This window comes from Cololabis saira, chromosome 9 (assembly GCF_033807715.1).
Source record: "Cololabis saira isolate AMF1-May2022 chromosome 9, fColSai1.1, whole genome shotgun sequence".
NCBI classification, from domain to species: domain Eukaryota; kingdom Metazoa; phylum Chordata; class Actinopteri; order Beloniformes; family Belonidae; genus Cololabis; species Cololabis saira.
In genome coordinates, this window is record NC_084595.1 from 23,999,442 (window position 1) to 24,143,620 (window position 144,179).

The 144,179-nt window shown below is 39.9% G+C and overlaps 4 protein-coding genes across 6 annotated transcripts; 2 read left to right on the top strand and 2 right to left on the bottom strand.

The window, feature by feature from the left end:
* Positions 1 to 1,351: 1,351 nt before the first annotated feature.
* Positions 1,352 to 42,625, top strand: adgra2 (adhesion G protein-coupled receptor A2). 2 transcript variants are annotated; one of them, XM_061728879.1, is made up of 19 exons: positions 1,352 to 2,359; positions 22,081 to 22,152; positions 32,323 to 32,394; positions 34,119 to 34,190; positions 34,277 to 34,348; positions 34,525 to 34,688; positions 34,983 to 35,196; positions 36,072 to 36,236; positions 36,323 to 36,521; positions 36,620 to 36,769; positions 36,885 to 37,046; positions 37,226 to 37,411; positions 38,372 to 38,561; positions 38,797 to 39,008; positions 39,115 to 39,242; positions 39,326 to 39,449; positions 39,535 to 39,683; positions 40,354 to 40,443; positions 40,593 to 42,625. In XM_061728879.1, the coding sequence occupies exons 1-19, from the start codon at positions 2,058 to 2,060 to the stop codon at positions 42,010 to 42,012; spliced, it is 4,143 nt and encodes a 1,380-aa protein (XP_061584863.1). In that variant the 5' UTR covers positions 1,352 to 2,057; the 3' UTR covers positions 42,013 to 42,625. The 2 variants fall into 2 exon arrangements, with proteins under 2 accessions (XP_061584863.1, XP_061584864.1); XM_061728880.1 differs by having other exon boundaries at positions 38,800 to 39,008.
* A 1,382-nt stretch (positions 42,626 to 44,007) lies between these two features.
* rab11fip1a (RAB11 family interacting protein 1 (class I) a) lies at positions 44,008 to 60,230 on the top strand. 2 transcript variants are annotated; one of them, XM_061728881.1, is made up of 6 exons: positions 44,008 to 44,625; positions 51,107 to 51,543; positions 51,668 to 52,586; positions 55,499 to 57,214; positions 58,088 to 58,193; positions 58,741 to 60,230. In XM_061728881.1, exons 1-6 carry the CDS (start codon positions 44,276 to 44,278, stop codon positions 58,942 to 58,944), a joined length of 3,732 nt encoding a protein of 1,243 aa, XP_061584865.1. In that variant the 5' UTR covers positions 44,008 to 44,275; the 3' UTR covers positions 58,945 to 60,230. The 2 variants fall into 2 exon arrangements, with proteins under 2 accessions (XP_061584865.1, XP_061584866.1); XM_061728882.1 differs by lacking the exon at positions 55,499 to 57,214 and having other exon boundaries at positions 58,741 to 60,226.
* Positions 60,231 to 63,042: 2,812 nt separating this feature from the next.
* prlhr2a (prolactin releasing hormone receptor 2a) lies at positions 63,043 to 66,979 on the bottom strand. The gene is made up of 2 exons (XM_061729935.1): positions 66,519 to 66,979; positions 63,043 to 63,679 (listed from the first exon to the last, which is right to left on the bottom strand). Exons 1-2 carry the CDS (start codon positions 66,977 to 66,979, stop codon positions 63,043 to 63,045), a joined length of 1,098 nt encoding a protein of 365 aa, XP_061585919.1.
* Positions 66,980 to 86,769: 19,790 nt separating this feature from the next.
* adrb3a (adrenoceptor beta 3a) lies at positions 86,770 to 96,401 on the bottom strand. The gene is made up of 2 exons (XM_061728884.1): positions 94,598 to 96,401; positions 86,770 to 88,704 (listed from the first exon to the last, which is right to left on the bottom strand). The coding sequence occupies exons 1-2, from the start codon at positions 95,869 to 95,871 to the stop codon at positions 88,677 to 88,679; spliced, it is 1,302 nt and encodes a 433-aa protein (XP_061584868.1). The 5' UTR covers positions 95,872 to 96,401; the 3' UTR covers positions 86,770 to 88,676.
* Positions 96,402 to 144,179: the final 47,778 nt, after the last annotated feature.

The window sequence follows — 144,179 nt, forward strand, 5'->3', positions numbered from 1 at the left end:
TTTTTGAAAACACTGGCGTATATGCTTGTTATTACACTTTGTATCTGTTAGTTCTATTCCACCTAACATTAATGCATGTAGCGCTTTCATAAAATGACTATTTGGTTTTTCACAAGTTGAATTAAATCTTTCGAAATAGCACGGGTTACACATTCTTTAAAGGGAACAGGGAAACTATGTACGGACATAAAGTGTTCATAAGATAGTATATTGCCAGATTTATCAAAGAGTTGGAGAATATGGTTAATGTTCTTTTCAAACCATTTATGTAGAAACAAGGATTTGTTTCTAATAAGCAGTACTCGAGTTGAGGGGGGATGAGGGGGGATGGCATCCCCCCTGAAATAAAAACGGTCCAAATCATCCCCCCTGAAATAAAAACGGTCCAAATCATCCCCCCTGTAAAACTGCCATCCCCCCTTTCCATCCCTTATGTCATTTCATCAATGAATGGGGTATTACTGCTGTTTCAACATTTAGAGTCATCACCAGAAGAATAACAACAGAAAAATAACTTATTTGACAATTTTCACCTGTTTCAAGTAAATTTGCACTTGAAATAAGTAGAACAATCTGCCAGTGGGACAAGATTTATCTTCTCATTACAAGCAAAAACATCTTGTTCCACTGGCAGATTTTTCTACTTATTTCAAGTGAAAATCTACTTGAAACAGGTGAAATTTTTGTTTTTTCCAGTGATGAGTCTTGTTTTAAGTGTAATGAGATTTTTTTTTTACTAAAATGAGACATTTTAACTAGAAATAAGACAAATATTCTTGTTAAGATTTTGAGTTTTTGCAGTGATCCATTTTACTTATCCTGTGAAGGACAGAATCATATTGATAAGTTCAGAAAACAGTTTTTTATTTTTGTGTTTTGATGTATTTGATGTAAGCCCAGTGGATATTTAAAGCTTCCAGAAGGCTGCATTTAACAGCTGCTATGTAATTCTTTTCTGTCATTGTTTTGGTCAGTGCTATTATTTGTAATATATTATATTATTTGTAATCAGCACAAATTATCTGTCCCCATATGATAAAATCCACCATCCCCCCTGATTTTTTTTTTACAACTCAAGTACTGCTAATAAGGACATTGCTGTTATTCCAGAGAAGATCTTTGTGGGGTGAGAAATTGTGGAAAAAAGACAACTTCCAAGCTAGAAGGGCTTGCCGATGTAATTTTGAAAGTTTGATTGGTAATCTGCTGGGTAAGAAGTCACAGTCGAGGAAGTGACTCCAGGTGGGTTTGGCCGCTGGATGACGTGTGAACTGTCTGCGCTAGGACCCCGGGGAGCGGAGCGCAGACGGAATGGGCGCACTTGGGCTCGTAACGGAGTAAGTTTGAGTGTGACAGAAGCAAGCTGGCAAAACCGCTTGATCTGGGGAATTACTGTACACGAGAACCGAGGAAGACCAGGGCACTTCTTGAACGAACTTACATTTTGTTTTTCCCCTTCTCCCTGTTTAAATTAAATTTAAACAGTGCGGGGGAATGCGAAGACCTCCGTGATCGGAAAAGAAAAAAAAGGAAAAAGAAAAACTTTTAAGGGGAACTTTTAAGAGCCTCGGCAAAAACGAGAAACTTTATACAATATGCTTTGGTCTTTATTTATTCTTATAAATAAGCTCGCGCCTCTGACTGTGACTATGACTGCTCAGTCGTGAAGCTCTGGTTAGGGTTTTGGGGGGCGAGATAACGGCGACCTGGACACTCCCAAAAGAAACCTAAAAGAAATGCAAATCCTATCAGGTAATTAATACAAACTAACAGTTTTAAAGATACGCACCGTAGCTGTGATGAACCACTGGATGGGCACGCATCCGTTGGATCCAGCTATTAACATTTTGGACAGAGGAGAGTTGTGCGCCCGGGCTGCCATGACATAACGGGACACTTGGAAAATCAGCGGTGCTGAATATTTCTGGATTTGCGTTCATTGGTTGAGCGCGGGATCTTCAACTCTAACCAAATCACCCAAAGGGCTTGAGAGCTAATTTAGTTTCTTTTTTTTGTGCTCCTTACTCCCTCCGAGAGTTTGATGGTGGAGATATGGGATGACTGGAGGCGGGGGTGCAGCTGAGCTGAGATCCAGGCCAGGGACAATGTTTGCGCCCGGCGTTGGCATCCTTGTGCTGTCGGGGCGTCTGGTACTGATGCTGCTGCTGCTGTCCTCCTCGGACCCGAGGCTGTGCCAGGCTTGCTCCGGGCTGCTCGCCTCCACCAGCGGCTGCAGCTGCACGGACGAGCGCACCAAAGCGCACAGCGTCCAGGCCGTGGGGAGAAGGGTCAGCTGCAGCAAAGAGGAGCTGCTGGAACTGCCGGATGCCAGCTTGCTCCCCAACAGAACCATCACTCTGTGAGTTGGAACTCCTTCTTTCACTTCTTTTTATGATGACACTTTTTATTGATTTTCCATCACTTGATCAAGCACTTCACATGTCCATAATATGACCGTTTACAGCAATACAAAACCAAGCTGTGAACACAACGAGAAAAGAAAAGACAAAGAAACCAAAGAAAACAGAAAACCAACAGAAAACTTAAGAGAACACGCACATTCCTCCTGACACCATATGCAACACTGCATTACAACATTGCACTCCACATTAATCTACTGTGCATTATATGATAATAGAATAGAATAGAATAGAAAGCCTTTATTATCATTATACTTCTACAATGAAATTAGGCAGCAGCTCCGTCAAAGTGCAAAACAAATGCAAACTGTAAAAACAAAAATGAACAAAAAAGGTAAACATAAATATATATATATATATATATATATATATATATATATATATATATATATATATATATATATATACACTATAAGAAAAGAGTGAATGGGAGAATAAAAATGTACATGAATGGGTGGAAGAATATTGCACTGAAAGGATGGAAGAGTATTGCACATAGATAGGTCAGGAATATTGGGACATTATGGACAGGAAATAGAAATATTGCACAGTGTGAGGTAGCTTATGAGTTCAGAAAGTTACATATACATCAGGGATATGACACACAGATTTCAATTATCATGGCTAACCTCTCCCATCATCATTTCCAGATAGGGGTCCCAGACTTTTCTGAACACACTTAGACTGTTGTTAACTCTGAATAAGCTGCTCAAATGAAGCTATTTTAGCCAATTCATCTCTCCATTCCTTAAAACTCACCTTCTCTCTCGACTTCCAATGCCTAAGTACTATCCTGCTTCCTTTTAGAAGGGCTAGTTTCACCCAAGAACACTGATGTGCAGACAAGTTAGCTTCTGTTGGTATGATGCCTAATATACATAGTGCTGGATCCTCCTGAGTTCTGTTCCCAATATATTGTTAATACACCTGACAACCGCTGACCAAATATCCTGTACCATTTCACATTCATACAACATCTGGATCAATGTACCCATCCCTTTGTCACACCTCCAACACTTTAGTCCCAGCCTCGACATCTTTGCTGGTGTCCAGTAATTATTATTTATTATTCTGAAAGTAATTAGGCGTGTTTGCATGTCCTGGGCTGTGGAATACCATGATTGTATTGTCTTCCTCCAGCTTTCCCCTTGAATAGTTTTTCCCAAGTCAGTTTGACACCCACATAGTTTGGTAGTTGATATTCTCTAAACTTATTATAAAACCTGGATGTCCCTCCTTTAAGCTTCCAGCTCGATCGCCACAACTCCTGAATATCAGTGACAGGGGCAACATGTTTCTTCCTCCTTCTTTCACTTCTAAACCATTGCAATATTATTCATTTTACTAATAAAGTCCTCCAATTTGTCTTCAGTCCTGTCATACCATCATTTAGGACATTTTGGAGCTAAATGTGTCAACCCATCAACATGTTTAATAATTAACAATTCAAATCCTGAAAGTTTTGTTTTCCAGCCAGACCCACATTAACCATGACCTCACTTTTTCAGTTTTGAATAAACTGAGGACCCGCAGCAGCACTGTGGCTTGTTTAGGTTTTAAGTTTACATCTTGATCTACTCTAACTCTGCAGCTGAGGGCTGAATATTGCTTCTCTGCAAGGTATTAAGAAACTTGGTGATCATCATCAGGACCTGCCTCCTTGTCACAACTCTGTCACTTTAAATTTGACTCAGCCAGGCGCTCTGTGTTCAATTCATTCTCCCTCCTTCCACCTCCAGCCTGCACAGATGGTCTGCAGGACTTGGCCTTAAAAAACTCGTATCAACAGAAAGATATTTTATGTCAGACTTTTTGGATTTCGTTTGCTCGCTCTCACTTTAAATAGGGCAAGATATTGTTTCCCTATCTCCTTTCTGGATAGGAGAAAGTAAACACACTGGAAAGCAGGATAGTTTAGTTTTCGATTTTTGATTATGATCCATGTGTTTATGATGTCCACAATTTAAAAGGCCTCATCATATGCCAAAACACACTATCCTTCTTGATGGATTGCTGAGCTATTATCGACACATTTCTTTTGGGAGGTGTATCGTTTCGTTGCAATGCAGCACTTTCTTCAAAGCTGCTTAGAGTTTCTTAAGATGCTAGCTCATTCCAGCAGTGCTGTTTCTGTACTCTGACAGAGAGGGAGAAATTTGAGCCCCACATGTGTACAGTGGAAAAAAAAAATCATGTTCAAGTGCTCCGCTGCAACAAACATTTGAACTAAAGTAAGGGGATTTATACCCCAGGAGTCCTGAAGCCCGCCAGCAGTCCATTTATAAGGCCTTGTGTTTCTTGCTTAATAAAGGCAGGGTAAACATCTGGGGAACACATTGCTGAAAACTAGGGGAAAATATGGCTTGGGTGGCAGTGGTTGAGGTGATTGAAGATAATCTCCTGTTCCCACACCTACTAATTTTGGTTGAGTTGTTTTTGTGCAGATGTTTGCGTTTTGTGAAATGTTTATGAGGCACAAACAATTCCACTCGCCATTTTGGTTACCTTCCCTGAGAGCTCTGGTGTCTGGAAGGCCTGTTTTCCTGATGATTCGGTGAGTTCTTCATGTGCCTGTTCCCAGTGTTGCTCATGACATTAGCTCCAGATGTGGAATGTGGGAAGTTGTGTTGATATTTGTATTATTCCTGACATTCCACTGCCTGTTCGGAGACTGCAGACTGTATCCCAGGTGCAGCAGGGGAGCTTTCTCCGTGCCCAGGCCGAGAAGCCAGCCCCACAGCCCTCTCTCCTGGGGCAGCATGGAGGAATGCTCCCCTCCATGCTGAGCAGGCAAAGGCTGGAGGATACCAGACCCAGGGCTTCCGGGGCGGCTGTTACGTGTAATGCAGAACAGCTGGACCCTGTGAACATTCCAGCTGAGGCCTTTTGGCCTCATGGGAAATCCCAACGGGGATTTATTTATTAAAACTATTAGTTGACTGTTTGTTGTTCCTGCCAGCCATCAAGGAGGGAACAGTTGCTTCAATATTATCACCTCGTCGTTTAGATTATCAAAGCCTGACCTGTACTCTGATAAGTTTGCTGTGCCAATTTATAGGGTATCATTTCTAATCTACTGAACCATAATTCTATTCTCAACATTCCTCCATAAACTTAAATTGTCTGCCCCATTTTCCACCTCTTTTTCTTTATCTCCAGCTCCCCATTCGCTCCCCTTTCCCACCCCCACTATCATGAGTTCATCCACATGCAGTAACTCTCAACCTAAATATTTAGTCGTCCTGGTAGGAAACTGCCATGTCCAAACTCCTTCCAGATGTGAGCCTGCGCAGGCTTATGCTTAGGGCCTAATTATGCACGGCTGCAAAGGAGCTGGATCAATGGGTCGGGAAGAGGAGCGGAAGGGTAGCGAAAGGAAAGTAGATAGTGGTGCGAGAAGGAGAAGAAATGTTTTTCGGGGCGAAAGTGGGAATGAATGATGGAGGTTGATAAGAGGCCGAAAAGAAGAGGGAAAGTTCAACATGAGGGGCAGAAGAAGTGGGAAGAGGGACCCGAGAGGGGAACAAAGAAGGAGATTGGAGGAGAGAGGGGAGAAACTTGGCAGGCGGTTCAGAGGGATGTGCCCCTGGAGACCGAAACCTCCCCAGCCCCTGACTAACAGATCTTCAACACTGGGGTGAGAGGGAGGAGGAGGAGGAGGCGGAGGAGGAGGAGGAGGAGGAGGAGGCGGCAGAGCTCTTCCGCATAAAAGTATAACTTAACTGCAGAACTGGCGCTCCATGTCTCTATTAGTGCTAGTCTTTAAAACTTTTCGAAGCTTTGCAAATTTGTTTGTTTGGAAAAAGGAAAAAAAAAAATCGGAGTGGTAATGAATACATATCTTTCACATTCAAGCTATTGCCCGGACAACATGGAGAAGTGGCTCGTCTGCCAATGCTGAAGGGTACAGCTGTATCTGTTTAATGCTTTAATGGATAACAGACAAATGAAGAGAATGTACAGTGGCAGTTTATGTGTGAATGTGCTCGTGCTTCATAGCTTGTGGTTTTTACCAAAGTCAAAACCATACTCCTCCTTCAGCATAGTGTGCTGTCATCATTGTGAGTGACTGATGGCTTTGACTCGGTGGGTGCCAGCTGTAATGAGTGGGCACACATGCTCAGGTTGGGGCGGCAGCATGTCCTGTGTTGGCCTGATGCCCTCTCATTCAAGACAGCTGCAGCTGATCCTTGAATGAGTGTCAGTGTTGCTGGATGCTACTCCAGCAACAGCTTGAGATAAAAATATTTCAGCAGGGCAACAATGCCTCTATCAGGAAGGATAATATAACGCAAAGTTCAAATTTAGAGACGCTGATGAAGTTGTTCTTCAGCAATGGGATTGTTTGCTCGGTATAAGGCTCAGGGCTATACAACCCCATTTATATCCATACGTGTGCCACTATTTATTCATTTATTTCTATACCCGCTTTGTAGCTAATATAGAATTGTGGAGTGGGACTCTTTCCTTTCCCAGCTGTCATTGGGTGGGAGGAAGGCCACCAGTCCATAACAGGGCCAAACGGAGACAGAATGAGACAACAGGCATAACACTTCTACGGCCAATTTAAACTCACCATTCGGCCTCACATGCATGTTTTGGACTGTGGGAGGAAGCCAAGATTCTCGTAGAACACCCACTCACGCACAATGAGAACATGCAACTACACACAGAAAGGGCCCAGCGGGTATTTAAAATGAGAACCTTCTGGTTTTGAGGTGACAATGAGAACCACCAGATCACCGGCTGGAAGACAGCCTATCAAGGTGATTCATGTCATTCAGGAGTAGCGATTATTTATTTATTTATTTTGTGTGCGTGTGTGTGTGTGTTTTAGTTTGGACTTTGTTGTTTGCAGCTCTGCAGACATTATGCATGCACCAAAGGCCCAAATAACAGTGAGGAAATTAGAAAAACCCCAAGGAGCTTAATATGTCCTTTTTTAAATGCCTCATGAGCTGCAAAGTATCAATATATGAAGGTCTGTTAAAAGCTACTAAACTATTAGGCTTAGATTATAAGTCACACAAACAAACTCCCACTTTAATAGTTTTTATGGCAGAACACTATAAATGCAGTTTGTTAGCAGAGGAAACTGGACTAGAAAGAAAACTTCAAGAAATGAAGAAGTATTGAATACAGCTGCTGAAGAAAAAACTCAATCATGTGTAAAATCATGAGCCTGGATAACAACCATAATATAGAAATTGTTTTAATTATCAATTTTATTTTATTTTTTTTTCAAAATTTGATTAATTAAAGATAAGTGGGACAAAGATTCACTTCAATGAAATACTGCATTAGATGCAGATCATTAGTAGTGTTATTCATATGGTTGTTGTTAGTTTATTACTTTTTACTGAGTAATTCATGTGATCCACTGAGTCTAACTCCAATGGACCTGTCAGCTACTGCTGCCTCTGATGGCTAATGCCACAAACTTTATATACTTTATACTCATTTGTGAGGTTTAGACACACAATATCATGTTACATGACATGTTCATTTTTAAAATGTACACATACATAGTTACACATTTTTCAACGATGTTGGACTAGGCATTTAGTGTATACAGGTTTGTACTAAACATATCAGATGAAAGTACAATCTACATTTCAGTCTAGTCACAGTTTTTCTTATCTTTGGACTGGTTGGACAACCTGGTCTCCTCAATGAAATGCTAACTTTATTATTTAATTCATGCACACCGCTGATATGCATTATCTCAATGTTTGTGAACTGAGAGAGCCAGGCCTCCCCAACTATGTTTACAGAAAAACTTTCTGTAATTTACTCTGTAATTTACTCTGGCAACTCAGTTATGCTGCAATAAACTTACACCAGCATGTGCGATAGACCGAGTTGATGGTGTAGATTCTCGTTCATCCAGGTCATGGTGATCCTAAATAGCTTGAAACGAGGCGAATGGACTGTTTTTTGATTAGGTTTCAGCTCTCATCCAGAAGGTGTGTTTTGAGGTGACAAACGTCTAAAACTGAATGATGAGGGTGAAAGGTGAACAGTCTCAAGAACCATGTGAAAGAAGTCCAGTTACCTTCTATTCAGGGTTTTAAGGATTACATTACACCGCCGTTCAACCCATCTGCCACTTTAAAGCAGCTTCCAAGGAAAAGGACAGCCTTGTGTATATGCCTAATCCCACATTTTTTCCCCCAAATGCTCTTTTGACTCCATTGACCATCATTTGGTCTGTTACTGTATATATTTTTGCATCTGATGGGCTTTCTGAAGTTGTGTCCTTTCAAAACCCACTCACCTCAACATTATTATCGCTCAGCTGAAGTATGATTCTGTGGGTCTTTAATTACAATTTCATCTCCTGAGTCACTCCATCACTGTGTTGCTTGTGGCCCACTTGTATTTGCATGCTAAAGGAACAGCAGATGTGTTGGTGGTTTATGTTGGGTCTTAGAGTTGGTACGTACTGAGTCAGAAGGACGTCGACAAAAGGTCCCAAACTATCATCTTATCAGGAAAGAGAATTCCAACATCAGGCAGCATGGTGGACTCCAGGCATTCCTGCAGCGATAGAGTTTATTTATGTGTGAAAAGGTGTTGAGAGAAGGGGGAGCTGACTCTCCTCTGCACATGTTAGGTGGGGCACTGGTCAGCTATAAATCAAAAAAGCAAACAAAAGCCTGACACTGGATACGTGAAGATTAAGACTCCAGCTGCAGCACCTGCCAGTGCCTCAGGAGCCCTGGGTTTTATTGTGCCCTTGCAGGTCATGGTTGCAGGACCATAGTGGGACAACTGCACATGCCTACAGCACTGCACTCCAGCATCCTGTCGCTTTGGATCATACATGCATATTTCCCTTATCACCTTGTTGTGTTTGTTGATTAAAAGGCTACAATATTTTAAATCTTGGCAAAAACAGTGATGTGTTTTCATTGCAATGTCATACCCCCAAGTGGCTTTTTGTTATTTTAGTTTTTCCTTTCTCGCCGCTCTCTTCTTATCTTACTCCAAAAATGCCTGACATTGGTTTTTCTTTGCCAGCGCTAACTTCCCTCTCCCTCTGTCTGACCACGGCGGCCCCCTAAGTTCCTGTTCTGGGTCGACAACACATGGATGCAGATGGAGATAATGGGTGTCTATAGTGGGAATGCCTGTGGCCTGTGTGTGTGTGTGTGTGTGTGTGTGTGTGTGTGTGTGTGTGTGTGTGTGTGTGTGTGTGTGTGTGTGTGTGTGTGTGTGTGTGTGTGTGTGTGTGTGTGTGTGTGTGTGGGTGGATTGGTGTGTGGGTGGATTTGTGTGCATTTGATATGCTTATTCTTGAGAGTTAGTCCTCAGCAATAGTAGATTCATTGGATTTCAAGAGCTCACAAATAGATCTTAAGTAAAACAGATTTTCTCTAAGCATTCATTGACATTAAGCTATTCTGTATCTATTATACATCTATCCTTATAATTAGTAAAACCAATCTTAGGTATGGGTAAAGCTGCATCAAATCCCTGAAGAAACTGCAGACTGATAGCTTTTAAAATAATTTGTAACCAATGAGAGATTCAAATTACCTTTGTTAAAATAGCATTTATATCTATCACACTTAATATTCACCTTTTCTTTTATACGTCTTTTTTAAAACTGGGTTTTGCAGTCATATATTAAGATACTTACCTTGTTGCATGATCAAAGAACCATTTTGAAATGACTACATTTAATCCAGCATTGCCAGCTATTGCAATAGGAAGTAGCTAAAAGCTGCTATGTGTGGCTCAAAAGAGTTAAAAAATACTGTTAGGCTTTCTTTTTATTTGGACATGTTAATAAAGGAGACAATTTCGTTTACGCTTACAGGTTTCGACTGTCTGCTTCAGTCTTCTTCAGAAGCGTCATCTGACAGCTGTCACGTGCCGTCAGATGTTTATCAGATGTTTTTTCCTTCTGAGTCAATAATCGCTTTTATTAATGTGTCCGATGAAGAGAAAAGATAGAGCAGTAATTGTGACAAGAGGACACCATGAAGGGATGCACCTCTGTATCATTAATCTGCCATATTTTAGCCCACAGGTTAGCTTCAGATAGTCAGACACAGAAAAACAGTGTCCGACTATCTATTAACTCTCACCAAAGCGTTTAACAAAAAGTGTGAAAATCTATTTTCTTCCACGAAAACTTTCAGTGGTTTTCTGTACCCTTTTCTTCAGTTTAAAAAAATACATCTACCTTTCTGATATAGCTTGATATGACAGCAACAATGCTAGCTTCTTGTAATCTTGTGAAATATATTCTTTAGTGATCTCATCACTCTCAACAGAAACAGGCCACCTAGGAGGGAACTTGTTTTACTGTTACCCTGTTGGTGACCTGTGTTATTACCAAAAATTGTATAACAATCTGTGACATCGCCAATAGATTTTCTAAAGTGTGGTTTAGAAGCCTCTTTTTCTTCATATTGCATGTTGCAAACTGATGGAACAAACAGGTCTCGGAACATGTCCACCTTATCAGAGGTGGAAAAAGTACAAAAATATTGTACTTAAGTAAAAGTACAAATTTTCTGCTTGAAAATTACTTAAATAAAAGTAAAAAGTACCCATTAAGAACATTACTTAAGTAAAAGTATAAAGGTACCTCAAATTAAATATAATAAAGTACCAAAAGTACATGGTGTAAAATGTACTTAAGTACAAAAGTAAAAAGTACAAAGTACAAAGTACAAAATTCAAAGTACAAAATTATTTTCTGCTGCTGTACCCCATTGCGCTGACAGGTACACCCTCAGCCTGTAGTATGCAGTGACAAAATTAAGCAACCCCAGCTGAAGGAGGATGAAGGAGACTCTTGAACTGATTGAACTTTTAAATGCCAAAACCACCTTAGAAGGGGTGGAATGAAAGAATCTGCCCATGGACACGCGTCGGCTGCCGCTCAAGGCTGATTTATGGTTCTGCGTTACACCAACGCAGAGCCTACGGCGTAGGGTACGCGGCGACAGGCACCGTACAGAGCGCTTCGCCGCGTAGCCTACGCCGGCTCTGCGTCGATTTAACGCGGAACCATAATTCAGGCTTCAGTCCTCATCGGACCTCGACGCAACGGCGGTTTCACCGGCCTTCCGGCCCGCCTCTGCGGCGCAACTCCCCCGGGAGATGCGTCTCCTTCTCAGTATGGAGGCCGCCTCAGGTGTCTTGTCACGGAGCCGCCGCCGGGCAATCACGGGCAATTCACGTGCCCCACTTCCTTCCCGTCCGCCTTATGGTTCCGCGTTAAATCGACGCACACCTACGAAAAATGAAAGTATCAATAAAAGTACAAATTCTCAAAAATCTTACTTAAGTACAATAACGAAGTACTTGTACTTCGTTACTTTACACCACTGCACCTTATGTCAATCACAGTTAGTCAGTTAAGTTTTGCAGTGATGTTAATTATTATTACATGACATTCATTCTTATCAAATCTGTCCTAACATCATAATTTTAAGTGCTAATACCAAAACGACATCTAAAACGAGCGCTGTCAGAGCTGGAACAGGGACTGACTGAGCTCTGCAGGGATCTTCCAGGCCACTGCATAGTCACAGCAGTAATTTACAGCAACTCAATTTGAAAACCAGTTTTGTATAAGATATAGAATGTAAAAGAAAAAGAGAAAGGTCCTTGTGGTGGTAGCCTATAGAGGTTTTTCAACTAAGGAAATAGCCAGACAACCATGCTGAGTATGCTACTCCAAAGAACCACAAGATTTTAAACCCTGATAATGTAAATCCTTTATCTGTAATCATGAGATGGTTTTACAAACTCAGTCAAAGCAATGCAGAAAATTGAGCAATAAAACAAGTGTTTACTGAAATCTGATGCACTAAAACACTGTTGAAAATGCGATGTGAATATGTCTCCCTTCTATATACAGTCAAGCCATTCACTGGAAAGCATATTGGTCTGCCATGTTTTTGTAATAAATGACTCATAGTTCTTTAATAAATTGTGGTAAACTGTGGTGTTGAAGCTAACCAAAGTGCAATGAATAGTCAAGGAGCAATAACTGAATGTAATTATAACAAGATAAAGCAAACGCTGACCAAAAATATAGCTTTCTTACAGATGCTCATAAAGAAAATGGACAATATTTGGAAAGATTTTTACTTTTTTTTTTCTGTTTAAAAAAAAAAAGCTCTTCTTGATTTCCCTTCTGTCTTCGTTCATGAGCAGAAAACAGAGGCTGGTTTATGGGACAAAACAAAGGGACAATGTTAGTCGGGCATACAGCGCATTCCTCTCACTGTCTCAAACATCTAAATTCACTAAATTGCCTCATTAAAATTGTAAAAACACTTTAGACAGTAATTAAACTGACCATTGTGTTCCTGCTCTGCAGCCATAAACTATCCCGTTTGCCCTGTTTTCCCGAGCTGAGTCTTTGACTCCAAAAACTGAAATAATTTATGGATGGATTACAGTAAGACAGCTATATTTCTTAGTTGTTCCCTGGTTGTTCATATCTGTACCATCTTGTTTATGTTTTTTTTAAGGTCACTGGTTATTCAGAAATGCTAAATTACAGTATGTATGGAAATATTATTTGGTCAACAGTTAATGTTTGTAAAACTTGATGAGCTCATGACTATGCATTACGCCAAGTGGGGTGTGTGTATGTATGTGTGTTAGTCTGTTAGCTAGTGCACACATGTGGGAAGGGCGTGCATGGCCGCAGCTCTCAAAATAGTCTTCAGTCCTCCCCTCTCTAATTAGAGACATTTCAAAAACCCAGATTTTAATTTTAGAGTAGTAGCTTTTGGACCACTTATGTGCACAGGCATATACACATAGATTTAAACATGCACACTTTCCATATAAATAAATCTGATAGGTCACACACTTATGCATCGAAATCTACACACACGCACACACACACACTGAGGCGCACACACACACACCCACAAACCACAAAGCCTAACTCCCTGGCTCAGCCTGCTAACCCAAGCACAATGCAGCGCACTCTATAATAAGTGGTTGCACATATCAGATGCAGAAGCACACTCCCCGTTCTGAGCCTCAAGGCCCAGAGCTATCATAGTAAAACCAACAAATGCAGGATTCTCTAAATACTCTAAATCATCATACTCAAACGCTTGTCACAAATGCATATTCCAAGAAAGGGCTCCATTCTTTCACTCCCTTTGATGACTGAATTAATCAATCCGGGTTACTAAAATGATTTCATAAAAAATATTTTGCATGCAATTACACGGATGCTCCTTTCAATGACAGGCAGTAAATGGGGCTTGTAGTTTGGCTGCGTTCCCTGCTGGCTGCTACAAGCCCTCTGGTGGGTCAAGCACAATGGGCATATTCACATTTTGACATGCATTTGAGACTAAAGTGCCTGTTGTGCTCAAGGGCATTTAGTCCGTTTTACTCAGTGCCTAGACTCTCCAAGGGCAGGCTCTACGTGCAAGGAGCTCCTGGAACTACTTGCTTAGGTGGTTCTCAGTCTTTTCCCAACTAAAGGGTTAAACTACTTGGATGGACCCATGCACTGAATAGACAACGCTGTGTGCAGGCTTCTTTTAAAGTCCTTATTGTAACAAAGATAACACAACCACCATCCAGTACGAGAGATTTTCCCTGCTCATGCTGTCTTTGATCCCTCCTGCATCCACCGTCCTCTTCTCCTCTCTGCAGAAGAGTCTATTAGCAAGACGTAGACTGAGACTTGTGACGGACTGGTGCAGGTTTTTGAAGCATGGTGCAAACAGCAACGGCCTTTTATCATGGGCGTGTGAATGATCCCATTTAACATTGTTGAGCTGAGTATTTTACATTGCAATAAAACCATCATAATAATAAGAATTGTTCAAAAGTAGGTTGATGTCATGCTCATCCAGAACAGTGGCAAATCCATGACATTCCCCGCAAACACAATCAAACCATCTACATTATATTATACTGGGGTTGGTTAACACACTCTGGCCAACATGAAATCTTTACAGTTTTATTTTTATATTTTTCCACAGCCTGTATACACACATTTCCTGAAATGTCAATTTACTTTCCCAAGACTACGAACACGCAAAAGCCACATTAAGTTGAGCCAAACCTCAGACATCAGAGACAAAATTTTATTCAAGACATGTTATCTTCCTTCTGCATGAAACTACAGATTGCTTATTTCCTTTAAATGACATGTAGAAACTGCCAGGAACATTAAAAAATAAAAATAGAAACAGTGTAGTAAAAATAATTATTATAATAAATCTGAACACAGACTGTTTCAGACCAAGATCCAATATTGACAAAACTAAACAAATTTAAGACCACTGTTTAACATGAATTTTATAATGTGGTTGGTGTCGAAATTGCAAAGATCTGACATACCGTTGTCAACAACATGGGACTTAAACAGGACGAAAACAATAAACAACTCTGTGCAAAGGTCTTAGGCACCTCATTCATATTGTTTAAAAAAAGTTGAAATAACCAAGAATTCTTTCATTTTTCAGCCTCTTTATAAGTGATACATTTAAATTTATCAAACAAATGCATCCAAGAGTGACAAGATATAATACATTTGATACTGTATGTATTCTGAAAGTGCTCGCCAGCTCGGGGCCACAGGAATTATTCTTTTCACTTTAACATTATGTGTGTTGGTTTACAGAACGAGAGACTACTTTCAAAGTACAAGTACTCCTGTCACAACAACTATTTATTCATTTAAAAATACGTTGTCCAGTTGCAAAATTAACAATATTGTTTTTAGAGAGCATTTTATGGCACTGATATAATGATAATATAGCAACTTGAAGTGTTTTCTTCCCCTTGAAGTGAGTCACCAAAGTGGATACTTGTGTTCCACGTATTGGTTTTACAATGGATGCCTTTCCTGACACGACCATCACCATTTATCCAGGCTTTGGCTCGGCACTATGAGCGGCTGGGACAATGACTCTGTTACACTGGGGTCCAGTGTCCTATCCAGGGACATTTTGGGACATGACAGAGATGGAATTGATCCAGCAACCTTTTGGTCACCCTTGATATCATAACATATCCCAAAAATATAATAAAAAGTGAAACTTTTAATTTTCAAGATTATATCGAATATCAATCAATCCAAGAAAAACAACAGTTAAAATGGACCCTCATGGTCTGGTTACACACATGCTCTTATGGTGAATGTTTCATTTGCATACGTGGGTTTTTACAATCTTAATTGTCATCAAACACCTTTGAAGTGTGATTTTGTTCTTCCTTGAACATTTTCCTCCAAACTGTGGCAGAAATCAAACATCTGTTCTTCTCTTCATTGAGTTCACAGTCACTGTTGCTGTGTGTGTGCAGAGGACTCACCTGCACCCCAGCTGTGAAGTCCTGACGCAATAACGTAGGCAGTTAAACAGGAAATTGCAACAAAATGAACAGAAAATGGTGTACCTCGTTTGTTTCATTGTGCTGTGTATGAATAAACAGGTAAGTAAGAATAACTGTAAAAATTTAACATAAATTGACGGATAAAGAGGTGGATTTGCTAGTGTACATATGAATCCTAAATGTGATTATCCTGACAGGCAGGGCTGAAGGACATATCAGAGAAGGAGAAGAACATAATAAAACAGCCAATGGCTGAGCTTCACTATCAGCTCCATAAAAACATCTGTTCCAGTCTCTCTGAGTGATGTTTGTGAAGTGATTGTGTTCTGTTTTGTCAGTTGCTCAAATGGAAAACAAAAGTTCGAAAATGCAGTTAAAATGCGTGGTTTAGAAGGCTCTCACTTGTAAGACACTAATAAAAGTGTTCACACAATGCTGTGCTCTTAGTGTAGTAATGGGTGATCAAATCGCTTTCAACAGAGTTCAAATCCCTCAAGGCTAAGTACTTACTCATTTTTTATTTGCATGAAGAAAAATATGGCAGTGACAATGGCCAGCACGCGCATTATCAAATCAGCATGCTAATTAAACTTGACGTAATTGAGTAATGCCTCTCCTCTTTAAAAGTCACACTCATTATCTGGCTACCGTTGGTCCTACGCTTGGGTTTTTATCACGTTACCAGTCTCTTTCAAGGGTTCTTGTGTTTAGCTTTGCGTGTGGTCCGTGATTATGAGAGGCCAGTCCGAAGTTTAACGATGTTTACACAGCTACCCATTGGGTTGTTTTTACCTTTTATCACCTTGTGAACCTGTGCTCCTCTTTAGCACGTCAGTGCTTGGGTGGGCATCTAATGAACGCCCAGGTCAAGCCACAGGTGATGCTTCACGGGTGTAGTTTTAAAAATGAATGAAAACACAAGACTGAATAATATTAGATAAGGACAGTTGGCAGCTTCGTCTGCAGATGGATCTTTATTAAATATAAATCATCCCTAAAGACCATTTCTCTGTTTGTGGTTTGCTGCAGAGACTCGAAGCCGCACAGAACTCACTGTCTGAGCTCAGCTAAATATTTAGAGCCCACTAGGGGCCCATTGAAATCAGTGCTTTTTACTCAAGTGCATCTCATTCATATCCCAGACAAAACGCCAAACCAGGCCGAAGCATTTCCTGTATATGCTTCCAGTTAATAAAAAAAAAAAAAAAATCTCAACTTTTAAGCGTGTCTGGCAGGGAGGCAGGATGAAGAGTGAAAGCATATTAACACCAAACCCTCAATGGCAAGGACCAGCAAACAGGACATCCTGTTGTGTTCAGGTTTGCATCATTCTCGCTGCCGTCAGGACAGGAAAAAGAAGGATGTGTTTTTTTTTTTCTCTCTCTGTTTATTGCACTGTTTTGTTCCTCACTGAGGTGACAGCAGTTCCAAACCAGAAACAGCTGTTGGAACAGTCTGATAGACAATTTTCATGAAAATCACACTCAGGTGTGCTCATACGCTTCCACCCACAGGCCTGCTGCCTGTGTCACAGCGGAGAATGCCTTCAGTTCAAATTCAAAAGGAAGAGAGGAAATAAATAAACTTTTTGTCACGCTACTGTGTGGCCCTCAAAAGCTCTGTGGGTTTAGGAAACAAACTGAGCAAAGTGACAAAGTGAGTGGCATGGTGTGGGGAGGAGCTGCTGCGGTTCACTAGACAAGACTCTTGGAATCGTTTTTTTCCCTCCTCTTCATACACTCAATCTTGAAGCAAGGCAACCCTGGGCGTGCAATGAACTGCAGTTTGACATATTTGTACGTTTCATTTGCTATAAAACTGATCCTGAAGTAAAGTAGACTTATTGGTTGGCTTATTGGCTTTTTGGGGAGGAGCTGTCATCAGTTTCTAAATACTCATTAATCCCCATATGTTTCCTATCAAATACACAAGATTCAAAATTTGACAACAATCCTGTGAAATGTCACAGGATTTCTTTTTCTTTAAAAACTTCTGTGAAACTTTAACACAATTGATTCAAAGTAACCTAGTTCTAGGACGCATTAAAAATACTCATAGAGTCACACTTCTTCTGAGCTACAGTATTCTGAGACATATGTTGACTTGGGATAGATGTTCAAACCAAAAATAACTGCAGCCTCCTGGACGTACAGGGTCTGGGTAGAAAATCTTTCCATTAGGCATATTTTGCTGTCGCTTAAGGTTTACAAATGTAGTAAAAGCCAGAGATAGTTCACAAAAATCGAAAGATTCATCCCCAAAATTAACTAGAGTGATTTCACTTCTGATTAGAAGGTCACAACAAAAAATCAAATTTTAAACTGTTTTCAACATCATTTTATTGTGTTTTTACGATAGATTGATTGAACAGTACATCTTTAACAGAGAATAAATCATTTTTTTCCTAACATAGGAATAAAATACAGTTCTAAAAGAAAATAAAAAGGAAATCCAGCACACTTAATATTTGATTGTCCTTTACAAATAGCACCTTAAACAGAACCTTTTGGATGGCAACAACACCTGCTGGCAGAAGTCCTGTTGGGTATTTGAGCACCATTCTTGGAAGAAACTGTTCAAGGTCATACATACATCGACACTTTTAGAAGACCTTTCATAATGTTTCGGCACTTGGGAACATGGTCCATGTTCCACCCCTACAGTTGATAGTCTGAGGTTCTGTTGAATTCTGGTCATGCCCACATTCTTCATTCTACTATCTTTGGGAAAACAACCAGCTACAACGTTCTTGACCTAGCTACCATTTCCCACTTCAGGGAAAAGCAAATACAAGTGCTTTCTCATCACATCTTGAGAGATGACACGTCAACGACAGCAATGTTGGCAGCATGATTCTACCACCACCATGCTTCGCAGTGATGTAGTGTTCTTGGGCTTGAATGCCTTACCCGTACTCTCCCAAACATACCTCTGATCATTGACTCAACTCATCTCATGTCTCTTACTTTCTTTATCTATATCAGGGGTTTTCAATTCCGGTCCTCAGGCCCCCCTGTCCTGCATGTTTGAGATGCTACCCTCCTTTCAGCACACCGTGATACAATGAGCTGTATCATCAACAGAGATGTACAGACCTTGATGAAAAGCTAAGAAGGACCATTAATAAGAATCAGGTGTGTTGATGCAAGGCCACATCTAAAACATGCAGGGCAGTGAGGCGAGAGGACCAGAATTGAAAACCCCTGATCTATATGACTAGTTACAAACTTGACTTGATCTTGGCAGTCTCTCAATCCGTAGCCATGCAAATCACACTCAGTTATGGACAATGATGCCGGAGTTCCTGCAGGTTCTTATCTGTGGCAGCTTTGATCACTCATTGCGAATTCCTCGCCATCACAACCAACCGGAAGGCATTCTGCTCAGAGATCCTGGGCTTTTCTACCGTGTTGTGTTCTGGTCATCTCAGTTGGCGCTTTTTCAACAATCTCCTCTACGCTGGCACACAGAGCAGAACAGCTGCTGTGTATTTAGAAGTTCAGTTACATTTTGGATTTTGATTTCGATTTGATCACGTATTTATTGTACTATGTGCAATAAGACCAATATTACTGTTAAATTCCCATATTTATGATTTCTCACTCACTCTGTTTGACCTCTGTACACCATGAGAAGACTGCAGAGGGGTAGCTGGTGTCTGTGCTTCTGCTCGACCAGTCTCTCTTGCTTTTTGATCTTGTAAATATAAATGAATTACATAAAATGGCTGAACTAGGTCCTGGAGCCTGACATGTGCATGTTCCTTTTTTTTTTCGTGATTAGATGGATTCAATTAGTGCGTGCGATTTCTTAGAGGCCTTTGTGATCTGAGAGGGTTAAGCAAATGAGAAATGGTAACTGCAGCCCTAAGATGTTATCTTCAGTCTGGACTGAATTAGTACAGTGTGCTGTCGTGCCATGTACCATACATCTGATAGCTTTTGAAAGCAGATTTAGTCGGCCTGCCATCTGATTTGTCACAGAAACAAATATCTCATGTATTTCATGTTAAGCCTCAACAGCAATATCATACTGAGCAGACATTAGTCCCTCTAATACTGTAAACCTCCATGACTGAGCACCTAATCATATTCTTTGAATGTAAATCTCTTTCAACCTTTGTGTCCTGTGGTGATGAAGAGATGCACTCTCATGTGCCCCAGCTGTCACCTGCCCCTGAACACTGCTCCGTTTGTCTGATGGCTGTCCAGGAAGTGCTCTCTCCACAACCCCTGACCTCTGAAAACCGGTTTCTGAATAAACAGCTAATTGGCTGGGTTTCCTGTTTAGCCTGATGGGAACGTTGACTATTTCTGTCTGTTTACAGAGTTCTGCCTGTCTCTCTTTCTCAGAGTTGTACTCCCTGTATTGTTTATGAAAGAACAATGTGCTTCACTGAAATTTTGCTCCAAACATCAGGCATTAGGGACTATGCGGTAGTGTCCAAGCTCTGCAGCTCTCCTGCGTTCCTGGAAATCTGCGCCTTTTGTTGTCTGGGAAGAATTCAGTTAGCTCATTTTGTGGTTCTTGGTTTATTTGTGCACATAAGATTCCAAGTCTTGGTATACAGTTAAGCAACATAATTGAAATACTGTGTGCTGGAGTGTCTTACCTTTAGAATTATTGGGATGAATTGGCACAAAGACACATACTGCAAACAAGCATGCACATCTGTGCATGTTTGTAGAGGGAATATTTACAGTTATGTCATGAAAGGCAACATTTTTTCCTCATAGACATGCACACGGATGGGCATTCAAGCACACCCAAAGCTAACATGTGTATGATCTACTGACTAATCGTTTTTTTATTGTTTTTTTTTTTTCATGACAAGCTTAGTCAAAAAGGAACTATCTGTATCTAAACTGTCTGTGTTGAATTAAATGGCTTGTATCTTAGCCAGATGTGACTTTCTCCTCTCTCTCTCGATCTGTATTAAATTATTCAGGCGGTTCCGGATCTTCTGTAGCTTTCATCTCGGGCCTGCATTCATTTATAAAAGCGATTATGTGCCCAAAGTCGAGTCAGAGACCTTAAGGCCCAGGAGTCACGGGTTCATAGTCAGGGTATTGCACAAGAGGTACCGCTCTCATTTAAATGTGGCCTCTGAAATCTCTGGAGCAAATATAATTTATTTTAACAGCTCAGTGTTGATTTGTGAACATGACATGTTTTCATTGTTAATATAAAGCTTTGATTTGGATCGTTGTCGGCGTCTGAGTCCTCAACTTAAATGGGAAGTATTGTACATTTTGAAATATCTTTGAATGAATTAGACTTTCACAGCTCAATTCCAAGTAAGTGCACTTTTGGCTTTAAATGCATTAAAGAAGAAAAAAAAGGAGACCAGGTTTCATTATAACAATCATTATCAGTGAAGCACTTCCATCCTCCTGATTGCAGCCCAGTTTAAAAACATATTTCTCTGGTTTCTAATTTTGGTAAATAATTGTAGCGTAACAAGAAATTGACCGAGGTGTCCAGGAAGACTGGGTTCAGAGTAGGATTTCCTTTCCATACTGCTTTTTCATTCGTCAAACTGTCCTCATATTGTGGCTCTCAGAAAAAGTAGTGAAGACATAAGTCACGCCAGTTTATCCCTGTATACCAAAATTGGACGATTAAATCTGGTCATTAACTGAGCTGGAGGGCGCAGAGCTGAAGGCAGTGTTTTTATTGATGTGGCAGGAAACAGGAGGTCTGACTGCTACTGCTGAATCTGTAAATCTCATAGACTTTCATGGTCAACTTCTTCTTTTAAAAGCGCACAAAGCTTCACACTCTTGATTAAGAATGTGCTTAATGTCACAAACAGCCCATTAAGCACCGTGTGGTAGGAGGGAAGATGATATGAAACTGAAGGGTGCGTAAATGATGGCAGCCCGTCACCAGGGCAGGGCTCTGGCAGCGCTGCGGATCAGACACTGTTGTGTTACAATTAAGGCGTACATTTGTCACCTGTACATTAGGCCTGCAGTATACAAGTTTTGTTCTCAGTCAAATATTGAAATGTCACCACTTCTTCAAATTTTCTTCAAATTTTTCTAAAAATGTTTTCAAGGTTAAAACTCACCGTAGCTCCAAATGTGTCCACAGTGTACAGAAACACCTAAATGAAACAGATCTACCGGTAATCTCTGGTCTCTAAAAGTTTTCCTCTTTCCCTTTTTCAACAATGGTGTATTTTATTTAACCTTTGCTCTTCCTGAGGTGTGAAACTGATGTCCTCGCCTATAGCCACTTTTGCATATGAGAGTTTAAATAGGACTTTAGAGGAATATTTCAAGCAATACTGTGTTTTTTTTTCTTTTTACAGGATATTGAGCCACAACAAAATCAGAATTCTGAGAAATGGATCCTTCATTGGACTTAACTCTTTGGAGAAGCTGTGAGTATCCTACCTTTTACCAACTTCTATTAAGTATGTATTTCTAAAAAATCCTCTGGTGCTTTGTTTTTTGTTTATATTAGATTAGTGTAATGCGTCCATGCGTGAGCTGCTGTTTGGCTTTGCCTCTGGTCAGGGCCCAGCATCAGTGGGATTTGAACAGCTCTTTGGGCAACTGTCCAATCATGGGCTTATTTCCAGCCGGGAGGATGATACACTCAGACTGACTATCTGAGTTTTGTTGAAAACTAGACATAATTTGCTCTTCAGTCCTTCATTATTGGGTAAACCCCAGTCTGTAGGACAAGATAAGAGAAATCTCTGGAAGGAGGTTTGTGTTGGCAGCTTTCCTTGCAGCTTGTAGAGAGTCTGGCCCTCCTTCATCGTAAAATCTCTGGTCAGGGTGTGAGACAGACAGGTGATACACAAGATCATTTTCTGTATAAAAAATACTCCTTTTGGCATACAGGAAAGTAAGCGTATTGGTGGCTGCCTTTGGCTGCAGACTTGAATTGATCCTAGATGATTCTTGTGTCAGAGCTAATCTCAGAATTCACTTAAGAAGTTTTGAAGTCATTTTACTGTGTGGATGAAGTTGTAGTCTATGAAATGCCTTTTAGTTGAATGTTTTGGTGCTTAAATGCTCAGCTTGCTTCCTTTATACTTTGATGTGACACTATTGCTTGTGTTTCCCACCAAAGCCACTGTCTGTCATGGTGTGCCATTTCACAGTGCATCCCAGTAAAGCGTCATGGGAACAACACATATGGTGCAGCTTCCATGTGGATACTGTAGTCTGGCAGACGCTTATTTTGTTGGGAAGGGTTTTGGGTATGTCGGAGGGATATTACTTCCACATGCCACTCGAAGCTGCCACCCATGAAGCTAACAAGCCTCTCAGAAAAGTTAAAAGAAAGAAAAATATGGTAATTTGCTGCAGTTGTTAGCTTGTTAGTTCTTACCTACTGGAGGCCGCACCAGACGTGCCAGCTGAAAATAAAAGCCAAATTTGCTGAAATCGCAGTTTTGTTTTGTTTTCCTTGCATGAGAACACCAGGGGGGAAAAGTTTCAAGGCCAACCTATCAGTTCTCACTTCAACAGCCCGGCACCACGGATGCAGAGAGATCTGTTGACAAGACACCAAAACAGGACCCAAATTCCAAGACAGCTTAGATCTTATTTTATATAAAAGCAGAGGTGGACAGAGTACTCGACCCCAGTACTTGAGTAAGAGTACAAATACTAGTGGTCAAAATTTACTCTGTTACAAGTAAAAGTAGCTCAGTCAAAATATTACTTGAGTAAGAGTAGAAAAATAATTGCTTTTAAAGGTACTTAAGTATCCAAAAGTAAATGCTTTTAAATTTACTTTAAGTAAAAGTAAGAGTAAGAGTAAATTTCTTATTTTCCACATCAGTAAATTACTATATTTTTTCTAAATTAATTTAAGGATCTTTTAACTTGTTTCTGAGAATTCGATGTTGAGTTGTTGAAAGCAGAGAAGTAGTTCTGCTTCGGCAGACACAATAAACATTTGAAAATAAATGTCTGTGGAAAGAGCAGACCTGAAAGTAACGAGTACTTTTCAGCCTTCCTAGAAATTTACTTGAGTAAAAGTAAAAATATTTTTCTTGGAAATGTATTCAAGTAAGAGAAATAAGTACCAAAGAAATCTAATACTCAAGTAAAGTACAAATCCTCTGGATATGTACTTAAGTACAGTACTCAAGTAAATTTACTCCGTTACTGTCCACCACTGTATAAAAGTAAAACCAAAGTAGATAGGTAACTTGAAAGTAAAATAAGATGATGTTGTTTGTTTGTTTTTTTAAGTGCAGACAAGGCTCCCTATAGATTTGTATGGGTCAACAGGTCAGGTAAAAAGAATCTATCCACGTAGTGGCCTCTGTACCTGGAGCAGTGTGTGTGGGAGAGGGGGGGGGCATACAAAACAGACGGACATAGACACATATAATAGAAGATGTGGGCATCTAGCTTCAAGACAGGACATAACGTAAATCATGCAGGCATCATTTCAATGCTCTGCTTCAGCCTCTGCTGGCTCTCTGACACACAGTGGTGGAGGCCTATCCACTCAGTCTGACGTCTTTAACCTTTAATTAAGCCCTGCAAACAGCTTATAATTACATGTGAGCTCATGGGAAAATTGCTGTCCGTTGTGAAAAATGCCACACTGAAATTCGCAGTTGCAGTGATGGAAGGATTTGTTTGCAAGAATTGATATATGAGTGTACAGTATAGAAGGTTTGGGTGTGAGTTTCCCTCTCTGTTTGCCTCCCGTTCGATGTGACAGATTTCAATTTTAGCTTGGTCTCTCCAGGCTGTTGAGACTCTTCAGGTCTTCTCATTGTTTTCAGAATATCTACATGTGCTTGTCCTTTGCAGCAGTAGCGAACACTTACTTATATTATGTGGTCCGTGGTGTAATCAAAGGCCAGCCCACTAGGGCTGAGTAAACACACATAAGGGACTTACACTACATCTCTGCCCCGACGTGTCACGGATAAAAAGCGTCGGCTTCAGTAACTGTAGACACACACACACACTCTTTCACTCCTGGCCCATCTCTAAGCAGACAGAGACTGCTGTCCACAGGCCCGTGTCAGACATCTCTTCAGAGTTGAATGCAGTCGGATCTGCTGCTGTTAGCAAGAGAATCCAGGCCACCCTCTCTCTCCGGCCTCGACCAGACGATACAGCAATCTGCACAGTTAGCCCTTTCATTGGGACAAACCTCCTCAAAGCCACTGTTGCCTTCCAGACCTGCCAAACCACCCAAGTACAGAGGAGCAATTTAGCCATGTTTGTTTTTGCCATTTGACTGGACTCCTGTGTTTTTGTAGCTCTTTTAAATAGGCTTGCCATCCAACAGCTACATTAAAACCTTGGAATGCCTCGCGTTTTCCAGCTCCAGGGATGAAGACACCAGTTGAATCATACCTTGATTCTGTGGCTGTAACTTCTTTGTGCAAAATGAGTCACTTTCATATCCCCATCAGGCCTTTGATACTGTACTTACGTACCTATTTGAGTACCTCCACCTCTATGCACACCCTTTGTGACAGGAGCGCTCACTAGCAGCCGCACTAATGAGCCAAGAACTTTATGAGTTGTGGACAGATCCCAGCAGCCTGTCCTGCACTGATTTGAGGTAAGGTAATGAGAATAATGAGCAAAGTGGGCTGAGGCAGTTTGGCTCCTCTCCAACTGGGCCCCACTGCACCATGGGACACAGGACAGGCAGGCAGGGCACAAGGGGCCCTCATTACCAGGTTTGTTCACCCAACGAGGAGTGAGGGGGGGGGGAGCAAAGGGCAGCGCTGATGATGGATGAGGGAGCAGCAGGGCGTTTGTAGTGGACAGGTCTGAGAGGCAGGAGTGAGGCTTGTGGTTAGAAACCGTTCAGAGGCTTGAGGTGTTGGCAGCATGATAGGCTTTGTCAACAAGACAGTCTGAAATGACCTCCTCAGAAAGCATCTGGATTACATGACCGTATCTCCTGCTCTGCAGAAAATAGCCATAAAATGATCAAGCTCTATTTATTGACTTATTTCAGTTTCATGCAAGAGTGGGAAACGCTGTAAAGAGCGTTTTGTGATTTATGCTTGTAGAGCAACTACAAATACGGGAAGTTTGTAATGCAATTTAATAGGCCACAATCTCATGCGCCTTGCATGAGAATGTGCCAACATGTTTATAAAAATGTCTGCAAGGTACAATGCATGCGACTGTAACATCCTGGCTATGAATGTTTTTTGACTCGATAGCATCTACTTCACAAAAAGGGGAGTTGGTCACTCGGTCTCCACGCCTGATTCTCTTTTGAGCCAACCTTGAAATCACCTCTGCCATTCTGAGCAGCTGGGGTTAGGAAGAGCTCCAACTCAAACAACTTTACCATCTGACACAGGGGAAGTGGAGTCCAGATGACTAAAGATGGTATAGTGGTGGCTGAAGAGCGAGGGGGAAAAAAAGGAGGAAGGAGGGATTAAGAAAAGGAAAGCACAATCCTGGAATTTGTCTTATATAAATCTTAGGTTGTTGTCTTTAGAAGGATATTGACATTATTTCCATGCAGCCTAGGCAAATTATCTTGATGAGTCAGACAGAGCAGAGGTGGGCAGTGCCATAGCACATAAAAAAGTGAGGAACTGGTAGAAATAGAGCCCTTCTGTCTAGACCAGTCTGGTTAAGGCAAGGTTCAGACTGTAGCAGCCCACCGTGCTAGAGAAAGAAAAGGGCAGTTGTAAAGGTTTCAGATGGGAATCTTCTTTTCCCTGCACAGAAAAATGAGTGCTTGCGTGTTTTCCTGCACACACCACAGAGTGGCTCCTGGTTAGTCATCTAATAAGAGTGCATGACATTACGGGGTGGAGTAGGTGAGGAAGGGGTTAAGCGTGCTGGAGAGTGGAAACAGAAAGGGGGTGCTGCTGGAGTTGATAGACTCCAGATGTGTCTTTCAGATAAACTCAGGGAACGGGGTGTGTTTGTATTGCAAGGCTAGCTCAGTCATGGCTCTGAGGGTTTATTGAAACAGCGAGCGAGCCCCTTCATAAGCCCATTACTAAATTGTACGCTTTATATGCCAGTAACTCTCTCACACACTCTTTCGGCAAACTTGATATGGTTTCAATGGCATTTTCCTCTGGAGGAACTACAGCTTTCTCTGGACTTATTCCCCCTACTTCCGTCTGTGCTGCTTCTCTACTCTCTTTTGGCATCTCCCTTCTCCCTGCTCCCTCACTCTGTCATCGTTTCCTCTGTCTGATAGTCTCAACATGTTGTAACCCATCTATGCCTTTTCATTGATGACCCGAATTGTAGGCACTTGTGTTTATATGACTCAGTTTAACAGAATAAAACTAGTGATATGATGTCATGAATTTTGTTGCTGTTCAGGAGAAAGGTCTGCTAGAAAACAGGGGTTCAAGAAGCAGAGCTATTTAGCCATCATAAATCATTCAACAAAGATCTATAGTACATTCCATTAAATATGAAAGTGGTCATGTAACTTATATTACTAACAACATAGACAGCCCAACAGCAGCTTACAAGTCTGAAACTCCCCAGCAGTCAGCCAGAAGTGATGAAGACTTTTAAATGAGAGATGGACCTCTATAAGAACAAAAAAAAAAGTTCCATTCAAGGTTGGTTCAAGCTCTTTAGGAGAACTGGACTTCCATTTTTGCAGGGTTACTGGAAGGTCTCACGAAAATGACTTGGCTTGGCCGTTCAAAAAGCCAGAAAAAGAGTCAGCAATGGTTCCAGAGAGATTCCACAGTTTTTCTTGGCAGAGTAACTTCCATATCCTCTTTCTGCAGATTATAGAAACATATAATCAGCTCAGGAAATTTTGCACTTTGAATAAATGTATGCTGCTATATCTATACATCCCACTAACAGCTATGGAACCGGATCCACGATTTATGTTCTTGTCGCTCATGAGCAGAGCTGAAGACCTATTCCGTATCAGCAGTGACATTTTGGAAAAGAAAGGTTTCAGCATTTCCCTCTGGGGTTGCAAAAGACACCAGATATAAGAATACAATGCACATGTGCTGTATCTATTGTTCTCTTTAAGATCTGGGCTGCAGAAGGCCATAGGTTTTCCTGAGCATAGACCAAACATTGATCAGGTGTATCCAGCACAAGAGGAACCAGAAAAAAAAATCTGGGGAAAGGGTAGCAAAGAAGGAAATTAGTAAAAAAAACAAGATCTCTCCAGATGCTGGTTTCCTGTTTTGGGGGAAGGCGAGGGTGTGTTTGGGGCCTGCGTTACAGAGCCCCCATTGTGAGCCAGTCTGTTGTAGAGTAGGGAGGTGGGGTCCACGGGGCCAAACACAGGGACAATTTTCCTTCTTTCTGAATCCCCTAACCTACCTGCCCCTCCCTACAGGGGAAAGCTAGCTTGTAAAAAAGGAGAAAAAGGAAACTGTAAAAATAAACAAGCAAGGGCCTCTGCTAAGGACGCCAACCAGACAGGATATGACACGCGGCACAAAAATGGTCTCCAGTGACCTCTGTCAGGAACCAAGGTGTTGTCTAATTCTGTGTACTTTTTTCCCAACATACCTCTAATCCAAAAACATCTTTATTTGTCTTTTGGCCATCACTGTTATTGGTCTGCATTAAGACAGAAGTACAATTAAAGTATAGACACTAGCCCTTTAATGTCATGTCTCTCTTTGGAAAAAATCCTGCACCAGGAAATTCTTGATTCCAGTCTGGTGATAATGAGTAGCCATTGCCTGGCTTCAGTCATTTTCCCAGCTTCCTCCAGGCCCGAGGCCTAAACAATGTCAGCTCTCCAGTCCCTGCTGCTGTGCTCCTGATAATGGAGCACTCCAAGTCTGGAGCGCTTTGCAGACGTTGTCGTCATTATTACCCTCTTGCAGCCCTATAAGCACAGCACTACTTTAGAGTCTGCATGGGGCCCAGGTGCTCATCCCCTGCACCCACAGAGAAATCACTCTTCAGAATGGCAGAGGACTGGCCCCATTTATCAGGAGGAGGCTTTTTTTTTTTTTTTTTTAAATAAAAGCACATTCTTAATGGCATCCTCTGGTGTTAGGCCCAGTGGTAGCAGACAATGGCCTCTTCTTGGTTGGGAGTGAGCTTGAGGCTGTGACAGTCCAATCACACAGGCCACATGTGGCAACGGGGATAAAGCACTGCACTCACAAGGTTACAAAGCATAACTCCAAAAGAAAGATAATATCATGGTTATAATGATACATTTTCACTGCTAATTATCTGGATTTTTGACAAGATACATGTTGTTACTAAAGAGGAAAAATGAAACAGTAACCGCGACAGTGGAAATTTTAAGGATTTCATGGAATGATATTTTCATGCTCAGCAAGCATGAGGCTTTGAAGTATTTCTTGTCTCTGCTATTATCCTCTTGCTCAGTGACAGCTGTTGTCATCAGTGTCAAGGTTACTGAGCTAAGCTGTTGTCAGAGCTGGATACAAGTCATCGCCTGAGTGTGAGGTGAGGCCTGAAGGAGCACCAGTTACAGTAAAGCTGGAAACACATTTAGACATGAGCAGGAGATTGGTGAGGGGTGGCAGTAGAGATTTGGCTTTTATTATGGTGGTGACAAGAAGTGACATTTGGCTACAGTCAGACCAAGTGTTTTGGCAGCACCTCAAGTCCCTGTTGTCTCTGCTGCAGTTCCTTCACAGTCCCCACTTTGGTGATAAGAGAGTGTATCAGTGGACCCGGACTGCTGATACTCTCCAGACCAAAGCGCGCACATCACTTTACCCAACTGAGCAACACAGGGAGTGCAAAAGTTTCATCATTTTAATCATGTGACTCTGTCCATGAATAATTAGATACCTGTATGAAAACCTGTGTATTAATGTTTCTTTGAGTGGTGTTTTCCAGGTTGTGACTTAGATCTTAGAAACATAAACGGTTTTCATGCACATGTGAAACTGTGTGTTTACCATATCTTTTTTAGCTGAAAGCCATTGATTTAGACATTGCCTATTGACCATGTATGTTTAAGACTTGGCTCACTTAACAAGAAAAAAAATAAAAACACATTATTTGTTCTTTCATATCAGTTTCACTTATGATGGATTGAGTTTATGAATATAAAGGATGCTCCAGAGCTGCATTAGTCCACATGGAAATGACACATTACACATCAGTGAAGGTAACATTGATACTTAATATTTACAATCCCTGGAACATTTTCAGGGATGGCATTGCTCATTTCAGCAAAATATTGCCAATTCACCTTCTGAATGTTGTCCTGCACCAAAATGTTGGATGTTAAATGTATTATGGAAGATTTAATTAAATAAGATAGAGTTAAAAAAAAGATTATGTATTTTTTTTATTAGTTTTATTTCAAATATAAAGCTCCGGAGAGCTCCAGCAGATTATTCCATTCTCTTTTTATTGATACCGACATTGGCATTATTATTACTACTTGTTTAATAGGTTTATTCAGTAGTATGCAATTAGTAATATATAAGTTTCATATGATAAAAGTTGAAGTATTGATTCAAAGTACTTACTGAAGTAACCCTTTAAATAACAAATGCCCTTAAAAACACTAAGAATATCCATTAAAAATTATATTACTTTCAACTATCAATATGACTACGTCTCTTTAAATACTGATAAACAATCATTTTGTAAAAGAGTATTCAGGCATGAGCAGTCCTACTGTGCAGATTATGTGTAGTGCAAACACAGACATAAAAAACATACATTTTCATGTTTTTCTTTGACAGGGTTTTAAGTAAAAGCTCTATCTACTAACTGAATTAGGGTTCTGTCCTGAAATACGTGGTCTCTGCCTTGCTTTTAGTGTCATTATAATCCAATTGTAATCGTATGTTTGAGTGCATATTTGTGGAGGTCAGCGTTAGCAAATGCATGTTTGTGTACGTCTCTGAAAGGGACAGACAGAGAGGCAGAGACGGACCTCAGAGAGAGGAAATGGTGGGCAGAGCCGCGTCTTTCAGCGCTGCACTAATGAGGCCCACGACACACAGGCTGGAAACAGCAGTATTGTTCTCCTCCCGCCCTGGTCAACAAATCCTATACAGCTACTGACACACTGGGACACATGTACACTCAGAGTAGGACGCAGCCGTCAGTGCATATAGACCTACAAACCTGTGAGTGTTGTTCTACATCAAACACACAGTTGTATTTCCTTTTTTTTTTTTTTTTACTTCTGACTATTAATTGAATAAATCTGCACCTTTTCAAAAAGCTGTAAAATTTTTCAGTATGTAAATATTTCTGTCAGCTGGCACACGCTCAAAGTCTGGGCCGAGCTGTCAAAGACAATACTTTTAGACAAACACAACAAACTTCAGCCTTTTGGTCTAAGGCCAAAGAGCTTTTCTCCCCCCATTATTATAACTTGTCTCCTGTCTGTAATCCAGATATGAGCTATGGCTTACAGTGAACTTGGACCAACACAAATACCCCTAATCTTGTGACTATATCACAGTCATACCAAATGTTGTAATTTTTGCTGGAAGCCTTTTTATAAAACAATTTCCCTGCCCTACTGGATTTACAAAGCTCATCTCTTGGAAAGTGAACAAAACAATAGTGAACAGATGCCTGAGGTTGTTAAGAGCATAAGACAACGTTGTTGAGCATGGCCGTGAAGGTCGTGGTGGGAAAAAAAGGAGCTGAAGGTCCCCCGAAGGCTTTTATACCACAGAGGTATAGTGGTTAAATAAGAAATAGACATAGCCACCCACTGTATATATTGCCGGTAATCTGTGGGTTACACATGCTTAAAGAGCATGGATTATATATGCTGTTGGTGCTGTTGGTATACTGTTTGTATATAGAGTATATCATATGTATAAACAATATATACAGTTTGCATATACAGCATAGCAGATTCTTGTGTGGGTTCGCTGAAAGGAGGCAGCAGCTGACTGAGTAGTTTAACAAATGGATGTGGGTGTGGAATGGTTAAGGGGTAGGGAGATAAGTGCAGCAGATTGTATGAAATTAGATCTTCAAAGGCAGCTAAAGAAACGAATATTTATGGTTTGCAGTGGTCAAGTAAAGAGCCTTTCTGAAACAAGAGAAATGGCAGAACCCCTCGCTAGCAGTTTTAGATCCGACTCATATTTTTATTTGGTTAAGTCGGCTCCTTGCTAGTCCTAAATCCATGTGGCTAATGGGATAAGGTTTCCTATCTGTGTGCAATATCCTGCAGTATCCTGCAAAAGGAACCGGGTTTTAGGAATGTGTTTCCATCTAACACCCCCCACCTCCATTAGAAACTTGAAGAAGTTGGGTTTTATTTATTATTTTACTACCTTCTTAAATCTGCGGTGCAACAAAATCCCAATACAGACTCTAAAAATATATAACTTAAAACAGGGACATAAAACAGGGAACTTCTGGGGTGGTAGTAGACAAATGTTATTACTTTTGGCCATAGCTGGAGAAGCAGTTTCCCCCGATTTCATAGTTTATGTTAAGGCTAGTTAGCCTGCTGCTGAATAATAATTCCACAGCTATGAGATGTAACCACTCTTTCTTGTTGAGAGTTAGGTAACATTCAACAAGAGAGAAAATATTCAGTACCTAAATGTGTGGGTGTCATTTTGTCTCTGTCCTTACTATACTCTCTCTCTGTCTGATTCCAGGGATCTCAAGCACAACTTAATCAGCACTATCATGCCAGGAGCCTTCCAGGGTCTGTCTGAGCTTCGGAAACTGTAAGTAGATATTATCGTGACTGACAGCTCTTCTGGGTTGGGAGCAATAAACACACAAACATAAATCATAAACACAGAGTCAGAGACTTTTACATCAAATGTTTGGTTTGAGATAATGGATTTGGTATTTTTTATGATATCTTAATAGACTGACAGTTAATGAGAGAAACGTATGTATGTGCGGAGGTCCTGGTCTGTACGATGATAAAGGCCTCCTTTACTAAATGCTTCTGCTGACGTTTGCAAAGGCCCGGGGATGTCATCCCTATCACTGCTGAAGAAACCTCAAGGCCACGCAAAGGCTGCTCACAATTCACAGAGTGTAACAAAGCAACCACTTGCTGCTTGCTCCTTGTGTTCCTGGACACCGAGGTTTGGTTGTAGCGTGGGTCGAAAGTGTTTGTCTGCGCCTCACTGCGTGACTCCCCATACCTCCTCCCCCTTCTTGTATTTTCCCTGCAAGGTCTGGGGCTTCTCAAAACAAACAGGGAGAGATAAACACATGCTCTGGACAGCTTTCTGCCGAGAAGTGTCAGAAGTGCAACAGAGCAGATCCCTTTCTGGTTGCAGCTATACATCATACTCAGGGGTGGACTGCACAACAGGGACCCTACTTTTGCCCACTGATGGCAAATGTTTACTCGTGTACAATTGTTTGGTTCTGTTGAAGTCAGCTTGAACCAACATCCATTTTTACATTTCAGGCCTGAAACACAATTCGAAAAAAAGTTGTAACTAAAAAAAAAAAAAAAAAAAGATTTTGCCGCTTGATAATGTTGCCGTTCCTTTTCCCGACATTTGAAAGATGATCTGGCAATAAGGGTACCAAGCATTGTGGTGTTATAAGTGTTATATTCCTGAATTATTATAGATTACACGTTTTAAAGTTTGCAACATAACAGGGTCATTGTAGTCTTTTCTTTTTATTTCAAAATCTATTTATACTTTCAATATTGAAAACAAATCAGGCGTGCCGGCAGTGGCCATCCTCTCTTTCTGCAGCCATTCCCTCGTAATGTGCGCACGGACTATGGGTCTTGCATGGTCTTGCTGAAAAATGCATGATCATCCAGGGAAAAGACATCAACCTGTAGGGAGCACAAGCTGTTTTCAATATTTTAGGTATCATTTGTGAACGCAGCTCCTTACTGTCAGAGATGTCCCCAAGTAATACCTTGGCCAAGTGTTGATATCAGCTTCATCAGCCCTAACAAATCCTTCTCTAAGCTTTTTTTTTTTAGATTTAATTTCTTTTAAATGTTGTCTTAAATTCAGGTATGGATGTATATTAACAAAGGAAATTAAGCTGGTAGAAAAAAAAAAGAAATATCTTGAATTCATACTGCCTGCCATGAAAAAAAGTGAATGTTCGGTCCTTAACGTTAAAGACATTTTTTTTCTTATTATTTTTCATTTCTGGGGAACTTCCTTTTCCATCCAGTTTTCCTGTTCTTTATTTTTATTTTTGTTTTCGTGGTTGTAAATTTCAACTGTACTATTTGGAACCTACGCAGTTAGAAAGGCAAAAAGGCTTCTTTATAGACTAAGAGGGAGGTCCTGCAAACTTCAACATAATTTTTTATGAATAAGCAATATTTGATCTTTAATCATAGAAAAAAACTTGGGCAGTGAATGAGTCAAGCCATAGAAATCTGTGGTTGGGGAGTTGAGATATGTTAATTTGAAAATAAATAATATATTTCCTTGTTTTTTTGACACTTTAGCGACCTCTCCAACAACCGCGTTGGCTGTCTGAGTGCAGACATGTTCCAGGGGCTGACCAATCTCACTAAACTGTAAGAGACAGATTGACAAGCCCTTTAAAATATCTTTTACGCTGTAATTTGTGGTAAACGTATTGAAACAACCTGTTGATGTGTAGGAACCTCTCTGGAAACATCATATCGACTCTGAATCCAGGAGTGTTCGAGGAGCTGCCTTCTCTCAAGCTGGTGTGAGTATCTTACAAGCTTGCTCTTGTTTTTTTCTACACTAATGACATTTTAAAAGAAAGCAACAAATGCATAATATGCACAATTATGTTGCATAAAACAAAAAAAGAGGTAAGATCAAGGTAGAGTGAAAGATGTGTCCCCTTGTCATTTATCTTTATCATATTTTTCTCTTCAGGAACTTCAACTCAGACTACCTGTCATGTGACTGTGGGCTGCGCTGGGTTCCAAGCTTCTTTCGCAGCAGTTCAGCCCGGTTGGGGGATGAAACCCTGTGTGCTTACCCCAGGACCCTCAGGAGAAAGCCCTTGCGTGGACTAAAGGAAAGCCAGCTGAATTGTGGTAAGAGTTCAACAGTGAGGCACATGAATGAGCTTTCCCCTGTGAATGACAGGAGCAGCACAGGCACAATGAAGCCCACGGCAGCAGCTGTTTTAAGAGTTGTACCTCAGCAGCACAGCACATTTCTTAAAGTATCACAAGATACATTGACAGGTAAATCTATGAGCTGCTGCAACCTGCGCCCAATTTGCTCCAGAAGAACTCACTAAATACAGGGTGGCAAGAGGGCAGCCAGAATCACTTAGAGTAACATCTGACAACCACACCTGCATCTTTTCCCATCATTTTGCTCAGATGGTCCACTGGAGCTGCACACCATGTCACTGCTGCCGTCCCAGCGTCAGGTGGTCTTTAAAGGTGACCGGCTGCCCTTCCACTGCACCGCAGCCTTGGTAGACAAGATCACCGCCTTACACTGGCGTCATGAAGGTCGAGTGGTGACCTCTGACCAAGACATGGGTTACCAGCTGGAAGACAGTGTGGTGCACGACTGCACCTTCATCACCAGGTGTAGTAACTGGGAACTTGCAGACCCCCTTATTTGCTCTGATTACATTGTCTTTGATTGACTATTCAAATGTTTTTTGGTTTTGTTTTAAACGGATAGAAGAATGTTACATTAGTTTAGTAAATAAAGCGGCCTTAGAGAATCAACAAACCCACTCTTCATCAAACTGAGAACACTCAAATTCAAGGATCTGGTCGACTTCAAAACTTTACAAATCATGCACAAAGCAAATCATCATCAGTTGCCACAAGACATCCAGAAGTTGTTTCAAATAAAAGAAAATAAACACAATCTCAGGGGAATATGTAATTTTAAAAAACAACATGTACGAACAAACATCAAAACCCATTGTGTATCAGTGAAGGGAGTCAAATTGTGGAATAACTGTAAAGATGAAATGAAATCATGCAAATCACTAAGTTTAAACAAATCTTTAAAAACACTACTCTTAATGGATACAAAATGGAAATGGACACATGAACTGACAACCAATGACCAAAGTGCCTTGCTCAGCTGAACCACTTTTTCTTTTCTTTTATGCTTTTCTTTTGAAGTTGTGTGAAATGAAGAAACGGTAAAAACAGAACATTAGAAGGGGTAGGACTAGAAAGGTTTTTTGAAACTTCATCCTACACCCTTTCAAACAGGAAATATTTATTTACATATAGATTTGTCTCTTTAATTTGCTTTGTTTTGCTTATGGTTTTCTTTGTTGTTCTTTGTTTTTTTGTTTTTTTTCGGTATATACATTTTATGCATTCTGATTATTTTGTTTTTGTTTTAACCTGTTTGAATAAATAAATAAATAAATGAAAATGAAATAGTACATGGTGAAAATGTGTCATTAATGAGATGTTGTTGCTGCCTTCATTCAGTGAACTTATCCTATACAATGTCCCTGTGGACGCCAGTGGAAAGTGGGAGTGTGTGGTTACAACTGGGCGGGGCAACACTTCTCACACTGTGGAAATAGTGGTGCTGGAGAACAGTGCCTCCTTCTGTCCAGAGGATAAAGTTGTCAATAACCGTGGAGAGTTCAGGTTAGTTCTAGTTACAGCAATAGATCAAGGATTTTGTGTAGTTTGAATATTCAGCATTCTGATGAGTATTTGGCTTTAATCCACAGGTGGCCAAGAACTCTTGCAGGCATTACTTCTCATCAGTACTGTCTGCAGCTGCGCTACCCCTCCCTGTCTGTGGAGGAGGGGATGGAGCAGAAGAAAGCCTCTCGACACTGTGACCGCTCGGGAAAGTGGCAAGAGGGTGACTACTCAGACTGTCACTACACCAATGGTATCACCCGTGTCCTCCATACCTTCATCCTGGTCAGTATGACCAACTGTCATACCTCATAGTTTTCCATCAGTATTCAAATGTATACAGTATATCATGTCCTGACCATGCTTTTACTTTTGCATTTCAGAGACCCATCAATGCATCCAATGCTGTCACCGTAGCGCATCAAGTGCGCACATACACTCTAGAGGCTGATGGTTTCACAGACTCTGTTGATGTGCTATACGTGGCACAGATTATGGAAAAGTTTATGGAATATGTCAGTCACTTGCGAGAGGTGAGAAAGATTCACTTTCTATGCTATGAAGTCATTACAACTTGTGTCTTTGTTATATTTTTCTCCTCAGTGATGTCATCTTTGCACTAAGAATTGGTGTGTGTGCTTGTTCCAGTTGTCAGAGGTGATGGTTGAGATGGGCAGTAACCTGATGCAGGTGGATGACCAGATCCTTGCACAAGCCCAGAGAGAAAAGAAAGCCTGCAGCTCCATTGTGTATTCTCTAGAAACGCTGGCCTGGCCTCAGTTACACAGTCATGCTCAAGACGTCTCCATGGTGAGGGAGATTTTGAATCAATAAATGTGTTTTAATACAGCGTGGTATAAAACAAAACTATGGAATTAACTAAAAATGTAAATCCTGCTCACATTTCACCTTGATTAGAAGATATAATTGAGTTATTGAAGAAATATGAGAGCATTCTTTACCATTTGTGTTGAATTTTATATGTGCAGGTGTCTAAGAACATTGTGATGGAGGCCCACCTAATTCGACCAGCCCACTTCACTGGTATGACCTGCACTGTCTATCAGCGTCGTAGCTTGTCGTTGGAGATGTCAGAGTCTGCCCATGAACCACAGCTACATTTCCGCTGTAGCACCGGCTCCCATAATACCTCCCTCAACAATTTTCCCTTAAAGGTGAGGCATCAGTACGACTTCTTGCCCTGCTATTCTTCCTCTAGCAAATGAACCCCGTAGTCCGAAAAAGTCAGGACAGAGTGGAAAAGTGAATACACAATATACATTTATGTACTTTGGGAAACCATTGTCAGACACTACAATGCAGATCCACGTTGATGGCGCTTAAAATCTATTCTACAACCTTGTCCAGAGGTAACATAGGTCATCACACAGTGAAAACCTGCGCTGTGGTCAGACTAATCAGTATTTTCGATCTTCTTCGACAGGAACCCTTTGTGCCCAGGCTAAAAACAACCAAGGACCATTCAAAAGATAGGCTTTATTTTATGCTTCAATTACGTTAATCTTAATACAAAAAAGTACATTCATATTTCAGAGTGGCATATGCTGCTTCAGCGACAACATTGTTTCTAGGGATGACCACACTCTTTTTCCAACATGACAATGCAGAACTTTACAAAGACATGGCTGGGAAAGATTAGGCAGTTCTGACTTCTCCTCAACAGAGCTTGTGTAAATTTTGAAAAATGAAGAGGAACAACAGTGACCCCATATTTTTCCACACATCAAGACATATTAGCAGGAAGAAATGTACAACATAAGAGCCGAGAATTTGGCATCGTCATTACCAGGTCATTTTTTTTGTGGTCACATCAAAAGGTGACAAACAATTTCTCTTTTTCACATTTCTGGCTATGTCTTGTAGCCTGGCAATGCATTTCCATCCATCTAACCATTTTCTATTCCCATTGTATCCTGTAGAGGGTCAAGGGAGGAAATGCATTTGTAAATGTATATCAAAAAATTAAATAAAGATAATGAGACAAAAAATATTTTCAGTTTATAAAATATGTGATGATCTAAGGCTCAGTGATACACATTTAAAAAGATCTCAGCATTATATACTGTATAATATTTTAATATTTATTGTTTGCTTGGCTTATCTTTCCCCTCCAGAATTCAGTAGCCCTGGCCTCTGTGAGTCTTCCAGCTACGCTGTTTCCTCCTGATGCTGCTTCAGATTGTAAACTACAGTTTGTAGCCTTCCGAACAGGGAGCTTCTTTCCTCTGAACACAAACTCTAATAACACCGTTGAACACTCCCGTAGACGAAGTGTCAATACACCCGTCATCTTTGCAGGCCTTGGTAAGAAAACACCCCGCCTCATTTGCTGCTGTCCCATTTATGCTTTTAATATTTGAAGAGGATGTACAAAAGTACAGGTTGATCTATTATGAGCGATGTAAGAATAAGCTTCACTCTGAGGGAATGAGAAAAGCATTGAGTAATACAAAATGACACAGCTAAATGAGTTTTAGCTGAATTAACACTGGACAACTTCAATATACTTTTATGTTGACACATCCGTCCTATTCTGCAGCAGATGGTTGCAGCATGTGGAACCACTCTGAGCCCATCTGGGTGTCCCTGCGCCACTTGTCCCCTGGCACTGATGCAGTGCCAGCCCAATGGAGCCTCAAGGGACTGAAGAAGCAGGGAATCTGGAGCCAGGAGGGCTGTCAACTTGTCCACAGTGACAGCAGCACGTCCACGATGCGCTGCTCTCTACTCAGCAACTATGCTGTGTTACAAGTAAGAGAGGTTCTAATATGTTTTTTTTTATCATTCACAATCAATGCAGTTGAGTGAGGCTTACATCTGCTTTGTGGGCAATTGATTATTTTTTTATTTTATCTAGGAAGTACCCAATTACTCCGATTCCAACCCAAATGCTGTGAGAGTGCTACACCCTGTGGTCTATGCCTGCACTGCAGTGCTGCTCCTTTGCCTCTTCACAATTATCATTACGCACATACTTCATCACAGGTACCGCATCCTTTCCAATAGATCCCTCACTCTAACTGTCTATTTGCTTCAATCTCCTCATTGTTCTGTCTGGGCTTTTACAGCTCAATTCACATATCAAGAAAAAGTTGGCACACATTGCTGAATACCTGTTTCCACATTGCCATGACAACAGCAATCTATGCAGGAGGCATAAGTTCAACCAGCTACACTGTGGTTTGTCAGGCGGTAAGTTTTGCATTGTAGCTCAGTTGTGAAAGATCTTTTTATGTCATGCAAGTCTCACGTCAGATTGGACCGTAATGTGTTACAGGTGGGCATTGCTCTACATTATTCCTCACTATCAACGCTTCTGTGGATTGGAGTCAGTGCGAGGGTCATTTACAAGGAAACTGTGTGGAGAATTCCACGGCAGACAGATGGAGAGTCTCCTGCTCCACCTACTCAGCGACCTATGCTCAGGTCAGTGAGCAAGCCTCTATGTGCCTTCATCCACTTCCCATACTAGGAGGTTATTGCTTCCTGTCAGTGTGGTTTATGTGATAGACAGATGCAGGAGTTCTTCTGCAGGCCCACCCAAACTGTGCACCCTCAAAGACTGTCATTGTGCCCAACAACCAAAGCCCTTCTGTTTAGGAAATGGTGGTTGGTGGCGTTGTTGTGAGGGTTGGAGTTATAACAGAGTACTGCTGTAAGGCAAAGAAGCCATGAGGCCAGATGAATTTAAAAATATGGGAGGAAAAGAATGTGTGACGGCAACACAAAAGAAGCTGAAAGAGTTTTCATAAATCTTAGCCGGCGGATTTAAAGGGGTGCACTGTCTTTTCCAGTAGTTCCTTTTATTCCTCCTTCAACGACTGTGATCTCTGAACTACAATCCACGCTATGCTCCTGATCTCACTGTAACGCCAGGCATATATTTGTTGCAGACCCAGCCACAAGGGGTCAGGCTGTAGTAAATAACTCACTTCTGCGGTCTGTAATGACCTCTTTTTTTAACATGCAGCTCACTGAGCAGTGGCTCCCAGGACTCTGGTTAGATTATAGAGAAACAGAGAGCGAGACAAATAGTTGAAACAGAAAATGACATACTATCAGTTGTTTTGACATGTTTTTCTCTCTGATTTTCCAGGTTCTATTTGATAGCAGATGGAGTCCCACTTATTATTTGTGGGATCACTGCGGCTGTCAATGTCAACAACTACGGAGACAACAGCCCTTAGTGAGTGCCTCTCTTTTTTGCCCTTCAGCTATTTGGCCCTTGACATTGTGTTGTTTTTCTTGGTGCTAAAGTGAGCAATTCAATGTTGAATGCACAAAGATGCCTTTGTTTTGCACTGATTTTTCTTCCATCCTTTCTGCCTCTTGCAGCTGCTGGCTGGTCTGGCGCTCCAGTCTGGGGTCCTTCTTTGTCCCTGCTGGATTAGTGGTGTTGGTGACCTGGATTTATTTCCTGTGTACTGTGTTTCGCCTGAGGCACCGCATGGCCAAAGAATGCACAGGACCCACCCTGTCCTCTCCTGGGACCGAGAACCATCCTGCACTGGCAGGAAGCACCAGCTTGCTCTCCACTGACTCTGCTGTGGGACCTATAACCCCAGTTGTGCCTCCAGAGGATCAGTACTCACTGAAGACACAGTTCTCTGTGCTGGTAGCCACCCACTTCCTGTTTGTGGCCCTGTGGTGTTGTGGAGCCATGGCAATGTGGCTCACAGGCCACACCAGCTTGTTGTTCAGTTGTCTCTATGGGATAATTGCCACAGTTTTAGGGGTGTTTTTGGTGGTTCACCATTGCTTCAGACGACTGGATGTGCAAGCATCATGGCTGGGTTGTTGCCCAGGGTATCACCATTCCCATCCCATGTCTTCTTATGCACACACCTGCACCACAGGGAGTGCAGTGCAGACTTCTGAGCAGGGATCCCAGCTATATGTCAATTGCAATCCACCTGCTGACTCTCACAACTCCTCATCAGCCAGGTCGTCATCCACACCGAGTGGGATCAGCAGCGTTAGTCCGGGGCCTTGTAAACTCACCAACTTGTTGCAGGTGTCACAAGACAATTCAAACAATACTTCCCGTGTCCCTACAGGCAACAACACGAGCACCAGCACTGACAACATCACCAAGCCATCAAATAATATTCTGCCTGCTATCAATTCTGCCGCCCCAGTTCATGCCCAGAGAAGAAAAATTAGCAGCAGAACTAAACAAGGAAGTAGTCAGTATTATCATCGGGGTGAGGGCAGGGGCCACTATCGTCTCAAAGCTCTAAGGACTGCTGCGGGTGGGGGCAGTCTTGGAGCTTTAGGCCCCACAGGTTTAGAGAACCTCAGTTCATCACATGCTGTTTATAAACAAGCCACAAGTGAGAATGGTAGCATCCACCACAGCCTCTCAGAGAACCAGGCCAGCCTACTAACCAACGGGAAGCGAGTAGGAGAGACAGTGGCCACCAGCCCCTCAGAGGGAAGCGACGGGGGCAGCAGCGGGAGCCGCAAACCTTTCCCTCTTCTACCATCTGTGGCCAACAGAATGGCCATGCACGGTGCTCAGCGGCGAAGCTCCAGCAGAGACAATTTGAAAGCGGCTTCATCCGCGGATCGAGAAACAAAGCGCGGTTCCTACCCTTTGAACAGTGTCACTACCACCGTGCCGGGGGCTGCTGCTCCAAATGGCACTCTGAGAACCTCAGTGCTCGAGCTAGAGCAGGACATGAGTGGCACAGACCAGTCCCAGAGCTCTGTGGGAATGAAGAGTGGTTTGTGGAAAAGTGAAACCACAGTGTAGACTATACTTTCCGCTGAACATCTATGCATGACTGTAATGAAATAAGGGGGTTATGTTTTAATGGTCTCTAAATAATTATGTAATTTAAGATATAATATCACAAAGGCATCCAGGACTTTAGACTGGTACTCTTGCCTCTGTAGCAATATTAATTTTGCTGTGAAATAATAAGGCAGGTTTTTTTATTTGTAATAATTGTCATTTTCAAGCATAAGATAAGCATTTATATTATTCACCTTACAAAAATGTACAAGATATTTCTAAAGTTGGCATATAATGTTGATTTTGGATGTCTAATGAAAGCTTTATTGTTTTAGATGTAATTTTTCTATGCATATCAACTATAGCATGAAATGGAGTGCAAAAAGGTCCATTTCCAAAGTACAGCTGCATGCATTTAATCTAAGGGCAACCTTTCACCCTTATGTTTCCTTCAAGTGATTGTTTTAATGCGCTCATGTATGCACTTGTATGTTTTCTGTGTGTATATGTATGTATGTGTGTGTGTGTGTGTGTTTGTGTGTATAATGTATGTACACACAATGAGACAGGACTTCTATGAGTTTGGCTGTACAGAATCTCTAAGTGAATTAAAAATGCTATGTGAGACTTTTGAACATAAAGGATGTCTGCATGTTTCTATTTACTTTCTTTAGCACTGACAGGGCTACTCTTTTACGATGATTTCAGAAAAGATATTGCAGAATTGATAGAATTGCTGCCCCCTGCTGGATAACACATAAACTTCAATCATATCCATGGATTTAAGGGGAAAAAAAGGGCTTAGAGTATTGAAAGTGAAATTAAAATAGCCTAATATCATTACGGGTTGGTGCTGATGATATTAAAATATTTTCGTCACATATTTAAGTCTACTTGACATGTATCATGTCCTTTATCAAAATGTAAACATGATTTTAGTAGACTAGAAAGTAGACTAGAAAGGCCTAAGACATACTTCTTTTCCATTGTTAATGAAATCATGTTCTACAAGTAACTACAGTAACTATGATATGGTTAACTGTTTCCAAGTTGCAGGATTTGAGGAAAATTATGCTTATTTACAAATAAGATGTGCTTTTTATCCTGATTTTATTTCCATTTTGTGTTTTCAATTAAAATGAAACAACCAAGCAAACAAAACAATTTTGATGATTAAGAAGGGGGTTACACTCTGCACATGTCTGCTTAATGTTAAATTGCAAATAATGTTCCAATCTTTTTCAGATGCTGAAACAGAACATGTCCATATTTGCATGTTTCATAATCCTATAGGAACAAAACAAAACTAATGAATAATCCCTGCATATGTGGTCATGATAAATATTTTACCCTCAACAACAACAACAATAATAATAATAATAATAATAATAATAATAATAATAATAATAATAATAATAATGCTAACTCACTTATATTAAAATGATGGCAAAAGAACAGCCTTTTTTAATGATTTCAGATGCTGTTGTGAATCCACATCTTTTTAAATGTTTCTTTTTTATTAGTGGGAAAATATATTGCAAATGTTTATTTTTATACGCTATTAAAGGCCCATGTGTTGTGTTTTTTATGTACGAGCGATTGTTTTTAAAGAAACTTTAAAATACTCTCTGGACACTGATTTCTCAAGCTTACAATCGGCACCACATAATTATTATTACTGGACTAATGTCATTATTAAATGTCTGCATTTATGATAATTAAGGCTGATTTATGGTTCCGCGTTACACCAACGCAGAGCCTACGGCGAAGGTTACGCAGCGACGCGCACCGTACGATGCGTCGATTTAACGCGGAACCATAAATTAGGCTTTAAAAGTTCAGCTGTCGCTTTCTGATAATACAAGGTAACGGTCTGGGACCTTTAACGCTCCCGTCTCTCCTATTGTCCAATCAGCGACGGGCTTTAGAGACTGACAGAACCACTAGCCAATCAGAGCACAGCTCTGTAGAGTATGGGCGGGGCCACACAACATCAGGGAAGTGTGCTGTGAGACGGTGACGGAAGCGCAGCGAGGAGTTGTGTTTATAAAGTCCTGCCCGGCAGCGACATACATACCGGTGTGATGTTCTGGTTTTGTTGTCTAAGACAGTGTTCGCGTTGAGTTTGTCAAGTCGAGTGTTATTAGAAACTCAGGCAGGCGTCGCTTTCGAAGAGACGGGTAGTATTACGACATAAAACCGAGCTTCCTGAACTCTAACAACGCTAAGCAGGACATTTCTGGTTCACATCTGGTTGAAAACTTAACAAGACTTTCCTGAGATGTCTCTGCAGGACCAGAGCCAGCAGTGGTATCCCACGAGTGTGCAGGTGACCGTGCACCAGGCTCGGAACCTCCGTGTCAAGGGCAAAGATGGCACCAACGACGCATATGCCATCATCCAGGTGGCCAAGGACAAGTTCTCCACCTCGGTGTCGGAGAAGTGCGTGGCCCCGGTGTGGAAGGAGGAGGCGTCGTTCCAGCTGCCGCTCTTCCACCCGGGGAACGCGGACCGCTGCACGCTCAACGTCATCGTCATGCACCGGGCTCAGGTGGGACTGGACAAGTTCCTGGGCCAGGCTGTCGTAAACCTGCTGCAGCTGCACGGCAACAAGTCTCGCAAAAAGACAGAGTAAGTCACCAAAGTTACAGCCTCGATTATGGTTCCGCGTTACATCGACGCAGAGCCTACGGTGTAGGTTACGCGGCGACGCGCGCCGTACGCCGTAGGCTCTGCGTTGATGTAACGCGGGACCATGAATCAACCTTTACAGCCGACCAAGTTTTAAGCTCAGCATTGCATTCTTTAGTTTTAAGTTAGTTAGTTAGTTAGTATTTATTTCGGCCAATCACAAGCATAAAAATCAACAAACAAAATAACAAACATCCACAGGTTTTTCCCTGGTCAACATTGTGATTATTTTGACCGAAAAGTTCTGGGCTTGAAGCATAAAGCTTATCTTGCCCACCTTTTAACATAATAGAATATACAAAAAGAACAAATGAAGTATCATGAGGTTACACAAAAATACTACTACTACTACTACTACTACTACTACTAATAATAATAATAATAATAATAATAATAATAATAATAATAATAGCTGTAATAATAGTAATGATAATAATAATAGCTCTGAAAACAGAAAGTGAAAAGATGCTAAAGAAACCGACAAAACCAATTTAGGTTGTCATTTCATCTCATGCATGTGTAAATTCTTCTTTGTTTGCTTATTGTGCTTCTATATATGTGTCTATTACCTTGGCTTTGAATAATATCCTGTATGCTTTTATTGAGTTTGCTAATTTAAGGTCGTTGTCTAATGAGTTCCACAGTTTTACTCCTAAAGCGGATAAACATCTGCCCTTTGTATTTGTTCTTACTGCTGTTGTGTTAAACATTGCTCTTCCCCTGAGGTCATGTTTGTCCTCTCTTGGCTTGAACAGTTCCTGCCTGCAGCCCGGAATAAATTATTATAAGCCTTATATATTATTACAGTGGTGTATTAAAGTGTATTGTTTTGAATTAAAAGTGGGTTTGTTGATGCAAGATAGTCAGCCAAGTTTATAATTCTAATTGCTTTTTTTGTAAAATATAGATGGGTCATTTAATTGTCATTAAATATTGCAGATTGAACCACTTGTTCAAACACATTTGCAAAATGTCCTCTTTATGTTTAGATATTTCATCTATATCCCAGATAAGTATCTGTGTTATATCATCCTAAATACAAACTGCAAACGTTCATGAAGAAAACAGGTTATTTAAAATAACTTTCATTCTTCTTTATTCTATTTACCACAGTATAAAAACAGTAGTTAAACAAACATTGTTTTGTTTTTTACTCCCACTTTTAATTAAGTTAGATTTATTTTTCTTGCATGATTGGAAGTCACATTGGAAGTCATGACTGCATTCTCTGGAAAAAAAAAAACAAACATTATTTTTCTTTCCTTCAGAGTGGTTGAGCCTAAATAAAAACTTAAGGGAACAGGTCCCTAACACTATTTTACTGTAACTGACTTTTCAAAGTTACTTTACAAAGTCACTAACAGTAATAGAGTAAAACTATATCCCAGTATAGCCTGCAGTTTGCAGTTAAGATATATTTGTTTTAGACACCTCCCTGACTGTCTTTAACAGGTATAACATTAGCCTTTTAACATGCAGGTTCCAAGGTGATTTGTATCATGTTGGAAAAAAAGAAACCTTTTATTCCAGTTGCTTGAAAAACCACAACTGGTGTGTTGTTGCTGATCTTGAATAAACGCATAAGCTGTTCCCAAAATATTACATGTATAAGTTTCCCGATTTTTCATTCATTTATATCATTTTTCCTCTGTTGACGGATTTCAGGTTGTTTAGGCTTAGTATTTACAAAACAATTATACAGAATTTAATAATTGAGCCATGTAATGCATCTGAATACCTGTACCGATGAGACACAGTGCAGCTGGAATAAGACAGAAAAGGAAATTAAGCATTTAAATGTGTGTGGGATGTTGATGTATTTACTGGTGCAAATTGCAAGCTGCTAAATAATGCTCCAAACAATGGGGACCATGGAAAATATAAAAGGCCTACAAGTTGAGAAAGGTGACGTTGTTCGTTTGAACTTTTGAACAACCCTTTACTAGATATGTCGGTGTAAAATGGTGTGACGCTACGCTGTCACTGGCAGCTTGAAGATAGAGGTGTATCGGGAGATTATCCTCTCGAACTGTGCTCTTGATAATCCCTTGCATTCCTTGGGGCTATTCTGTTGATCACAGTTTGTCTGCTCACACCCAGGTATGCGTCATATGAATCAGGATAACGTGTACTGTGACGTATCAAGGCGTGTAACAGAAATGAAAATAAAAACACCACTTTCACACTGAGCTGGGGTATCCACACCCTCTTATGTAAGATATGTTTTAGGAAGAAAAAATAGCTTAAAGTGTATACCTCACTGGTTACATCATCCCAACGAGGCCTTTTAAAGTAACCTTTGGAAAAACTGAGTTGGCTAGACGTGTGTAATCACTCAACTATTGGCTGCCTTGATATGATGCTGGATGATCTCATCCATGGGATTGTTGTACCATCATATCGAAAATGTTATCTTGTGTTTGCTCAGTTTGTTTTTACAGCTTCATGGCAAAGTTCATTTCTTGCTATTTCCTTTTCATGTCTGAGCTCCTTCGTTGCCCTTTCCCATCTTACTCCCACTGTCTCCTTCAAGATCTATCATGCATGCAGACAGACTATTGGGTATCACTTTTTTTGCCTTCAAGTGTGGGGTGTTAGATTGCTATCCTGCTTCCCTGATGTGCTGACACATTGTGTGACATTGAAAACTTTGTTTTTCCTGCTGAAAGAGATCCCTCCTGTTTTCTCTCTCTTGCAAAAACCGCTGTCAAAATGAGTTTCTATCTTTGAATATTAAGACGGCACAACTTTCGCAAGAAGTCAGTCACTTACAATTTACCACCAGTTATCAAACATTAATCCTAACAATACGATAATCAGACATTCGAAGTATACCTTCATTTTCAGTCCTGTTATGAAATAAGTAGTCTTCAAAGAATGTATGTATCGCCAAGTTTTTATTGTACCCTTTACTTGATTATATATTTGTATGTTTTATGTATCATATTAATGCATCCAGTTTTATGGAAAATTTAGATTGGACTATTCTGAATGATTCATTTTGAACACAAGTCGAGTTTAAGTGGGATCAAACACAAACAAACTTCCAATGTGATTAAGTGTTGTCATGGTAATAGTCTGACTCAGCACAAAAACACACCAGACTAATGACAACTACATGTGTTAGAGTTTAGTCAGCTATGATGGCTACTTATTGTACCCTTAACCTGTGACAGCTGTGCTACACTAGACTTTATATATTGTATTTTAGGGCCTGTGTGCCACCAGATCAGTTCCAGGTGGAGGAGAGCCAGTTCTCCAGAGCCAGGATCAAGTTCGGACACATGAGTCCCCCTAGTTTTTGTTTTAACAAAGAGCAGTCTAAAGTTTCCTAAACAATACCCAGTATGTAATAGAATTACCTTTAATGTATTCAACTTAAGCCTTCTTGTTGTGTACTTTGCATAATTTGGAATTAGATGTTATTACTTATTCTTAAAAAGCCTTGACATGCAATCAAATATAAGAGCCTGATGTGACAGTCTAATATTTTATTGAAACCAATCTGTAATGTGCCGTATAACAATTATTTTACTCGTCTAACGTTGTGTGGCTCACAGTCTAAACATGGGCTTTCTTGTTAATCATTACATATTACTGAGAAGTACCTGCCACAGTTAACTGAGGAAACCTGTCCTGCAGGATCAGTGAGCTCATGCATCAGAGGCACAGCTCTGTATTATATGCAAACAATACAGAACTGGAACACCTTGATGCCCTAATAATAACCCCATCAGTGCATTGTACCATTACAGCCATTTAAGTGCACACCCTTCTGTGGTTGTCCTAAAAAGCAACAAAGAACAGTCCCTTGAATTGCTTGAAAGTGTGATCAGCCTGTCTGTGTAGTTTGACTTGGTTAGTGATTGTTTGACTCTGCATTCCCAGTTTAGGGTGGGAGATGAGAAATGTTTGCGTTGGAACCATTAACATTATGACATTTGTTACATGACGTACTGAACGGCACCTTCTTGCACGCTTAAAGGTGTTTGAAGAATGTATGTTCATACCCAAGCATGTTTCCTGACTCTTATCCCCAGAAGAGTCTGTGAGGGTGTCTGCCAAAGAAAACCTCATATCAGCTGCACGGAACTGTCTGGTTGATCACACATCAAGTTTTGTACAACAATGCTTATCTGCAGGATATCGGGGTATGACTGTATCTCTTCCTAGAGTAGATTGAACTTTGATCAAACGAGAGTTTGTCCTAGGACTTTAAGTTCAAGTGAAAAAATTTCTAGTACCGGTACTCGTAACGGGAAAGGCCTGTTTTATTTTGCACTTCTGCTTCAACATAGTATAATTAATAGTGTATTTAATAGCAAAAAAACAACAACTTTGAAATATGAAGGCAGAACATTCTCATGTAAGGGCACTGTTTTTTTTTTTTTCTTTTGTGGGTTTTGTTTGTATGTTCGTGTGTGTTTTGTTTTGGTCGCCTTTAAATAGACCTCTCCAGAACACTCTTAACTTTCCCTTGCAGACAATAAGAGCTCATCCTGTACAGCAGGGAGGACATGTAGGGACCTAAACAAAGCTGGAATTGTCAGGCTTTATCTGCAGCTGCTGTGTCACTCAACAGGAACAGGAACTGCATTTACACAAGCTAATGACATGGATACGCAGATCTAATAGGATGTGTTATGCCAATACATTTGGGGATTTTATTTTATTATAATTTATCTTGCTTGTATCTTTAAAAGCATTTAAGCACACCTACATTGCTTTATACACAGCAGCATTGACACAAATGATTATATAAAGCTAATCCTTAATAATAAATCATGTGGGTTTTTTTGTTGTTTTTTTTTTTACCAATATTGTGAACCCCTAACCTATTCAAATCATAACTATTTATAGATCTTTTGAAATGCCAAAAATGTAAAATGTCAAACATTATTATTGCCCAACAAAGGACTTAAACAATGACAAAATTCTCTAAACGCTTTGTATTGCTAAAGAATTAGTCTGACACTGCATATTACAAGACCGCATTGGGATTTAATAGTTCTTTAATAATCTGATATAGTTCCAACTTTCATGTGAGTGGAAGCACGCTGTCAAAAACAATAAATTGTGGATCCTACCTCTGGTATCGTGATGCTAATACCTGGCAATAAAAATGGAAGCCCTACTCTTGAAGGATGTGCACTTTTCTGTATAGGAAAAAAAATCTGTTGTACCAAAAACCTTTTTGTATTTATTTTTTTTTATTAACAACAGAACAATCTTAAAAAATATGAATAAAATCCAGTCTTTGGGCTGATTTATTGAATTGATATATCTTTTCTGAAGAGGGAAAAAGCTCTTTGTTGTGTGGCAAGGTTATTCATTATCGTGAAAAGTGACTTCCTCATCACTGAATTTACTTTTAACTTGAGGAATAAGACGAATTTCCAAATTGGCAATATGCAGCTATACATTTACTGTAGAGTTGATAGCTGCAATTTCTCCTTGTCCTTTATCTGACCTGTAGCATCATGTCATCAATAGCTGTAAATTTACTTCTTTTTTTTTTCTTTCTTCATCTTTAGGTGTTTCATTAGGCCTGCGTCAAACAAACTTTCCGGCATCATGTTCTTTCCCAATGAAAATCTGACTCATAGCTGAGTCAATTTTATCCAATCATCCACAGTCTCCCTGGCCCACTGCAGATTAGTTTTCTTCCGTTTAGGTGTTAATCATAGTTTGGGTTTGGGCTTTCTGTATGTGAATCCCATTTCCTCAAGCCAATCTCTTAAAGTTCTGTCACTAACATTGACTTCTGTTTTTCATTTATTCTGTTGTTCATTCTCTGATTACAAGACCTATTGTTTTTGAGGTTTCTGCTCTGATGGGTTTTCCCCCCTTTGGTCTATTTCTATATTTCCATGTTAGAAATTAATTTTGTTTGCACATGCTCCACATTTAAGACGGACAAAAAAAAGCATGAAATCATTGGAAGTACCATGTGAATAGTCAGAATATTTCGGTGCAGATAGTAATGGTCGAGGATCCAGTGGGAGCAGGATTAAGAAAACAGTCCCAGGCAGGAATCTTCTGCATACCTCCACCAGGCAGTGGCATCAAAAGTTAATGATTTCTAACTTGTTCTCATCCACCACCTCTGTCTAAAATCTTCAACTGAAGTAGTTCTGTTAACAAACAAACCAAATCAACTCTACAAAGCACTACAGGATTATTTAGTTTCACTCTAAACTGTGTATTTACCTTTGGAGAAGTAATAATGCTCATCACAAAAATAATTTCCCCATTTTTTTATTTTTTTTTATTTCAGAAGCAAAGCATATGCCTTGAGACAAAGGTAGCACCTTAATCCGAAGGTGCTGTTTGTTGTTGCACTGTAATTGTTGTTGTTGCAATGTAAATTCCTGTGATTTTACCAGAAGGAAAGTGTGACTCATTCTTTCCATCATTTCAGGTGGTTCAAGCTAGTGGACAAGTCTGGAAAGGAGGACAAAGTGCGAGGGGAGGTGCTGCTAGATATCCACTTCATGAGGAACAACATGTCAGCAAGCATGTTTGACCTTTCAATGCAGGACAAACCGCGCTCTCGCATCTCCAAGCTAAAGGACAAAGTCCGTGGGAAGAAAAAGGATGGCTTCTCCGATTCTGTCTCGGCTATTGTCCCATCTGTCAGCCAGGTTCTCACAGACAGTGAGGAAGAAGCTGATGCACAGTCACTCAATCTCGCTCCTGGAGGAAAAAAGAAATCAAAGCTTAAATCCCTCTTTGCCCCCAAGAGCAACTTGCAGCGTAACATCTCGCAGTCCATGTCTACACTTGGGACACTTCCTGAAAAGAATTCATCTCTCAGCAGCAGCCGCTCATCTGGCCTCAATGCAGATTCCCCTGAAGGTAATGTAACCTTTACATCATGTCAACAGTTCCGGTTTTCATCTGCCCTATGGTGAAATTTAAATAAAGCTATTTTGCATTGTTTGTTCATTGACCTCATGCTTTCCTGTCTCTTCTCCCACAGTTAAAAAGAAATTCAAATTTCTGGGACACAAGCGAACAGGCAGCTCTGACAGTAAAATGTCTCTAGGTGCTTTCTCCCTACTCGGTCGCTCCAAGCAGAGCAACAGTGATGCAAATAATCTCTGCATAAATGGAAGCCATGTGTACGCTGAGGAAGCAGACACCAAGAATGGATCCACGCATAGTCTGAACAGCTCAGGCCAAGGCTCAATGGAGGATGTCCGCAAACACACCTCTGATGCCTCGGCAGATTCCTTTAAAAGCATACCAGTCCCCTCATACAGGCCAGAATCAACAGATAAACTTTCAATGGAGCAACAGCGCCATCAAGAGGAGGAGCAAAGAAGGCAGGCGGACGAAAAGCGCACTGCTGAAGCAAGAAGGTTGGAAGAAGAAGAGAGACACAGAGCAGAGGCCAAGAGGCTGCAGGAGGAAGACCAGCGCAGGCAACAAGAGGACCAAGAGAGGAGGAGACGCTTACTCGAGGATGAAGCAAGGAAGAAGAAACAGGAGGAGGAGGAGCTGAGAAAGCAAGAAGACGAGTGCAGGATGCAGGAAGCAGCTGAAAATCAAAGGCTTGAAGAGGAGCGTCAAAGAGTCGAGGAGCAGAAGCGTCAAGAGGAGGCCTCCATGAGCGAGAGGCTGTCCTCTCTGTTTGGAATGATCAGAAAGAAGGAAGAGAAAAAGGAGGAGGTACTACAACAAACTACAGAGGAACAGCTACCCACCCCGGCCCCTTCCAGTGACCAGCCTGTATCCCACTCGACAAACCCGTTTGAAGACGTTCCCCTCAGCTCAGATCCCCCGATCGCCAGTAATGAAAGTCCAGCCGATCAGCAGAAACTCAGCCGCAACCCGCAGACGCCTGCTGCCACGTTCTTCCTCAACCGCACAGCTAAGGTGTCTGCAGTCAAACCCAGGTAGGACTTCTTCTCTGTCTGTGCCACTGACTACACTAAATGTTTACATTTAGTAGACACATTTATCCAAAGCATCTTGAAAGTGAGGAACAAGATTCAAGTTAAAAAATAAAAATGAAATATCCATTAAGCACTTAATCTTTTTGAAAGACAGAGTGTAAGTGGACTGGGTACATAAGTGTGCATTAGTCATGTTAAAAGTACAAGGTGAGGAGGTGTTCTCTGAAAGGTTTCAGGGAGCTGTGCTCACTGATGACGGTGCATTAAAAAACTAAAATAACTTAACTGTAAACTTGCTGTATAAATCCATGTTCTGTACCCTCTTCATCCTGTTCACTGACAGGTATAAGGAGCTAAGGTGCTTTATTTGTCATTGGGCCAGCGTCCCGACACAACGACATACGATTCCAGTACAGTCCATCCAAAGACAACAAGAAAAAAAACAAAAACGAACAACATAGGACATGTAGACAGTTGCCTGAGGCTGCAGCCACGGTCCACGCTGCCCTTTTCATCAGCTGAGAAAAAGGATGACACTAGGAAAGAGGAGGTGGAAAAAACACATTTTCACGTTGCGTAAAAACACAGTATGATGGTGCAAAAAAACACCTCAGCACAAAAAAGTGGGGGGGGGTTGTGGCAAGGCCAAATGGAAATTACAAAGTTTGTAAAGTGAAGAGAAAATCCGAAGTGCTCAGGGAATTGTTCAGAAAAAATCTTGAAGGTGCTCTTTGGTATTGGGGAAAAAAACAATATCTAGTCAAAAAAGGGAGTCCAAGGCACTCTTCTTGTGGAAAGATATTAAAAAGCCTTTATTGAAACATGGCTAATTAGTTTAAAAACATGGGAGCAGAGACCCACGCGTTTCGGCGCAAGCCTTCTTCAGGGTACTGCTCAAACAGGAATTCCTAATGATATACACCTGCCCTGCACAGGTTGGAAGTCACATGACCCATTTCCCAGGTAAACATTACATGCAAGGGCCACTAGATGGCCATACAGGTGTCACAAGCCAGTGAATGGCCAAGTAGAGGGGAAAAAAAACATACAAACAAAAGAAGATACATAAAGAGCCAGTAAGTGGCAGCAGGCTTAGATAAGGACAGCTACCAATACTAGAAAACCACTTATAAACTGAGAAGTCATTACAAATAAGGACTAACAAAGACTTACAAAGTTTGTACTTTGGTCAGACAGACTCCAGTAATTTTCCGTACGCCTTAAAGTTTCTCTGGTTCATCTCAATGGCAACTCCAAAAACCCAAATTTGTGGTCGCTTTCTGCTAACCTGAGTTTCCAACTTCTCCAAGGTCTTTTCCATCCCGCCGATGAGTTCGTAAACCGCAGCTAGGCCGCGATTCTGTTCGAGAATCGCACCCAGTTTGCGAGTTTGTTCACACAGCGTCTCAGTCCGGGTATTGACAGGAAGCTGTTGAAGCTCATTCCTGTTGTCAAAGGGTGAAAGATGGGATATATTCTGGATAGGTCACGTCTGTTGCAGGGCCTCACAGGTGCTCATGCACACTGGCTCGTACAAACAATTCTGCATCACTAATCAACCAACCATGCACAGGGAGAACATTTGAACGTTGTGCATAAAGGCCCCATTCTAGGTTTGAGCAAGGCACCTTCCTGCTGTGATGTAACGCTGCTTACCACCACACCACCATGTTTCACTACTCTGCACCATTATGTCCTAACATCATTGTTGAATCGTTGTCAGTCAGTAGTGATCTTGCTTGACTGACATTTGAAAACTCTCTTTCATAGCAAATAAAACTACACGTACATTGCCATTTCAATACAAATAATTGTATTTAACTGAAGGAGAGCGATTTACACTAGCTGCAAAGGAAAGGGGGTTGATCCTCTCATACTTGGATGTCTAAACTCAAGGAAAGAAAAACCAACCACCATATTATTTAATAAACTAAAACGCTTTCTGGTTATTTGGTTTTACTATACACAATGTCTGTCAACACGGATATTTTCAGCCTCCTCAATTGTTTTTAGTCACAGTGCCTTAACCTGCAAGACTTTCTTGAATTTCCTCAACTTTGCATTCCATCTTAAGGTTGATGGACCGGCTGGACCGGTTTGGTCTGAGAACAGATTAGAATCTAGGCGTGGCCTGTGTTTCTGAAGATGTTGTGGACTGAATTGAGTTCAGAGGTAGTGACTGAGCTGCGTTGTCTGTCTCTGTGTGGCTGTGCAGACCGACTGGATTTGATTATTTTTTTCTAAATTCTTTGTTTGGATTTTTTTGTAATTTTATGTGTACTTGACTGGAATGGACTGTATAATTGAGTCATAATGGTAAGACTGTGGTAAGACTGTGCTTGTTACAGTAGTCTTTGTTTTCTAAATTAAATTGATATAGACTGCAGTTAGCACTTAGAAGATGGTGTTCCTATTGATTACCTGGGATCTATGTTCTTTGTTCTTTTTTAACAATCTAAGTGTTTCGATTATGTTATAAGATTATTTACTGTGGTGCAGAGTCATATCTGAGTCAGTTATAAACAGAAACAATTATTAGAAAGACATGTGAATGTCAGGTGTTTGTCTGTTGGATGGCCTCAGTCATACGGTATAACAGTAGATCACTTTATTTTCAGTGGAAATCCATTTTTATAGCAAAGCTATATCATTTTTGTCAGTGATCACTGATTCTGTGCTTTCTTCATACAATTCAGAAAGTGTATTGATATAAGGGTCAGATGAAGGGAGGTTGTAGAGATTTAGTAGTGATATTACCAACTGTTTGACATGTTATATATGCTGCTTAATTCATTACCGTAATATAGTGTTAATCATTAAAGACAATAACATGAATTGGTGATGGGTGTTACAGTGGTGAAAGTGACTTTGGTCACACTGACCTTTAGGCCTTTGTTTTTACTCCTTGGCAGACTGCCTCAAACTTCAGAGTCTGAACCCGCTGAATCTCATGCTGGTAGTCAGCGTTGTCCTTCCCCAACCATCTCTGAGTCTATCCACTCTAGTGCTCCATCTGAGTCCCCTGATACTTTCTCCAACCTACACTCATCATTGGCTCCTTCAAACATTCGCCGAAGTTTGTCGAGTTCCTCTCGTGGCAGTACAGAGAATTTGTCTTCTGTGGGAGCTGGAGGATCTTCACCCACCATGGCACATCAGAAGAGAAGAGCCCCCCTTCCACCTTCATCTGCTGAGCGTCCAGGGACCCCAACTGGAGGATATCAGGTCACTGATGGAGAGCTCAAAAACCCTGCAGATGGAACACAAAAAGGAAAAAAGTTATCTCTACCACTTCCTGATTATGAAACCCTCTTTCCTCAGAAGAGGCATGGGGTGCAGGCTCACAGTAAATGGGAACATATAATTGCTGAAGTCAATCAAAGACACAGGGACACTACACCTGAACTTTTGGGTCCTGAGGTCAGTGTGGACGGCCCGGCAGAGCATGAACTGGATACTAGGTCTAGCGTATTACAGGAAAACCCTGCGACGAGAAAATATCAGGAGACTAAACCTGCATCATCAAAAAAAGCACTGGCCCCTGCTCCCCCTAAACCAGTATCTTCTCAAAAACAAAGCCAGAACACAGCCGCCCATTCTGTTATAGGGCCTAATCCATCAGCAATCCTCTCAAAAGGAAAAACTGACCCCTCAATCAACAGGATGTCCATCCACGGAGATGGGAAGATGGTGCATCCTTCACCTGCAGCAACATCGGCACCAACACAAACCAGCCAGATTACAATTGATAGAAGTCCATTGGATGATCAAAGGACAATGCAAGCCACCTCAAACAAGGAAGTCCCCACAGCTAAACCCAGACAAAGACTTAGTGGAATACAGGAAGCTCAGAAAAATGAATCTGCTTTAAAAAGTAATGCCCAGACACTGTCCAGTGTGAGCAGTGTGGATAAAAATGAAGATAAAAGCTTCACAAAGTTTGGTCCATCTCCCAGTAGCAAGGTTCTTTCCACAAACCCACGGGATCTGGGGAGGCAGAACCAAGAAGCAGATGGCCTTTTTACTGGTAATTTGCAGAAAGAGCAGAAACCTGATGATTATGGAATGACGAAGGACGATCTTGATAAAATCTTCAGTGACGAAAAACCAGCTGGTTCCTTTGCTCGTTCGAATAGCAGCAGTTTCAAGAAACGGAGCGACTACAGGAAAAAAGACAACAATTCAGAGGAAGTTAGTCCCACTTTTCAAAGAAGAAATTCACAAAGAGGAAAAAAGACTTTTCCATCCCCAATTTCCTCAGATAATAAGATTTTCACATCTCAGCAAGAACCAGCATATAAAGAGAAAACATCCTTACCCACAACCGATCAAGGCTTCTCTGTTAGAGATGTCACCAACGCGTCTGTCACATTACAGCCTCATGCCGCTGTGAAAACTCAAAACAGATTTCCTGCAGGAGAGGATCCATTTGGAGTTGGACATTTACATGTGTCTTCAGCTTTGGCTTCCCCTGAGCCCCTCCATATAGTGATGGAGGAACCACCATCTCAGGCAGGAAATGTGTCTGGAGGAAAGACACCTTTGAGAGCATGGGTCTCCCCCTCAGAAGGTCAGCCCGTCAGTTCTCAGAATAGCAATGGAGGTGGGCTAGCCTCAACTCCACGCAGGTGAGATTGAACAGGCTACTTAGTACGTTTGTATTTTTGGACTTCTTGTCCTGGTTCACATGTGATCATGCTTCTTTTAACATGGTGGTGTTGAAGTCACATAAGTGGTTATTTATTACTGGGTGTTACTGTTGTATTGGGCTCTTAGCAACTGTCCTTATTCTGCATTTATTTCTGAATATGTCACTGAAATCATATGGGTTTGTTTAAAGAGACCATATTATGCTTGTTTTTAAATACTGTACCTGATTCCATTTGTTGTATCTGCTAAAATATGGTTACATATTTTCATTTTCAAAAATAACACAATTTCCTCACACCGTACTTTTGCTTTAGCATTTCTTTCCACTCTGTCTAAAAAAACTAATTTTAGCTCCTGTTCCTTTAAGACCTCTATCCCAGAAGGTCCAGTCTGTTTACTGACTGCCGATGGGTCTGAAAGGCTGGAATGCGAGTCAACCGCTCATTCTTGACGTGTGCCAAAGTTGCTGCTGAGCAAGAAATGTGCAGATATGTCACAGGTTGATGTTGATGATTCATTTAAGAAAAAACAGTTCTTGGACTAAAGAACGAGGTCTTTCAGGCAGCTCTCTGACAAGCTCTCTGTGGGTTTCTGCTGATGTGGACTTTTTATTTATTTTTTTTATTTTTTTTTTACTTTGCAGATATTTGATACACAAAAAACAAGGGGGAAAAACACTTTGAAGAAAATTGGAAAATGCAAAAAGCATAATATGTCCTCTTGGTTTTTTTGGCTTTTAATGTTTGTCAATTACCTTAAATATTTCTCAATGTCACAACTTGGTATATTTTGTGAATGGAAAGGTTGTTCTTGGGGCTTCATAATAATAATAATGTCAACGCTGTTTATAGGCCACATCCTGTGAAGCCCATGAGTGCGACTGAGAGCCAGCATCCCAGCAACACCCCTGCTGCGAAGGAGATAAAGGTGCGAGACAGCACACCTGGGATAACCAAGGTAATTCATACTAGTATAAATCAGTTACAGCAGCTTAGTTGCAGGAGGAATTCTAAGTTGGATGAGATAGCATCTCTTTTCACTCTTTAACATCTGAACAGTGATTATTTTCCAGAGGTTCTTTTATTGAGCCCCACGATTTTTAATTTAGATATATAATTGCATGTAAAAATAACCATTATTGTCTTCAAAGTGAATGCTTTTATGCCTTTTATGGGCTGAAAGTATTCCAATGGGGTTACTAAAAGCCGCCTTGAGTTGCTTTGAAATTTGGAAGATCGAGTTTTGCTCAATCTTTATAGACGGATTAAAACTCCATTAGCTTTAAAGACTTAGATGTGTGGCTGAAAAAAAAAAACTGGAATCAAGACATTGTGATGTTAAATCATGAACATGTTTTAAAAACTGCACATATGATATGCATGCAACCCTAAATCTGAAAAAGTGTCCATGTGATCTCTTTAGAGTTTAATATGTATCATAACAACTACGGTATTTAATGTGTGTAGAATGCTTATATGTATTCACCTCCGTTTATTCCTGCCAGTTCGTAGACTCGACGGGGAGTGGTCCTTACAGCCAGCTGACACAAGAAGAGCTGATCACGCTGGTGGTGAAGCAGCAAACAGACCTGTCTAGGAAGGACGCCAAGATTGTTGAGCTTGAAGAATACATAGACAATCTACTGGTGCGTGTCATAGATGAGAAACCTGCTATTCTGCAAGCCCTCAACCTTGCCAAGCCAGTGTGAGGGAACGTTTACTGGAGGCAGAGAGCCCCTCTCAAGGGCTCACTTAGGTCTCGCCTGTGTATTCACTGTCTCCTGAGAGGAAATACTACTGTCAACGGTTTGGAGTACATGCACTTTTTGTTTCAGAGTCAAAAAGTTTGAGAATGCTGGAAAAATGTCTCTGAATTAAGGATGTTAAATGATTTAAAAAAAAAAAAAAGAAGTGATCAATCTTTATATATGCAAATGAATGTATTTGGCTTGACACTAAGGTACTGCAGTTTAGTACAAAACACTTTGCCTACTTATATATATTAAGAATGTTAACTTGTATGCCATACTTGATCATCTCTATTGAACTTTATTTAAAAATCCTTAACATACAGAAAGGACTTTTTTTTTGTCATCACTGCCTGATTAATCATCTAACCTCAAACAGCTTTTTCCCGTCTGTGTTTGTCACTTTACACCACTAAAGCCTCCGTTTCTATTGTCTTTTATTGTCCTTTTGATAATCAGTTTCTTCTTTCCTGTCTCTCTAAGCAGTTAACATAAATGTTCCTTCTGTACTCACCACAGGAAGGTCACTGTCATTCAGTCTTTTCTAAGATAATGTTCCCCTTTTTTCTGCAAGAACCTGTTATTTCTGAAAACCAGCAGTGACTAAAAGCAAGCAGCTATTCCTCTATGCATTGAACAGAGTTTCAGTTATATAGTAGTTGCCTTAGATTATTCCTTCACGTGGTGATGTAGCCTCTGCACATAACGAAGCAATAGTACACAATCCAGCTCTTCTACTATTGATGCAAGAATTTGATCACTGTGATGTGTTGCAAAATGTATGGAATGAAAACCAGGTGTAATCAACTGCTTGTCATGAAAGAAACCTTAATAATCAAACTTGTTTATGTATTTGTACTTTAATGAATGCCTTTGAAAACAAACGGGTTGATATCTTGGCTGAGGTAAAAGCAATGTTCCTCTTCAGAACCTACAGAACTGTGCCTTCAAACTGCGTGTCATGACATTTAAGAAAAGATTACTAAGAAGAGAATTACCAGCTCTTCTTTTCCTGCAGTGAGGGTTGAATGAATGTAGACTGATCTATCAAGTGTTTGGAAATAACACTACAGCTGATGTAAATGTCTGAGAGATGTGATGTGCAAGAGTTTGGTTTTAATTGAAATAAAGTTATAGCTATGCACCAGGTTGATTTTATCTTAAATTATTTACTTATTCAATAGTATGAAAGATATATTTCATTTATCTGAATAAAATATATATCCAAATGCTGTAAATTGTCTCATTCTCTTAAAATGGGGAGAAAAAAGGCCACACAATAAATCCACAACTATGTAATTTAATACCTAGAAAAGAAAGTTGCTGAAATAATAGTAATGCAGGAAATAACACACAGGTGCATGATGGGCTTTACACTGGATACACTTTTAATTTCTTTATTGTATCAATAAATCCTTCAGCAGCTGTATTTCAGTTGTCAAATGCAATTGTTATTAGAAATGTGATGCAATGGCAGAGGAACTTCTTATTATCGCCTTTAGTTTAATAATGTCCTAAGTTGCTCCCGGTTGTCAGGCCAGCGCCGTTGTATGGCAGCTCCGCCGACAACCGGTGTGTGGGTGAATGTCTACAGTGTAAAGTGCTTTGGGGCTGTAGGAGTACAGCTGGAAAGCGCTATACAAGTGTAAGAGCCATTTACCATTTACATAAATTAGGCAGGAAGGCTTTCTCTATAGGCTTGGATAGGCTCCAGCTGACCCCCGTGACCCTGTACAATGGAACTGCAAAACTGTATTTGTAACATGGCTGTCTTAAAAAAAGAAATATATATATATATATTTAAATCAATAAAAAATTATTAAAAAAGGAAAATAATGAATGCAAACACCAGAAGAAAGATTTTTAAAATCAAATGGCCCCCATCAAAGTTTTATAGATTATTTGGGTATTTTATTTAGGTATTTTACGTGAAAAGATGAATTACAGCAATGTTTACAACACACTTTATAAAGCCCTTGGTGGCTCTAGAGAGAGCTGAGCAAAGTCAATTAAATGGCTTGTGGCGTCACCAGAGTTATTGTCAACTGGGCACACATTTGAAAATGAAACATAAATCAATAAATACCTAGGAATAATAAATAATTAGGAGTTCCCATACATCTTCCAGAGAGCAATTGACTGTTGAAAATACAAAAATGATCACAGGTAAAAAGATGATAAAAGTTGGCTCAGCAGTACATTTTTAGACAGAGTTAAAGATGCTGGTTGAACGTTTACATGCAGGCCATAATCCACTGAAGTGTTTTTATTTTCTCCTACAGATTATGGTAGTACTTGTGTACAGTTTAGCACAGCTTCCTATTTAACATGTAAACATAGAAGTGGTTACTCCCAGTGTCCCAGAGCGTCTTGCACGACGGTCTAAGTGGTTCCACATTTATAACAGTTCATGAAAAATACAAGATATGTTGAAAGACAACTTGAAAAACAACCAATGGAAAAGAAGTTAGACGTTCATAGCAATCCTTATTGTCTGTCTTTTGACCTAAAATTGAACATATCAAATGACAAAAAAAACAAAAAACAAAAAGAAAACATTTTATCACACTTTTATAACATTTTTTTAACCAGTTATAACCACTTGATATAGCGATACCACATCTAACCACAAGGAGGCATATAGATCTGCCGTGTTAACAAAAGAGTAAATTGCAATATGTTGTGGTGATATTATAAACCACATGTCTTATAATATCACCTGTCCCACTACAGCGGAAATCTGTTGTATCTTGTACCTGGTGCTAACGCATGAACTTTTCTTGGGATATGCTGTCCCCACATGGAGAGAAGTGGTGCTGCTGCTTTATTAAGAGGGAAAAGAGAGATCTTAGACATTCAGATCAAATATCAGCCACTGTTCCAGTAGAAATACATAACAAAATCCAAATAGATGTTCATTCCCATTAAATATTTTGAGATTAGAGGATGTCTTAAAAAAAAAAACATCTGGTCACCAGTAAGAAAACATTCAGAATTTGCACCAAAGTAAAATATTTTGTTCTTTATTTCCCCACAGGCTATTTGTACATGTGTACTAAACATTATAGCCCATATTTTATCTGCATTGTTAGTAAGGAAATTAGACCAACTCAGGATGTTTTTTTTTTACTAGAACCAGGCTTAGCAGTTACCCAAGAGCAACATAAAGCTGTGGTAATGGGAAAGAGTCAAGTAGCCTCACAAGTACCCTGCTTCCAATTGCCTATTATCAAAATCTGAAAATGTGATGGAAAAAAAATCACTAAACAGTAGTATAAAGACCACATTTTTCCCTCTTGTGCAAAAAATACCTTCACACAAAGCAGCATTGTCTCATTTCAAATAACACAAATTTAACAATTTAACAATTTTCTCTTTTATGGCAGTAATGTGGGATGCTGTAACCTTACACAGGGTTGGCAGATACTCATGGAAAACCAGTTTTCAACTCAAGATCAACACTAAAACTGCAGCTGAAAGATCTCTTGGCAGTTACTGTTCTTCCCCTCTGCTTTATCGCATGTCAGCCAGATTGTGGTGGATGGGTGACTGTGTTAGTAACGCAAACACCAGTGTTTACAGAGTGAAAAAGCATGATTGTTTCTTGAGTGTGATGCTTAAAAACAGAGTTCTTTTTTAAAGGTATTGGTAAACAAAAGCAGATGTTTGACACTAGGCTATTTAAGCCATGTGCAAAAGTGAGTCACCCTTTAGTTAACCTGTGTTTTATTTTACTGTTTCTTTTTCATTATTATCATTACTATTTCAATCAAACCATAATGAAAACTGATCAGGATGGATCTTAGTATTAGCTAAATACAGCCTCAGATGAAAAACAATATGACTTTTTTTTCAGTACGCAATTATTTATCTAACATAAACAACACCAAAAAATTAAAAACAATCCTGTGGGCAACACTAAGTACCCCCATGATTCAATAGCTCGGAGATCCACCTCTAGCAGTAACAACTATTCAGTTCAAGTAATTACGGTCTCTGAATGTGGGTTGTTTCCAGAATTAGACAAATATACTTTACTCTGGCACAAAGAAAGCCCCTTCACAAGACCACGCTGGCTGTGGGGCAGTTGTTGGCTGCGATGCCGATGCGACGGCGGCATGTGAACATTTTGCGGAGCTCTGCGCGGAAGCGGTCGTGCAGCCAAGCGTAGAGGAAAGGGTTGCAGCAAGATGAACTCATGGCACAGAGGTGACAGAGAAGCTGGATGAGCAGGAAGTAGCGCTTGTCAATCAAATCGATATCTATGTCACGCAAAATGTTGAACACGTTGATGGGCATCCAGCAGATGCCAAAGGCTGCCACCACCAGACTCACCAGCCGGAACGTCTTGCGCTTGCGCATGCGCTGAGCCTCCGCCTGGCTCTGGGTGTGGTGGCCAGGTATGACGCAGCTGCGGAGTTTGACTGAGATGCACAAGTAAGAGATGCAGAGAGCAGATAGAGGCAGGACATAGGTGATTAAGAGGGTGCTGTAGGCGTAAACCAGCCGCTCCCTCTCTTGACCCATCCAGAACTCCTCACAGATGATGAAGCCTTCTTTCTTAAACTCCACATGGTAGGTGTGGGCCACGGCCGGGGCCACCAGACCGCAGGACAGCAGCCAGATCCCAGACAAAAGGTAGGTGCACGCCAATACTGAGATGCGCTTCTTCAGTGGGTGCACTGTGGCATAGTATCTGAGACAAAGCAGAACAATTGAGTAGTAGAAGATTGATTTAAAAAAATGGAAAATGAGAGGCATGGGATGGGGAGCGGGCACAACAGTCTTTAATATGTGCTTGTAAGCTTTATAATACGCAAATTACTATATTCTATTAAACCACATAGATTAAACATGTTTAAAAGGAACCAAAGTACAAAGGCACTGCAGAACTGTCTCTCTGTATTTGGCCTTCGAAACATCAAATCCATTTGAGCTCTACTGCTGCATCCAAGGTCAGATAGAGTAGGAACTGTGCTACAGAGCAACATGATTGAGAAACACAGATTTATATACAAATACACCAAAATGAAGGTGTTAGGGGATATCTTTTCAGAGCTGCAGGGTACAGTGAGCAAACCCTGAAACAACAGTTCTCACAGTTTTAAAAGTCTTCAGCAAATAACAATTACAGGTAGAAAAATCATTGCAGGATTTGTTATACTCAAAGCATCAGTAGCATTCCTATCTTCCATACTGCAGTTCGGTGCTCACTGCTGCTATGGAAACTCAATAATCCGCTACATCGAGGTACATCTAATACTATAACTGTGCAGTTTTTCTCAAGATATAAAAGCATTCATTCAGAGCCACATGTATGTAGTATCTTGGTTTTAAAAGAGTAACTGCAATGGTTTCGTAGAATGTTTAAAGCTTAAAGAGCATATTGCAGGTTGGAGACCCCTGTGAATCAATGTGTAGGAAAATAATGTAGGAACTGAATTTTCATTGAAATACGCATAAATATATACTACAGTGACCTCCAGAGTTGTTTTTGTGAGAGTATTTTACTTCCGCATCTGAAAAAGCTGAACCGGAAGTGACGTGGCATCAGGGAGCGCGGTGAATTTCAACAATAGGAAAAATAATAGATCTTAATGTTAGTTGTGACACTGAAGAGGTTGTGAATGTGTATTCACACCAATATGACAGGCCACAGTCTTATAATTACGAACCCGTTAGGCCCCCCACGTTCTTTTGGTTGACAGCTGAAATTCGCTTTTTAAAAGGCTGATTTATGGGTCCGCGTTACACCAACGCAGACCCTAGGGCGTAGGGTACGCGGCGATGCACCGAACGCTGCGTGCGCCGCGTACCCTACACCGTATGCTACGCCGTCGATTTTACACGGAACCATAAATCAGCCTTTATTCACTGCAGCACCCGCCCGTGCGCTCCTGAAAGAAACTCAGAAAATAACTCCTTAAAAACGGGTGAGTACTTGTAATCTGTCTACGTTTGTACTTTCTAAAAGAAAGAAAGAAAACAGGCTTATTATCTTCTTTTTTTTCTGATTAAATGCATCCGAAATAGCCGGGTATTTTTAAAACCGAATACTTCCCCCCCTTCGTTTATCCACATTACATCGTTGTTAAAAAAAAAAAAACCTTCCACACATAACCGAAGATCTGCTTTTTCGACCACATTCATAAGCATTCCAAACCTGTAGATCATCTGGTCTTCCGGCCTCCGGGCCGCCTCTGCGGCGCCGCTTCACCGGGAGCGGCGTCTCCTTCTCGGGTAACAAGCTTGAGTCCCCCCGTGTCCCACCACGGAGCTTCCGCGTTAAATCGACGCAGCCCTACGCCGTAGGGTACGGCGTAGGGCTGCGCCTCGCCGCGTACCCTACGGCGTAGGCTCTGCATCGGTGTAACGCAGTAAACGGCTGTCCAGAGCAGAGACCATTTATTTAATAAATAGCTTGGAGGACAGATGGTGGATCATCTGTAGTTCTGGGTCGCACGTTAGACGCCAGACTCAGAGAAGATTTGTTGTTGTTTTGGAGCATAATGTGACGTTCGAAAACGCAAAACTGCTCTCTGTCTCTGTCTACACGCATCTACATAAACTGAGTTTTCAAAAATCTTTTGTTTTTTTAAACATTCGTTTATTTGCGTTTTCATGTGGATGACAGGTCCAAACGTAGGAAAATATGTTCGGTTTAGCAGATACCCGGCTACGTGTGTACGGGGTCTGCACAGTCAGATGGGGCAGCTGTGGAGACTGCTCCCTGGTGCTGCGTCATATGACGCTGTGTTCGAAAAAAAAAGCGTTTGTACGAGCTTGGCTAAAATCAGCCACTTTTTCCTCTGAATACGTGCCCTTATGTCTTGTAAAACATATTAAATCCTACATTAACTTCTCACATAGTCATTTTCACATAAGGTCAGGTATCATTTTTGAAAACATTTTAACCTGCAATATGCTCTTTAAAACGTTCAATTTTATTGTAATTTAAAGGGGACCTATTATGAAAAACAAGTTCTTTCTTGCTTTAACATATATAAAGTGGTCTCCCCTCAGCCTGCCAACTCAGAGAAGGAGGAAAGCAACCAAATTCTGCAGTGTCTGTACAGCCGCCCGGATGAGCCATCCAGTGTGATGTGGCTTCTACGAGCCGTTCAGATTCTGCTCCTGTCATTACGTGACGATGGGCACGATTTACATAGGTTGGCCTCCGATGCGTGAAACCACGCCCACAACTAACTCCGCCGGCCGGAGCTTCCGCCATTTTTTCGTAGCGGTGTATCGCGTCATTCAGGCAGCCAATCAGCACATGCCTCATTATCATAGCCCCGCCCACTCAGAATCCCACATAGATAATGAGGTTAGAGACTGGGATGATAAAGACATGGCTCAGAGGCTGAATTTCTAATTTATTTACCAAAAACCATAAAAAGCTTGTTTTTAAGACATTCAAGGCCTGTTTAAAATAGGTATTAGTTTCCATAATAGGTCCCCTTTAACATGACTAAACAGAAATACCAGAAAGGTTTACTTACAGGTTGTGTCCACAGACTTTAGCTAGAACTCACCTGTCCACACCGATGGCAGTGAGTGTGAAAACTGACACATACACCGTCACTGGCTGGATGAGGTACACCAGGTAGCACATGAAGCGGCCAAACACCCAGCCGTGAGGGTTGAAGGCGTACGCCAGCGTGAAGGGGACACATGTGGCACACATCAGCATGTCAGAGAAAGCCAGGTTTCCGATGAAGAAGTTGGTGACATTGTGCATCTTGCGAGTGCGGCAGATGACATAGAGGAGCAGATAGTTGCCAAAGATGCCCACTAGAGCCACAAACGTGTAGCAGGGGATGATGAGCAGCTTGAAGGACTGCAGCAGCTCCACACCCACAAACTGAGGGAAGCGCTCAGAGGAGCTGTTCTGCAGCGCCACCTCATACACAGGACCTGTGTCATTGCCACTTATATTACACACTACACATGGAGGGGTGAGCTCGGCTGCCCAGCCGCTGCCTGCGCCCTCCATCCAGAAACAATGATGTCAACCTGAAAAGATGAAATTAAGATTACTATATAACACAGTTTGTGTAATAATAGCTAATGGGTTACATTAACCTTAATAGTCAGGCGCTACCCCTCGCAGCATATTTATGCACAAGCCTTTTGATTGATAGTTGACTATGGCTAATGACTAACTGTCATCACTTGCTTTGCACCATAATAACTTGACTTCTGAGCTGTGAATAAAGACCTAACAGAGCATTATTATTATTATTTTTAAGATTATATGGCTTGTTCTTCTAAGAGATGGCTGCCGGTATCGGGCTGGCCTGGTAAGGTTGAGGTTGAACCTTAACAAAGCAGACTGAAGCAGCTGAACCCCCAGTTCAACGCAGCGTGTGAGGGCTAACCAGGGGATGCCAGCTGGACTACATCTTGCGCATCAGCTTCTTCTCTTGCAGTAACAGGGTCCTCTGATCGATCAACTTTTGTGCCAGATCATTTCAGGACCCGTGCGAGTTGACTAATCTGATCCCTAACCAATGATATCCAAAAGGAGTAATGCCAGAGCTGAAACGAGAGCTAGCAAAACGCCACTGGGTCCCACAGTTGGGGCAACAACTCGGCCCTGGATGGTAGGATTGTCAGGCGATTGCAACCATCCTCGAGTCCGCGAGTGATGGACCATAGTGACCGCAGGTCCCAGCAGGATCATGCTAGTCCTCATATCAGCTCTTGCAGTGCTCCTTTTCAATGTTTTTTTGAGATCAGAATGAATACATAGAAGAGGCGGCGGGGCGGCAGTAGCTCAGGTGGTAGAGCGGGTCATCCAATGATCGGAAGGTCAGGGGTTCGAATCCCGCTGTCCCAGTTTGCTGTCGTAGTGTCCTTGGGCAAGACACCTTACCCACCTTGCCCCGTGTGAATGTGTATGAATGTTGGTGGTGGTCGGAGGGGCCGTTTGGCGCGATATGGCAGCCACGCTTCCGTCAGTCTGCCCCAGGGCAGCTGTGGCTACAAAATGTAGCTTACCACCACCAGTGAGGATGTGTATGAATGAATAATGATCTCTGTAAAGCACTCTGGGTGCCTTGAAGGGCGCTATATAAATCCAAGTCATTATTATTATTATTATTATTTTTAAGAATGAATTAGGATCACGGTTGACGTAAACTAAGCCAGCCGGGCTAACTTCTGTTAACTGAACTGCGGTCCAATTGACTTCCAGACCTGTCTGTTCTACCCATTTGCCCATTTTTTAATTCACTGTGGTTGGGAGCTGTTGGTTACAAACATTGTGCAGTGTAGTAAAACAAAAAGAAAACTGGCTTCAAAAGCACTCATGTGGATGATGTCACAGGGGGTTTATACAGTTATTTTAATACAGTTAATGATAATAATACACACAGTGAAATATAAGGCATTAATAATTTGCATAGAAGTTGGGTAAATGTGTGATAAACATATCTTTGTGCATATACATTTAAGATGATGGTGATATTAACATCGGAAAAATGTTCTATTTTCATGTATTCGTCTCGATAAACCAAGCATTTAGTTTCCATCATTATTCTAGTCTTTGTGTTAAAATGCTTCAAACATCTGTGTAGCTGAAAATGAAAATCACTCTGAATGAAAAAGAAAATGTTCATTAGAAAACTGGATAGTTTTCACTGGCAATATTTAGAAGCCGTGCAGATATGGGTTACTGCTGCAGTGTAATTCTGGCATCAGGTGGGCAGTCTGTCTTTGTTAGCCAGGTGCTGCTCAGATATTTTAATAGTCCAACACAAAAGTTGACTATTGAAGAAAATACTGCATGTGTGACTCAGATCTGCTCTGGATCACCATCTATCCTCACACCTTGTTGTCTTTATTCACACAACTCAGGAGGTGTTAGCTCCAGGCGAGCTGCAGTATATATTAGTCTCAACTGAGAAACTTTGAAGGATATACCATCAAAGAAACTTACGACACATATTGTCAGGTTGGCGTGGAGTGCTACATACAGCGACACGTGAGTAAATCATGTATTTGGTGGATTTGCAGAAGAACCGATTAAAGTGGAGAAACCCACCAAGGAATTTTTTTGAATAACATTTATCCAACTACAGCATATGAATCCCTGGGACAAAGATGAATTAACCATTTCTTTGATGAAACTTAATCAAAAATAAGAAACTAAACGATAATAACAATAATAATAATAATAATAATAATAATAATAATAATAATAATAATAATAATAATAATAATAATAATAATAATAATAATAATATTGCAGAAAGACAAATATGAATATGTAAACCCCAAAAGTGCTGACATTTAAAAGGTGGCTCTGTATTACAAACTGTATTGCCCGTGAGTTGCATATTTCTTTGTTTTTTTTTATCAGTTTTTTGAGTGTATTTACAGTAAATTGTTTCCTTTTGTCATCTTTATTCAATTTCCCCCCACCCATATTCTGATTTTACAGCACTAGGCTGCAGAAGCAGGTGGAACTCCTGCCACAATGTCATTTGGATTTACTGAAAGGTAAGTAGGCTAAACAAAGCAAAGTCTCGTTTAATTTGCAGCGTTTCTCATCTACTCACCCATAACTGAGCCTAAAGGAAATGCAGATTTCTTCAGGAGCAACATGTGAAATTCAGCCACGTGATTTCAAGCTTCCAACTCCACTAAGAGAAACAGATATATTTTTTTGCGATTTACTAGTTTGTTTTAATATAGATTATACCTTCTGAACAAGCAGCAAAAAGAGAGAATGAAAGAAAATCAGCGTTATCAAAGTGATGTCACACAGGAGCTCATTATTGACCACCATCTAAAACGTTTAGGTTGCATTATGTCTGCTGGAAAGCGAAGCAGTTTTGAAATAGCGATGCAATTACAGCATCTGGGCTCTAAAAAATGTTTCTTGGTCATGTTGTGTTGAAGGAACCATGAGAAATTGAAACGCCTGGCTGATTTATGGTTCCGCGTTACACCAACGCAGATCATACGCCGCAGGCTACGCCGTACCCTACGGCGTAGGCTCTGCGTCGATTTAACGCGGAACCCTAATGCAGGCTTAACTTTCTGCCTCTTAAACCAAAATGCATGTAAGCATTTCACATGCCTCTATTTTCTCGTTGTTATTTAAAAAAATAAATATTTTCTCGATTTGTCAGAAAAACAAACAAACAAAAGAAGACACCCATACCTGATGTGGACTTCTCAGTTTTCCAATGCAGAATATGAGCAGGAGATGCTGGCGCCTCCGGAGAGACGCGCGTTCCTCACATAAATGAAGGGGGAGGAGGTCTCTCTTAAATGAAGACACGCAGCTGCCCTGCTGGTCCGTCTTTCAGCAGCCAGCAGCACCCATGGGTGCCGTGACGACTTCAGGGACAGACAGTGGTGTTTTGCTGCTCGATCTACAGGTGCGGTGGGCGAGGATGGCAAGGCTTTTATAGGTGCGTCCAACTTGACTGACAGCCGACTGAAGGAGTTTGTGATAAGCGTGACTGGATGAGCCCTCACAGATCTCCCGCACTTCCACCAGCAACATCGACAGGCTAAAGATGATTTACAGCTTCATTAATCCTTAATGCAAGAGTCAATAATCATTCCTCAATAAAAGATGCTTTATACTCAACACTGAGTCAGAGAGAGGAACCTTAAAACATCTCTGTGATGTATACTTGCAATATTAATTGTGAATGACTGTAACTTTTTCAAATCCATGCACCAGAATCTAATATCCACAAAGGTTACTGCCACAGTGGCTCCTGCATGGGATCTGTCATCCTTCCATGAATGCAAATATTTGCAAAAAGCACAGAGGGGCAAACCGATAACAAGTGGGTGACGTAATGCGAATGCTGGGATCAGACTGCAGATTGCAGAGATCTGCAGACATGGTGGCTCATTCCTACTGTACAAAGTGAAGCTCAGTTTTTCCTAAACAAGCCAGGTTGGAGGTAAGGTGGTCGTGACAGCAGGTTGTGTTTAGGGGATTGATTCTGAACAATCACCAGGCTTGTGTGAAGCCCGATGGCCAGGCCTGGTATAGATCTTGAAGTAACGCTCACAGTAGGTGTCTTATCTAGTGGATCTGAGGTTTCAGCACATTTCATTTAAAGCTACAAAAGTTTAGTTTAAATCAGTTGAGTCAAATTCTCCAAACTTTCCAATGCCCCAGCTGCTTACCTGCAATATTATCTGCAGTTTATCTTCAGGGTTCTGACCCGTGCACTGGGACCTTTCAGGCAGGTTCCAGTCAACTTTTTCACCAAACACATTCCCAAAAGACAATTTACCTTCTTGTTATTCTTTAACTCAACAGTGTTCAGCTCATATCTGTTTGGACTGAATTTCATAGCTGAAAAACTAAATCAAATGAAAGACGCAAGGAGGGTAGAGAATTTCACTTGAGTAGAATCGACTGGGACGAAAGATTAAATCTAGCTACATCTACTCATTAGGTTTTATTTCAGTAAGTGCACATGTGGTCCGCATTCTGGAGAGGGAATGTGCAAGGCCGATCAATTCTATCTGCTTTGCTCCTACATCTCCAGTGCAAACACACTAAATGGAAAGTTATGCTCAGTGTCAGACATGAAATTAAATGGACAGGAGGAACAGCATGTCAGCCATCAGCCCAGCCAGCAAGGTTGCTGAATGGAGTTTCTAAACTAAACTAAGAAGCCAAATCAGGAACTAAATTGTATGTTTATTAAAGGCAAAACCATTTTATTTTATTTTTTTGTTAAAACACATGAATTGCAGCACAGCAATATTAGAGCTGGTTGGTTGCTGATTAGTGTTTCTCTCTCAATATTTGACAACCTTCGGTGACTCTCTTTCCTCATAACTTTCATCCAAACAGACGGGAGTGCAGGCTCAAGGTTTTGAAAACAGCATCATTTTCTTTCTTTCGTTTTTCCACTTAACTTCCAGATCAAGGACCTCTTCTGAAGACTTTGTAAAAAGGGGGATGGTTTATTCTAAAACAGCACCTGAGAAAAGAACAATATCAGAGACAGGAAACATTTACAAGACCTGGTGACAGCTAAACACAGTCCTTCATTGAAGATAATTCACAGCCAGCCTTAATGTTGATATATTTGTTGGAATGTTGACATTGTTTGTTGTGTTGTCATGACGTTTTGTTGTCCGTTATCATGTTGGTTTTGAAGGAACGTTATGCTTGACTGATCGCCGGCTTTTTGGTAAAAATAAACGTTTCTCTGTTTGAGTAATTGAATTCACTTTGGCGGTGTCCTCCATCCTCGTGAGTACTCCTCTACAATTTCAAATTTGTTTTCATTCACATCCATGAAGCCATGTTGTAAAGCATGCATTCTTCAACAAAACTGCATAACATAAATATATTATGTTATGGATCTTTTGTTAATACCCACTAAAACTTCTCAACTTAAGAAACAAAAACTTGACATGGCTATTCGGCAAAAGTACGGCCAACCCCCATTAAAACAGGCCAAACCATTTTGTGAGCTTTTCTACAAACTAAAACCCCGGTGTTGTATCTTTCATACAGTTTCTTTTTTTCACTAAAATCCTGTCCACATTGCTACTATTTACCTAATTTGGGTTATAACATGTGTAGCACACATTTAATAGAATTGCCTGTGACATTAGTCGCAGCAAGTATTGTGGAGGATAGACGTAGCCCAGCGAAGAAGCACATTTGTACCATGTCTGGTAGCCAAGTTAAAGCCTCGACAGTCAGTCTGAGTTGATGCCCTCAGTTGACGCCAAACGTGACTCAGACGTACAAATGTCATATTTTTAGTTAAATATTCATCATTATCTGGGTCTGCTTCCAATAAATAGAAACTGCATTAGTGACATTTATTTCTGTAATTACTCTGGTCAGTTCGAAATTAAAATCCTCATGCAGCACTGGTCCAGCCTTTTCAGGGGCTAATTTATCTATAACTGCAACTTCCTCCATTCTCCCTTTGACATTTGTGTAAGATTTTCTAAGACCAGATTTTTTTTTTCTTCACCTGTTGTTACAAGTTTATCCATCAGTTTCTGGGATGGCCATGCATTTATTTTCCCAACGTGTCTTCCTCGATCATGAACCATTTCAGCATAGTCGTTCTGAGCAGAGGGGTTGCCACAGCAGGTCATAGTCCACACATGGATTTGGCCTGATTTTACACCTTTCCTGATGCTATACCAGGATATGGAGGATTTTTTGTGCCAAAATTAAATGAATAAATACATCATTAATTAATTAAAATGGGAATGAAATATATCATTAATTAATTAAATGTGTTATTAATTACTTAAAATTAGAATGAAATATGTCATTAATTAATTAAAATACAATTCATTTTAAGTAAAAATATATATTTATTATTTCAGCATTTAATTAATTAATGACATATTTAATTAATGATTTTGTGTTGCGTGTGAATCATGAAATGTAAAACTGCATTTAATTAATTAAGGACACATTTAATTAATGATTTCGTGTTGCTGAATCATGAAATGTAAATGTAAAACTGTCAGTTTCACTCGTCAAACTCAGTGGGCGGGGCTAACGCAAATCTAGTGGAATCCACTGCTTTGGACTTTCTAAACATGACAGCTGTGAGTTTGGAGGATTTTCGTGAACTTTGTAGAGAGTTGGTGAGCGATATCTTCGACCTTGCAGAGTATGTGGAAGCAGGACCTGCTGACCCCGAGCATGTAGCGTGTAAAGCAGAGGAACTGCTCGAAGTCGTTGGAGTTATTTCCGCACTTTCCCATCTTGACTTGATGTGCAGGGGAACCAATGAGGTGTTTGGAATCCGCCCACTGAGTTTGACGAGGGAAACTGACAGTTTTACATTTACATTTCATGATTCAGCAACACAAAATCATTAATTAAATGTGTCATTAATTAATTAAATGCAGTTTTACATTTCATGATTCACACGCAACACGAAATCATTAATTAAATGTGTCATTAATTAATTAAATGCTGAAATAATAAATATATATTTTTACTTAAAATGAATTGTATTTTAATTAATTAATGACATATTTAATTCTAATTTTAATTAATTAATGACACATTTAATTAATTAATGATACATTTCATTCACATTTTAATTAATTAATGATGTATTTATTTATTTAATTTTGGCACAAAAAATCCTCCATACGAGGAGAGACAAACAATCATTCACACACACACCCCCTGTAAGAACATGCCACCGTGCCACCGTGCTACCAGTGTGTTCCTTGTGATCTCAGTAATACCTGCCTCTCAACAATTCTTCTCCTGCCTTTTCCTCTAATGCCTTTGTTGCTTAGCAATACTGCCATTTATTCAGCTTTTACAGCAATATTAGAAGGCTCAACTTCAATGACGTTTGCAGACTCTGAAGGTCATCAAAGACATGCATATTTACAAGTACTACCACTGTAGAGGATGACGCTGTTCAGATCATTTCTGTTTGACTCATATTCAGACACGTTAGCAGCAAGTGCTGCTAACGTGTATAGTATAGTATAGTATAGTATAGTATAGTATAGTATAGTATAGTATAGTATAGTATAGTATAGTATAGCATAGCATAGTATTATAGTCCCATTCTGTGAATAGCATTTGTTCAATAGTCCATATCAGTAATGGCTAAATGACTGAACACTCCCGATCAGCTAATCCTCCACGGAGCCAAAGTGAGCTTGAATGAAAGCTTCACACCTGAAATCAGTTAACTCTGTGGTAATTAAAGTCTATTCTGCTTCCACTCTCAGTGGGTTCCTCTAAATTTACCGCCTGGTTTGGCATTCTGCAGTTACATTTCAAAGAGCTCTTCAAATACCTCATAGTTTAAGGAACTAGTATATTTATACGGCTGTCAGGCTTGTGATTACAATCTGGATTTAGATAAATTGGTGCTTGGATGCACGTATTATGGAGCACATCAGATGCCAGATTAATGTCTATTAGTGTGACAAAAACAAAAAAGTGGTTTTCAGGAAAAAGAAAAGAAGGCAGGATAAGAAAAGAAAGCAATAAAGCAGTTTCTAAGTTTAGTTATTGAATTACAGTATATATTTATTTTTGCAAAAAAAAAAAAGGTGAGCAGAGCAACAACTACATTCTAGATATGATTTAAAACAGCCTATCAAGAGTCTGGCTTGGGTTAAATGTGTGCTTTTGAAATAAAAACTGTACCTGTGAGCAGCTGACCATCTTATGTTTTATATTTAAAAACATTCCCTCACAGTATCAAGGCCGTTTCCCAGTGAGTTGGTGTTAATAGATTCATCACAATGGTAGTGTGTGCTGAAGGTGAACCTGCTACTGCACATTATAGTTAATGTAAAGTGATTTACTAGGTTCATTTGATATGTTCATTTTAAAGGAAATATTTCCCATTATGATTTAGAAATTGAAAAATAAATGTGAATATTAACATGTTACTTTATTAGGAAGTCTGGAGACTTCATGTTTTGTTTAATCTTAATAAATCAGTATCCTGACAAAGATTTAATGTAACATATCTCATTTTGGTTAACATAACTTAAAATCCTTATCCATGAGATCTTCAGTTTCAGAAATAACTGCAGGGGGTGCTTATTTGACCTTTTTGACATCCTCTTATGATGTTCCTGAGAAATTAAACTATGGTTTCTGAGTTGAAAACTAAAGGTATTGCCAAGCAATTATTTGTAGCAGCTGGATCTAAAGTTAACTTAAAATTATGAACACCTCTGTCTGCTCTATTGTATATTATTTCATTTGAGTGATGGAGATGTGGTAATAGCAGCTGTGTGGGGCTTGTTTAAGCTGAGCTGCAGGGGCTCAGTGGGATATTTTTCCACAGGGCCTAGAATTCCTGGTAGCACAACTGCTTTTAAGAATACTAAGGGTTCAAATGAATACTAGTACGTCTTTGAACTTCTGCAAGATATTCAAAATCAAATGGTATGGCTAAATGAATAGATGTATCTGATGATATACCAATGTGGTAAAATTAGATTTTGTAATTTTGAGGTGGTGTTGTGTGTGTCCATCACTGTCTTACCTGCAGTATGGAGCAGTCAGCATGACCAATTTGGAGAGTCAGAGGAATCCTAACTGAAAATCAAAGTCAGTTCCTGCACACATTTTTTCAACAATAAACAATTGAATCCATAAATATATAATGGCCGATTCAGCATATGTGTCATTTTAGGATTTCTTTTGCCATTTTGTGTCAACTAGTTGCATACTTTGTCACAACTTCCTCTCAAACAAAAGACATCAGTGGATGAGTCTGATGGTTTGAGACAGCAGAAAGTTTGCAATTAAAATACAACACATGAAAAATATAGACTTATATATATTGTGTGACTATATAACACTGTAACCCTTATAATGCAAAATCTCATGCTCATTAACAGGTCTAACTAAGCCCTAATGGCTCAGAGTCCTCATGATGGAGCGTGCTGATTATCTTGGTGGTTTACTAGAGGTCACTCAATTGAAAAGTCTGAGTGCACGATCTCCATTAAAGACAACACGCTACCTGTTTCCCAGAGCTCAAATGTGTGCAGGAACAATAATGGCAGATCTGGAAATGAAAAAGCAGGGTATAAAGCCACTAAGATAAAAGCTGTATGCTGCTCAAAAGAATATGATTTTCTTAAAGGGAACAAACACATAACTCTCAGCAGAGGATTAGCCGCAGATGTTTCCAAATGAACCGCCATTTGCTGTTTAGTTCGTGCACGTCATTCGGAAAAGGAGATGAGATGACAGAAAATACTCTGAAAGACATTATTCCGCTCATGCTGCTGTAAACAACCCAATGATAATCAAAGTTTTTACAAAAAAAAAATTGTAAATATGTATTACTCAGGAAATTAATTTTAAGTGATCGCAAAGGATTTTCTCTTTTTTTTCCTTTTATTAGAAAAAAGTATTTTGGTTTTGGCAGTCAGACATTCATAAAGTTATTAAAAAGGCATTCTTGATTTTTCTATTATATAATATTACATGACATCTGCTTTCTAACACTTGACTATTTTGTCATAAATACATATATAAGCACTGATACAGTTTGGTGTTTTGGTCTACTTGGTGTTTGTGTAGGAGCCTGTAGGAGTGAGTGTGAGCATGTGTGGTTGTTTGTCCTGTGCAGCTCTGTGATAGCCTGGTAATCTGTCCAGGGTGTAACTCTGCCCTTTTCCGTGAAGAGAGCTGGGATAAGCTGCAGCAGATCCACCTTAACCCTGAATAGAAAGAAGCAGGTATAGGTGATGGATGGACGAATAAAACAGTCGTGCATAATCTCCCACCAAAACGCAAACTGACATTTCACACTTTGGAAGTTGCCTAGATTAATAATCAGATGCAACAGAGAGCTTTAAACTACCTGGTTAGATTTTTGGGGATGATGTTTGAATGTATGAAAATACACTTCATTAAAAAGCAGTTCATCATTTTACTGAGGACAGACAGATTCAATCACACAAAAATAAAAGACCCCATAAGTTTTTCTCTATTTAAAATGACTCCTTTTTATTATACTGTTTTTATACAGAGAAAACAAATACATCTGTCAATCAAGTTTAATAACTTAAAAGACCTTCACAGTCGGATCTTGCTGACATTTACAGCTAAATAAACCTCTGCTGTGAAAAGGGATTGCAATTAAAGAAAGTATTCAAATGATGTGTTTCCTTTTGCAGCATTTAAGGTGCGATAGCTGGATTTGTCAAAGCAAATGGAGTGAGCTTGAATCAGAATATTATGTGACAGGTTTAGCTAGAATGGGTTTCTTGCAGACTGGGAAGCTATTACGACACACAAGCTGGTAAAGATGCATGGTCGACCTGAGGGGGTCAGAGCCCCACTAAAGGACTGGGGGTCAAGGTTGTTGATTGCACTCATGATCCAACCAGTGGGGAGCAGCTTCTGTCAGACACAGAAATATGGGAGCGAGCAAGACAGAGAGAGGACTGAAATCAAGCATTGAATATATAAACACATATATACATATATATATATATATATATATATATATATATATATATATATATATATATATATATATATATATATATATATATATATATATATATATATATATATATATATATATATATATACATACATATATATATGTATATATACATATTGAAAAAAAAAGTGAAGTGTGAAGAAAATGCCACTTAGCTTTATTTAAGGCTGAAGGTGTACAGAAGAGTGAGAGCCGAGAAAACTAATTACAGTTAACAGTGTTTGGTTGGCACAGTGAATCAATATACTATTTCAATTAAAAGCTGTGCCATATTCTGTGCTTCTCACCATTCAAGTTTTGTTTAGTGAGATGATCCCAGTGCACAGAGCAGCCAAAAGCTTCAGTTTTTCCTCTTTAAATGGCTCTGATGAGCATCTCTTTACAATGAGCTCAACTTCTTTTTACCTGCATTTTATTTGAATGAAAGATGCCTCCTGCAAATAAGTGTCATAATAGCAGTTCAGCTGTTTTGTTCACCCAGTGATTACATCAAATCAGGCCTCTCTGTTCAACCAGACGAGCTGAGTAACTGAGTACCGAGGCCGCCACAGTGATGTCACTGTTTTGTCAGCTTGAGACAGCGCATTTAACACGATGGAGTTCTGGTTTTACACGTAGACCAAGTGCCTAACAGCTTCACCCAGTGAAGGAAATTGGAAAGTGAGCCGGACCTAGAAGAGAAACGCTCTATTCTAGCAGAGGTAGAATGGGTTTCATGCAGACTGGGAAGCGAACACCAAACTGAAAAGAAGTTGTAAATGGGACCTTGTGCAGCAGGAAAAAAAAAAAGACAATCAGTCTGTACGAGTGGAAGTGCAGAACAATGTTGACCTACCTCACTGTGACGTACATGATGCTGAGAGAAAATACAGACACTTCTGAAGACAGAGGAAGTGGCAGGCAACTCTATTGATAAGTGTAACTGTTTTGTTGATATTTTTTTTTACCTGTTGTGTTTCGTTCTGGGCGGACTCTATCTAACTTCAGAAAAGAAAACTGACTTGAGAATAAGTTGCAGCATGTTTTATGTAAAAGCAGGACAGCGCCAGGCTTAATCATTGATCAATTTCACTTCACAGATAAGTGTCACTCCGTTTGGGTTCTCTTTGTGACACGTGGACTCAATTAGCAAAACTGTTTAATAGTTTTGACATTACCCTCCCACCATATACTGTTGTCCAAGCAATGAGGTGCATAGATGGCCTTCATTGCCTGTGAAGCACAGTAAAGCACACGCAGAGCATCTCGCCTGTAAGACTAAAGGCAGACAGCGTCACCTCTGTTTAAAGCAGCAATGATCATCTGAGGAGGCGAGAGCAGCCAGTAAGCTGATTTAACACAACAGTAACATTAACACAAAAAAAGACTTAAACTTCGCTGTTTCTTTTATCTCAGACAAGGATTTTAGGTTAGTGTTTACCTGACATGTTTTGGCGGAAGACTTTGGCGGTGACACTCTGAGGAAGGCGGAAGTTTTCTGCCGAACATGTCAGATAAATAATAACCTAAGATCCCATCTTAAATGAAAGAAACAGCAAAGTTTAATTGTAAGCCAAGACAAAATGAACTTTAATGAATTAAAAAGAAGACTTGTTAAGTTCATAGATTCTGATTGACTTCTGCTCAGATGGGCTATGGTCAGATATCGACAGCAGCTTTTTCCATACATCCCCACTGCTTGTCATCTTAGTCATCCTGGTGGCAGGGATACGAGATATCCCGCAGGGACATCTAGGATATCTCAGATCCCTGCCAATGTGTTCTTTCACCTGTTATTATTTTGTCTGAGTTGCATTTAAAAAATAAGGGATGGAATTCAACCATCACCACTGCATATAGCAAATTTACAGACATTACATATAATGTTCCAGGGGAAACGGAAGTTATACAGAGAAGATAATATACGTCAGTGCAAATCGAGCATTGTTCAATGTATAACACATTAGGAAAATCTTCCATCTGGATGGTAACATGAATGTGTATTTTTCACACATTTGCATTTTTACTTACCTGTACAGTATATTCCTTTTCCATCCTGGTCTCTATTAAATGAATCCCATCTGCTAAAATCAAGAGAATCAATAAAATAATTCTCCAGAGCTCTTCTGTTTTGTCTGCAAGCAATAACTGTGTGACCATTCATCATCCATTCAGGTCTAATCCTTCACATTTAACCTTACTTCCTCTCTCCTTTTCTAAGAAATATCATCTTTTCTTGAAATATGAACATTGTCAGTTTTTTGTCACAACTTGCATCTCTATGGGTCCATTATTTGAAAATCTTTATTCGAATCCTTTTTTTGTTCCCCTGACGAGCAAATGAGTCATCCTTTTCTGCAATTCCAGATCTGGTAGATGTGTTATGTAGGCTTTATATGCTCAACTGACTGCCCAACAATTTAAACCTGTAAACTGGCTGTAGTGTGTTTAAATCACACCCAGAGAAAGTTAAGTTTTACTCACCACCACAAGAAGAAGAGAGAATAATTCACCAGCTCCAAGTTTGGATGTAGAAAGTGAAACAGATTGGAGAATTCAATATGATTATGGTTTGGGATTTGAAGCTCCTGAGACACTGGCATCTTGTGAGTTAACTGAAGGCACGCTTTTGAATACATTTTTGAAGGACACCCTTAAACATAAAGTGCAGGGCAACAGGGAAAGAATTGTGGACTTTCAAAAGTCTGGTTCATCCTTGGGTACAGTCTCCTGATACCCGAGGGTACCATAATTCATCTTTTCAAACAATAACACACAACAATAAAGCCCGGCAAGGCAAGATTATTTGTATAGCACAATTCAACAACAAGGTGATTCAAAGTGATTTACAGAGACATTGAAACATACAGTAGTAGAAATGAAAATTAATGATTTATGATGATCTGATGATTTAAAGTTTAAAGAAAAAAGAGAAATATATTTTAAAAAAGTACAGAGGAAGATGAAACACTCAGCATGGTAACAGGAAGATGTTTTGCATTACTCTGACAACTGCTTGCTTCATTTCACCTCTGTACTGTGGTTTCCTGCTGTGTCACACCTGTTTCACGTTGCTTTGCTGTGACAATAGAGCCAACTCCCCTTCGCTTTATTTCCCCCGGCATCCTATCCTCTTTCTCTTTAACATCTAAAAAAACAGATTGTAAACATTTGTCCTTTATGAATCCACACTGTGTATCTTTTTTTCTGTGTTGCACAGAAAGGAGAAGGCTTCTGTACCCAAGAGATTATTTTTTTTCTTTAGTTCAAATGTTCAAATGGAGTCCAAAACAAGAACACAATAACGTGCTGGCTGAAAACAGGACCAGGGTATCATTTATTATTGTGAAATGTGTTCTGTACCAACACCAGCAGGGAAGGCCACTGCTCCAAAGCCATTACAGATGACACGGATTACATCTTGAAATTGATAGATTGTCACCTATCAGCCAAACATATGACCTATTTCCCGAGGCCAAAACAACGTCACAATTATTATTATGGAGGTGTTAAGCTTTGCTGCGTCTTCTAAGTACCAAATAGACAAAGATGAGGCAATGTTCAAGCTCTCATGTTTTGGAAGTATCTAATTATTCCGGTTTGTTTGTTTTTTCAAATCCAGTTTTAGGTGAGAGAGCAACATTAAACTCATGCCACCTGGATACATTATCTCAACATCCTGGTGTTGAATCGGGAAAACCTTGCGTATTGATGTATTATACCTCTGACCAGGCACAATTTCAATGGTTATCTATCTTTTGGTTGACAGCGTACTCTAGAGAGGAGAGGGTTGAGTGGGAGAGAGGGAGCCAGATTACACAATGATTTCACATGAAAAAGCTGTGAATTGAAATAAGGTTGCAGACTGAATTGATGCAGACCATGGATCATTACATTCTGTCTTTTAGATATTTCAGCAAAAGAGAATAGGATGCAGGAAGAAAGAAAAGGAGTGGGAGCTGGGGCAACCTCAGAGCCAGGATAGATGAAACAAGTGAAACAGCAGCAGACCGCAGTCTCTCAGTATGGTGGGCAGCTCGTGCAACATACGTTATCACACTTTTCATAAATGTGCAGGTGTTAATGATTACATTATTTTCATTTCAGTAATGAAGGGTGTTTTTGTATCTAGCAGTGTTACAGTATGACTGAAGCGAGCGTACCAACAAAGGGCTACAAAATATGTCATAAAACAACTCCCCTGTTTCCGGCCTGACTCTTATTTTGAAGGCTGACCATCGCCTAGGTTATAACAGTGTGATTCCTGGTAAATGGGATAGATGATCCCCTAGATCTCCTTTTTTCATCCATGGCCGCTGTTGGGTCGGCTCGTTTTGAACCCGGCCAAACCGAGTGGCCCATGGGCCGCCAGGCTTTTGTTTAGGCACTGTTGCTAAGCCGCAGCACGTATTTGCAAACTGTCCCCTAGGCAACGGTGATGGATGAGTTTGTCACTCCCTAATTTGTGGGCCTGGTAAGTTTACCTTTGCCATGTCAGTGCGCTACCATCAAATAAGCAAGGATGGTGAAAATAAAGGGTTCAGCAGACAGCGTCTGTTAGCACACAGGCAGACGAGGCGTTTTCCCGTAGCCTCCAACAATGACAGCAAAACATTTTGGATTGGATCTTCCTGTCCTCATTAAGGTTTATTTGCGTGTGTGTGTTTGTGTCGGGGGCTGGGGTTGGTGGGGGGTGTGTTCTGTGCTGTCCCCTATAATTAATTAGACAGGAAAGGAGTCAAAAGGCAGATTAGTACAAAAATGTTCACTTCATGCGGAAGGAACATACATGTATGTATGACAGATTTCTACATTAGTGACATTCAATGGTCCATTTCTATGTTTTCTAAGAGTTCCTGCCATTTAGGAAATTCTTTTGGCAGGGTCCAAGTTAATTTAATCATAAAATGTTACAAAATGATGGTATTTATATGCTGACATACTAAATCTTTATGAATTGAAAAGCAAAAAACGCACCCAAGAGACCACAATGTAAAGCTGCACTAGTTAAAACCTGCTTGTACTTCATGCTGCTGGGAGATACAGTTTATTTTTTCCCTTTGTTGTTTGATAAAGGAAAAGGGACCATTTGATGTGAAGGAGAAAAACAAATCACTGCACCAGTCAGTTCATATTTTAATAGATGAAGCTGGAGATCACAGATCACTGCACTAGATGGCAGTAGATGGCTAAACCAGACAATTGGTGTTGTCAAATAGATCACTCTGACTTGTATAGGAAAAAAATAAAATAGCTTTAATATTTGCATTATTGTGAGTCATGGTTTTTCTCGGGAAAAAGATATCCCTCTTTAAAGCAAGGCATTAGGTCATGGACCGTTAAAACACCTCTCGTCAGAGCCGGTTTCTGTGTGTTAAAATTGTTGTCTTTATTTCTGAAATATGTCCTGAAAGCATCCATGTGTCTCAAAGTTAATTATGCTTTTCACCACTTGGCCGACATCTCACTGGCTCGTCCAAAGCTGGAAGGTGGAAAGGTTGTGTTAATCAGTTTGCAGCATATTTAAAGTGTGAAATTTGCATGAATAATAAAAAAGGGGGAAGTATTAAATCCAAGGTTGAATACTTTTAATCAAGCATGAGAGAACTTGCATGACATATTTGATAGAAAACACCAAAGACACACAAAAAACTATTTCCCTTTTTAACGTGCCTACTGTAGTTTGATTTCAAATTAAGAAGGCACAATATAACAATGAGGTAAGAAATCTTGTTCTTCACTTAGATATAACTAAAGCCCGGGGACTATTGATTTATTAGAGGAAACAGTGCTGGATGTATCATGAAGTCACAGCTGCTTAATACAGTTAATTTACAATTAATAAATAATCTGTTAGGAATCCCATTCACCGTCCCTCTTTGGATGGATTGATTTTTTCAATAGAATTTGCTGAATTCCCATTACATACAACTGACTAGCATTTTTTTCAGCAGAACATAAGCTTTTAACTTGAAAATATCAAGGTTTGTTTTTATCTTACTGGCTGTAACATGGATACATTTACACAATAAAGATGATTATATAAATAGAGTCATCACATTTTAAATGACAGAAAGTCAATTCAGCTGCCATGCTTTAACTGAACTATCACGACTGAAATGCCGAACAGTTACGCTTGTCCAAGTGTTTAAAACACGTGTTTGTACCGTCAAGGTGAAGAACCTGTGAGACTGTAAAGTTTCATCATACTAGTTTTACCTTCTTGGACAATAGATGGGGTTCAGACTTGGCTCTTTGGCATGAAAGTTGGCGGTGACCCCACTTTCCACCCCATTCTTCTCCCAATTAGAGCCTTAATGCGTGAGTTAAGGAATGATACAGAAAATATATTTTTTCTTTTTTTTCATTTTGAAATGTTTATTACAGTATTTATTATATATGGAGGCTTAAGTATAATAGAATGTTACTTACTTTAACAGTTTTTAATTACACATTGTTGTATCTCTATGAATACATGGGGTAATTTTTATGTATCTATTACTTTGTCTAATCTGTTTGATTTGTTTTATTGTATAAAACTATTTTTTTCACTGTTTCAATTACGTGGGTGGTGGAGAGGTCCAGAATGTGTGTATCAAATACAACACATCAGACGTTTAATGTGAAATTGCTACATTTTGAGCGTCAAACCAACATATATCAATTGCACATAATGGAATGAGACTTTATTGGTGTGCGACCTATAATCTTATTGCGAAGTGTACGATATAAATGTAACTAACATCTTATTACACACATGTAAGAAACTGGATGAATGAATGAATGAATGAATGAATGAATGAATGAATGAATGAATGAATGAATGAATGAATGAATGAATGAATGAAATGAATGAATGAATTGTTTATTTCGGTTACATTACATTATTTGCAATTCAAACTGTGTGTGTGTGTGTGTGTGTAAATGACAAAACACTTTCATACAAGTTTACACTCATCAGTTTCACACAAAAAATAATAATAAACTCTGTAACCGAAAAAGGAATAGGCTGAAGCCAAAGCTTATATTTGCCTACCCTGTACTTTCCAACAGAAAACCCAGATTATCTGCAATATGAAAAGAAACAAAAGAGAAATTTCCCTTTAAATTGTTCTGCTTGACCAAATTATACTCCAATCATTTAGCATTGTAATCCTTAATTATTTTACTTTTCAATATTTTTTTAAAATTCAACAGAAATTTACACAGTTTCACTTCATCACTAAGTTGATTCCATAATTTGACTCCCAAAAATGAAACACATCTATATTTAACATTAGTCCTCACACGACATCTTTCAAAGACCCACAGCCTTCTTAAATTATAATTTGTTTCTCTTAATTTAAAGAAATGCTGAAAACAAGCAGGAAGGCTATTATTCTTAACTCGAAACAAAATTTCTAATGTTTTTAAATATACAATATCTATGAATTTTAATATGCATGACTCTACAAATAATTTATTAGTAGTGTCACGATAAGAAACTTTATTTATTATTCGTACAGCTCTTTTCTGGAGTTTAACTATAGGGTCTATATAAGTTCTATACGTATTCCCCCAAACCTCCACACAATATGACATGTATGGCATGATAAGAGAGAAATACAGTATGTGCAGACATTTTTTATCCAACAGATCCCTTGTTTTGTAAATTATACCAATAGATTTAGACAATTTCTGCTTAATATAATGTATATGTGGCTTCCAACAAAGTTTATGATCTGTCTGGAAAGCATCATCACCTCTTATAACCATATCTACATGAGCACTCATCAAAGAAAATAGTTTTTATTTGAATCAACTCAAACCATCTCTGTTCCCCCTAAACAAATGTTTTTGATTTACTGTAAATTTGTGTTCATGAAAAACACTGCAACAAGAATTGACTGATAAGACTGTGGCTCGACTTGAGATAGGATAATCGTTTCCACTCTGAGGTTGTTGCATTTTTTGCCCCGGATGATATTCCGGTCGTCACACAGCCCATCTGACCGGCTGAGCTTGGTCAGATTATTTTCAAATGTTTGGCATTCTGTTCTAAATTTGTTTTTCAAAGTCTAAAATTTTTGTAAATCCCTTTCATAACAGCTGATGATCCCAGCTCAGACAGTAGCAGGTACAGAAGTGGCTCTGGTTCCAGTGGGCAGAGGATTACTCGAAACAACATTAGGAAAACAAGATGCGTAGCAGTTTCAACAGCAATGCTTAATGTTGTGGAACAGTGGTTCCCAGTGCGTGAGTCGGCTCTCAGAACCTCCTAAGACAAACCTGAGAAATCATTAGGGAGAATGGACAATGTATTATTCTGCACGTCACTTTTATTTTGGTCCTGAGGTTATTATTTTTCATGTACTGTACTTACAACATGAAGATGGAAAAAATCCACATAAGGAAGTTTTGAAAGTATAGATAATGCTTTACGCTTAGTAGCCTACAACAATATCCGGATAAATGTCAGAATCTGATAAAGGCTATTGACATTTCAACAATACAAGGTAAACTTCAAGCCCACTTAATGTATACGCACTAAAAGTTTCGCTTGGAGGAACTAGGTTTGAATTCTGCCCACTGGAATTCATTGTCAGTCTTTGTTAGCCATTATAGCATTATAGCTTGTTCCTAGCATTGGTGTTGTTTTTTTTGTCACACACACACACACACACACACACACACACACACACACACACACACACACACACACACACACACACACACACACACATTCACATTATTATGGTGGCGTTTGCTGCCAAAGCACGTATGACCAGTATCTGACCTGTGTATACTACTGTTATGTAATGAGTTAGTTTTTTTTTGTTTGTCTTTGGATGACAGTATAATGTACTAACTCAGATTTGTGTTGTAAAACTGAAAACCTTGCCCACAAATTATTGAGTTCTGCAAATATTCTTTTTAAGCATCTTAGATCTTTTTATTACAAAGACAACATATTTTCCAAGAGGAGTTATTACTCGAAATGATCATCTTTTATTTTGTATTCAGCATGGTATTTTCACTTGTAAATAAAAGGAAATAAAAACGCCTTTATTCATAAATCCTATTAACAAAAAAGATAAATAAAAAAAAAAGTAAAACAAAACAACCAAGTGTGAGTTAGGTTACCATCCTCAAATGGGAAACTCTCTTTAATATACAGTTAAACATATTCTGCAGTTAGAATTACTGAGCTCAGATTACTCTTTAAAAAACAGGCATGAACATCGACAGTGTTACTGGAGTACGTCTGCAGTACTTGAAACAAGGAAACAAAATGCATTCATGTAAACTGGGATAAAATCATAACTACGTTTTTGTCAGGGTTAATAACAGTCACTTGTATGTATTAGCTGATTTCCCGAATCCCAACTATAAGTTATCCATTATTTCTCAGTGTGTCTAATTATTTACAAAGTTTTATAAGTAATTAGACCCAACAAGATATATTAATACAAAAATTTCATATAGAGTCAATTGTAGGTTAAAATTTTGCAGCAACAACAAAGCAACAACCCTCAACACAATGAGAGAGTCAGTGCAATAGGTTCTTACATATTTAGAGCGTTCATATGTGATTGATGTAAGAGTAAAGTCTGCGTGTTGCTCCTGTTAATAATCAGTAGTTGTATAATCTCATCAAACATATTTTTTTTTCTCATAAATTTATAAATTTGATTTCCAAAACTGTTTTATCGTGTGAGTTCACAAAAGACTGTTTAAAAATTATTTAACCTACAATGACCTTCCAGTGTCATCATACGCTGCAATAAAATAATGGCTGTCATGGAAGCTTCTTCCATCATGTCCGTTACTAGGCCATTATTGTGAGTGCATTACTTGGCTTAGATTGCCACATACAAAAAAAAAAGATAAAATTTATTAGAAATAAGGCATATAGCATATTCATTCAATATATATTCACCCGTATTTTATAATACTGTACCTTGTTTAGTTACATGTAATCTGCAGAATAAGATTACATGTGCTCTGGCATCTGAGTCTGACAGCTCTTTTTATTCATCAATATATTATGACTTGGGTGAATACTATGTACTGTATAGGTGTATACACACTATATGCTATATATACTGGTAAATAGTATCTATACTATATGTCAGTATAATTTACCTTTCTCATGAAACTACTATAACATAAACAAAAGGATTTAAAGAAGATTGTACAATCAGAGGCCAGGCTTTAGACAAAAACATGAAGGCTTTAACCAAAACACTGGAGTGGAATATCTCAGCCAACTCCTCATACATTTACACTGAAAAGTTTGTGTGGTTAAAATGTTTCTAAAGAGCCTACAACCTTGCCAGAACTCGTAGTCCGCTTTTCAATTTTCTTTTCTACAGGTTCAGTGTATCATAAATACATAACTTACCAGGTAATATTTTGTACATCATTATTTTACACCGATATTTTAAAACCACAGGCCACCAACTGTATGCATGTATCCAAAGGTTAACTGGAATGCATTTTTGTCTTAACTCTGAAACAGAAGGTATTTTGTAAACAATATGCAGATGACACTGGGAAGTTAGGTGGTCAATGTTTGCAGAGCAGCGAGCCGCAGTCCAGACCACGTCATCGGATTCCCATCGGTGGAGTCATCTCTTTGGAGCTACCTCTCACGTTCCTTTAGCTTGTCTTCACTGTTGTTTGGCCTCAGTCTTTGCAGGAATCACATTTACAGTTTGCTTCAGTAGACTGACATTTTACAATTTATCCATCCTCTTCTTGCAATGTGAAACTGGAAAGAGATAAAGGTGTTAGAATGTTACCTTCCTAAAGAAATATTCTCAAACACAGGAGAAAATCTCACAAAACAATGTTAGCTTATACATTTTAATAACAATATCAACATATAGAATAATGATAGATTGAAAAGTTTTTGTTGGTTCCAATTTTTATGAGCTTCATATCATATAGATTTATTAATATTTGCTTGTACATATAACCACTAAACTTTTTTAAATCATTTATTAATATGAAAAAGCAGCTATGGTTTACATGGAGTTCGATTTTTCAGGATTATGTTGGTTTTAGTGTTTGTGCACAAGGACAGAAGAAGAGTATGACGATAATCTGGAAAAAGCCGCCACGAGTAAAAAAAAAAAGCAGAGGGTATGTTTTTTTGATTATCTTTATTATTATTTTAATGAAATTAAATGAAATAAAATAAAGTATTAAGTCCTTTACTTTGTAACGTAATTTGTATTCTCTTATGGATTTGTCTGTGTTTCATCGTGGAACCAGCATCATAATCCTCTCATTTGTATTTGTTTAATGTATTTTCAGAAAGTTTCTCCAACCTCTTTTAATGTGTGAAACCCTTCTGCTCCCCAGCATGACACGCAATCTGATACTATCACCTCCACTGTGCATGTCTGTGCAGGAAGACATAAACTACCCTGAACCATAAGCTTCACACAAGTGAAAATGTGCATAGGAAAAGAGCATGCAGGAAACAGTTTACACTGTGGTTTCATCAGAATTGCCCACAATTTATGGAAATGGAGCCTTTTAACTCATGGGAAAATCAGCTTGCTGTGTCCCCCTATCTGGTTTCCCATCAGGATAGGATTTACTTAAAGGAGATATACAAAAAGAAATGCATTATTTATCCTATTTATAGCTCATTTTTAATCTTTACATATGTTTTGGTATTTTGAGAAATGTTTTATATCATTATGAACACATTTATAACATTTTGATTAAATCTGTTACAAAAACTGAGATGATAATATATTTCAAACTCTTATTGACCTTTATTCACCAAATACTGGATCAGTCAAATTTAATCAAACTCTGTTGCATATCAAAACCAGTCATGTGCCATCACCAGTGATATATAACTCGATAATCTGCAAACAGGTTATTGTAAAATCCAGTCCAATAAAATCTGCCTCAATAAACACATAAAAGCAAGCTATGAAGAGAAAATGTAATTCAGTAATGTACTGAAAATGTGAGTCTAAATACAGGTTTAACTCCTCATCAGAGAGATTTCCACCCTCTCAAACATTTGAATAGTGAAACTACTTGCTGTTAATAGCAAAACAGCCTCTAACTCATTTATCAAACTAGTATTTTTTGTTCCTTTTTGAATATTTGAAATAGTTTTCATTCATCAAACATTATCGGTTGCTCAAAATGCAGCTAAAATAAATCTTTATATACAGTCGCGTTATTGACCCCTTGTAGTTCATTGCTTTTTTACAAGTCCAAACCTGATGAATTTGGAGCTTTACTATTCTTGAGTGTTTGTTCAAGTCCTGGATGTCTCAGTTAAAAGTCCCTGATGAAGTGTGATTGCATCAGTTATCAGATGGGCATGAAGGAGAACACTGGAAAGTTCCCCAAGATCAACACCACCATGTTTTACTTTAGCCTGCTCCTTGTTTCATGATTTCCTGGGCTTGATCTCACTTTAAACTAACTCAATGTACAATACACATGGCAGCTGGATAGGACGCACAATTAGCATTCTGCAGAGACAAGTTCAGAATGACACAGTTCGCAGCACAGGAAACTGCACAACACCCTCTTCCTATCACACATTCAAAACGTGAAGCTGGCCTAATGCGTGCCAAATTATATATGTTAGCTGCAGAGCCTTTCTTAAGTGGTTGATGAGATCACATGGTGCCATAGGCCTCTACAAGTACAACAAGCTTAAGTTCTGCAGCAAACATATGTCACATTTAAATTCCTGCACAACCCAAGACTTGACCTGCAGGGAGAACAACACAGCAGAAATAATTTTCTTTCTTATAATATCTTTCATATTTGCTGCATGTCCATCAATGATACACTCTGGGAGGATACAACAGGCGTGGGAAATGTAATTATATCTACATATTTATTTAACTCACATAATTTGTTACAGTGATGCAGTGACACACACTTACAGCTTAAAAACACAATGCCCTGCTCAATTGCTTCGTATTAGTTGTCAACTCAAGTGTGTAATAAATTTGTAAAATATCTGCAATAATGAGCTTTCTCATGCATTTCCCTTTGCACACTAACCACTGAAGCAAAAAAAGACTTTCCCAGCACTTGACTTTTGTGAACAATCAGTTTGCAGCTACATCTGGGTGGACCCGCCTCTGTGTGCTCTTACCACTGAAAAGTGTTTGCTTTTCATATTTCAATAATAATTATCCAATTTTAACAATTAGGTTTCGTTTGCAAAGTATTAGTTTAATGCTGTTTTGCCAAATATGAGCTGTTATCTCACATGCTTCTTCTCAGCGGCGATGCATCAGTGCTGGTGTAGATCATGCTGCTGTAGAGCATGCACTTTAATAATGATATTTTACCTCGCTCTCTGGATTCTGCTCTGTAACTTTGCAGGTATTGTCCCAAAGATGAGATCTCTGGATGTTTCTCATCAAGTTCCTAAGACATCTGACAGAGACTCTGCATTTCTCTTCTGATTTCATTCTCATATTTATTCCGCAGCCTTGTTGTCAGCTGCTTCTCTACGAAACAAAATGCTCCTTTGTGAGCTTTATTGTAGTTTTTTCAATCATGCATACATTGTCTAAACACGCCACCTGCTTCATGGAGATTTTGAAAACCAACAAAACAAACTCCAATATACACATTACAATTAATGTTAAGAGGAACATAAGAGACAAAAAGCGAAGCGACATACAGCTCAACGCTGAACAACCGAGTCACGCGGTGCCGGACATTAAAGTGAATTGTTATGAAGGGAATCTGTAAAGAATTGTTCTTGTCGTGTAACATGGTATGTGCGTGACACAAGCAGAAGGTTACCCTGGATGTTGATAAGGGCAGTGTTGATGTGCCAGCATGTAATTCTATGAAAACAAAGTAACTATTGATAATGTCTGTACTTTGCAGTGTGAAGCAGCCATTCCTTAGTAACTCCTCATCTCTTTATCTGCTCAACTATATATCAGCTCATGACTTAACAGCGTACTGTATCTACCACATATCGTTCCAGGGTTGAAAAGAAATATGCATTTCTCTTAATCATGTTGACAGGGAGGACTTTGGAGATGCTTGGATGCTCCAACAGAAACTTTAGGTTACTCTGTTAGAGCTTTAAAGCAAAATCTACAGTAATCTGCTTAGAAAGGTTGCTTAGAACAACCTTTCACTTCCTTATTCAAACCTGACTTGGATTACCTGTAAGCATGTGTATTGGTGTCTTTTAGTCACCAGACTTTGCAAGCCTGCTCTCACTTAATAGTTGTAATCCTGCTCAAAGCGAAGGGTGAGCTGGCTGAGCCTTCCCCTTAGGGTGATTTATAGCTGAACACACATAACTCCTTTTATCCACCTCATTGATATGCCCATAAATGTCTCTGGTAATAGATGCCCCTTGATATCTGTAAACTGCAGAGGAGGTGTCATGTCAGGTCAAAAATGATGTGTAGTGTGTAGAGTAAATATTTAAAATGACACAGCACCAGTCCATAAAACTGGATTACTTGCAAGAGTTCACATGAAAAAGCAAGTGCCATGTGGGTAAGAGTTTTTTTCAGTCATTGAACAGACAGCTGTTTAGTATTTTTAAAGTCTATTTTCTGCATTAAATAGATGTTCCTATATTTTTTAATTCACATACACCAGTTGCACATTTTGATTTCCATTTGTATAAAATATTAACTCCCTCATCACATATATACATCAGTAATAGTGTGAAACTTGTGAAACAGTTCAACAAACAGAAATCTCTTTGACGAGACAAGTTAGAAGTTTTGTGCGATATTTGTGACCAAGCTATTTAATCTATTTTTCCTGAAGTGTCAATTTAAATCACTTCAGATACATTTTTGATTTAAGACAACATTCTAGTCAATCAACACATATTTAGCTCAGTTATTTAATTGCATCCATTCTTCATCTTCATTGTCTGTAGACTAACACGATAACTGCAGCAGCATGTTCAGTAGGCTCGCTGTCAGCTGGAGTATCAGAGCAACGAGGAACCAAATAGCTGCCCAATTCCAGTTAACCTCTGCTAATAATTTTCATTGGTTGTCAGACTTGTAAACAGCCTGTCCAGTTATAGGGGAAGTCTTGTGCATTAGAGATAAAGATTTATCTGGTGCAGGGGGCGTTGGGCAGGGCACACTGAGGCCCACCAACAGGCAGACAGCCACAACAATATTTAGAAGTGTGCCTGAAAGTGCCAAACCAACCTTTAACCCATCATAGAGACTTTACTTTCATCTTTAACATCATGCGACTCTATTGTTTCTTTAGTTTTAGAATAACACTTATATACTGGCATACAAACGTCCACACTTGCAAAATTCAGGCAAAGTATTTCATTATTGACATTGATTAATGTGTTGCATTGGTTTGTATTAATCAACAATACCTAAAATCTCTGTGCCCACTCTATCACTGGCTTCTTAAAGTGCAGTAAGTGATGGATGTGCAGTCCTCAAGTGTTTACTGAATATTGCATAACACGAAGCCTTCTGTTTGTGTGTCTGTGTGTGTACGTGTGTGTTGTACTGTGAGAACCCAATGGTTCCCAGTATTTAATAAAAATAACTTATTTTTCAGTTCTCTTTTGTGCTGTATTTTCTTTCCTGGATTGCAGTACACTGTTGTATGCGAATATGTCCAAATAGGGATAGCTTTTTAAATAATAATGATAACAGTAATGTAATAAACATAGAAAACAGTATTTTCTATCAATATCAACATTTTGAACTTTCATTTGTCTGGGGGCTACTTTTAAATCATAGAGGCCTATATTATTTTAAGCGTATAAAAAAAAGTATAGCAACCACTAGTATGAATTTCAAAGCCATATAGAGCTTTTGTAATCTGAAATAAACTGATAGATATACATATTTTGATATTTATAATACTAATAATGATATTTCCATAACACTTTGTTTATTATTTCCTTTGTGATAACATTTTTGAAGTTTGACAGTCTTCAAATATGATATAATATAATTTATTTGAACATTTATTTTGATTTATAGTTACTGTGGGCTCAGCTCTTTGCTATTGTCAAGCTCAAACAAGGTCACAAGTACACATCAGTGGATCATCACTGAGTAATGACGAGTCTGCATGACAATGTCTCAAAGCATAGAGTAATTTAAATTCATGTTCTGTAACATTGATTCTTCACACTAAAATTACCCACAGCTGCTCCACAGTGTTGGGGATCCCCCTCTCCACCCTCGCCACAGAAGCCATCACATGATAGACCAGTGGTGTAAAAAACAAAAGAAAATAAGAAATATAGATGACGAACCAGCTGTCAGAGTAACTAAAATATAAATAAAGTTTGCACTGCCTCCCTGATTTACATAACTGTCCTTAAAGAGAGTTTATCAAAACTCTTTAAATAGTTTTTTTTCAGAATAATGCACTGAAGGTTCATAACTTAATATTATGTTTTTGATAAAGTGCATTACACCATTTTTACTTTAATATAAGTTTGCTCTAATACTCATTTTTTCCTGATCTTCATGACTCCTACTGTGGCCACAAGTGACCTGGTGTGTTTCCATCATGGATATTATAAAAAATTATACACAGTCTTCAAATACTGACTGTGATTTTCGAGAAGTAGGTAATATTGTTTAAAAAGAGGAACGTGTTTTTGTGCAAATGATCAAAAAGGAACTTACAATTTGAGCTCTGCTTCTGAACGGTCACTGAACTGTGTGCCGCCATTGGACTGCGGCGGGCCGAGGGAAGCATCCTCATTTTTGCTGGCTGTGCTCTCGCTGCCCTCACTCGTTCTGCTCCGAGACTTTTGCAAAGAGCCGGCCCCGCCTGAGTCCGCCTGCCATAGAAAACAGGAGCAACGGCTCTGCAGTTCTTTATAGAAATCATTTATCCACAAGGTGGAGAACCATGGGCAGCCCAGAAGGTTCTTAAACGCAGCCCGAAACTCTGGACTCCTGCAGTAGATGATGGGGTTGAGGCCAGAGTTGATGTATCCCAGCCAGTTAAACAGTCGGAAGAGCCATGATCCAGAAATGCCACTGATAAAAATACTGACAATGTTTGCAACAAAGAACGGAAGCCAGCATATTGTGAACGTCCCCATGATGATGCCCAAAGTCTTCAGGGCCTTGTGCTCCTTGACAAGCATTAGCCGTGATGGTCTACGCTTGACACTCTTTCTCCGTCCTGCACTGTTGTAGCTACTGGAGCCCATACATGCTGATGACAGGACAATGTTGCTGATGTTGGTGGTAGGGTGAATCTGTGCTGCTGAACACTCATTCTGGAAACGCAATCGATTCTTATCTATGAGCTTGACCTGCCGTGTTGCTATTACAAAGACTTTGGTGTAAACAAATATCATTATAATGAGAGGAATGTAAAAAGAAACTACAGAGGATGAAATAGCATAAACAGGGTTGGTAGCAAAGTCACAGCAATTAGTATAATTACGGCAAGGATCATCATCTGCTCCTTCCCAAAACCCTGCCATAATTGGTACAAAAGAAATACAGGTGGACACAAACCACACTAAACAAACTATCACTCTGGCACGCAACTTACTGAGCAGAACCTTGTGTCTCAGCGGCCTTGTGATGGCTATATAGCGATCCACTGCTATGACACAAAGTGTTTCTATGCTCGCTGTCACACAGAGGACGTCAACAGAAGTCCAAAAGTCACACATTTGTTTCTCAAATAGCCAGTTACCTGTCACCAAATAGCTGGCCCCAAGAGGCACCACAAGGATCCCCATGATGAAGTCTGCACACGCTAGGGACATTATAAAGATATTTGTTGAAGTCTGTAGCTGTGGGGTGCGTGCCACAGCGATGATGACGAGCAGGTTTCCCACCACAGTGATCACTATGATGGTGACCAATACGATGAGGATCCAAGGTCCCATCGGGCTGTGGTAAGGTTCCGATAGTACAGCGCTTGAGTTATTCATCTTTCCCAGGCTCAACTCAGTCACAAGATGAAGATGTTGGGTTTCACATCAAAATTAACACAAGTAAAGAATCTTCACAAGCATCACGCAAACAAATCAAAATGAAGAGCTGATGAAGTTGTCCCGCAGCAAACAGGTTCCTTTTCTTTGCAGTTGATGCTCACATTTCACACCTCAAGATTCCTGTTTGGCAACACTTGGAAGGTCGTGTCTCTCCCTCATCTCATAGATGTGACTGTTTCTGGACCCTCTAGCAGCCAGCAACATGTTTCCAGAAAGATTCATCCAAACTGTCAGCAGAGTTGAAGCGTTATTAGTTGCAGCACTTTCTTGAATCCAACACAAAAAGTCTAAGTGTCAAGTGAAAAAAAGACTTTGGAGTTGAAAACACAGCTTTATCCATTTGAACCCAAAGGGAATTCGTTTTTCAGCAAATCTTTCTTCAGCCACAATACCACAGCTTGACTGTTGGAGATCAAGCAAGCAGCGACGCTGTTACAAGAACCACCAGAGTGCACCAGAATGGCTTCCTACTTTTGCTTTTAGCCTCTCCCTCGCTCTTTCTCTCTCTCTCTCACACACACACATACACACACACACACACTCTCTCTCTCTCTCTCTCTCTCTCTCTCTCTCTCTCTCTCTCTCAGCGCAGGTTGCTCAAGATTGCTTTGGCTTTAATCACACCATGACTGAAGCCAGAGAGGGGAGGAACTTTACCATGTGTCTGTGTTGCAGCCTTACAGGGATTATCACCCCGATAAAACTACACACATTTGAACAATTACACAGAGAAACTTACATTCATACATAAGTAGGCATAAATAAATCGCTCCTTTAAAAACTGCCATCAGACTTTATAACAGCAGCTTGACTTAAACTCTCCCTGCTCCTGGATGGACATTTCTATTCTCAATCCACTCTGTTGCTGTGTGTTTGTATTTATTAGTATTTTTTTATCTTTATTTAATTGTCATTGTTGCATATATGCGTATGTATGTGTGTGTGTGTGTGTGTGTGTGTGTGTGTGTGTGTGTGTGTGTGTGTGTGTGTGTGTGTGTGTGTGTGTGTGTGTGTGTGTGTGTGTGTGTGTGTGTGTGTGTGTGTGTGTGTGTGTGATATGTATACAGATGTATATGTGTTGATGAGTTTTCAGAATGTTTATGTAATTAAATACTGCAAAAGAAAATATAAAGACTAAAACAAGTGAAAAATGTTTTGTTTCAGATGGGACTAATAAATTATTTACAAAGAAACAATAGTGCTATTGTTGTGGCTGCTAATGTGTAGCTGGTTTGAACTACATCATATTCATATAAAACTACATTTTATATTCAGGGTATCGAAAACATCTCAGGGTTTGTTTTAAAATGATTAATAGTAGATGAAAGAAAGAAAGACAAAGTTCCGGTGTCTGTTCTTTGACTTTATTGGCAAGGTTTTTCAATCACTGAAACATATAACCTCAAACAATGAAACCATGTGAGGAGTTAAGAAGGAAAACTGAATATTTTGGTGCTTCACTTTACATCTTATTGACATCCGAATTGTGACCTGACCACATGATTTTTGTAAGACATTAGGGGCTATATAGAAGTTGAATTTTTAACAATTTTTTCTATCTTAAAAGCTTCCATTCTTTTTAAATGGTGAGGCCTTTTAATGTTTAAAGTAACTAAAATTGTTTGTATGTTCCTCTTAATTTTAGCTGAGTGGGAGTGTAAAATCAAAATGGGCATGCTCAAATGAGCCAGTTACTTTTCCACCACTGGTGTCAAAATGTCACATTAAAACTACAAAAACAACTTATAGTTTTTCTTTTAAATTCCAAATATAAACCAGCTCTTAACTTTCTGACATCTCAGATATTGTGTTGTAAGCACTGAAAAATCTACGCTGCACTTGATAAGCCATCAAGGGTTCCTGTCACAAAACTATGTGAGTTACTTGTTTGTGTATTTTCCAGTACTGACCTCTTTTTTGAATATGCACAAAAGGTTTTTTTTTTTTTTTTTTTTTTTTAAGTACATAGCTCAACTATGTGGTAACATTAAATAATGTACCAATCCGAAAAGACAATTAATTAATTGTGACCACACCTCTTCACCCCCAGCTATTTAAATTGCACATTTAAGAATAAAGTTTGGAAACAGATTTACAAGGCAGAAAGCAGGAAGGATCCCCAGCTGCAGAGCGCAGGAAAGATTTGTCTTTACTGTGACTCAGATCAGTAAATAAAATAATTGATTGCAATCTTGATGTTGCTCAAGTCGATGCACTGAAGAAGAACAACCAACCAAATGCCTTCCATGCGATTCTCTTCAGATATCCGCCCCTGCCTGAGCCGTTCCGTCGCACAACAGTTCCTTCTTTGGTCTGATGGCCCCTAACCTAGCAGCTCTGTATTTCCACTTCGTGTTTTACGACCAATCATGAATATACTGTATACCAGCTTATACTGGCATACACATACATTTACTTCATTCCACCAGTTAAAATAAAGAAAAGATAATCATTTTCATATTTTTCTTTTAATCAGTTTCAGTTCACAGTTTTACAGTTTATATGTCTCAGTAAAAGCAGACAGCATGTTATTAAAGAGTTATGTTTTAAAACATTAAATGTTATGTTAAAAAGTTCACGAGCAAACATCAATTACATAGTTCAGCTTTCATTATTGTCTGAGGATTTTGAAGTATTGTTTTAAACTGGAGTGGAGATACTGCTGTGGGGGGTGAGGGGGTTAACAAAAATAAAAACTCACTATAATTTCGAATTTGACAGGAGGTACAGCTCCTGCTTTCACTGTTGAAAGCAAGAGCCAATATCGAACTTTGAACACTTGATGAACTTTTATCTGATAAATCTATGAAAGGCTTTTGGCTCAGCGAAACATACACTATAAGCAAAATACTTCTCTGTGGGTCTTAACACAAAGTATGATGACTTGAAAATGAAAAGATGTGTGTGTATGCAATACACGGTGTACAGGTGAAAGGTAGTTCATCAAACTACCCCAGCTGGTGTTCCTCTCGAGCCGGTTCTGGAACTGATCCATCCATTCTCTATACCTGGGTATTCCTATTTAGGGTCACAGGGGTCTGCTGGAGCCTATCCCAGACCTCTTTGGGTGAAAGGCAGGGATACACCCTGGACAGGGTCCCAGTAGGATCTATTTCTATTAATTTTACACTGTATATAAACAATCAATCCAATGCCAAATTTCACTTTTATGCTGATTGCGCATAGTGTTGTATTGTACACACTGAAAACTCCTCTGATATTCATTTTTGATATGAATTTGAATTAATTTAGCAACACAACAGTATCATAACACCAGGATAATATACTGTACAATAAATGTACAAGGGAAGCTCATCTCAAATTGGCATCTCTGAACCTTTTTGTTGCTTGTAAAGATACAATTTTAAAACGTGTAAATTTAACAAAAGTTGTTTCCAGATTTGCTGAGCTGACCTCACCAGCAGATGAAATCCACCTTCCTGTTAATCATATAGAGGTTAGACTGGTGTCAACTTTCCTATTTAACACCTGTCTGCAAATAAAGAAAGAATTTCACCAAAGTGTTAAACTCGGCCTTTAAGAGCACCCCCTCCGTTTTTTTGTTTGGTCCGTTTTCATGATGCATGGCATTTTTAAAACAAATGGGTTTGGGAAGGAGTCCGGATACACACCTGCGTATTTGAATTGTATTGTATTGGAGACTGCAGTTTTGTTTAGTGTTGTTTTTTTTCCTTCTTTTTTTTTGCCATAATATACATCACACTTCCCTTCTGCTCCATTTAGATTTAAACGGCTTGTTTTTCTTTGTCTGGGTCACTTTGTCACTCAATACACAGGAAGTTGTGTACTTCTAAGTACATTCAAAAAAAAGGAAAGGCAGCCAAAAGCAAAACACTGGTGCCTTTCTTAACTTGATGACCAAGAGGCCCCATGTGACAACATTTTTGTAGATGGAGGTCATTTCTGGGGAGCTGACAGCTTGACAGCTGCTCATTTGTCTTTGTGTGAGAAGATGCCGTTGCTGGATCTGGACCTGATCCTAGAGCACTCAAGCAGGGCAGATGGCACAACCAGACTTGTTGATAGTGGACTCAGCCATGACAGATTTTTACATCACTACCCAGACAGGACTATTATAATGACATTATATTTTAAATTGCTTTGGGATATTTCAGTGGAAAGAATAACCTTGTATTTTTACTTTGTACCACTGCCATTTCTAATGTGCATATAGTGTTGATGATTTTTATTTTTCATTTCTCCTTCAAAGAAAAAAAGAGTAAATTACCTGTTCTGGCTGTGTGCATGATATGGATACACAAAATAGTACTCAGTTACCTTAAATGTAATAAATATGACATAGGCTACAAATGCCAGGCCAGAGTGGGACCAGTTTTGAGCCCTGGAGTTTCATTTCTAAAACCAGCCCATTCATTTTCACCAAAATGGAAATTACCAAAATCAAAGAACAATTCAGTATTTAGTAGCTTGTTCTCTTTAAAGAAAGCTGAATTAATGGTTTATACCTTTTATGAAAGCCATAAGCCTGCACATAACAAGTCTTAGTAATGAGTAGCTTCCAACACTGACAACTTGAATAAGCAGAACATTTGATTTACATTTATTTTTTTAACTATTCCTCATATGTGTAAGTTGCAGTGCAGCCTCTTGAATTTTTATACATGAAATGATAAATAAAACTGATTGTACCAAGCTTGTGTACAGACTGACATAAGAGACTTCTCTTGTCCTTTTGAGGTTGCAAAGTTGACATCAAAAGCCTCTGAGCACATAGAATAGAATCCATCCGTACAACTATCGTGTGTATTTCTCCTAAACTACAATCAATTCTTTTCACACATATTGTAGACCTGTAAACTCTTCATGGTTAATTCCCGGGGTCATCATTCTCAGGTGAGGATTATTTGCCGTGCAAAGGCTACAGATGTTTTGAATTAAATGGTTTCGAAGGAGGATTTTGTGACCTGTGATTTGACATTTTGCTTGCCAACACCTTGACAAGGTGGTATTTCAAAAATATATTTATTTTGCATATTTGAACATGAACTCTTCTTGTCCTTTTTGGCATTTTCAAAGTGATTTTTTTGAACACCGCATTAGTGGATGAGTTCAGACAACTTGTGATGCTGAAGGTAGCCTGTACAGAGTAATCCAGCCCTGGAAATGTCTTTGCAGGGAGGAGGGTGGAAGTGTTGCTTCAGGTAATGTCATACATGAACTCTAATGCAGCCCTGAGGCTACACAGGTACTGGGGATGTAGAAAGTGAAATGTGTACCCAAGATGTCAAGCAGAATAAGAGATGTAATTATTGTTACTATTATTTTGGATCAAAACATCAGCCCACAAGAATTCTTCCCAAAGCTTCTGACTAGCCACTTGGCCACTCTGGCTGTGCCAAAATCTTTATAACACTCCTGTTATCATCTAAAAAGTATTTGATCATCTGGAAATATGACAGCAACTGCATACCTTCTTAAAGAAACCCCAGTTTATGGGGAGCACAACACTAGCATTCGCATGCTTTGTGATGACAAGCTGTAAATAATCAGAGCAGTCACAAGGCTTTATAAAGCCTGTTCAGTACACGCTCTCTTCCCATACTGCACGCTGTGAATGTTTGCCTCCTCTCCATGGAAACGTCAAATTTGATGTGTTCCAATGTCCCTTGGCTCAAAAACTTATGTTATCTCTTTGTTAATAGTAACAGCACATGGCTCAGGCTGATCCATTTGGACTTTAATAGCCCATATTTCACTCCATAATGCAATCATTTGGTCTTTGTCGGCACTTCCATGCTTGGGAAAGAGTGCAGAGGCACCCTCCCTCTCATGTGCACTGACAAAAGTTAGTCAACATTATCTTCAGCGATGGTGATTGTATGCTGTTCTTAGATCAAGCTCGTTAAGTTGAAATGTGCTGTAGTGCCACCCACTGCTTTTCCAGAGGAAGACAAATGAGATGTTTAATATCCTCATCCCGTGACAAAAAGAGTAGAACAGACGGCACCATTTTCAATGAAAACACACAATACAAGATGGGTCAAGCAATCCCTTCTCTTTTAATGTGACCTAACATGTTTAGGGAATACATTCTGCTTAAATTATAATAATCCCACAGGATTTTTTTTCTCCTTTTTTTGCACCACACTGTAGTTTGTTGTGACTTCTGTATGTCTGATGCTTGGAATGCCTCTCATGAGTTTGTTTGGTTTTTTGTTTTATTTGTTTGTTTTGTTTCTTTTTTCATTTGCAGAGGAAACTCTCCATTAGCTCGAGAAACTAATCAAGACTGGGAGGAGTAGTGTGGCTGCAAAACTAAAGTAAAACTTCAAACAGTGCGACAGTAATGATGATTCTATCAAGAATAAAACATTTGTCATTTTGCTTAACTGATTTTGTAATACACAATCTGAAGAAAAGGAGTCACTGAAAACTATTTTTGACCAGTTAACATTTCTTCCTCGTGTTTTCATACCATTGGGAATAAAACCAAAGGGCTGTTCCCTTGCCAGAAAATACTATAGAAACCATGTGCTGAGGTGAGAGGAAGCTGACTTAGAGCCAAAGTTGTTCAGACTTCCGCAACTAGTATCATATCCAGAGTAAATCGTTGTGTCCTGAGTGAAACCATATGCTGACGTATTCTGGGGATCTATACAGGGAATACTGAGGTTTAAGGGTACCAATGGCTGCTGTCCTCTCATACATAACTCTCTGAGGAGGGATGTCCCAGATCAGTGTCTATTTTGAGAGCCATCTGAAGTATTTGTTCTTGACAACCTTCCATAAATGCGTGCAGATGTCTCAAATCTCAAGCACATGTTTGTAATAAAAGAAAAAGAAAAATTGAGTGATACCTTAAGATTGGGATTTAGAAAAAAAAAATTACATCATTAATGGTTCATTCTATTGATATTCCTCGCATTTTACCTCATTATTAATAACTTATGTTCCACTGAGATCAAAACCTATTATCTGAAAATGTATTGGGAGCAAGTGTGAATTGTTTCTCTTTAATTAAAAGCTCTAATTGTCTTAAAGTTTGAACAAAGAATTGGTTAACATGCTTTAATAGTAAAACAAATATGAGTTTAAATAAATAGACGGACGGACGGACAGACAGTTACCTTTATTTGTCACTGTATCAGGACAAAATGAGATTGCAACTGCCGAGTCCAGTAGTATTAAAAAAACAAAGAGACAAACATACAATCACATGACGAAGCCACACATTGTACAATATGAAGACATATCACATCAGGTAGGAAAAACACAAGATACAGACTTTACAGAGAGCAGGGTAAAGTGCTGAGTGACAGTATTGCAGTATAAATGAGTTAATCAAGGAAAAAAAAAAGGGGGTCTCCCGCACACTGTAAGGTCAAGTGCAAAAAACTTTAATAGGGTAAACAAAAAAGCAACGTTTCGGTCCACAGGACCTTTCTCAAGCAGAGATTTTTTCCTTGATTCACTCCTACCAACTCCTACGCACCTGTTTCACCAAGTCTTTTTTAGGTGTGCATCAGCCTCCAGACCTTTACAGTATAAATGAGTTATAAATAAGTTAAGTTTGAATTTGCATTTGATATGGGGAGTGTATTGCACTGGATGTATGGAGTCACCATGTATGTTTGTTGAGAGACTGAATGGCTGTGGGGAAAAAACTGTATGATAGTCTGTTTGTCTGTGTTTTAATTGACCTGTAACGCCTCGTGAAGGCATCAGTTCGATGAGGTGATGGTTTTTATGCCCAGCTTGTCAACTACTTTCTTTCATCTTCTGCTTTGATATAATGCAAGTGATGATGCACACAATTAACAGAAGAAAAGCCTGAACAGTGTATGAATCATGGGTTCGCACCAAAGGCTCCCTACTGCTTGGACAAGTTTGAAACGTCTTTCCTTGGAAGCTTCCAGAACGCATCCAGATCAGATTCCCGAACCAACTTAACTAGCTTCATTCAGTGCAAAGTAGCACTCTCTGCACATACTCAGCAGTCACGTGGATACCCCGACCTTGTCTGCCATTCCTGACCAACATTTATCCAAGTCACCACCAGATATACTCAGTTGATAGCTCAGCTTGTTTCCAGTATCCACAACACATCTTGCGTTATAGTTGCAATATCAGTGATTAATCTCTGACAAAGGGTATACTAGTGCCAAGGATACGCAACTATAAGAGCCGTTTCTCTGATTTAAGGGCACAAAGAAGCCATTCTGTCCTCCATCAAGGAAAATTTCAATGTTTAAGGGGTGAAATTAGGATCTACAACCACAGCCAAATTTCGCCCTCTCCCAATTCTGAAGTGAATAAAAAGTTCAACCTAGATTGGTTCCAGAGTTTGTGCTGTGTGCCATGTCCCTATCACCACTTTCAGCCACCAGGCATGACCAGAGTACCAAGGCCTCCAGCTTGGATTTTTGCCCAATCCTTGAAGTGCTAATTTCTTATGAGTGGAGTCCACAGAACGATGGTCCCACGTAGATTGTTCAGTCTGGGTTCATCCACATCCTGACCAGGCTGCTAAGCCTCTCCCTCAGGCCTGGTTCCATGGGTGAAAAACTTCTTATTCCTTATATGAATGAGGTCTCTTGGTACCTTGTTAAGTTTATCCTACTGGTGTTTAAGTAGAGTTTTTCCTGGTACCTCAACCACAACAGTTTCAGAGAAGCAAATTGCGTCTGATAACGTTGCTCCTACGATCACTCCAATGTTCCACTGAGATCAGTTTGGAGATATCTCAGTCCTCTCCACCACAATAATGTAGTGATTCATGAAAGGAAAAACCCAAAACGCATGATGTCTCTTTGCAGAAAGAAGTCTGTGATATTGTGGGTTCACGAAATGGAAATGCTAATATCGTAATGAATGAACTGTGAGGAAAGAATTTAACCATTATCTACGTAGACGTTATATTTAGCAGGTTTTTAAATGGCTCCTCTATTTAGGCAGATTCATGAGACCTAAATTGAAATTTCACAGGACAAAAGAAAAGAAATATACAGATTAAATGACAAATGCTTACATCTTGCAAATGTTTCTATATATTACCTTACAGACAGACAGTAAACTGTATAAACAGAGAAACTACCACAACTAACAATAGATTTGGGCAGATGAGATAAAACTGGAGCTTGAAAATAAGTTTACCCATGAGGTCTCGGTGCAGACCATGGTGTAACAACAATTGTCAATATCTGTGCAGCTGTGAAAGAGTCAAAGGTAGTAGCAAAACCACAGGCTGGATTTTTCTATTATATAGTAATCTCCCAAAAAACATACGGACTGGAGTTGGTGATGTATAGACAGAGTGGTCAGTCTTACCAATTGGAGTGAAAACATGGATTGTATGGACTGGATTTTCAATAATATGATTCTCTCTTTAAAAAAGTGAGTAACCCTGTCTTGCTCAGAAAAGTAAGAAGAAGTCATTCAAAACAACTAAAACTTTGGTTAACTATTCGTAAAGGGGGATTAAGAATATTTTAGGTAAAGCACTACTGACAGAGTTAAAAACCCTCCCTAAAACAGGCCTAATGGTGTCCCTGGCTCTCAGCAAACAGTGAATTGCTCAACAAAACCATTGCATCTCAACTTTCTATTTTTGATTGATATATCAATTACTTAACTGATTCTGATTGTTGTCACCATGACATAGTTTGACTTGTCCAAACTCTTAAAATGATTAAAATCAAGGGCAACAAAAGATGTTCAAGTGGTGGGACATATATCAATTGATATTAAAAATACTTTCCAATAAGTGCAAACAAGCCTTTCTTAAGTTCTTATGTTTAATACTATGGCTAAGCAACCATCCACTAAATGCATGTTGAAGGGTCCATTCTTTTAATAAAATACCTGGTTTGTAAGGTTTCTGAAAGTACTTCCTTCTAGAGAGCTCTTTCTAACGTCACAAGCAACATTTCCTTGTATGGTCATATTCTCCAGGTAGTGAACATCAACAAGAGAAATAACTTTCTAAAAGTGTAAATTTACTACACAGCAGGGGTTAAAAATGTTTTCTAACCTGATGGCGCTCTTAATGCTCCTTACTATGAATTTTGGTTTCGTTTATAATATGACTCCAAAGAAATGGGATTTTGGTGAAGAAAAGGAGGCTGACAATGGCCCAGTGCAGGCACTTTTGGCGCTTTTAAACTAGTACCTACTCAGCACGACTCGACTCGTCATGCCTCGTCTCGCCTCCACTCACCTCGTTTGTTTTTAGACACCCAGATGAGAAGGGGGCGAGTTGGAGTGAAGCTGCTGTGATGTATTTGATTGTGTGATCTAAACGGAGAAGACAACAACACTAAAGATGTAGAGCCTAGAGGAGATGATATATGTGCTGCTGGGTCTGTGGCTTGTGTTCAAAGTTAAAAAATGAGATAAAGAAGCTTCAAGCGGCAACCTTTTTTTTTTTAAATTTTGTTTGTTTGTGTCGGCGCTGCTGAAAAATCAGCTGGGAGTCGCGAGTGACAGAGCTCCTAGTAGATCTGGTCATTCCTTTTTTTTTTTTTTTTTTTTTTTTACCTTGTCTGCACACATATTAATGATTGATACCATGAAGGTAGAAACCAAAGGTATATATATGTGCATTATTACTATATTTAATATATATACATATATATACGCATACATATGCATACACATACATAAATATACACATACAAACCCAGTGATTTTTTTTTTTTTTTTTGGGGGGGGGGGGTGACGACATCCACTGCCAATCCAGGAAGCAGGAACACACGGAGACACACGTCAAGCACTGGAAATCTGCAACAAAAAACCACAAACAAAACACGAAACCGGCACGGAGCCGACCAAAACACGAACAGCAATCGACCTAAATCTTGAGATCTGATCGCAGTCTGAGCTAAGCTACCGCTACCGCTACCTAACCCCAAAAACTACAGAGCAAGCATGCAGGTGAACAAGCCAGTGTGTATGTCTATGTGTGTGTATGCGTGTATGTATATGATCATGCGTGTGTGTGCCTGTCGGATAAAATGAGGAAGCCGCGAGCTGCTCCTGTGCTGACTTCCGCTTCCTGATTCAAACGTCTGACGGCCCCGCCCCCAGTCCAATCGGTGACGCGTATTGTGATGACGTCAGATACAGGGCCGACTCAGCACGCTTAGAACCTCAACAGAATAGATACAGAAAAGGTATCTACTCGGCACGCCTCCACCCGCCTCAACCCGTAATGTAAAAGCGCAAAACCGGGGCGTGGCGAGTCGAGTCGCGCTGAGCAGGTACTAGTGTAAAAGCACCATTTGTTTCCTCAGAGTGGCTGAACCCCCACCAGGCCCAGACTCCCCCCTGCACCCCTGAAGCACTGTGCCAATCAACTGTCTCTCGCTGTTTACAGACATTTTTAACACCTCAGTGGAGACCTGCCATGTGCCAACCTGCTTCAAGACCTCAGCCATTGCCCCAGTCCCTAAAAGGCAAGGATCACAGGACTTAAGGACTCGCCCTGACTTTCCGTGGTCATGAGGTCTTTTGAGCGCCTTGTCCTGACTCACCTCGTCACAGACCCTCTCCTGGATCCCCTACAGGTTGCGTCTATAGTGTGAGGAACCAGAGCGGCCTCCCCACGTACAAGGGGACAAGGCAAAACTGGAGCTTGGTGATGAGGTGTAAAAAGAACCTTGCAGAGCGTAGAATGCCACAAAAGTAAGGCTTTTTATTATATGCCAAAAAGCACAAAAACATACAGGCGAAGGCAAAAATCTGTATTCTACAAAAAAGGCACAATGGGGCATAGCCTCTCTGCAAGCTATCAAATCAGCAGCCCCTCTCTGGTATACGGCTGCTGTTTTTAAACCCAGGCAGGGTGGAGAGGTTGATTGGACACAGGTGGGCTCCAATTAGCAGAACCAGGTACACCTGTGTGCTGCTCCCCCGCAGACCACGCCCAATTCTCCACTCTGCCACACACATTAAAAAAAATGTCCGGTGATGGTGAGAAGGGGAGGGGTTGCTCACTTTCTCACACTTCCCTCCCCCTCTGGAGTCTCGCCAACCCCGTTGCGAGACAGGAAAACGGCCATTTCCTCCGGTTGCCGGCCGCTTCCTCCCAGTTGCCGAGGACGCTTCCTCCCGGTATCCGAGGACGCTTCCTCCCGGTATCCGAGGACGCTTCCTCCCGGTATCCGAGGACGCTTCCTCCCGGTATCCGAGGACACTTCCTCCCGGTATCCGAGGACGCTTCCTCCCGGTATCCGAGGACGCATCCTGCCGGTTGCCGAGGACGCATCCTGCCGGTTGCCGAGGACGCATCCTGCCGGTTGCCGAGGACGCATCCTGCCGGTTACAGACCTCCTCCTGGTCACCGGGTCTCCCAGACTCCTGCTGGTCACCGGGTCTCCCAGACTCCTGCTGGTCACCGGGTCTCCCAGACTCCTGCTGGTCACCGGGTCTCCCAGACTCCTGCTGGTCACCGGGTCTCCCAGACTCCTGCTGGTCACCGGGTCTCCCAGACTCCTGCTGGTCACCGGGTCTCCCAGACTCCTGCTGGTCACCGGGTCTCCCAGACTCCTGCTGGTCACCGGGTCTCCCAGACTCCTCCTGGTCACCGGGTCTCCCAGACTCCTCCTGGTCACCGGGTCTCCCAGACTCCTCCTGGTCACCGGGTCTCCCAGACTTCTCCTGGTCACCGGGTCTCCCAGACTCCTTTCGGGTCAGCCTGGGGCGTTCCATCCTTCCCCAGACTCCGCCAAACCCACGGCGTCGCTTCCCACCTCTTCTCTCCAGTTTTCAGATGGCGCCAAAGATCCCACTCCTGACACCAAATGTGAGGAACCAGAGCGGCCTCCCCACGTACAAGGGGACAAGGCAAAACTGGAGCTTGGTGATGAGGTGTAAAAAGAACCTTGCAGAGCGTAGAATGCCACAAAAGTAAGGCTTTTTATTATATGCCAAAAAGCACAAAAACATACAGGCGAAGGCAAAAATCTGTATTCTACAAAAAAGGCACAATGGGGCATAGCCTCTCTGCAAGCTATCAAATCAGCAGCCCCTCTCTGGTATACGGCTGCTGTTTTTAAACCCAGGCAGGGTGGAGAGGTTGATTGGACACAGGTGGGCTCCAATTAGCAGAACCAGGTACACCTGTGTGCTGCTCCCCCGCAGACCACGCCCAATCCTCCACTCTGCCACACACATTAAAAAAAATGTCCGGTGATGGTGAGAAGGGGAGGGGTTGCTCACTTTCTCACAATAGATCCTACCGTTTGCCTCTACAGATCTATAGATGATGGTGTAAACATGGCCCTCCACGTCATCCTCCAGCACCTAGACTTCCCAAGGTCGTATGCCACAATACTCTTTGTGGATTTCAGCTTTACCTTTAACAAAATTGTCCCAGCTCTGCTCCGACAACGAGGCTGGGGCAGCATGTCTCCCTGAATCCCAGCCCATCAGTACTGGATCTCCCAAATGCTGCATCCTCTCTCTTATTTATTCTCCCTGTACACCAACAGCTGCACATCTGGACACCAGTCTGTCAACCTCCTGAAGTTTTCAGATGATACCACCCTCATTTGCTTTATCTCTGATGGGGACAAGCAGGAGTAAGATAGAATGTCTGGTGTCATAGTGCAACATGAACAACCTGGAGCTCAACAGTCTCAAGACAATGGAGAAGATAGTGGACTTCAGAGACATCGCAACTCCCCTCTCCCCTGTGACACTCCGGTGACCTCAGTTGAGTCTTTTCACTTCCTGGGCACCACGATCACCCAGGAGGTCAAGTGGGAGCAGAACATCAGCTCCCTCACTAAGAAGGCTCAGTAGAGGATGTACTTCCTATGGCAGCTAAGAAAGTTTCACCTCCCAGTAAAGGTCATGATGAGCTTATAGACTTCCATCATTGAATCTGCCATCAAATCCACCATTTGATGGCATTATCAAATGGTCACCATCAAATGGCCACCATCCAGCCATTATCTTAATTTGAGCTACAAGCATTTGGAAAATTAACCCTACACTTGTAATTACAAAAAGAGAAACCACAAAATTCGACTGCTGTGGCATTTCTGGTCTGCTTTGATGTAAGACTGATCCCCTAGGACACTCAGCCGTGTAGCTGTGGGTGAAAGTATTTCAGGTCATGGGCTACTTTGGAGCTATAAACCACTAAACCAACATTATTGCCCGTGGATGTTAAAAGAAACTGCTTTACAACACTAAATGCAAGTACCATAACATAAACATGACTGCGATGTTGGAAAGGAGTCTGATTAGTTGCAGCGATGGTACCAATTACAATTGTGGCTATTATAATTCTATGGTGAAAATTATCGTCAATAAAAACAAACAAATGTGTACCGTAAACACATATTTGTGACTACATACACTTTCTAAATTTGTCATCTATGCAAATAATATAAAATGTTGTGTGGTGTATACTATATAATGATTCATGGTTAGCCCACTAGTATAGCTGTATTCATACTTAAATGTGAAATATATACACACACATATACATGTGCTTACATATAAATACATAAAATTATACATACATACATACATACATACATACATACATACATACATACATACATACATACATACATACATACATACATACATACATACATACATACATACATACATACATACATACATACATACATACATACATACATACACACACACACACACACACACACACACACACACACACACACACACAAACACACACACACACGCGCATGCATGCATACATACATACATACATACATACATACATACATACATACATACATACATACATACATACATACATACATACATACATACATACATACATACATACATACATACATACATACATACATACATACAGTATAATAAATGCACATACAGGTACACACATACATATTAGAAACAATATATATATATATATATATATATATATATATATATATATATATATATATATAGATATATAGATATATATATATATATTGTTTCTATTTCTGGGTCTTTTTCTGGCTCGATCAAATTTACTACACTCCCCACATCTACACCTACAAGCAAGGTAATACTTTTGCATATACAGCATGCACTCTGATGAGTTAGTGAAAGATGTGTGAAAGATTGTCACGGTTTTTGGGTTTAGTCGCAGTTTTTGGTTTTATGTTCCTGTTTTATTTTGAAAGCCTGTGTCCGTGTACTTTAGTTCTGTCTTGTCTTCCCTTGTTCCCATCTCCCTTGATTGTTTGCACCGGTGTCTCATCAATTCCCATGTGTATATCTTGTCTTGCCTTTCCATTGCTCCCTGCTGGTGTGTGCTGTTCTCATCATCGTGTTTCTTGTTATGGTTGGTCACTCTTTTTGCCGTCATGTTTCTTGTTGTTCTGGTTTTGTCAAGTTTGGGTTCTTGTTTTCATTTTGGATCCTGCATTGCAGCGTTTTTAGTTTAAATAAATCCCATACTTTGGAACTACTGCCACCTCTCTCACCTCTTGGTCCTACACACCAAGTTGTGACAGAACGGACAAGTCAGCTTTGGACCCAGCAGGGGAATATATTACTCTTTTTGAGTATTTCCACTGGGACTTGGCCAAAACAATGAGGAATGGGCCAGAGGAGGCGTCTCCCTTGTGGGGAACTCGCCTGGCATTGGGCGGCCCATAAAGCATTCATGATCAGTATAGGCAACAATGAGGACGTCGTCGATGCCGACAATCCCCTCCTGTCCCCGGTCCAGGAGTGGTCCCGGAGACCGGCCCCTGGAGCTATGTGTTGGACTGGACTCTTGTTTTGGTTTTAGATCCTGCATTACATATAATCTAGATGGAAAGTGGGGTCCACGCGCACCCCCCGGATTTTTTTATGCCACCTGATTTTTTTTTAATCCTTTAAATGTCTAGTTTCAGAATTTGGTCAGTGCCAAGATCAACTAATGTCTGAAAGGCTTTGTTTTCACACTTAATTGCATCTAACTCCAGATCAGAAAATTGAAATTTGAGATTGGCAAAGTAGCATATCCTATCATACATACAAGCCACAGAGACTAATAAACACATTTATTTTTGCTGCAACCACCGAGCAACGACCAAAACAACCTAGCAACCACCTAGCAACCACTTTTAAGACCCTAACTACCCTAGCAACCACCCTAGCAACCACCCTAGCAACCACACCTAAAAGAACTTAAAACCTCCTTGGTCTAGAAGGAAAATGGGTTTCAAGGGTAACCCCTATTATTTATGTCATCTACTTTTTGTTATCATCAAAGTGTCTTCTTTCAGAATTTGTCAGGTGCCAACCTGAAATCATCTCCCAAAGGCTTTATTTTTTATCCTTGTACTGCGAACCCCGACCAGAAAACTCTAAACACCGACATAGTATGTGGTGCAACTTTTGTCCTAAACAACTTACAGAGACAAATTAATACATTTTCCAAGCCAACTCTGATAGGCCATCACGTAGCAACCAACTTTAAGACCCTAGCAACCACCCTAGCAACCACCCTAGCAACCGCCTCTGTAAGTTGTTTAGGACAAAAGTTACACCACATTGTAGATATTTGTGAGAAAGGCCTCAAACCAGGTCAGGTACCTATGAAAAATGAATCGTTTAAAGATCAACTTAGTAAGCAATTACAAGTTTGTCACTTATTTTTACATTAAGTAATAAAAGAATAAGTTAAAATAGATTATTAATAGATTACCTGGAGTAATTGTGGCCATCATACGCGAAGAAGAGATCCGCCATGGCGCCATTACAGTGATGGAAGAGCTCGAAGTTGTTGGTTTTCACAGCAACATCCATCATGAAGATCAGCCTCGCATGATCCATCACGGAGAGCCAGAACATTCCTGTTTTACCCAGATGTCCTCTGCGTACCTTGTCTTGGTATTGTTGGTACTGACCGATCAGGTTTAGGAGTGAGGGATCCTTCAGAGTGGGTCTAGGTTCTCCGAAGAGCAGCAGTGGATGAGGTTGATTAGGGTCTCATGTGGGATGTCTGGCTTCTCGTCATCTAGGAAGACATCGAAGAGCAGCCGTTCAAGTGCTTCTGTGACTGCCTTCAGACTAAAGAGAGCCTTGGCATATGATTTCCCACTTAGGATGTGTTTCAGGCAACCACTGGTTGCGAGGCCTGCCTCAATGAGGATCTTTGCATAGCCAGCTCCAAGACACTTATGGCCAGTGAGCCTGCCCATGTAATTCATGGCTGTATGGAACTTGCCAATAAGGACGACATGCCTACTGAATTCCTCCTCATATTTCCATACTATAGGACAGGCCTTCATCACCACTCCTAGGTCAAATGTGTTGATCGTGTATGGCTGTCCAACCTCCTCGGTTGCTGCCTCAGACCTCTTGAGGATCTCATACACCACTGCGTTGTCTGTTATAGGCTGGTCGATGGGCGTGTAGAAGTCGATAGTAGATTTCCTCGGAGGCACTTTCCCTGTGCTCGAGAAAAAACCACCAAACCCAGGCACCTGTTGCTTGCCCTGGCTGCTCAACCATCTGCAGAGAAGATGAATGTTGTATTGCAACATTGAGTAATGAAACGCAATTTGGTTTTCAGCAGGAGGGGTAAACTTGGCATTCTTGGGGAAGCTGGGGCCGGTCCTTTTGAACACCAGCTCTGGGAGACTCTCAGGAGGTGTGATCAAGAGCAAGGCTTTTGGAGAGATATCCACCCTCCTAACCCCTCAGATTATCACCGGTGAAGGCCTGTACTATAGTATGGAAATATGAGGAGGAATTCAGTAGGCATGTCGTCCTTATTGGCAAGTTCCATACAGCCATGAATTACATGGGCAGGCTCACTGGCCATAAGTGTCTTGGAGCTGGCTATGCAGAGATCCTCATTGAGGCAGGCCTCGCAACCAGTGGTTGCCTGAAACACATCCTAAGTGGGAAATCATATGCCAAGGCTCTCTTTAGTCTGAAGGCAGTCACAGAAGCACTTGAACGGCTGCTCTTCAATGTCTTCCTAGATGACGAGAAGCCAGACATCCCACATGAGACCCTAATCAACCTCATCCACTGCTGCTCTTCGGAGAACCTTGACACCACTCTGAAGGATCCCTCACTCCTAAACCTGATCGGTCAGTACCAACAATACCAAGACAAGGTACGCAGAGGACATCTGGGTAAAACAGGAATGTTCTGGCTCTCCGTGATGGATCATGCGAAGCCAACTCTGATAGGCCATCACGTAGCAACCACCTTTAAGACCCTAGCAACCACCCTAGTCACAGAAGCACTTCATGATGGATGTTGCTGTGAAAACCAACAACTTCGAGCTCTTCCATCACTGTAATGGCACCATGGCGGATCTCTTCTTCGCGTATGATGGCCACAATTACTCCAGGTAATCTATTAATAATCTATTTTAACTTATTCTTTTATTACTTAATGTAAAAATAAGTGACAAACTTGTAATTGCTTACTAAGTTGATCTTTAAACGATTCATTTTTCATAGGTACCTGACCTGGTTTGAGGCCTTTCTCACAAATATCTACAATGTGGTGTAACTTTTGTCCTAAACAACTTACAGAGGCGGTTGCTAGGGTGGTTGCTAGGGTGGTTGCTAGGGTCTTAAAGGTGGTTGCTACGTGATGGCCTATCAGAGTTGGCTTGGAAAATGTATTAATTTGTCTCTGTAAGTTGTTTAGGACAAAAGTTGCACCACATACTATGTCGGTGTTTTCTGGTCGGGGTTCGCAGTACAAGGATAAAAAATAAAGCCTTTGGGAGATGATTTCAGGTTGGCACCTGACAAATTCTGAAAGAAGACACTTTGATGATAACAAAAAGTAGATGACATAAATAATAGGGGTTACCCTTGAAACCCATTTTCCTTCTAGACCAAGGAGGTTTTAAGTTCTTTTAGCTGTGGTTGCTAGGGTGGTTGCTAGGGTGGTTGCTAGGGTAGTTAGGGTCTTAAAAGTGGTTGCAAGGTGGTTGCTAGGTTGTTTTGGTCGTTGCTCGGTGGTTGCAGCAAAAATAAATGTGTTTATTAGTCTCTGTGGCTTGTATGTATGATAGGATATGCTACTTTGCCAATATCAAATTTCAATTTTCTGATCTGGAGTTAGATGCAATTAAGTGTGAAAACGAAGCCTTTCAGACATTAGTTGATCTTGGCACTGACCAAATTCTGAAACTAGACATTTAAAGGATTAAAAAAAATCAGGTGGCATAAAAAAATCCGGGGGGTGCGCGTGGACCCCACTTTCCATCTAGACTAATAGTTTTTAGTTTAAATAAATCACGTGTTTTGGAACTCCTGCCACCTCTGGGTCCCACACTCCAAGTTGTGACAAAGATGACAGAATTGTAATGTTACATAATAGTAGGTAATGAGCCGTAAACTTTGTTGTCATGGTCTGTTTTCATATTTTGAATCTGACTCTGGTCCTAATGTGTATGGGTGGTTTGAAGGACAACGCACGCACAACACTTGATAACATATGTTAAACACCTGTACTTGACCATCAATAATGGAACTACTATTTGAAGGTTTCTGGAGTTTAGTAGAGATAAAAATTAAATTACTAAAATAATATGGGCACTTTAAGGTAATTATTTACTATATTCTTAGTCCAGACAACATATAATTAAAAATTTTGTTCATTTTTTTTAAATATATTTTTGGATAGCAAATTCCCACTTCAGAGTTATTTCCTTAATGAGTAGGAGGCTTTGTTTTCTTTAAAAGCACCCACATAGAGTTACCTTACACACACAAAACTGGCTGTCTGGTTTGGCTACTTTGACATCTAAGCACTGTCACATCGTATCTTGAGTAAAACCCATGCTGGCGATTCGATTTGGTAAACACTGAAACAAAAACAAATCTGACTTTGGCTTTTTATTTATGATCAAACTTTTAAATCCTCAGTAAGAACGAGCAGGTTGATACAAGGTTGTAAATTTGCGAGCCTGTTGGCGATAGCCATTACAACACGCTATCAAAACTGCACACAGCTGCAAGGTCTGCCATTATTGTTCTAAAGGCAAACCATAAATTTGAGGATAGGGCAACGTCGGCTCTACATCTTAGTGGAGGAAATGGTTTGCTTGTGATCATCCTCTGACTCAGAGACAGAGTGAGGAAGGCAGGGGTGCAGGGAGCTGGCGCCAGAGATGGAGACTCAGACAGATGGAAAGAAGGACTCCGGTTCAGCACTCATCTGGTCCTGTTGGGACTAGGGACCAAAGCTTGTGTCAACAGCATATAGACCGCCAGCAGCAAGAGTTTAGCTCGCATTAATCATTATGATTACTCTTCACTGCTGTGATCTCAGTGAATTATTGATGACCATCCAGGTAAAATCCTCCAGAGGGTGAAGTCATCTGACAGGTACCATGTGAGATAAAGATTAGCCTCTTGGAAAATCTTGATGTTCCAACTGGACAGTCTTGTCAGTCCAAAGGAAGTATGTGAGATAAAACAGCAGGCAGTTAATTGAGCGTAAGAAAGTGAAATAAGGGTGCAAGAAACCAAATATGGGAGTAGAAGACCTGCAGAGCACTACTCAAAAACTGGGAAAAGAAAAGAGAGCACACTCACTGTAGCAACCAGCAGATATGCCTGCAGGTCTTTTCCAAAACACATATTATTTGCTATTTATTTGAGGAAAATACTTCACTGTGTGGTTTTCAAATGTTCTTGGTGGTTGATTATATCTCTCACAGTGACATTTTTATGTAATCCTAATTTGAGTATAATATTGACACTGGATCTTTGCAGGGTCAGTGATGTCATGAGTTGCACAGTAAGATTTCTAAACTAACATTTTAGTTTTTTACTAGTTCCTAAAAAGATTATACTGTGCACCTTATCAATTTATTTATTTATTAATTAATATAGGCTCAAAGGTGAGCAGAGGATCTGCACCAAGTCTGCATTCACAATGTTCCTTTCCACTGATGTCCATCTTACATGGCATCCAGCAGCAGTCTTCAATGCCGGCTCTGGAGAAGTTAACATACTGTAAGTGAATGTAGCTCCAAATGCTCTACACAAAGGTTTCCCAAAATAATCCCCTTGTTGGGTGACACAGTGGTTAAAGTAAGCCGCCCAAGTTCTGAGGCTACAGTCCTGCAGCGGCCGCAGGTTCGATTCCCAGCCCTTTGCTGCATGTCGTCCCCATTCTCTCTTTAACTTTACCCCCTTTCTATCTATACTTTGAATAAAGGCAACTAGAGCCACAAAAACATCCTTAATAAAAAAAATGAGTCTCGCTTAGACTCGCACCTTTGCCTTTAATGCTGTGAAATTCCATCAGATTCCTCAAACCTTTAATGATACTGTATCATGCACTGTGGAAGAAGAATGAGGCAAATCCGTTTTATCTTTCAGGGGAGTTGCTTTAAAAACATGTCAGTGGGTCTTTCACACATTGTGGTCAAATGAATCAGTATTGCAGGTGTTTTCTGGAGGAAATGGGCACCATGTACTCTGGATCACAGACAAAAAAATAATCATCCAGAATCTTATCAAGAAAAAGTCCAGAAGCCAGAATCTGAGAGAGTATTTGTTGTATCAGAGTCAGAGTCAGAGTCATTTTTATTGTCCCTCGAGGGGAAATTCATTTAGCAGTATGGGAAATAGTCATCATACAAAGACAGACATACCAATAAGAACAATTAAAACATTAAAACATGACATAGTAACCATAATACATGAGTAACAGCAGAAGTGCTTCCAGCAGTGCAGGCAGAATGATAAAAATGTATTAAAAATATTAAAATTTATGTGAATTTATCATTTTAACAGCGGTTGGTATAAAAGAAAATTTACAACTATTGCTATTGGCCTTGGGAAGCCTATAACGCCGCCCAGAAGGGAGAAGGACAAACTCTTCTGACAGAGGGTGATCAGGACTGGCCAAGATGTCTTGTGCCTCTGTGACCTTCGTAAATGTCAGTCAGAAGGTCGAGTCCTGAATAAGGCACAAGACATCTTGGCCAGTCCTGATCACCCTCTGTCAGAAGAGTTTGTCCTTCTCCCTTCTGGGCGGCGCTCTAGGCTTATAGGTATCAATTCCCATGGCAAAGGTCATTTACATAACTGTGTGGCAGCATTGATGCAAAATTTGATATCATGATACATTTTAAAGTGCTGTAAGGACATATTTAATTGTTAAAAAATGGTTAAAATTTACTTTTCCAACTGTTATTGGAAAACGTTGCAGGTGCTGAGTATTACACGTATTTTATGGTGATGGTGGTTGTTTTTGGTGGTGGTGGTGGTGGTGGTGGTGGGTGTCACCTTGCAAGTCTCATCAACAAACACTTTGGGTGACTCCAGTAACTATGCATGCAGTTGCTATGAATTCTGTTTGCAGGCAGTCTAAACCCTTTAGTCCTAAATCTGCCATGAATCTGCCAACCGTTTGGTTGCTCAGGAACATCAGCTAATTACTTGTCTACAAGTGTCTGTGCTACATTTTTCTATTCTATATTAACAACGAATGACATTTACTAGCGGAATGGGATTAACAACCAGAGCATTTTTGGTGACAAAAAGCTAATCATTCAGTACTGGAAAAAAAAAGAATCACAACAGCATGCATGTGAAATGTGCCCCCTCAGACTTCAGGGCACCACTTCTTTGTATAGCTTGGATGACCAGCTGTTGACTGATAAGATATGAAAAGCAATTGTTTGAAAAAACTGAGACATGTTTGAACAGACTGAACTTCATGAACATTAAGTTTCAGATGGTAAGATACGGGTAGTTCTATGATTAATTTTATTGGCCAGTCATCCTTATCCTTCATGGGATCACTGCAGTTGAGATAAAACAGTTCTCATAGTTCCAGCCCTCAAAATATCAGTTAAACTGCTCTATTTATCACCACACATGTATATTTAACAAAACTCTGTTTATGCATTATAGTTTATGTATTATGTTAAACGCAGAAAGACTGGCAGCTCCCAAAAGCAGATTTTCTTTCTATATCATCAAACTGTCACGGATTTTCTAAACCATAGTAAAAAATTTGCCTAGTTATGTTTTGATATACTCTAATACACAGTACAGTCAAGCTAAAAATGGTTGAGATATACACTTTCTTTCCAGACAAATGTCAAAGTCTAGCCCAGTTTGATTGAGCCCTTTGGGTTAATAAACAAGTTGTAACACCCGTAATCTCTGGCTCTATAAAGTGCGCCATTTGAGAATCAAGATGTATGATGCCAGTCAATCAACCTTTTTTGGTAAAAGAGACAGAAACGGTCTCTATTTGGGCACACAGAACCCCTTTTGTTTGGTCTGCATCGACAAGGCTCCCACTGTAATAAAACCTTTCTACCATGTACGTACCTCTGACCACAGTGTTTCAAGGCAAGTTGCTGTATTTCGAATTGCACCCCACCGCCCACATTAAGTGTTCTCATTAGAGACCAATTTCTTGACAGTATGTTCTGGGTCACAGGTACAGCTCCCTAAATAGTTATGTATGTGAAAATGCTGCTTTTCCATGAAAATACGGATTGTCTGCTGAAGAAACATATATTTTCCACCTTTATTGGGACATCTAGCCTCACAGTTAACATGCAGAGAGCAACATACACAAACACACAAGTACAAGTACACAAACATCCTTGTCCTGTTGAAATTAAACAAAGATTACACATACTTATATTCATTCCCTTATTTCAGTTTCTTGAACCTTAGGCTTAATCTTCATCACTTAAACTCCTACCTTTCCCAAACTAACCCCCGTCTGAACCAAACACCCATATGATGCATTCTTCTATTTTCAGTTCTTCTATCTGGACACAAAAACATTATGGTACCGGATTTGTTTACATTATTCCCAGCCTACATGCTGGGGAATGCAAAATACCTCCTTGGAAAGATAGAAGCAGATTATTTTATGTGTATGGGTTGGGAAAGGAAAATGACGTTTGATGTTTGGCTTTTTATTATTTTCCTCTGACTTCCTTTAGCGTGATGCTGTTAATGTCAGATCTCTTTTTAACAAAACTTTTATATTGAATAATTTCATGATTTCTAATCAGCATCCTGTTGTAACGTCTGACCAGACCCATTCGGAAAACATCCAGGTTAACAACTTAAATGATTCATTATTAAACAGGCCATTACTGATCATAAATTATATTCTGCTTAACAGAAGGCTTAGTACATTATATCATATACCGTATTTTCCGCACTATAAGGCGCACCTAAAAGCCTTTATTTTCTCAAAAACCGGCAGTGCACCTTATAGCCTATATGATCATTACGGTAATGTCTGTTACTGTAGTCGGGGGGATTGTGGGTAATGTAGTTGGTGTCGCCAAAGTAATGGCGCTAAAAACGCCAGGAATCGTCACAGACGTTCAAGACAACAGCAGCGATGCTGACTCGCATAATGGCGACTTTGACGAGACAGAGCAAAGCTGGTTTTTATTGTGTTCTGTATGATGTTGATTGCAATTCATTGTTGATTGTATTGGAACGTTTTTATGTAAAGCACTTTGAGCTGCTGTGTGCACGAATTGTGCTATACAAATAAATCTGACTTGTTAATAAAGTTTGACATATGGTACTTCTTGGTTTTTTTTTTGCATTTGCTGTAGGATTTTGTAGCATTTCCTGTAGCACAGCTCCATCAGGTAGATACGTAACTCAACCCCAGCCACTATAGTATGGTATAGGTTTTTTATATCACATTGTTATAATTGATACCAACATTTATCTTTTAAGACCTACATGCCTTAATAGCCAGGGTTCCCTTTAAATAGCTTTTATCACAGGCATGGGAGAATAAGTGCTTGGTATGGATAATTCCAGATCTAAATGGTAAGTCTTTGAAGAGACGATATTCAATTGCTCTTTCTCACTCCAGGAATTTTGAAATTAACAGATTTATTTATAATGTGAACTATATCTCCCCCCCGAGCTTGATCTAAAATATAAATATACACTTAAAAAAAAAAAACACTTGTTGAAAAAAAGTTTTGTAGTTATGCTACATAGGCTAGAATGTTCAAAGATGTTTTGTATCATAAAACCCTTTTTTTCTCTCTCTACAATGTGGAGTCAAGTTAGCCTTAAATATTCACACACAAATGCAGCGATGTCCAGAGACTACAAGTTGTTTGTCAGGTTTTATTTGTGTGTGGATCAGAAATACATTTGTGAATATTGTCCTATGTACCTGTGAAATGTCCTGTGCATTTGTAAATCAAGACTGTTTTAGTTCCATATTTGAACACGACAAATTCAATCCCATCTACCAGCTATGTTGACATAAGAAAAATGTGTTTCATATCAAGATATTATCAAAGATAATTAAACAAAATGAGCCAGAAGTGGTTTTGGCATCCATGTATGTGTTTTTTATTTCTAAAATCTTACTACTGGTTTGATAAAGTGGTACAACATGCGCTTAAGATTCTTTTTTTTACCCATGTGAAACTGAGAACATCTAATATTGACGAATATTTTCTGCCAGCTGTTTCCCCACCATCAGAAAAAGGCAGGGCAAACATCCAGAAATAAACCCAAACATGCTAATAATAGATAAATAACAGCAATAAACAAACTGGTATTAGTGACTGGAGGCACACACAGACTGTGATTTGTATATATGCAGTAAATGTCAAAAGATTTAAAAAAAAAAATTGATACTTCCAGGTAGGATGTATAAAAATGCTAGACTACAATACTGCATACATTAACTGTGAGGATACAATTGATTTATGGAAACAGAGAATTGTCAGGCACAAAAATGAAGCCATTATTAAATCATTTGAGCTCTATACTGTATGTTATACTAAAAAGGATTAGGGACTCACACACTTCATCTAACAGCCATGCTATGTTAATATGAACCTGCCTGAAACCCTGCTTAATTCTTTGATAGCACTCATGTTAACATTAGCAATTATTTCCCAAATCACATAATGATAAAAGTAATTTTGTCATTATACGTGAATACATAAATATATATGTGAAAACGTTGACTTTAAAGGTGACCTATTATGGCATTTAATGTATATTTTAAACACGCCTTGAGTGTCTTAAAAACAATACAAAGCTTGTTTTTTTCTACATAAATTAGAAATTCAGCCTCTGGGCCATGTCTTTATTTTTACTGTTTCTAACCTCATTATCTATGAAGGATTCTGAGGGGGTGGGGAGGCTATGATAATGAGGCTCTGCGCTGATTGGCTGCCTGAATGACGTGTAGCAGGGGAGGGCACAAAGCCTCGCTCTGGCAGAAGAGCAGCATGGGACACTATTAAAGCGTGTCCCATGCGAGCGAGCGTCAGCGACAAAATCAATTCCATTGCTTTATGCACCTCGTCCCTGGCGCACCTGGTGTTACCTAACGGGTAACACCGGAGCTCCGGTGTTACCCGTAGACAAATATAAATAACATAAAAATTAACATCACTTACCGCTGACTCGTGTTCAGTTGCCGGGTTCGTACTGTTCGTACTGATCCTTTTATGAGGGTAAGTGTCGATGCAAAACCAAATTTTTTAGAACAGTGTACACTGTTAGGAAATGATCTATTTAGGTACAAACATGTACATCATTTACAGTTCAAAATCGTACATGTAGTAAATATCTAATCTAACAACATAAATATCTGCAGCTTGCATATCTTTTTTTTTTAACTAGAGCGGATGCTGCTTGTATGCAGGTGCGGCTTGTATATCTTTTTATTATTATTATTATTTTAAATAGAGCGGGTGCGGCTTATATGCAGGTGCGGCTTATAGTCCAAAAAAAATAAAGCAAGAAAAAACGTGTTTTTCATAATAGGTCCCCTTTAATCTCCAATCTATAGGTAAATACAATACAACCAAGCTTGCATCTGCGTCCAAAGCCTACTCACTCTCTTTTGATTAATATTTTTTACCTAATAATAGTAAGAATAATCTTTCTTGCCGCCTCTTTATCTGATTTCAGAAAATGTTCTTGGGCTTCTCTGGTGGTTAAAGGAAGCAAAGCAGCCTTTTTTACAGAGTACCTCATAGAATCCCTGTTTTAGCATATGAAGAGGATTTAATGAATAGCCAGTCTTACACTTGCACATGAAAGGTTTGGTTAAATTTGTTTTTGTGGCTGGCACTGTTGCATACGTACTCAGTCCCTTTCAGTGCTATAATCAGTAAATTCATAATCAGGCATTGTGATTTACAGCAGTGAGGTTTATCGCTGCTAGATTCTGTCAGGAGCACTGGGGAAAATAAATCTCTGAAACTTTGTACTTGACATACAGTAACAATTCATTTTAAGAAGAAGCACATATCTTTTTCATCTTTTATTACATCCCTTATGACAAAACATGTTGTGACACTCAATTTTTTTCAATACAGTGTAGTTTCCATAAAATGATGCTGTTAACAAAACAAAACTTGCCAGAAAAAAGGACTGTTCCCCCCGCGGAAAATACGTTTTACCATCATCAAGAACCTGCAAATAACCATGACAAAAATGTTGCTTGATTTGACTCTTGATGTGAAATACGGGTAAATAGTAACACGTTAACACTGCAGAGACAGTCTGCATTCACCAACTTAACCAATGTTCCCAACAGCAAACAAATTTGTCGCACCCACAAACTTTGACTCCATAAAATGAGCACACAGTTAAATATGTTTAATTGTAACATAATTGGTTGTATTAGTTAAATGTGTCAACAAAGGTTCAGATTTGACAGGAAATCAGATTTCAGCGCATCATCATTTTCTTAAATTTTCAATCTTCCCCACAGTGGAAGACTGTTCTTGAGCTTCAGAGAATTTGTAACTTCAAAACTTGCACAAAGGGCATAAAGTCCAGAAAAGTAGTTTACATTGTGGAGGTAATGCATCAGGATCATTATCCAGCAACTGAAGCAGCTGCAGCCCCATGAAACGCAGCATGACTTAAACTCAAAACTTTTAATTTACACAAATAAATATTTTATTAGCAGTTATGGATTCTCTTTTTGTTTTTGAATTTAGAAAAAGACACAGTTCTTCTACATTATCTGAAACTAGAATTCAGAAATTATAATCCCTCTTTTAGATTTGGCCTTGGAGCTTGTTTTATTCTGATTTCATGCTTTGGTCTGTATGGCTCCATTATCAACACTGTTTTCTCAGCCCATGACTGACTTTCATATTTACATTGTGTCCAAGCTGTTGGGCATGTTTTATGCTAGACTAAATCCCTGTAGGGTTTGTGAGGGGCATTTAGGCTCTTATATAACATATAGAGCTGGGTATCATCACTGACCTCCCGATATGATACGATTCCGATACGCTAGGTCCCAGACGATACGATTTCCGATACGATACGATTCGATACGATATCGATATTCTGGTTACATTAAGGGAATAACATGATCCTTCCACGCGCCACGTCCGGCCAGAGAAACCCCACCCTGCCTGGTGAAAAGAAGCAGCCTGCTCACTCCTCAAGTAAGGAGGAGACTTGAGCTCAGTGCAGGGCCTCCCGGGGTTGGTAGATGGAGCAATGCCCAGGACTGACTTAGGTAGGAGCACTGGGTGATAAAATGGGGGAAAAAATCGGGATTAAAATTTTTTTTTTTTTTTTTTTTTTTTTTTTTTTAAATCGATACTTGGATTTATGTATCGATACTCGTTCCTACACATGCATATCGATAAAATATCGATATATCGATATTTTTAACCCACCCCTAATAACATATGTTGGCTAATTATCAGGACTTTCATCAACATTCATGAGAAAAATCCAAGTGAACTGCATGCTCACGTAGCCATTTCTGTTCATCAAGTTGATTTATTAGGCAAGCTTGTTGCTGTTATTTTAGGTAGCAATTATATGTACAACGCTTATAGTGCTGGACAGTTTGTAAAATCAGCATCATCATCAGTATATATTTTTCATACAACATCAACATTTTTTCTTTGTCTTTTTACCAACAGCTCTGTGAAATTCATCTTTTTGATTTAACAGATTAAAATAAAGGTTTGTCCATTGCACAGTTTTTCATCAGGGTCCAAGATAGGCCTTAATGTTTTCATGTGCCTCAAATTTGTTCTGTATGAATTACCTATTAATTGAGGTGTTGGGAGTATTGCTACTCGTGGTGGTTGACTAACAAGTAAGAATGTTAAGAATTTACCAATTCTGGTCCGTTATCGATATCGCTTATCGATTTGGTTCCATATCGGTTCTCTTATTGATTGTCATCCAGTTATATATAGTACAAATATAGTACAAATTACTTTGGTTGCATTAACACTTTAATTTGAAAGTAGGCACCAATATTTTGACCTCAACTTCAACCAAATCAAAGCTGGCTTAAGCTAAAAACAGTAACTTTTTCAAATAACAATGATCAACTTTGTACATTAACAAATTTTGTGCAGAAAATGTTTCGGGTGTTTTAAGTATTTCCCCCCTTTGGCGTGATTAAAGCTCTGCACCTGTTGCAACCAAGCGCCAACCATCTCACTAAGTATTTTTGCAGTTCCTCGACTGACTGATAGAAGCTGGCTGCAAAAGCGTGTCAATTTCCATTGACTCCCATGTTAAGATGTCTAACTTTGGAGATAAACATATTTACAGCCTGGTTCAAAAATGTTCTGGTCTCAATTATTTGATTTCACATCCATGACAACTCTGAGGGGGTGAATTTTTTTGTACCGCGCCAGAAGAGTTTACAATAAATTTATTTGTAACGTGATTGTTTGGCAATTGGCTCAGCCAATCGCTGGCCGTTATCACTTCCTTATCTGTAATCATCAAGCTAGCCCCCTTCGCGAAGCAACTATCCATTTGTACAAACGCAGCGTCAGGTTAAAGCAATGGTCATTTTTGGTTTCACTGTCGAGTCAATATATTAAATGCTGTATAGGTCTGATGACAGTTTTAGAGATATTTCGGCGGGGTTCGGCTGAAGGAAGAGGGAGCAAAGCTTAACTATGATTGATGTGCAGTGTGCAGTGGGCATGTTCCTGAGGGCTTGCTGGGTACCATTCCTGCGCTATGTATGAAGGAAAACGGGCTTCAAGAGGTTCTCAACTCCCATCCCATAACCAGTGTTGGGTAGTAATGCATGATGTTACGTTTGTCAGTAACCAATACTCTAATGCATTACTCTTTAAATAAAGTAATTCAGTTACCATTACTCTATGGTGCGTTTGTCTGTTACTGGCTCCGCTTCTTTACAGTCAGCAGGACGATGACCCGGGAGAAGTGATGATCAAGGGAGGAGGAGTTTGTAGCTTGAATGGAGCGAAAAGCATTAGAGGGCTTACCAAAAAGAGCATGGATCTTTCAGAATGAAGATGGCAATAAAAATAATAAAAACTTAATTTAATAATTTTGTGCACATTTGTTTCAGGCTGTAGTCAGCAAAGTACAACGGAAGCTGTTTGAGGAATCATTTCAATGCGCAGTTGTCTATTCAACATAAATAAATGCCACATTATCAACATGAAAAATGGGTGTAAATGTTTTTACAGAATATTTTATGGACATATACATTAGTTGCTTCATGTGTCAAGTGAGAAGACTTTAATTTTTGCACTTTAAGTAATACATACAGGCTACCTCAAATAAGTTGATGGCACACAAGTTGAACATTGCTCATATATTTAATTTTTGACCAGATGTTATTTTTTATTTTTATTTATTTATTACATTTTTTTCAAATCATTTTTTGGACTGACTTGAAGAAATTAGTGTAGAAAAATTACTTTGTTTTTGAGTTTATATTATATTTTGTACAACACTGAAATTACTGTGAGTTATAAGGTCATAAATGGGAGCATTTTTAAGAATGTTCTTTTAAAAAAGTAACAAAAAGTTACTTTTCACAGTAATGCATTATTTTTTTGGTGTAAGTTATCAACAAAGGAACTGAGTTACTTTATGAATGAAGTAACTCGTAACTGTAACTAGTTACTTTTTTTCAGTAACTTGAAAAAAAGTACACTTTACAAACTGGTTCGATCAGGTCAGTGGACAACACTGACAGCATTGTTGCTGTAAGGTTTTTAGCCTCTGAAACATGTTACCACTTGTTTAAGGAACTGCAGTTTTCCATTTCAAGTGTTGGTAAGAGAAAGATTTTTATCTTTTTTCTTTCATAGTACAGCAGAAACAATTCAACTCTTCACCCCCAAACCCCACCTCACCCGACCCCCTTGTACAGTATTGCAAAGGTTCCAAGAAATTGGTTGACTTCATGAGATGAGATGGGCATGATTGCTTAAGGAACATTCTAGGAGTTAAAGCATCCGTTAATTGATTATTAAAGTTCAATGAGTGTAAAGTTTCATTCGAAACCATAACTGCATAAATTCACATCCGTTTTGAAGAATGGAATATGCTTTTATAGCAAAACAGCAATTAATATTAGTCACTTGGGGCAATCAATCGAAGTCAAAATAAATGACAATTGTAAGCCTGAAAAAAAATCTAAAATGTCATTCCATTTAAGCGATACTGTGAATTCAAATTCAATTCAAATTCAAAAATACTTTATCAATCCCTGAAGGGAAATTCATTAGAGGTCCCCACAGACAAACTGAAGACACTGTAAAGAATCTGCCACAATAATTTTGCGAATTTAAAGGAAAACACCTCAAGTTGAGAGCTTTTCTCAGCAATTTTTAGGTGAGATTAAAAAATAGATGAATTATAAAAATTAATTACAGATCTTAATTAATTAATCGCAAAAACAATGTAATCGCTTGACAGCATTAATAACAAGTACTGTTTGTACAGGCTTCTGGTTGCCACCACCTATGTACATAACTGACATTGGAGACAAAATGAGTTCATGGCCTCTGCTTCCAGTACTTAAAGATTTATGACAAACAGCCAAGTGTTAGAATCAGAGGCCATCAGTCTTATCAGAGGCTTAAAGTAGCACTTCATTACAGTATAGCAACTAACGTTCAGCCCAAGTTAAAATATGAATTGCCAATTTAGTGCGGAGCCAATTCTACTATCACTCAAAATTGACTTGATTCATGTAATTTTAGTTCCTAAAGAACAATTACTCTCCTCACCATCTACAAGTAGATGTAGGAAGTTGTTTTAACTCCCAAATGCTCCTTTAAAGAAACCGTTATCAATTATGTTTTTATTCACTGACGATGGGTTACATAAACACTTTTGTACAAAAGAAGACTTCTATTGTGATCCATCATCATCTAGTTCCGCAGTTCTTCTTGCCTCCTGATTTATAGTTTTTTTTAACTCCTTCAAGTTTGCCTTTGGTTGTATGCATGACACTTAGATCCACACAATTCCCAGGACAATACAGTGAAGGTACATATAATTATATGTTAGCTGCCTGACACCACAATGTTGAACTGGTACTGACTGGTGGTGAAAACACTGGACCATTATTATTATGGACGTCTGTCGTTTTATACTTTTGACTTTTTCCATGCTGTTTTGGATGCCGTTCAGCCTGGAGGATTTCTTTTGGCAATTCTGGTACTTTTTAAAATGTATTTATGACGAGTCTCCAAGTTGTTTAAATGCGCAAGCAGCAGATTAGACATTCCCAGTACAGATGCTGTGGCAGGGTGGAGAAGCAGGCACTGTGGAGGAGCAGGCAGAGTGGGCACAGGTGTGCCCAATCAACCTCTCCACCCTGCCTGCCTTCATAAGGAGCAGCTGCACTCCAGAGGGGGGCTGCTGCTGGGAGGAGGTTCTGCTTGTTCACGTGTGGCGGTGTGAGAAAATAAAGAGTTCCTGCACTAAACCCTGTGTCCTCTGTCCTGTCGTTTGCCCCCCGTAGCACTAGCCCTGCTACAGATGCATTGAAGAGGACAGGTCAGGGATGAAGAACAAGAGAAAAATTAAGAATAAAAAAGGGAAAGTAAAGGACAGAGGGAGTGCAGTCATGGCTTCCAGACTGAATCACGATGGAAAAAAAGGAAATATACAGAGTGGATTAAAAGCCCAAATTAGAATACTCCTTTGATACTGAAGTCTTAATTGTTTGAGAGAAAACAGTTTTAGAGGTGATGTTATCTGCTGAGATATTAGAAGACATTCATTTTCTTTTCTTTAACATAATGTTTCATTGGCAACTCTATAAACAGTCACAATGATTTAAATGTGTTGGGCTATTTTTAGGACTAGAAAGGACAACTTTTACAATTTTTGTAAATTTGTTAAAAAAGCTCTTAAATCAAAAATTTGTGTTTTTGTTTGTTTTTCAAAAAGGAAAATTATTTAGTTTAAACCTAAAACAACATCCTAAACTGAGCTGTGTTTTTTAAAATGTTTTCATTTTCAAGCCGTCCGATTTTAGGTTAAAAAGAAAAAACAAGGAAGATGTTGTGAATGCTGGGAAACTCCAAAATAGGTCAAAATTGATGTGAACAGTATGTACTGTAAAAAGGTTTAATATACCGCATGTAAGGTCTGTGTTTGCAAATTTCTGGTGCTTCCAGCAAGAGGCCAAAAATAACTTAAGACAGGTTAAACATACACAATTATACTTTTAATTGCCAAAAACTAGTAAAATAATCAAATTTGTGTCCTACACAGCATCTGGGTTATTGCAGATGCAGCATTGAGTCTTGACTCTTCATCAGAAATGTCAAAATCTCTGCTTATTTAATAGTTTTGGGGGCATTCAGTATTGTATTTCAGCAGTCATGCCCATCATATTGCAAATAAGGCCATAAATTAATTCTGCCAGAGCGTGGTGGAACAGAAACGTTTGGCAGCTGAGCTCATTTAGACTAACTGCACCTTTAAGACTGTGTTGAAGGGCTCGGCCCATGGCGCCATTTGAGGGATAGTGTAATAAGGCTTAACGTGCTGATGGAAGATAAAGCTGAGAAAAGGAAATGTAGGGGAAGGGGAACTGGGATGTGTGATCTAGCACTGAATGATCCCTCACTGACAGCAACAGCACACTGCACAATTATAAACTTAAAAAAAAAAAAATAATTAAGGGTCACAAGTGAAACTGTTGTCTTGAACTTTACTTACTGTAAACTTGATTGTAAAGCTGTACAGTTGATGATATCAAAGGGCGTTATAGATAAAGGGACAAGCAGCCGGTGGGGGGAAGGCGGCATCTGTCTTCCTTTGTTATAAAATTCCTGCGCTGCACGCAAGTCCCTTGACATGCTCAGCTCCTCAATGTTAGACTAAGATTAGAAAAGACACACCTCCACGTTGCTTTCTAACGTAAGATGTCCTGATTACCTGTACACTCATAAGAATGTTGATTGGCTAGTTAATGCTTGATTTGCACTGGGGAGACAGACTGACAGACCAGGTACAATGGTAGATGTGAAAGTCAGAATGCATGCGTGAAAGAGGGATAAGCTTGAAGGAGAAGATAGCTAGGAGAGGTTTCAGGCTGCAGATTGAGACAGCGGTAGTACACGAATGGCATGAAAACATGAGAGTGCACCCGGTGATAGCATCTCTTCAGCCAGCTTCCTCTTGCTTTGGAACATTGCTCACATTGCTAATGGTATATGTAGGCAGTCGACAAGCTCAAACCTGTTCTCGACTTTTAAATAGAACAGCCAGCCCCTGTGTTTGGCTCTTCCGTTGTGGTAAGGCCGGTCTAGTACCAGCCCAAAAATGCAAACAGGACATCTTGTTGCTGAGGGGAAACCAATCTTCATTATGTGGAACAAAAAAACAACCTGGTTTGAGAAAGATGCCTTGTTATCCAGATCTCATTACTGCTCTGCCATGGAGCCAGAATAACAGGGTGTAGATGCTGCCTATTATTAGCGAACCGTACATAAAATGATCAACCTTTAGAGCTCTTAAACCACCAAAAAAAAACAAAAAAAAAAAACACTAAGTGTTGAATGTCTGGCAGATTCTGCATATTTGTCCACGTGGGTTACCACTTTCTTATGGGTAGATTTCAAAGTGTTTGTGCAACCTTATTTTGATACTAACTTATTTCCAGTCTGTCAAGTTGGTAAGAAGGAGTGCCAGCGAGGTCAGCGAAAGGTTAGGGATGTGGGAGATGGAACCAAGATTATACAGTGTTGATTACAGTTTACAGGAGCAGGACATATTTCTAATGGAATTACCTGCCACTGAGACTTTGATTACTCCTGTAATTACCAGTTTATCAGTTACAGAGTAATGAAGATGTGATCAGGTGGGCAGCTCAATGCTCACATGTGTGGATGGTTGAAATTGAGACCAATGTATGACATGTATTAGTGATGCAAGAAAAAATGATGCTCTTTGATGGATGTGCTAGCAGCTTTGGAATTGAACTGAACGAGACCGCCGTCTCTCAAACTGGGAGATGTGTGCCCTATCCACCGTATCCACTTACTCAACAACGTTGACATTTTTGAGTCTTGTCAGAGTCTTAAAATAGCCATTTATTTTGACTAAGCTTAGTTTCCTCCTGCACAGACAAAAAGATTTTGCTTCAAACACTCCAAACACACTCTGTTTTAGCTCACAATGCAGGCCAATGGTTGACCTCACTCTGGAGTCTTCTTTTAATGATAATGTCTCAATATATAATCATTTAAATACCATAAGACTAAATATTCATACAAAGTAATTCTTCTGTTACTGGTTTTATTGTAACATCAGCATCTATTGAATTATAGGACATTCCTTCATTTAAATGGATTATGCAAATAAAAGGTAATCATAGTTCGTACAAACTGTAAATTTGTACTTTTTGGTAAGTATACATTTTGGGAGTGCGTTATGATTATATTTTAGGTTCTAAATTTTGAAAACCAAAACAGTAATAACAACGAGACAGATCTTGCCTTGAAGAAAATAGGAAAATAGGTGAACAAAACTTCTTCTTCTTATATTTCATGTCAAAAACTCAACTTGATGGTGTCCATTGTCTGGTCAGTGAAAAAAAAGTCTGTTTTCAGTTTCAGCTTCGTCTACTGCTATAGATTTCTGTACAGTGTCTGAGAGCGTTGAACTTTAATTCTTGTTCACAGTCTGTCCCCCTCCATCAGTCTGAGGTAGTACTGTAGAAACAGCCTTTAGTTGACATAAAAACTTAAATATATTGCCAGTTAACAGAAGCACCAAGCCAGACAAATTGGAATTAAATGATGAAGAGGATGCTATCTGCAAAGTTGGGAAAGTCTTTGTCTTCACATACTGACTTTTTCATAGTGATTGCAATCACCTTAGAAACAATAGCTAGTTTTTTGTAATACATGAATGAAATCTTACAGTAGCTTTCTCTAGGGTTAATAGTTCCTGCCCCTGAGTCTTCAGCATGTCCGTTTAACTTTTGGAGTGTCATCTGGTCAAATATTAAGCTATGGTGCAGGTCACCCTTGTGCATCCATGCACAGAAGTTTTGTCCATTATTTCATGCACATGAGTCTGTTTATACAAATTATTTGTATCTGTGCATGTCTGATGTGCAAGAAGCCAGCTGAATTTCATGATAATGGTTCTCTCACATGTCTGTGACGGCTGCAGAATGAAGGATGTGAGCTGCTAAAGTGAAAACAAATATTTGGTCATCCTCATAGACCATTTTTCCATGCTGCGTGCAAATGACATTCAGTTTTCCAAGTGAGAAATCAGAAATGAGGACACACACCAGCCGTATGTGATTTTCTTCTTCTTTCTTTTTTTTAAAGTTGTACTTCCCACCAAGACACAGAGGTAGAACATATTTCCAAGAACTTGTATTGTTTAAAATCAGATAAAGTTATCTGATTATGGTGTCTATTGTAATGTCCCCCACTTAGCTTGATCAGAGTGGACAATAAAGCCTGTGTGCTCTAATGTTTCTGTAAGAGGGCACGGGAAAAGATGAGTTTTGCAGGAGTTAATGCCACAAATAAAAAGTTCATTAAATGTGCTTCAGTGAATTCTCAAGCATCTTTGCAATACCAACTCCTCCTATTGCATTCAGAGATCTAATGTAGGCCTTTGAAGGGAACCATGAGAAACCAAACCTTTTTCTAACATGCAGCAGACTTTGCATTGGTTTTGGCTTTAATTTTACCTCAGTCTATTTTGATCGAACAAAGAAAGGAGCCAGCAACGCATTGAGTAGTTTCAAGCCGTAAAGCCAAAACAGTCACAGCATCAGCTTTGTTCTTCACATACTAAATATCTAGCGTATAATACTTCATGTCTAACCTCTCCCTCTTGACTCTCGCTCTGCCACTGGTTTCCTACCCTTTTCTACCGCCCCACAGTGTCTCCTAATTGAATTCCTCATTTATCTCAGAGTAAAATCATGCTTCCCTTACAATTTCCTGGGTTGTTACCTGTTTGGTTGTCTCCTGCATTCCCCCATCCTCCCACACCATGATGGATCTCTGATGTCAGGGAGGCAGGTCAAGGTTGAAGAAGACATAACCTGGGCCATTGGTATAATTACATTTCTCCATTTTGGATTGTCTTGATAACAAAATGGTTTCAATCTCAATCAGCCCCCAGCTTGATGTTAAGCTCCATCTATGTGAGTCTAAAGTCTGGGATATACTTGCAGTTCAGATCGCGTACGCATCATGGCAGACATGCGTATCCTGCGTTCATTTGACGCGTCGACGTGCACTTTTCAAAAAGACACTGAACGCGTACGCGACCTGCAGTTCTCGCTGTGGCCGCGAGTGGCGCCGCTGGTCCCGGTCAGACACCAGCTGGCCACAAGTGACGACGCGGAGGTCGCTGGTGCTGTTTCCTTTGCCGAGATTGCAACCAAAGCAATGTTATAATCTCCTACATCATCCAACAGTGTCATGTAAACATGTTTGTTGTTGTATTCTGCTACTGCTACCGCTGCTACTACTAAATATTTAATCACTTTTCCAACTGTTGCTCTGCTTACTACGACACGTTCTCCTCGCGTATTATGCGAACGACGTTGCGGTTGGTGGTGCTTGTGAACGGACGTGAACGGATGCGAACGGACGCGAACGCAAGCACCAACAGCAAGTATATCCCAGGCTTAACGTAACTGTTCGGAAAAGGTTCTCATTTAGAAGTGGTGGCGAGGTAGCACAATACTGGGTGTTACCTGCACTTTTCACATTACTGGACATTTGATGTCATCACATACATCACATACTGCCTCTAACCTCTTTTTTTTAATATATATATATATATATATATATATATATATATATATATATATATATATATATATATATATATATATATATATATATATATAGATGCCTCTATCCTCTTTACTGGATGCACAACTGTGCGTCGTTGGTCTGAAAAGCAGAAGAAAACTGATGATTCATTATGTCTATATGGTGTAGTTGATTTTAACGTGCTTCCATCACACAACATTAAAAGGGCAGCTGTCTTCTAGCAGCCCTGTTTTGCAGTACCAGTACTATATGAACATTCAGTGTGCATTAATTCAAAACAGGCTCATGCTGTCTTGCAAATCATTGACAATTTCCAGAACCGCAGTGAATCAAGTTTCCCCAACTGAGCTTTTTTTAACATTCAGTGTGATCATGGCACAAAGGAAATTTCCAGCACTGTGAGTCAGTGTGTTGAGTGAGTGCTGCCGGCATCGGTGCTGTGTAAACTTCCATCTGTAGTTCCTAAGCCAGGTAAAGACCAAATGGTGGGCTTGCAAATGATCATGTTTTAAAATGAATTGTGTGTGACTCAAAGTCTCATTAATAGAATTACATTTGCTTTGCTTTTCGTTGCCATTCTGATACTGGAAATGAGCAGATGAAGTGATGAAGTTTTTCTACTCACAGAACTTTGTAATATAAGCTTCACATGCATTGCCCCAACTTCTTCATTGATGTCCACATGCTGATGTTTGTCTTTAGTGGGTGTAAAAAGAAGAGACATTCCATTCCTCATGCCTGAATAAGCAAAAATAGCATGTCTTTGATCAGGCGATACCCAATCCGCGTAAAAATAAAAAGAAAGAAAGAAAAAAAACAGCTGCAGATGTGGGTGTGTGGTCTGAGAAACGCCTATCATTCCCATCCACTGTATTGTATTTTCTTCTAACTGTTCCGTCTTTTCCCATCTTTAAGGACTAACCATGATCTGTGAGATGGTATGCCACTTCAGTCAGGCGCCATTTGTAATTCCAGACATATTACATAAAACAGTTAGATTCTTTCTGCTTTTCATTTAAGCTCAAATAAATCTGCATGTCATCTTCCACCATCTGCCTCAACCTCGTATCCACCTGCAGCCTGTTTGTTTAGCAGTGTGACAGATAGAAATGAGACAGCTTTAGTGATGCTCTGAGCTGATTGAACATCATGGCATACCACAAGGAGGATGCTTATCGCTACATACTGGCAAAACTCTGAAAACATTCGTAATTGGGAATGCTCTGCTTCCACTGGAGGGAGCAGCCTTGTCACTGTGTACAAAAAAACTGGTTTACTCGAAGGAACAGGTCTGTTTTTAGACTTGGGTAATCAGTTTCGTTTTGATAGCGGCTGCAAATACAGAGGCTTCTCTGGTGAATTTAGCCTATAATGGCTGAACAAACATTGATGCATTTTCAAGACTAGCATTATCAACAGGCCAGGAGATAACATGGGCTGTTTTTACTGGAGTAGACAATGGGAAATGAGGGCTTGGAGTGGGGATGGAGAGACTTAAGGGTGGGTGCACATTGTGAAATTAGAAATGCCTGTTTTTTTGTTGTTGTTTTTTACACCAGCATGATTAATCTCTCTCTCTCTCTCTCTCTCTCTCTCTCTCTCTCTCTCTCTCTCTCTCTCTCTCTCTCTCTCTCTCTCTCTCTCTCTCTCTCTCTCTCTCTCTCTCTCTCTCTCTCTCCCCCTCTCTATCACACACACACACATACATGCACACACACAGACACCCACAGAGTAAGCCGTGACCAATGGGAGACTGTGGGAACTTTTCTGGGTCCAATGAGAAGCCCCAGTGAAATTGCATTCTTCAAAAACTTGTTCCCTTGAGATGCCAAGGTATATGTTCTAAACAGGAAAACAAGAAATAGTTGTGTGGACCTATATATTTATTTGTAAAGCCACTGGGATCTATTCTAGACCCAGCTCTACAGTTTACAGCTGCTTGTGAATTAGTACACCGACATTCCTTTCTTTTCTCAGGCCATCACGCTGGTCTCCACATGGCCATCTCTCTGACTTGAAGACCAAGGGACAGTTGATGTACAGATTGAGTTCCTAAGCTCTTTTTGTACTTCTTGATGCAAAGAATATGCGATTTTGATAAAAACTTGAATTTTAATCATATTCAAATCTATTTATTTGTAATTATAAATAGTGACACGAACAGTGTGGGACACAATTTTTTTTCAGTACCATAATAAAATGCTATTGTTAATTCAAATTTAATTAGATAATAGTTTTGTCACGGTTTGGTTTAAGTTCCTGTTTTATTTTGAAACCCGTGTCTTTGTGTTTCAGTTCTGGTTTGACTTCCCTTGTTCCCATCTGCCCTGATCATCTGCATCTATGTCTCGTTAACCCCTCTGTGTATATCTGGTCTTGTCTTTCCCTTGCTCCCTGCTGGTCCGTACTGTTTCCTCCCTCCGTGTTTTCATGTCAGGTTTTTGTAGTCTTGATTCATGTTTAAGCTCTTGTTTTGCAATCCTGCTAAGCAACGCTTTTCTTTAAGTACAATAAATCACTATTTTTGGAACTCCTGGTCTTCTGCATCTGGGTCCTACTCCACCATTTCCTGACAAGTTTCAAAACTTTTCCGAATCAAAAATTAAAACTGGTGCAATAATTGTGCGATTGCTGGTCAGCTGAGATCACTCTTGTGAGAACATGCGTATTGTGTTATTTCAACATGTTACGCACCTGCATCAACTCCCCACCCAGATGTAAAAAGTTGGCCAGCTCACTATTTTCCCTACGTTCATCATGGCAGAGATGCCAAAAAAACCCAAAGAAAGCAGGTTGGAGGAAGCCAGGAAGCGAAACAGAGACTGTGACCAAGCATGCTAGAGGACATGTTGAACTGACTTTTACTTGTTGAAGATCACTATGAGAAGAAACAGGGTGGAAGTCAGACACTGATTTGTGACTATAATACATGTCTTGTAGCTGGATTGCTATGTGTTGTCAGTAAGTGGTTTGTTCTGCTGATGTGCCAGTAAAGTTGTGAAAGATCCTTCGTGTTCATTTGTCTGGTGCACCATAAGAAAACCAGTGAACAGAATCAAAGTTATTACAAATTTTATACTATCAAATATTGACCAATCAGCTACTAGTTTCACTTCCTGTTTAACGTTGTTTAAGTTTGACGAAGCGCCACGGCCACGCCATTTCACGAAAACTCATGATTTTGATAACTTTTCATCGTTAACGTCTTTTGTGTCTCCTGAGCTAGTTTAATGTCGAATGGACGATCCTGTTAGGAGGAGTTCGTTAAAGTACGACACGTGAAAATGGCATAAATTGCGCCAAAATGACACGATTAATTCAAAATGGCCGACTTCCTGTTCGGTTTTGCCCATGGCGCCAAGAGACCTTTCTTTACGTTGTGACATGATACAGGTGTGTACCAATTTTCGTGCATGTACGTCGAACCGTATTGTGGGGCTTGAGGCACCAAGTTTTCTAGGGGGCGCTGTTGAGCCATTAGGCCACGCCCATTAATGCAAACCATTAAAAAAGCAAATTTTTCGCCAGGCTTGGCTTGCGTGCAAAATTTGGTGACTTTTGGGGCAAGTTTAGGGGAGCAAAAAGGCCCTCATTTCGTCGGAAGAAGGAAAAAAAACCCATCTCCTACAGATACCATAGGGCATTCGCACTGTCAGTGCTCGGGCCCTAATAATAATAATTAAAGCTGCAAGCAGCGATGAACGGGCCCTCACGCGTGCAATTTTCACCAATAAAGGTCAAGGACTCAAATCCGAGTCCTTTGACACCACCCATGACTCTGTATGTCATACCATTCAAAAGTTATGGCAGAAAATAGGGAGGGACTATCAAATATTGACCGAATCAAAGGAAGGGGCAAGGCTAATTCAGGCCAATGAAGGTCAAGTACTCAATACCGAGTCCGATGACACCACCCACATGTCTTTATCACAACCCGTTCAAAGGTTATGGCAGAGAATAGGGACTATCAAATATCGACCAATCAGAAGAAGGGGCGGGGCTAATTTGCAATTTGCAATTATGGTCAAGGACTCAAAACCGAGTTCGATGACACCACCCACGACTCTCTATGTCAAACCATTCAAAAGTTGTGGCAGAAAATAGGATCTATCAAATATCGACTAATCAGCTACTAGTATCACTTCCTGTTTAATGTTGAAGTTTGACGCGGCGCCACGGCCACGCCATTTCACGAAAACTCACGATTTTGATAACTTTTCATCGTTACCGTCGTTTGTGTCTCCTGAGCGAGTTTTATGTCGAACGGACGATCCTGTTAGGAGGAGTTAATTAAAGTACGACATGTGAAAATGGCATAAATTGCGCCAAAATTACACGATTAATTCAAAATGGCCGACTTCCTGTTCGGTTTCGGCCATGGCGCCAAGAGACTTTTCTTTAAGTTGCGACATGATACAGGTGTGTACCGATTTTCGTGCATGTACGTCAAACCGTATTGTGGGGCTTGAGGCACGAAGTTTTCTAGGGGGCGCTGTTGAGCCATTAGGCCACACCCATTAATGCAAACCATTAAATATCAAATTTTTTGCCAGGCCTGGCTTGCGTGCAAAATTTGGTGACTTTTGGGGCAAGTTTAGGGGGGCAAAAAGGCCCTCATTTAGTCGGAAGAAGGAAAAAAAACCCATCTCCTACAGATACAATAGGGCCTTCGCACTGTCAGTGCTCAGACCCTAATAACCACAATCATATGCTGTAACAATGCACCATTCAATAACCATGTCTACCTCATACTGCTGCACCTTTCACTTTTTTAAATAGTATATATGGTAATAAGAGCCATTTGTCTATTTTCTGTTTGCAACTATTTAAATCTGGGTACAGTGAGCGAAATAACTGGAGTCAAATTCCCTGTCTGGCATGCTCAAACTTGGCCAATAAAGCTGATTCTGATTCTGATTCTTTGGGCAAAACTCAGACAAATGCGAGTACACTTAGGCTTTGGTAGGAGAGCATAGTAATTTGTACAAGTAAATTATTTGAACTTTTAAAATAGGCCACTGTGTTTAATGCCACCGTGGTAGTCTAATCAGTGGGGTGACACGCCCGGTACTTTCTGGAGTGGTATGTCTTTAGATTATAGATTATGCCGAAATCATTTAACAAACGAGTCAGAGGTGTTTTGATGGCATGAAGGGTACTAAAACAGTATCCATGAAGAAGTCTTAACGTGCATTTAAATAGTATTAATATGAAAATACAATAAATGATAGTTTAACAAGCAGCCAGTCTGTGCTTTGGAGGTATTTACAGACCGTAAACAGCTGCCCTAACATTAAAGCAAGTGAAAGTAGCACATTTGTCAAGTTCATATGACCTTCCACGGATACCAGAGGATCTCTGCCACTCCCTCACCTAATGCTTTCAAAACAAGGTGTACAGTGGACAGTTGCATCTTAGTTGGTGTTTACAGCACACCGACCAAACTAATGCTAACCATTCATCAAATGACAAACAAATGTAAAGCAACACAGTGGACAAATTGGGATTTTTGCAATCAGGAGTCTCCAGCACAAGTATAAGTACTAGGACACTTCTACAGCCATAATGCCAACATACAAAGAACAATTATTCCTCTAAATGTATTTCAATACTTAGAACCACCTAACAGAAAGCGAAATTGGCTTGCCATGATATTGCTTTCACAGTCTGACAGGAGCCAAGTCAGTGTACAGTAGTTTCTGGAGAACCAACAGTACAATGCATTCAGACTAGTATGTTATGGCTTTGGTGAAGGCTGGACCCAAAAGCAAACACAAGACTGTGGGATTATGGACTTGTGGGATTTATTTATGTAGAGGGGGAGTGGAGGCAGCAGGAAGCCAAGGGTGTATTCAGGGTCCAGGTCAAAGGGCAGAGAGGAGAATCCAGGGATGGTCCAGGAGGGATAGGGCTCGAAGGTGGGCTGTTGTGTTGGGTTAGGCGAAGGCTGGGTGGGCAGGAGTGACCAAGAAGGCAACCAAGCAGGCTTCTGTGTTATATCCAAAAAAGGTAATAATCTGGCATCGGACTCCAGGAGGGTGCAGGCTTTTTAACCATAAATGATTACCAACGACCAGCAGATGTGATGCCAACAGACTTCCACAGACCCGCCCAGCCTGAAACAGAAAACACAACAGCCAGCAGCCAGGGATCAAAAACCCAACAGAAAACATACCACCACATCTGAACCTACAGACAATTGTTAGGATTTCATGAAATTGTTTAAGAGTTTGAAGGGTTTTTCTACAAGATTCTACACTGGTGGTTTTTCTCTATTTGTTATCTCCTATTCAGGAGTTCAGCTATAGTTCAGCTGTTTTCTCTAGTCGCAGAGCCAGCCCCTGTTTTATGGCTCGACTATTTTCTCTATTTGTAGGGTTTATGACTAGGCTGTTAAGATAGTTCTGATATTTACTCTTCTTAAGTGAAGACAATGGAGAGAAACAGATATTTTAACACTGATGGGTCTCATCCCTTATCAAGGTTGACATCCTAAGTAGGAAGCAATAAACAGGGACACTGAAGGTCTGATACGTTTGGCAGATGCGGTTCACGTACAAAGTCACCTCCCTTTTTTTCACCTCCCTTTTTAGTATAAATACGACTGGATCGATGACCACCGTGCGCATTTCTTTCCTGCCTATGTCGTTTGAGAGAAGTGTATAAACAGACTGTGTCCTGGATGTGAGGGGTCTGCAGAGATGCTACCTGCCTGTTTCCTGGTCCTGGACAGGTACAGGTCCTGGATAGATGAGAGGTTAGTCCCAATTATCCTCTCCGGAGACCTAATTGTCTGTTGCAATCCGTGCCTGTCTAGTTTGGTGGCCGATCTGAACCAGACAGTGATGGATGTGCAGAGAACAGACTGTATGATGGCAGTGTAGAAGGTGATCAGCAGCTGCTGTGGCAGGTTAAACTTCCTGAGCTGACGCAGGAAGAACACCCTCTGCTGAACCTTCTTCCGGACAGAGTTAATGTGGGTGGTCCACTTCAGGTCCTGAGAGATTGTGGATCCCAGGAACCTGAAGGTGTCTGTGGTGGAGACAGTGCTGTTGAGGATGGTGGGGGGGGAGTGGCGGTGGGTTTTTCTTGAAGTCCATCTGCACAGTCTTGAGCGGGTTCAGCTCCAAGTGGTTTGGACTGCACCAGTGGACCAACTGTTCCACCTCCTGTCTATACACGGACTCGTCACCCTCTCGGCTAATCAAAGCTAATCAAACACTGAGCAAAAATTACCAGGATGTTTATCCACCACAGTATGGCTCTTGTAAAAAGAGTGCCTGTCCATTTTTCTTCTTTCCAAAACATAATGTTAAAACTTCTGCCCTAATACATTACGCTGTGACAGGTGCCCTTTTAATGAGAACGTCAATAGGCTTCGGTTCATTTTGGCTTCAGTGTTGTGGTATATGGGATCTGTCTTTAGTTTTTCAGTGAGCAATGAGAAATTGATGTTCTGCCCACCATGGAAAAGAAGGGCAGTGAGGTTATTCACAAAAATAAGCTTTTTCCATGGAAATCATTAGAATATGCTTGCTACATACACAAATAAGGGTAGTAATTGTTCATTTTACCAACAACATTAACCAGTAGGCATGTTTTAATTCTTACTGCCAAACATTATAGGGGTCTCACCAGTTTGATAGAAATGTACTGAATCTATCACAGAAAAAGTCATTTCTGCCTCACATCTGTGGCTTTGCAAACAGCTGTGTTGTCAGTCTTTGCCTCACTTGTCTATGATCTCTAATGGCTTTTAAACCACAGCGAACATCTGCAGACCTCTGTGCTGGCACACAGACATCAGCTGTGTATTTATTTTTTGCTGAACTCACATCTTTTTTTTAAATGTGCATGTGTCTGACCAAATTAATTGGAGCTGCAACACACCGAAGGATGTGACGCCATCGCAGTGACATTTTGGCAGTCTGCGACACTTCAGCTCGTTTTAAGCTCTTGCCATCATGATAACTGGGATGATTACAGGACACATTAGACATCCCCGATTAGATTTGTAAAGAGGGTGTGGTTTTGGGGGCTAATGATTTGTGTGTAAGTGCAGAGTGACTTTGAAAGAAGCAATGCCAGACATGTCCTTTGTGCTGTCAGCGACTGAAGATGGCCAATTTTTGGTTGTAGCCTGATAAACAATATTAAAGACTGATGATGCCCTCCATTGATTGTTCTGGTGAAAGCCCGACTGACTCTGTGGGATGAAATCAGTTGTGTATTTTAAGGCGAAGGGGAACTTTCTAGTGTTTTTTTCTCTCTTTCTTTTTGCAACGACACCACTTGGCGCAGGGCTCTCAGCCCAAACTCATACTTCATTAATCCTTTCCCAGCCTGATGCTGTCTGGATCCAATGATCTGTTGTAACAGAGGTTACAGCACATCGTCACCACTTCACCCACCCATCTGGTACCATGATTTATAACCCACCACAGCTGGAGAAAAACACAAGAAAATTGTTCCTACGTGGTCTGACAAAATCCATCGACTTAAAGAAGAGACAGAGCAGTTCTCTTCATAACACAGTAGTTGAGAGCTGGAGGCAATGATTCGGTGAATGGAGACGACAGATCTAGGAGCAGAACCCCATAAAGTTTCCTTAACTATTAATGATAACCAGAGAGTATTCTCCCATGTTTCTTCTTTACCGTAATTGTTTGTCCTATGGATGAAAATGATTTGAAAAAAATGCAAAAGAACACAGGCTTCTGGAGGCGGAAGGTGCCACAGCTGAGACAACTTTTGTGGTGACTGGGTTCCCATAATACACCGAAACATGAGTTGTTGTCATTGAAACATAATCATCTCTCTCTGCTTATTAAAGTAATTTGGATGTCATGTCTTTACCACCTAGGAATTTGGTCAAATTTGACACAAACATCTGTTGGGGCTTGACAGCTTTTCAAAACTTTTCCTCTCTTTTTTGTCTCTTACTGATGGGATTTTTTTGACACACTTTTATCAATTTCATCAAAAACCTTGTTGAGATCTGGGGGATGGAGTGATTCAGTCAGGAGAGGAAAATGATTAGACAGCTTATTAGACAGGTTTTTAAAATGTTATAACAGGTAGTATCAAGATGGTTAGCATACAAAGGTTTTTTTCTAATGCAGAAATTAAGATTCTTCAATAGTTCTGGTTAATCTGGGAAGTTGCTTTGTAGTTCTTGAGCCTTTAACTGCGCATGTAACATTGACTTCTCTTTTTAGGATTACCATCCCAATATCAAAGAGAAAATTCATGGAAAAGCTGCCAAGATAGTCAAGATTGCAATAAACTTGGATAATTACTGAACCAGTAATTCAGAGGCTGGCAAAACATGGTCAACAAGTCACCTTATCCAGATGCATAACATGTCTTTCGAGCTATACATCAGCAGCATCTTCCTGTTGAATAACATTATATACCATATGACTATGATGAACTCAGATCAGGGGAAAGCATTATCCTCTTGCTGCAGCTCAGTGGTTTTTCACTCTGAAGTGCTTAGCCTGCCAGAAACCTATGTGTTATTTTTGTGACCAGAGATGAGATGTCAGGCTAAGAAAACATTGCTGATGTGTATGACAACCCACTTAATGTCTGCTCCACTTCACACCATTTTTGTCTTCGTCTCATTTTACAGTGACTAGTCATTTGTCTTATGTTTGTTAACCTGTTCCCTCAGCCAAGCATGAAGTAAGCTTTGACTGAGCCTCATCCCTGGAGAACTATGATCCGCACGTACGCAATGAAGATTCACCGGTGGTTTCAGATCTAACTTATGAACTTCAGAACTCTTGCTCACTGTTTTTCCAAGTATTATCCAATCCAATCATAGTTCATGTTCACAAGGTGTAAAAGTCATATAATTAATTAAATAAGTAGTTAAAATCAGATTGAGCATTATCCTTGGAATCTTACCAATCACAAACTGAAAATGAATAAACATGCTTATTTACTTGCAAGTTTGGAAGAATTGCATTTATTTGATTGTGCCCGAGCAGAAATAAATCGAGCATTGTTGGAGCAGGTGAGCTGTGGAGATAGAGACTGGGTCAAACGAATTTGGATGTACAGCTGTATGCGACTTGTGTTGCATAAGAAAAGGAAGTAAAAGAGACAACTTGTTCAAATTGGTCTCAAATTACAAGAAGAGTAATAGCATTCGCAAAATTCATTTCATACGACGTTTTATGATTGTTTCTGTGACAAA

What these genes read in the sequence shown, in the direction of transcription:
- rab11fip1a (XM_061728881.1), top strand. Translation starts at nt 44,276, where the DNA reads ATGTCTCTGCAGGACCAGAGCCAGCAGTGGTATCCCACGAGTGTGCAG. An exon ending in AAGTCTCGCAAAAAGACAGA is followed by an intron (nt 44,626 to 51,106) that starts GTAAGTCACCAA and finishes CCATCATTTCAG; the next exon opens with GTGGTTCAAGCTAGTGGACA. An exon ending in CTAGCCTCAACTCCACGCAG is followed by an intron (nt 57,215 to 58,087) that starts GTGAGATTGAAC and finishes CGCTGTTTATAG; the next exon opens with GCCACATCCTGTGAAGCCCA.
- adgra2 (XM_061728879.1), top strand. Translation starts at nt 2,058, where the DNA reads ATGACTGGAGGCGGGGGTGCAGCTGAGCTGAGATCCAGGCCAGGGACA. An exon ending in GGAAAGCCAGCTGAATTGTG is followed by an intron (nt 34,689 to 34,982) that starts GTAAGAGTTCAA and finishes CATTTTGCTCAG; the next exon opens with ATGGTCCACTGGAGCTGCAC. An exon ending in AATAACCGTGGAGAGTTCAG is followed by an intron (nt 36,237 to 36,322) that starts GTTAGTTCTAGT and finishes TTTAATCCACAG; the next exon opens with GTGGCCAAGAACTCTTGCAG.
- adrb3a (XM_061728884.1), bottom strand. Translation starts at nt 95,871, where the DNA reads ATGAATAACTCAAGCGCTGTACTATCGGAACCTTACCACAGCCCGATG. An exon ending in TCAGAAGCAGAGCTCAAATT is followed by an intron (nt 88,705 to 94,597) that starts GTAAGTTCCTTT and finishes ATCTCTTTCCAG; the next exon opens with TTTCACATTGCAAGAAGAGG.
- prlhr2a (XM_061729935.1), bottom strand. Translation starts at nt 66,979, where the DNA reads ATGGAGGGCGCAGGCAGCGGCTGGGCAGCCGAGCTCACCCCTCCATGT. An exon ending in ACTGCCATCGGTGTGGACAG is followed by an intron (nt 63,680 to 66,518) that starts GTGAGTTCTAGC and finishes GCTTTGTCTCAG; the next exon opens with ATACTATGCCACAGTGCACC.